At 41.4% G+C, this 131,502-nt stretch overlaps 2 protein-coding genes across 6 annotated transcripts in view; both read right to left on the minus strand.

Moving 5' to 3' along the window:
• Nucleotides 1-45,900, minus strand: part of ephb1 (EPH receptor B1) — a 149,959-nt gene extending 104,059 nt beyond the window's left edge. For 3 of the 4 annotated variants that reach the window (XM_079648089.1, XM_079648087.1, XM_079648086.1), the window contains exon 1: nucleotides 45,628-45,900. In XM_079648089.1, the coding sequence (XP_079504215.1) occupies nucleotides 45,628-45,688 (61 nt within the window). In that variant the 5' untranslated portion in view covers nucleotides 45,689-45,900. Of the gene's footprint in view, nucleotides 1-40,607; nucleotides 40,638-45,627 lie in introns of those variants that run through there. The other variant, XM_079648088.1, reaches the window with a different exon arrangement.
• Nucleotides 45,901-58,581: 12,681 nt separating this feature from the next.
• Nucleotides 58,582-121,610, minus strand: gpc1b (glypican 1b). Of its 2 annotated transcripts, XM_079648329.1 has the most exons (11): nucleotides 121,487-121,610; nucleotides 120,807-121,355; nucleotides 85,382-85,540; nucleotides 73,871-74,098; nucleotides 73,438-73,601; nucleotides 66,306-66,471; nucleotides 66,020-66,150; nucleotides 63,967-64,095; nucleotides 63,507-63,640; nucleotides 62,523-62,698; nucleotides 58,582-62,015 (listed from the first exon to the last, which is right to left on the minus strand). In XM_079648329.1, exons 2-11 carry the CDS (start codon nucleotides 120,964-120,966, stop codon nucleotides 61,816-61,818), a joined length of 1,647 nt encoding a protein of 548 aa, XP_079504455.1. In that variant the 5' UTR covers nucleotides 120,967-121,355; nucleotides 121,487-121,610; the 3' UTR covers nucleotides 58,582-61,815. The 2 variants fall into 2 exon arrangements, with proteins under 2 accessions (XP_079504455.1, XP_079504454.1); XM_079648328.1 differs by having other exon boundaries at nucleotides 120,807-121,573.
• Between the last annotated feature and the right edge of the window lie 9,892 nt (nucleotides 121,611-131,502).

Here is a 131,502-nt window from a genome sequence, read left to right on the forward strand (position 1 = left end):
GGACGACAGTGGTTAGCCTCAGGAAAGCTATTTTGAGTATCATTCCACAGAGTTGAACTGCATTCAAGCCCCAGTGATCACTTGACACTATCATTGATGCACAGAGAGGAGATGAATCCTTCACAGCGCTTCATCCATCTCTGCAAGACTTCTGTTAAGACAAGAGACATGGAAACAAAGCTTTGGCACTTTTGCTGGAAGGAATGTCTGAGAGCCTCTGTCATGCTGTTGAATGCTGTGCTTTGGATTGTGTTCTCTCTGTGTGAGCAGGACAACCAGTGTGTGCATCCTGCCTTTGTCTGTGTGCGGGCGTGTGCATGCATTGGAGTGGATGTGGTTGTATTTGTCTGAGTGCACATGAGTAACACAGCATGGGTTTGCATGTGATTGTATGTTAGTGTTAAAATGTGTCACATTGTTTGTTTACACAAAAAACGGATTCACAAATGCAGAGGAAGCCCTCCAAGACGAGGCCTTTGCAGTGTGTTTACTCTGAGTGGGGACATACAATGGAAACGTTGGCAGAGATCCCAATACTGTTTGTGTCAGTTCTTCTCAAACCAAGGTTATAAAATATATATGTTTCCAAAATGTGCAGTATTGAGAGAGCTTTATTGTAGGGCTGTCAATTTAACGCGTTAATGATGCGTTAACGCACATTTTTTTTAATGCCACTAATTATTTTTTAACGTGCGATTAACGCATATGTGTATTTGTCCTCGGCCCTTCCCGTAGTTTCAGAGCCCAAAGGCTTGACTTTGTTGTTAGTTGGATGGTGGGAGATTCTAGCGAGAGATATAGATACACAAAAGGTGTTTTAAACAGCAAGCCAAGTACACAGCTGATGCTGACAGCCCCGCTCCTGCCGCTCGCTTGCGGCAGACCACGCGTGAAAGTTTGCCGGGGAGACGCATCAAAAGACGCCTGGACAACAACAGCGATAGCTAAATGGGTGGCTACAGCTTAACATTGTGGAGGACGAGGGGCGTTAGATAATTCGGATCGCATCCAATGTGTTGACTGCACATCACAGCACATTATTTTGACCCACAGTGGGAACTTCAGTCTCATGCTTTGACTGTTGTGATGACAGAGTAGCGGCATTTCGCCGACAACTGTAAACAGGCTTGTCTGTTTGAGCAACTGGCTCAGTGCAAAGAAGTACACAGGGTTGGGAGAGAGTGTAAGAGAGAGAGGTTCCAGGTTGTTGTATTGAAAATATTCAGGAGAATATTTGTCATTGTTCAAATGATAATAAACAAACATTTGCATAAAGCATATTTCTCCACTCATATTTTGATAAGAGTATTAAAAACTTGAAAAATATTCTTCTAGGTACATTTGAACAGATAAAAAATGTCCGATTAATCGCGATTAAATATTTTTGATCGACTGACTGCCTTTCTTTATTGACAAGGGGCAAAGATGTCTTGTGTTTCTCTGGGATTTTCTGAGCATTTTTACTGAATCTCAAGATGCAACTTGTATTACTATATCGCGCTCTGGTTGCAAACAAAAATGAAACAATAAAAAGTTATGGTCTCTGAAAGAAAAATCTGTCATAGGGGAACAGTTTTAGAGAATTTCTCTATCTCACTTTCGACTTGTATTACACAAGGTGTCTTATCTGGCCCCATGTCTATGTAATATAAGACAAAGATTACCTCTTACTAATCCTCAGTGACACATCTTAGACAAATAAGTTTGGCAGTTCCCCCCGTTTTGATTCATATCTGCCCTGTTGGCAGACTGAAATGCGGAAAGAAGAAAGAAGTATGACTGGTCGATCCTGCTCCTCTCTCTCACACACAGATAGATTTATAGAGTGATGGACTGGATGACATGTTGGCCTCAGCAGTGTAATGATAGATTCATAACTTCCCCGGTTACTGACAGTTTATTTCTGGCTTAAACCTTCCCTCTTATTGAGAGTGAACCAGGGCATATTTCATGTTTTTTATGTCTCCTGCCACAACATGCCCTGAGTAGAGTCTGTTGTGGCCAGACAGATAAAAAACAGAGACAGAGGAGTGGATGGTATGTCTGGGTGATCTCTGGTAGATAAGCAGGTTGTGTGGGGATTTTCAGAGCAACGGCGGATGGTGTCTTTGGCTTGGAAGTCTTCCACTATCACAGCAATGGTTGGCTAGCGAGTAGCGACGCCCACACGTGTCGTTGATAAGAGAGAAATCTCACTCTGATTGAATGCGAAGACACAACCAGCAGACGCTGTCCTTGTTCAAGAAGAGGTTTCAGCCCTAAGCACCCTCCCTTTACCTACTCCTCCACAGGAAGCACACACCACCAGCTGTTGCTTACTTGGAATCTGACTGAACTTGCAGTGATTTGGAAATCATTCCAAATGATGGAGCACTCGAAGCCCGTCATCTGCAGTTCAAGTGGTCTTGGTAAAAAACAAATACACAGAGGATGAGTGACAAGCCACCGGTAGGAAAGAAAGAGGCTTTTCATTCTCAATCTCCACTTACTGGGAGAAACTGTCCTCAGACATGAAACCAATTAGCCTAGGTAATTCAGCTGCTCACACAAGCACTTACACAGATACACATTAAGCCACAAACGGACACACATGCTGAGCACATACACACACACATATACACACGCAGTCACACATTCACCAGCCAACTCAGAGAGCAATTTTCTGTGTACCCCTACAGTGACAGCGTTGTTCACACCAGCTTCCATCAGAGTATTTCAATTTCCCTAAGATCAGCCTTGCCTTGTCTAGTTTACACAGTCAGCCAGCTAGCTCCAGCCTGCCTGCCTGCCTGCCTGCCTGCCTGTGCGACTCGCTGTCAGCTGGGGAGATAGGAGCATGAAACAACCCTAAGCGCCATCCAGCGTTGTGGGGACTGCCAACCCTTTCTCAGGGGAAATCACAGAAGCTTTAGTCAAATCACACGGGCGCTTGGTAGGCCATTTCCCATTTCCTTTTAAAAGCAAGGAAGGGGGAAGGAGGTGCAAGATATGCGAGGGTAGGAAGCAAAAAAAAAGGGTCAAAGGCCCTTGGGAGGGCAGGATGAGCCATATCATGTGACCTAATGTCCACCATTAGCAGAATATCAGAGTAGCAGATGAGTGAATGGAGTATGCTAAGTGGTTATTAGCGACAGGGTGGGACTCGCACAGCCGTCATGCCGAGGCTCACACACCTGTCCACTGGCACTGGGGATTTGGAAAATGTCCCTTGTGTACGTGTATGTGTGTGACTTTTAAATTAGCTCTTATGTGGACCATTCATCCATTTAATCCTAAGTGGATTTGAAGAGATTCCTTTTAAAACAAGCAACCCACATTAATTGGATAAGCCAGCTCTTTTATGGCAAATTCAGGTTTATTGTTGAAATTATAATTTATTAATGACCTACTGTAAGCTGCGAAAAACAATTAGGTTCATAGCAACATATCATTATCATTTTAAAGGAAACATTGTCAGATTGTCTTCTGGTCATTTTTAAATGAGAACATCTTTTAGAAACAGATACATTTATTTGTATTGTTCAAACAACGTTTTCTGTGTGTTGTCTAGTAACTGTACATATGCATTTTAAGTAGTTGAAAAACATATTTCCTTTGACTTATCTTTCCTCACTGTATGTGGGATCCAGGAATTTAACGCTCCATTACTCCTCAGCTTAGCCTATAAGACACCCTTAAACAATTTGTCCTCCCTTTCCATGTTTCGCTAATTCCAATTGCAGTAAAGTCTGACCGCACATCCTGTTACTATCTCTCCCATCAGTTTGGACCAAGTCATTTGGAAGACAGGGAAAGATAACAACTAGCTGTAGTCCCTTATGTTTGGAGGGTAGGCCAGAGTGTTTTCTCCTGCATTCATATTCTGCTATGTCAGCTCCACCTGCAAGCTCCAATAAATTAAACACTGCCAGGTTCACTAGCAGTTCAGTCTGTGGGAAAGTTATTAACATAGAGAGCTTAATGTTGACTAAGTCATAAATCAATTGGAAAACAATAGCTTGTAGGTGTCAGGGTAGCTTGCCTGGTATAGATTCAAAGAGCTGCAAGGCTGGGGGATGTATTGTGACTACATCGCGGAATATTAGTTACTTTCAAACATATAACGGATGTGGTTTGGCTCATTGTGTATGGCTCGCTAAAGCTGATACACTCCCAGTGTTCTCGTCAAAACCCAGAAGCCACAAGTCGAGCCAAAATCAAGGCTCAACGGAGGGCCTAGCTTCCATTGCCAGAAAGCACAGCTCCTTCTCATTAGCAGCAAGTGGCAGATCAATACCAAATGGTAGGCTGTTTCCACAGATACAGAGAGAGGGAGGCAGAGAAATGAAAAAGCGAGAGAGACTGCATTAAACATTGATGGGGCCTTGCTCTACAGATCGATAAGGCAGCCCTCTTCACACAATTACACGTCAACAAGCAGTCGCATGGTACATCACATGCACACACATGATTGCATGTTGCTTGCATTTTGGGCAAATAACAACTATACGAGAATTCAGCGAAACATAGCGGCATAAGTGGATGCGCCAGTCTTTCCTCCTTCTTTGAGCCTCTATGTCTGATTTTAATTCCTCAGTTTACAGGTCAGAATCACAACACGTCTGTATAATTCCCCCCCTTTGTTGCCATGTCTGTATGATTGTATGGCTGCTGGTCGATAGAACATGTGCTGAAGCGCCTCTCTCAAGCTCCCTGGCTCCTTAGTCAATATGGCAGGCCATTCTCTGCGGATTTCCCTACCCAACCCCCCCCCCCCCACAACGGCCTCCTGTTCAAGGATGCGGCTGCGCTTTGTAATTCAATGAGACAATCATGTCCATATGCTGGATGCTGGGCTGAGAGGGCCTACTCTTTGTGATTGTAGCGACAAACTGATATCAGATCCGAGGGCCTTGAACCACATTTTTTAAGAGGGGTTTATCTTTTCTTAGAAATGGAATCAAGATGTGAAGACAAAGACAGGGAGGTATCGAAGGGGAATAGACAGACAGAGGAAAAGACAGAGATGAAAAAACAAAATGAGAAATCAGCGGGATTGAAATGAGCACTTAACAATGATGAAGCCCTGTTGCCTGCTGAGCCTGGCCTCTTAATATGAGGCTGAACACAAAGTGACAAACAAACATGAGTAAAGGCTGCTGCTTCTCCCCAACTAATCAGCCGTCCACTCAGGGGATTTATGAATAAAAAGGGAACGTTTTTGACACACTGAAGTCATTTCTGAACAAATCGTGTGGAAGTCTGTCACACGGACACTATTCACTCCCATCAACCTGGGAAATCATACAAGAAAGAGTGGGTATTGGACTGGAAAACAGGACCAGCTCAAGTCCAACATGGTTGACAGCATTGAGCTGATTTAAAACACGGTGACTGGGTTTATGTCAGATCACTGCTTCAGGGTAAAAAGAATATGAAAGAGGTGATGTCTTTGATTGAGTCACTGTGTTCAACAGAGAAGACAATCCGTGTGAACACAGATGTATGACTTCTCTAATCTGTGCCACACTAAAGCCTTGTCACTCAAAGTGAAGGCTTTTCGCTTTAAATAGAAGATACAGAGCAGTCAACAGGAATGTATCAAAAGAAATATGTTACTTCTATGTCTCCCTGAAGACAGAAATGACAATGTTGCTCATTTGAAAATTGAACAGAAAATAATCTGCCATCCTTTGAGACATAAACTGGGAGTGATGGGATAGCGCATCGGTGAGCCACAGAGGGAATAAGCGAACAAGCTCACAAAGCACAGATTGCATACACACACAAATGTATTAACAGTGTTCTGGGCTTGCAGACACTCGCTTTGGCGGAATGAAAATAATGTGTTCAGCATGAAAGAAGACCAGGTCAGCTTCAGGGACAAGAGACACAGCCAATACAGCTGAGAGAAGACAGAAGAGGGGACTTACAGAAGCTAGAGTAGGATCAGCAGCAGATGTTAGCAAGAATGCCTCACAAGACAGGGAAATTAATAAACATGCAGTATCTGCACAACCTGATGGAATTATCCTATCATCACAGCAAGGTGACATTCTCTTGGCCTTACACATCTGGGCTGCCACATCACATACAACTTAAGATTCAACCTTGCGGCACAGCAGCCGCTCTCTTTCCCCCTTACCGGTTTGCAATACAGTTGCTGTGGAGGGGGAACAGGAAATCACATCAACCCCCCTTAAGGCGGGGTAGGCAAAAACAGACAGGTACACAGTCAATGCACACCAAGGGCTGGAGACAACAAGCTCACGTATCTAATCATATCGTCATGGTCACTCTCTCATTCAGCTTTGCAACAGAAACAATTATACAACCCCCTCACCACACATACGCACACTTCACACCTCTCTCTTTCTCCCTCCTTTTCTTCCGCCCTTGTTCTCTCTCTCTTTCTCTCCCACCCATTCCCTCTCTCCTGGTCAGGGGAGAGAGGTTAGGCACATCATTTGCATTCATTAACATTACATTAGCAGACAGAGTGATCTTTAGAAACCAGGCTGCCGGAGAGTGTCATCTTTAATTCATCATAACCCCACTACCCAGCCCTCTCGCTCTCTCTTTACCTCCACCTTCTTCTCCTCCCTCTTCCCTGTCCCACACATCCATCCGTTTTCCCCCTCGCCCTCCCTCAGTGTAATCCCAGCGCATCCTTTCTCCTCCTCTTTTCCACGCGTTTCTTCACTCTCCATTTACCACCGTCTTTCATCTTCTTCATTTCTACCGAGTCTATTTTTCTGCCTTCTCGCTTCTATTACTTCCCCTTATCTTTCTTTCTCTCTGCCTGCGGTTAATGACGGGCTACATGGGGGTTTGGTTCACTTCCTGCATGAGCTCTATGCAGGATAAGGAGAAGAGGGGACACACCCAAAAACCACAATATACTTATAAGCATCAGTCTGAGGGACAATACTAAGCTTAGGATCTCCCGGCTTTTATACAAGGCTCTTTCTTCTGACCCATTGACCTATGCTTATTACAAAAATAAATATGTACTCACACACACAGACACTCACACACACAGTTAACACTTCTTTCTCAACTCGATCTTAAATAAAGTTCCTATCTCTTCTTCGGCAGTGGCTCAGTCAGTAGGGGCTTGGACTGTGAGCTGTGGGGTCGTCGGTTCACTCCTGCCCTGCCGTCGTGCCCTTGAGCAAGGCACCAGACATCCCCCCTAACTCCCATTGCTCCCCGGGCGCTGTACACTAGCTGCCCACTAGCTGCCCACTGCTCCTAGTACTAGACTCCTGGTACTAGGATGGGTTAAAAGCAGAGAACACATTTCACTGTGTGTGCTGTGTGCTCTGCATGTGTGATCATTAAAGAGGGTTTCATCCCTCCCAATTATTATATTCTACTTCTTAATGCCTTCAAAGTAATTTTCTAGCTAACTGGATGTAAAGGAGAGTAAAACAATGCTGTACTACATTCTAACCATTTCCAGAGACAGATATGACAAATCTAACCAATAATTAGTCCCATCCTATGGGTCAATTTAAGCAAACAACCAAATTACTTTTTCGACAAAGACTTCCACATACCACCTTCTCAAAAAAAGGCAGTTTGGTGCAAAGATTTAGCTTAACCATAAGGGGATATGGACTTTATGCTAGAAACTGATCAATGTAAGCTGAATCCCCTCACATATTTCAGAACATATGTATCAGTTCCAGTCTTAACAGTTTGGGTAACATTTCCATGAAAAGGTTAATTTATATCAGCATAATCTGGTGAAACACGGTGTTCAGCATTCTGACGAAGGATATGGCATTTCAAAGATCTCTTTTTTGTCTTTGCTCCTGACGCACACAGGAGAAATATGACCGCTCCTCATGTAGATCTTTGCAATAAGTCTGGCAGTGATGACACTGCATAGGGAGTTCTGTAGTCACTTTAGTAGGCCGTCATTTAATGCGTTCCCACAGGGACCAATAAAACACTGGCATTGTCTGCTGTTACTACCTTACAGTAAAGATATAGCCTATAACTTTGGAAATGAACATACAAATCACATCATGTGTGTGCATACAGACCAAGCACATGATATGTTATACACACAATGACTGACATGCAGCGCCTGGACAGATTTCTGGCTAAGGGTTCATTTTGGTACATCCAAATCAGAAAAAAAGTGTATTTCCTATTTTTGTATGTGTATAATATAATAATCCTAATGCTTAATATACACACTTATTGGGTTGCAAAACACGTAGCACATTGAGAAACTCAATATTAAACCATTTAAACCTCACAGTAATGAGCCCAGGATCTGCTAAGGTTTACTGTAGCAGCAGAGCAGCAGCGACCAAGCAATAATCCAGACGGAAGAAGCTCTAGCCTCCCACAACCATCACAATACTCATTACTGCTGATATTACCTCAGCCAGCTTGTCTGCTTTTAAGAAACCTTGCAATTTGCTGCAGTAAAATTAGGTAATTACAACTCTTATCATGCTCCTCACCTTACAAAACAGCATTCAGGGAGAGGGAGACTACTCCCCTATGGTTCACTGGCTGTGGAACAAGGCTTTGGCTGGCTTCCCAATCACTCAGCCACACCCACCCACTGTCATATAGTCTCTTTGCAACTCCCACGCCTCTTTCTTTACAATAAAAACATTTAAAGCAGAAATTTGATCACCATAATGACACATCTGAAAGAATTCCTCGATCAATACCCCAAATTAAAGTGCAGAGTTGCTGACGTGAACCATGAGGCCCCGAGGAGTATCTCTTTACATCACAACAACTGTGCCAAATACTCACTCTGTTTATGTTGGAGAGCTAGCATGTAGGGAAAACATGCTAATGTAATTTAACCTTATCCCATGAGGAGAACTGCTTTACAGTGGAAGTATATCCACTATATAGCTATGACATTTCCAAACATCTCATATGAAAGTTAGAAGTCAGCCCTTTCATCACTTCTGCTGGCTCGAGACATAAGTAGGCTGACAGAAGAGAACCTGGTCTAGGTCACATTTGGATTATGTGAAGCTGACATTGAGCAGTAAAAGCTTTGGCTTAAGGGCTACAGGGTGGGTTAAAGCGCGTCTGTTTTTGAAGTGTGTGTTTGCGTGTGTGCGTGTGCGTGTGTGTGTGTGTGTGTGTGTGTGTGTGTGTGTATGTGTGTGTGTGTGTGTGTGTGTGTGTGTGTGTGTGTGTGTGTGTGTGTGTGTGTGTGTGTGTGTGTGTGTGTGTGTGTGTGTGTGTGTGTGTGTGTGCGTGCGTGCGTGTGTGTTAGGGCTGCTCAATCAATCGTATTTTAATCACAATTACGATTATGGCTTGCAACGATTACGAAAACAACGTAATCGAAATAAAACGATTATTTTTTTATCATAATTTTTTGTGTGGGTGTGTATTTCCATGCTGTTGATGTGTGATGGGTTAATAATCACAAAACTTAGCGGGTGAACAAATCAATAAAGCTGATGTCAAATATGTGCCCCGTGTCTCTGAAGGCTTCTCAGTGTGACACGCCTTATTGCATTTTATAGCTCCTGGGGGTTAGGAGGGCAAAGAAATTGATGGAACTGACTGTCCTTTTCTGTCACACACTGAAATATCCATCCCGTAATATGGGGAGCCAATATGGAGGTCAGGGAGCAGGATTGAGATAGAGGGAGAGAAAGAAGAAAGAAGGTCTGCAGTTCATATGAAGAGATAGTGAAGGGGATATGGAAGAGTAATCAGATAGTCACTGAGATGGAAAGGGCATCATGTGGCAGTGTCCTGTGTTATCTTATCCAGAAATTGATCTAGCCTTAGCTGAACACAAGAGTCACATTATTTCCTGGAAACCACCCGACCCTATTTCTATCTTACTATCAAAAATGTACAAAAACATGTTTGGCTGGTGTGTGGCACTTGCATTATTTATGAACAGTAAAACACAGGAACAAAATGGTCTTGCCCCAACACGGACATGAACATCACGCCACATCAGAAAAGGAAATGCATAAAAGGATAAAAGAAAGTGCGTGCACAGAAAGACACAATATATGCATGCTTACAAAACACGGCAGAGCCCAGCTGTACCTCCTATCATCACCATTGGGACACTGTCAGAGTTTAACTCAAAACTCTGGCTTTATCAGAGCAAAGACTAAAACTAAAAATAATTATATAAAAATAAAATATGAATACAGCCTTCCCAATACTTATTTACTTTTTTCACGGCTAGTTTCTCCCTCAGAATAAGGCACTGCACCACTGAAAAGTAATACATAAGACTGTGTTCATGAGGCAGAAGCTAACACCAGCTAGCTATATCCAATCTTATTAAACGCTGTTGTTAACCATGTCTGGATGCACCACAGAATTGACTCGTTTGTCCTGAGTAATTCCCCTATTGGCAGGTAGGGAAACAGAAATGAGAGCACAGTGGAGAGACAAGGCCTTGAGGGTTTGATATTGTGCTCTCCCTTCATCTCATCTGTGGCAGTAAAAGAACAACCTTCAACCACCTTGAACCCAGCGGAGCCGAGTTTCAATAAAAGCCAAATTATCACCTGCGCCCATGGGGCTCGGAAAAGGCACTAAGCCTGAATTGACTTTGCATATAAGACGATTTAACAGTCGTATGGAAGTGTGATTGAGTCAATCATATGACACACTTCTATTTCTCACTGAGAGGAGGTCTCAGCGGTGAGCAGCGGTTAGCGTACCCTGTCGGGAGAGGGTGCCACTGGGATGGATCAATGATTGTTTTCTGCGAGTGTGAGCGTGTGTGTGTGTTCCCCACCACTTACATGTGTGCGGAAGCCCATATGCCAACATGCAATTGGGAAAGTGTTATTCAATTAAGCTGGTGTTCTCCCTTGACCAATGTTGTGAGATCCAGGTAATTGCTGCCTCAGTTTGGTATTCCCCAGCCGTGTGTGCTTCACCACAGGGACAGTGCTGGCTAAGCCGGTGTGAATGAGAGGAAATGCTCGGTGTGATCTCACTCCCTTAATCACGAATTGGTTGTTCTTCTGGGATCTCGTTAGTGAAGCTCCACCACACACACGCATCTACACAAACACCCCTTCACCAACAACACACGTACATAAGCGGGGAATGCCCGAGAGTCTGGCTCAACTATCGGCGACCGCAGACAGGTGGCGATCATCTCTCATTCTCCCCTTCATTCCTCGCTATCCATCTCCATAAAAAATGCCACTGGCCTCTCCAGTGCCTTCAAGCAAATACAATGATTTCCATTACAAGCCAACACTAAATTCACCTTCTTGCAGCATATGCTCACATGCCTGGGGAAGTCTATATATTTTTGGAGATGGGCTTTGTTTTTCCTCCAGGGCTGCGTTCAGCAGTGAGGGAATAAGATAGAAAATAGTCCCGGGGCTAATAGAAAAACTTTCAGCAGAGGATCTTGACCTTATAGCAGTAGGATGACAGAGGCAGGTGAGACTCTCCAATGAGAATTTATAATGAGAGAGAAGACAGAAAAGAGAGATAATTTGTACCTCTAGGGAGTAAGAGTGAGGCAGACCTTTTTGAGATTATTTCTGTGGAGGTCTCTCATCCTGCAGTGAAAAATAGTACATGCCCTCTCAATGCTTTTTAGGGCTTCTTTACAGTTGGGCAATGGAGACTGTAAAAAGAGGAAAAGGCTGATATATATATTTATTTTTCCAGGAGGAATGTGTGTTAGATGTCCTTCCATTTGATGCTGTTGTTTTTATTTTTCATCATCAACCCACTCTTTTCCTTGTTTCCTTTTTTAAATAACTAATTTCTTTGCTTTATTTCCCGCTCTCTCACTGTCCTCCTCACTCTTCTTTCTCTGAGTCACTTTGAATGCAAAGCAGTAGCTCAGTGAAACACTAAACTCTTCTGGGATAGCAAATGACATTTCATACACATTACATTCTGTCTGTTTTGCCACAGGGAGGGTGTGGGTAATGTTGATCTCTTGCCACCCACCTACACAAATACAGACACACACTGTATCTGATTTGGCATCCGGGACGCCCGGGTGCTTGAGCTCTGGCCCAGAACGCAGCCCCAAATGTCACAGCTGTCCAGTGACACTAGAAGAGAGCGCAAACATCAGCCATCCCTCTGGCCCTTTCTGCTCATCAACCAACACAACTATTATGTCTCTTTTTTAAAACCTGCCATTTCGGATCTTCCACACGGTCTGTTGATCGCTGATGTAACAGATACAACACGGGAGGATCAGAGGGTGAGCTTCTGGAGGCAGAGTGACAGCCTGTGGTCACCCTCTCTGCCAGCAAGTGAAAGACAGAAAGCTTTCAGGCAGGTCTGTACTTGGCAGCCCCGCCAGATGAGGCTATTCACTGCTGTGATGTGAGGTGTGCTCCAGGAGTCAAAGTGCGACACTCTGCTCGCCGCTCTAAAATAAGGAAGTTAAAGAGCTGAGAAGCCTCATTAAATATGTAGTGCCGCCGACCTACTTCACACAGTTTCTTTACTTCGCGCTGAAGAAGCAGTGGCAGCAAACACTCTCTCACTGCTCACTTTGCACACTCAGAAACACACACATTCACGCATCCACATGTAAATACAAAGCAGCATACACAGCTGTAAAAGCTGCCCCAAGCTGGTAAATTATTTCTCCAGTTGTATGTCACTGGGTTGAAATAGATGCAGGTGCCTGTCCTGTGTGGGTGTGAAGTATCTGCTGGTAGTGTAAATAGCTCTGAGTGGAGACACAAGTGCTTTGGAGGTGTTTGGAGAGAACAGCACTCTGTCAGGACCAACTGTATTTTAGAGGAAATGGCAACAGTGTTTGTGTTGGAGGAAATAAGTGCACCTTTGGGTGTTTTGTGTGTGTGTAGGAGAAAGTATATCTAACACTAATGGCATCTGTTTGAAACTGATTGGTGGGCAAGGCTGGAAGTCACTAAATCTGTGTCAAAACATTTAGACAATCATAGTTATACTGTATAAACTAAGGCTGCATTGTCAAGCTGATGCAATCATCTCCATCCATCTTTTTGTCATAACTTTGAGCCTTGATTTAAATCTGACGATGAACATTGTAAAAGCTGGACACAACAGCGGTAGTATATTGATCCAGAGAAGTAATAATGACTGCAGGTGTTACAGTCTAAGCCATCGACCTGCAGAGTCCCAAAAGACAGAAGGAGCAGTTTCATTTCAAATGTTAAAACTAAAGCTCAACTCACAGGGTTCAACTAAATATTTTTGGAACAGGATTTGCATTAGGAATGCCACTTCAATCAAATCTGAATAAAGAGAAGGAAACACATTCCATGATTTGTTGCAAATATTAATAGATTTGACCATTTTTTACTCTTTTACATCCAAGAACACATTTTATATAAATGTGAGCTTTGTGTTATGTTTCATGTTCTTTCTGTATTGCCTTTATTAGAGAGAATAATAAGGAGGCTTAAAATAAAAATAAAAAGCCTTAATTATTCCAGGCCACGGGGTAGCAGCAGTTTATAAATGTTACAAGTGTGGAAACATAAATATATAATTCAATATCTGCAGTACGTGTAGTTCATAATACTCATGAGCGATTGAAAAACAAAACACAATGTACTCATAGTCATGCACTCAGTGCAGCAGTTGTATTAATAAGATAAAGCACAAAACACTGTGCATGACGATAACAAGAACAACGATTTTAACGACTATTATAAAAGGAAATGTTCCAAATGTTTTCCAGTGAACAAAGCACATTTCATAAAATGCTTTGGCTCGGGCTTAGGTGTATGCTGAGCAAATATGACTACTGCTTCGTGAAGTGTTTGTTATCTGCGGCTGTGCCGTTATTAATATAGATGGATGTTGGAAGGACTCCCAGAGAGTTTTCACACACTACCACTCCTTTTTCTCCTACCCAGGGGTGTTGTTAGCCTGTGTGTCCCCTGACAGCTAGATCCACATAATGAGGCTGACAGACCAAAACAAACACAGGTACAGAACATAGGTAGACAGCAAAAAAAAAACAGCAAGTAGAGCCAGAGGAGATGAAGGAACGAGGCGGGCCATTCGCTATCTTTGGCAAGACTTATGGCAATGCTGTGGTGGATGTGGCTGGCTGTGGTAGACTATGAGTCATAACACTGCTTTTTATCCCTGCCTTTTGCACACCATCCCCTATTTTCTTTTAAATCTCTGTTTTTCCCTTTTTTCCTCCTCTGCTGTACACAGTGGGTCATGGTTTCTGTTAAGGCAAAGGGTGATAATTGATGGTGAAATAATGCACTGTGCTATCTCCTATTTCTTTGTGCCCTTTTCTCTCTGTCTATTGCTTCTTTCTCCCTCCCTCTCCCTCCCTCTTTCTCTCTCCCCCCAGGTGTGCTGGTGACTTGGGCTCAATGATGAACAGAGCCACAGTGTCTGCTGTCTCTAATGGGGACGTTATGCAGGAGGATGGGAGAAGTGCTCACACCAGGCTCGTAAATCACGATCTCCAGTAGAGAGACTCACTGCAAGGCCTCACTGCTCCACTAACCCTGCAATTGATACGCACATATAATCAGAAAAATAACTACACATACACACACTCATGCATACACATATTGAATATATGCATACATTGTCACATGAATATATGTTGATTAATACACACACTTAAATGCAAATCTGCACTTACGTATACTGCTACTGCACAGCCCATTTCCCTGACTTCCAGGGCATAGTCAACATTCGCCATATTACTACTGGGACAATTAAATTACATCTGTCCAGTGACAGCACCTCTGCCAACAGGACAGTGTGCTACACCGGAGCTTGTGTCAATGTGATTGAAGTTTGACAGATCAGTTAAAGCATTATTAGTGCTCCCTGTCACAGCCCAGCACACACAGAGGCCTGCCGGTGCCACAGGTGAGGTAAACACAGGCCCCATTTAGCATATTACCCATCAGTCAACACGACAGGCAAAGAAGATAAAGAAATGCACACCCACTGTGAGTGGGAAAACAAGCACTCCTGCCTGCCCCATCTCACAAGGAGGGCTATATGAAGGTATTTCTCCGAATGTGCAAGCACAGGCAACCCACACACATACACACAGACATTCCCACCCGCACACACAAAAATACCAAACACAGGCAGATACTTTTATGCACATACACACAGGTTGATGACAGAAGAGGCTTTACCCAAAGTGAAATATCTTCAGGAGATGCCTTACATAGCTAATTGTCTGTGATGAGCTGGCGCTGGCACGCCTTGATGCTTTAATTTTTCTTTTCTTATTTATCCCTCAATTTATGCTTTATCTGCACAAAGATAATCTGGGAGGAATCCACAAAATGGTGTCATTTATAAGCCACAAATCCTTGAAAAGATCCCCAACTGCTGATGCGTGGCCCTTTCCCGCTACAAATATGCTAATCTGGACAATCCGAGGTGAGGAATTTGATGTATTATCTGCCTCGATATAACTATCACTTTACAACAACATGCTCCATTTGACACCTGCTATGATGGAAGTAAAAGTAAATCTAAACTCTCACTTTCAAGACCATTTATCGAGTGAAACACCATGCCAGTTAAGGTAGAGGAATGCTCATGGGAGTTTACACACACCAACAATGTCAAGCTTTTAACTGTTAGCGTGTTGCCAAAAGGCAGGGGGCCGTGATGTGGCAACAGGGGTTTAACCAACAGAGCTGTTTGGAGTAGAAACAGACAGCTGGCACAGTGGTAGGGAGACCCATTTAAATGCTTCTCCTCAGGAGGCCATGAACCAAGTTGACCTTCGCAGACTGTCAAATGTAGACATAACTATATACAAACACACACACTAACAGGGGTATTCTTAAGTAAATGGCAGGCTGCAGGAGCCTTTTGGTTGCCCTGCGCTTTTCATTGTGTTGCAATGGCAGACAAGAGGGATGTAAAAAAAACAAAAAGAATAGAGATAGGTTAAAAAAAAAGAAAGAGGGAGACAGGCTGACAGAACGATTGATACAGCGGACAAAAGGTAGACAGCACGCATACACTCACCGCAATGTTTACACGGTCTGCTGGTATTTGTCTTACATCTTTGAAATGGCATGAAGCAACCTTTATCCAGCATGATTCCTCCCTGAAGATAATGGATTGTGAACACAAAACCTCCTCGTCAAACTTCTTCATCTGCCCCTTCCCCACTTCCCATCATCAACAGACACACACACACCCACACCCCCACAGACAGACAGACAGACAGACAGACAGACAGACAGACAGACAGACAGACAGACACACAGAGACACACACACACACACACACACACACACACACACACACACACACACACACACACACACACACACACACACACACACACACACACACACACACACAAGCGCAGACACAGCAGACAGAGACAGACCCACACACACACACCTCTGTCAACACTCCCTGAGGCAGTAGTGTTAATTCCTCCCAGCCTATTCTCAGGCACACATGGCCGTGGAGCCTCACTGCTAGATTAACCTTTGCTCCCGCCACAGATCTGTTTTTCAGAGGGACCGGCAGTCGGACAGGGGCCATTGCAGGCCTATAGTAGCTCATTGTCAGAACACTGTCAGCGCTGGGCCCTGCATTAGCAGCTTTTGAAGAGAAGGACTGTTGACGTGGGCAGGGTGCCAGCCAAGAGGAAACGCAGGCCTACTGCCTCACACAGCACTTAACCTGACCTCTCCCCTCAGGATGTGGGAAGGGGGGAGGAGTGTGATTGGTGTCTCTGTGTGTATGTGAGTACACATGTATACCTGCAAAGGTGAGAGTTAAAGTGTTTTTTTATGCAATCGGTGTTTTTGCTCGGAATAAATTCCAATACACAAGAAATAAACTTTCTTGATGTTGTCCTCAGTGTCTCAGTAGCACACAATGTGCAGTCCCATTTTTCCTGTTCGCCGCTGTGGTCTGTGTTGCATTTACCAGAAAAAAAAAAAGGTCACATGTCTAAGTTAATGTAATGAGCATGTTCTAGACTAGAGGAATGCAGACACTGGCACTCAAGCTGCAGTTACAACAGGAGCAAGTATTTCACCTTTTTTAAAACTACAAGTAAAAACACTGAATTTGGCTTTTATTGAATAGTTGTATTCCTTCACACACCCCAGCTGAATTACATGTGAAACCAAAGGTTTTTCACCCAGACTTAAGCCCGGATCTGTGGTTCAAATGCTGGTTGACCCACATGCACAGCAGTAGTAAAACCATGAAAATCAATCGGCTGTTAAGTATTTGCTTTGTTGTAAAAATCAATACTAAATTGCTTTCACACATTATCAATGGAATACACTTACTACACTCACTGACTGGACTACATTCTTACTAACAGCGTTCACTTTAGTCAAGTGTTCTGTTGCTGTAATGGAGAAATAAATTGCTTAGACTTTAAAACACGTCTTTCAACTTAACAGACTGGAGCAGAATTGACAGCATAGAGCGAGGGAAGTGAGAGACAATGAGAGGGTACAAATGTGCAATGAAGAGACAAGATCGAGCTGATCAACTGCTTTGCTGTCATTTTGATAAGATATTGGCCTTTTAACCAAGCTGCCGAGGCAAAAGGGACAATGGACAACAAATTTCCTGCAAAAGAAGAATGGTGGAACATTCCACCTGCCTCAGCTCCAATCTGCCAAACCCGGTTTTAAAGACTTATAATACAGCGGAGGGAGGAGGAGGATGAGGAGCGGAGGGACGGAGCAGGAGCAGCAGTCGGCAGCTTTGTACCTCATTGTGTGGTTTGAATAACACGGACTGGCAAGATAGCACCAAACAAAAGCGGAACAGGAAAAGGCCATTGGAGAGTTCCTTTCAACAGCCTCGTGTCTCGTGTGCTCTCCCCCCTCCTCCTCCGTCCACCCCCATGTAACCCAGGTGACTCTTCTTCCTCTGCTGCTAACCAAGTGAAAAGCCATTCCTGCCAGTGAGGTTCCCAGGTGGGTAATGTACTCTTTAAAGCACCTTATTCTCGACTAAAAGCAGACAGGGCCTGCAAAGTCATGGAACTGAAATGCTCCTAACAACAGGTTCAGCTCAGAGATTGAGCAGGGAGGATGTGGGACTTGTCGGACTGGCACAGAGAAGGCTGTGACTGAAAAAGCGATTTGGGTTTTAATGAAGCGCTGATGAATGGGCCTCAGATCCCGTCAGCTATAACTCAAAGCCCAGGCTGAGACACGTGCCTGGCAGGGCAGAGAGCTGCACACTGCTGGTTCACGGCGGGGTCACAGTACCCCCACACTTATTAGCCATGGACCAGACAAGGACACCAGACAAATGTTGGCTAAAGTCTGGTTTGTTTGTAAAGCAAAACATTTCTTTAAATGTAGTTGTTCTGAATGTTTTTAGGACATGCAACTGTGATCAGATATGTGCAAGAGTAGCTGGGGGAGTATATAGTATGTGCATGTAAAACCCAGTCATGCAGTCAAACAGCACATTAAATGTTCAGATTTATATGTCAAACACAGTGGACAGGATCATATAAATCCCTGGGCCGTGTCTAAGCAAGACCTCAGGCCTGCTCCACATCACCGAGAAATAGGAAAGTCAAAGCACATTATGTTTATTGTGCTTCTTGAGTTACGGCATCTTTCAAAGACTTTCCAATAAAAATGTCACAATATTGCTCTTAGTCGTATACAGCCACATAATGTACTTTCCATTTTTGCTAGAAGCAGCTGGCTGTGTAGACTGTCAATATGTAACTGTGAAGGAAATGCTCTTGAGATTCTGACAATGAAAGATATCCCATTCTTTTTACTGCATATCCAAAAGTTAAGATGTGTGAAATTGATCCAAATTTGAATACCAGGATTAAATTCATCACTGTGTGGTGTCCTTGTCCAATGCGACATGTAAAAACAAGCAAACTCATCAGCTGAAAAAGCTACTGTAATGAAGAAAAACTGAAAAACTGCCTCTGATTTTATTTGTAGTGATTTGTGAGAGTGGATTAAGGCACCATTGTTCAAGGTTTTTTTGGAAATATTGTGTATTCATAAATTAAAGTCACGCAACTTGATTGCTGCCCTACTGTTGACAAGCATTCTGCATTTTTTCCCTTTGGTTTGACAAAAATATTTTACTGACAACAATCTAGTATATGCAAGGCATACTCACATTCATTCCTCACTACCGCTGGATTTTTTACTTTGAACAATGCTTAACCAATGGCTGTCAGTGGCACACAGTACAGTACACGCTATAGACAGCCAGGGAGCCTACTGAAAACAAATGGCTGAATTGATCTGAACAGCAATTGTCACTGCAGTTCCCAGGCCCAAAACAAAAACGTTTTCTTCCGGTTATTTAACATGTTTAACTTGGCCACTACACTACAATATACTTCCAGATATGTGCTTTAGCTGTGATGAAAATAAGAAGGTGCATGGGTAATAGAGAATCTGTTCAGAAATAAACCATGAGGTGCAACAGTTTTAGCCAAAATAAATGTTTTTTTTATCAATTATATAATACTTATTGATTTTCTGAGTCTCCTCCACAGCTGCATTAATTTGATTTGATTTGTGTTTGACAGACAAATCTGTATTTCTAATCTAGACAAGTTGTGTCTTAGTTATGACTTATTTAATACATCCATACTTGTAGTTAGTGCATATGCATGAGCACAGTTACCCACTCATGCACTCACTCGTATGAAACCTTTCCACTTTTAATCATAAGCTACCATATGTCTCCTTCATGTAGATCCCCTGTTGCCTCGCTCCCAGCCAGCCAGCAGAGCTTTTGGGGAGTCCACCTGTGATGGTTCTATATCCAGCAACGCAACTCGGCTGTTGCGCTGAAAATCTTTACACTTGGTTTCAAAATGGCCTTAAACCAGTGCTGAGAGTCAAGCTGGATTCAGAAAAGATGCTGAAGACAGTCTTATTCCTTTGTAATTAATCTCTTGATGTTGCATTGTTCTCTTTTTCCCCCTCCAACTGTTGCTCTTTTCTTTTTGCCCCCTCACAACCACACATGCAGAAACATACCATCCTGAGTTTAAAGGACGGCACAGACTGAAGATAGCGACAAGGCTCTCTGGGGTTACAACACAAACCTTGAACAACGTTATTGCGCAGCACCTGTGCCAGCAGCAATGCACATCTGCCTTGCATCTGCTCATTACAGGTGATTAGCAAGATGATGTGGTGCATTCTCCACCTTCTAAGTGCTACCCTGCAGTAAAAGTACCTGGTCTCTCTCTACATAATAAACAGCATTTACCTAAAACGTACCATTTCGAACTAAGGGGTGTTTTGGAGACAAAATATGTGTTACAAGACCTGCTACCCATCTGGCCTGTTCAAAAATCATTTATACATCTTCTGGTTGCTACTTTTTTGTATGCCTGGCCTTGGTATTTGAAATCCTGGGTAGGCTTAAAAATCAGACTTTACACCTACATCACAGCATTGATGACCCCACAGGCAAACAAACACACGCAAGACTGACTCAATAATCTGCCCACATTCTTAGAGAAGACAGCACACAGCTCATAGCTTCAGTGATGAAGTTCAAATGTGCTAAGCTCCAAACTATTTATCTTGTTACGGTAAAATATCATACCAATAAGAAAGAACCATTTCAAATCCACAAATGTATTTTCTCTCTTTCCTTTTTTTCGCTCCCACAGCAGTGACACAAACTCAGCCACAAGGGGGACCTGCAAATCATCTCTCTTTTAGATTGTTTGGTAAAGTGACAGGATTGAGAAAGACCGAGTGTGGCGATTATCAAAACATTCACATGGCAAATTCAGTACAATCCAATACATATATGTCAAATAATTAAAATATAAATGATATCACTAATGAGAGTGAAACTATTAGCATTAGCATTTATAACAAGAACAACATAGTGTAGATGAACTCAAAGCAATCCAAATTGAGAGTCACAGAGTACCAATGGTGGGTAATTTGCAAATTATATCGGTAATTGAAGCAATTACCGTTGTTTTGTTGTGGAAAGGAAACCATTTAGACACTGATGCATGTAAGAACACACACACACACACACACACACACAATCTCTCTCACTCAGACACAAACACAAACATGCCTTGAGTAGCTGTCACCTACGGCTCCTTGTGTCTTTAATCTATACCCTCAGCATAGGTCTGATGCAATAAAAAGCTGCAATTCTAAAATCTGCAGCCTATGTATACTAACAAAAGGCCATTTATTATTCAGAGTAATAACACAAAAAAAACTGTGTTCAAAGATGTTTAAAAAATGAGGTTGTCTATTATTTCCACGGTGTACCAGATGGTGGGGTCCTCTCTTTCCTTTGTTAACACATGTTTCTTTTGTGTTATTTTTGTATCTGCTATACCTGAGTCCACCAACAGACAGATGAGGCCTTGGACACAAAGCAGGCAAAAACCATCCGCCCCTTTATTTTCTACAATGGCTGCTCAGATAACTAGCTCGCAGTCTTTCATGCACTGATGCAAATCTCTGCCCAGTCTTCATGCTGAATTTGTTCAACATACCTGCTGAGATGCCAAGGCCTTCTATCAAAACACTGTCACACATCAGACAGTTTTGAAGGAATTCTTCTTTGAGACTGAGAGAAGTGTTTCTTAAAAAGCCTTAAGTTATGCATACGTTTGTCATGGAGGAGTAGCTGGCTTTCCACAAATAGCTGGCAGTGACAGCACCATTTTATGCTGCTATTTTCGTGTCTTTTTTAAAAGCAAGCTACAAGGAATAGAGGAAAACCTGTACACAGTATAATATACAACAAATATCATTTATATATTTTGTATACAATTTATCCTGGTTGGAAGCATCTATCATTTGCAGACTTTCTAAACATTTGTATGTTTTATCAAATCACACAGAGGCGAAAAGCCACAAGCAACATTGTCTGATATCATAATTACATTGATAGTATCGTCCTCTAATGATGCAAAACCTTTCTTTTATCTCAAAGTGAGGGAGATCCTTTCTTGTGGGCGTGAAGTAGATATTCCCATTGCAGGATACATTTAGATGTGAGCAGCTTGTGTAGTGCTACATTACAGAGAGAAGGGCAATTTCACTTATGAGGCTTATCATGTTTGTGTAACGCTCAATAAAAGACAATCCTGGAAAGGTAGCAACGAGAGACTCTGTTATAACGGTAACTCTCCAAATAAAGAGCGAGGACAATGTGTATTTAAATAAGGCTTTCATATTTTAGGTAGCTTTTTTCACTTGTTTATGTGTCAGCTGTTAGATGCTGAGTGCCTTGAAAACAATTTCAGCGTTTTGACCATTTCTTGAGCAATCCAAATCCTGAGCAGACTGCTGAGAGACACCATCTTTAAAGTTTTGGGAGTGAAAGAAGGTAAGAGGACAGCGCCTAATCTTCTGATCAATAAGAGGATTCAACTTCATACAAAAGACTGCTCATATGCATTCTCCACGGCAGCCGGGAAGAATCCAGCAGAGGTTCCAGAATACTATCTCTCTTTCCCTGTGTTATTTTCCGGTTCAGCCTTTTCTCCATGTTCACCTTTCGTCTGTTAATCCTCGTCTTTCATGCCAACAGGAATGGGCGGATTTGAGCTGGGAAAGTATTCACACAGCACAACCTCCTCACACTCTGGCTTTATATCCCCTCTCCAACCCACACTCTCGTCTGCAATGTCTGCATGTGTGCGTGTGCGTGTGCGTGTGCGTGTGCGTGTGCGTGTGTGTGTGCGTGTGTGTGTGTCCAATGTGTTATCCACTATGGGACTTCCATGTAGGTGTTGGATGTGTGTGGGTGGTACAGTGCTTTACAACACGGTATCATTTACTGTGAACAGGTCATCACTACTTCCTCTAATCTTGTTTAAATTAGCTTCTTCTGGGGAGATGCTCGATACAGAGACACACATGCACGTACACATGAGTGTTTTTTTAAAGGATGAATACACATGTTTAGAGAAGACCTGTCTGTTAAAGGCCATACTCCAAATGGAGTGAGCCTTTAATAGTTTGCACTCTCCCCTGTCTGTCATATTTGGACTTTCTTCAACTCTTGGCATAGCTAAACCAGACTAACCAAGAACACACACACACACACACACACACACACACACACACACACACACACACACACACACACACACACACACACACACACACACACACACACACACACACACACACACACACACACACACACACACACACACACACACACACACACACACACACACACACACACACACACACACACACACACACACACACACATTGTTGGCATGGAACAGCAAAACAAGCAGTATTTCACGGACGACAGGCAAATACTCGCAGCATCTAATAAAATGGTGTTCGATTGTCCAATTTGTCGAATCCATTTAGGGCCTCATGCATTCCATCTCATTGCAGATGGTTTGAGATATGGATTCATTTTCAGATCTCTTTTAGAGGCAAACACCGCACAAGAGGAGGGCGACCCTTTCTCAAGTAATTTTCACATGGGGGATGAAACATAGATGTGCACAAACACACATTTATTCAAGGGATGGAGTGGGGCTATTTCCACTAGCTATTAGTGTTTGTATTAACACTCCAAATAAGGCATCTAACATTTTGAGACCTCAAAGCTTTCAGTGGTATAGTGAATGATAGGTGCTCTCAAGGCACTTAAATGTGAAGACCCTGACACAAACAAACACAAATGAAAATGTCTATACACCAAAAGGGCACTTAGTGATCAGTGTGTCAGCCACACAGCAATAGAAAATAGATAAAAAAGGTAACAGCACTCTTAAAAAACATCCAGGGTAAATACATCTAATAAAATAAGTTGTGGAAAGAGTGACCACAGCAAGACTAGGCTATGTCATGGAGAGCAACAGAGTATGCATGTCTCCATTCCAATCACAGACCGCACTTGATCATTTCTGCTAATAACACAGCTCAGTGAAATCATCTGGTGCAGTCTGTGATGGTTGCCTATCCATGATCTATAGTTTGTGTGCTACAGATCCTCAATTACTGGGTAGAGGGAAAGCTCACACTGCATAGCCCCAAATGATGGTTTTGCATTATGTGTCAAGCCAATGCAAGACGGAGCAACATTTAATTAACATTTCTAATTGTGCCTTGAAGGCTGCCTCAATTTAGTGGCGGCTTCATCCGAGGCTGATTATGTTGCAATGATGAGGTTAATGATGCTGGATATTTGGCTGCTTGACAAACAGTCAGCATGCTGTAGGGTCTGTGTTGCCCCTGGCAACCCCATATTCTGTTGTGATTTAATAGAGCCTCCACTTAAGTGTGTGTTTATTCACATTATAACCTGTGAGTGACCTTGACAAAGACACACGCTTTATCTGGTGAACCATGCTTGAATTGGTTTATTTAGCTCAGGCTGATTATTAGTTTTATTTAAGGATTCATTTTAAGTGAATGTCCACAACCTCAAGAGCAGTTCAAAATCAGAGTATTCAATCAAGGTTCAAGGTTCAAGGTTCTTTATTTGTCAAACGAACATAGCTACAGTGTAGTTATGTCGATGAAAATCGTGTGTCACAGGCTTCTCCAACAGTGCAACACAAAACACAGATAAACAAATAGTGCAAGCAAATAGTAAATACAAGAAGAAAAATTGTTTAAAAAAGTGAAATAGTGCAATAAGAGTCTATATGCAAGTCATTGAAATATGATATATTAGGTAAATAGATAAATAATTTTTAAGTAGCAGCCAGATGAATATTGTGGATGTTGTTTCAACAGTTCAGTTGTTTAACTGTGGGATGAAACTGTCCCTGAGTCTGGTGGTTTTAGTCCGGATCCTGCGGTAGCGCCTGCCAGATGGCAGCAGACAGAACAGTTTGTGGCTGGGGTGATGGGGGTCTTTTATAATCCGGAGGGATTTCTTCCAGAGTCGCTGGGAGTAAAGGTCCTCCATGGATGGCAGCTCCGTCCTGGTGATGTTCTGTGCAGTTTTCACCACCCTCTGTAAAGCCTTACAATTGAGGGTGGTGCAGCTGCCGTACCAGGCCGTGATGCAGCCAGTCAGGATACTCTCTATGGTGCACCTGTTGAAGTTGCAGAGTATCCCGGAGTCCATGTTGAACCTCCTCAGCCTGCGGGGGAAGAAGAGTCGCTATCAAGCTTTTTTGGTGATGGTGGTGGTGTGAAGAGTCCATGTCAGGTCCTCAGTTATGTGGACCCCGAGGAACCTGAAGCTGCTGACTCTCTCCACCGTAGTCCCATTGATGGCGATGGGGGCGTGTCCCTCTCCCTGCTACTTCCTGTAATCCACAATCAGCTCCTTGGTTTTGCTGACGTTGAGATGGAGGTTGTTATCCTGGCACCAAGATGTCAGGTTTTCGACCTCCTCTCTGTACGCCGTCTCGTCGCCGTCGGTGATCTGGCCGATGACGGTCGAGTCGTCAGCAAACTTCACGATGGTGTTGGAGCTGTGTGTGGCCACGCAGTCGTGTGTGAACAGGGAGTAGAGTAGTGGGCTGAGCATGCAGCCTTGAGGGGCTCCGGTGTTGAGGATCAGGATGGAGGATGTGATGTTTCCCACCCGCACTGCCTGGGGTCTGCCTGTCAGGATGTTCAGGATCCAGTCACAGAGGGCACTGTTGAGCCCCAGGTCTCTGAGCTTGATGACCAGCTTGGAGGGCACAATGGTATTGAATGCTGAACTGTAATCAATGAATGGCATTCTCATAAGTGTTCCTCTGGTCCAGGTGTGAGAGGGCAGTGTGGATGGTGAGGGCTATGGCGTCATCTGTGGACCTGTTTGCTCTGTAGGCAAATTGCAGGGGGTCCAGAGAGTCAGGGAGGGAGGAGGTGATGAATGTTTTGACTAACCGCTCAAAGAACTTCATTATGATGGAAGTGAGTGCTACAGGGCGGTAGTCGTTGAGTCTGGTGATTTTTGTCTTTTTGGGGACAGGAACGATGGTGGAGTGTTTTAAATCAGAGTATGAGTATATTCTGGAATCTATGTTGAAAAAAACACAGTTTTATCAGACTGCCACTGTAGATTGAGTCATACTGTAGGTCAGTTGGAGGCTCTGTGTGTTTTTTTGTTAGGAAAAAGAAAAACTGAGTTGTTAAGGCACTTATTTGAAGCAAATTCAGGCAAAGCCTTCTGCGTAGAGAATCATGGGTGGCGAACCATTCAAGAGCAACACACACAAGGAAAGGCACACTTCAGCCCATATTATTGTGCCTCACTGAGCACACTTAACTCTCTGCCAGTATAACTGCTTAAGCCACGACCTCGCATTCCTAATTCTGTCTTCACTCTTCAGTATCCTTACGTCCCCTTTCTTCCTCCATCCTTCTCTCCTTCCCTCTGCAATGTCGGATCTTCCTACTATTTTAAAATCAACACTCTAAATGAATGATAGACATAAATGGGCCCTTGGTTTATTGTTAACAAATAGTCTACAACATAACAAAGCATTCATTAGGACACAGCACCCAGCCATTCGCAATGGCCGTCCAGTGGAGACGGTTTAATTGGTAGAGCAAAGATAGCAGCTGTGAGATAACAATGACAAACCTGCTAACACAGAAAGAGTCGGAGAGGCACCCAGAGATCTGAAAGCCATTAACTCTGGTGCTGGCAAGGAGGAATGGGGTCTGTGATGGCCTATTTCTGTAGGGTCTATATCTCATCAGGGGCTCTCACCCCAGACTCCATGTTGGGTGATTTATTTGGCATCGATATATTTTTTATCAAGTGTGTGCATGTGTAGGCCCATTTCTACAAGTCTGTCCCCTCTTTGTGTTCCATCAACCGAAGACCTCAAGCACAGTTGTCATGGAGATGGGACACAGGTGCTTCCAAGACACCTGTGATGTCATCAAGAAACAGGAAGAGGAAATAGTTCTGCTCTAAATTCTCCTCGCGGACAGAACCACTCAATCTTGGGCGAAGATATTGCTGGGACCCAAGACTTAACAGCACATTTCTGGGTCACGAATCCAGAAATGTAGTCTGTTCACAATAGTCAGGCAATCTGTTCAGAGTATAGCATTGGCATGCCGCCAAATAATGTAAATGAGACCTAGAGCTGTAATTTTCTCTGGCAGGTGCTCTCGTGACAAAATGCAGTGCTGTCAGGCAACAGGCTACTCTGGTCTATCCACGTTTGTGCTAATTGTTGAAGGTGTCGGCAAGGAGGACAGGCCTCGAATCAGAAGTGCCAAATGATTTGGTTGAATTGAAACAGGCTATCAAAAAGAAATTCCATTTCGAAAGACAGGTATTTACAAAGGAACAGTTGTGAAAAAATGTCAGATTTTGATGTCATTCTCTGTCAAACATGGGGTTAATTTTTGCCTGTCCTCGGGTCTTAACTCTGAGACAGGAAATGAGCTGCTGTGTCCACCAATCACTTTAGATAATGGAGAGATTAATTAAAATGGGGCTACTGCTTCTGTGCCAGAGGTAATTCATTTTCCAGTGTGTGGAAAGAGGGAAAAGAGTATGAACGAAAAGGAAAGATTGAAAAAAGAATTAGGTGTGAATATTTGCAAATGAAATTGTGCATATGTCCAAACTGAAATACTCCTATGATATAGGATATAGGTATGGATACTGTTTGTTTTACGGCAAGCAGCAGGTTCCAACCTGATTTGTACTCCATTCGCAGCGAGACAATGTAAAACATGTGGGCTTGGCAAACCAGAGACCTATAGATCAGACAGCCAGGCCCAGCCAGATGGTCCTGGCCAAGCAGCCTCCACTCTGTCAACCCCATCAGTAATTAGGAAGTGTACGTTGGGCCGCATGTGTCTGTGTGCCCGTTTAAGAGCCTTCTAAATGAGCAAAGGAATAGTGAGGTGCTATTAAAAACAGCAGCGCTGTAGCATTTGCTGAAGCCATACAACTATGGTAAATGTATTACGTTTTACAATTGGCATAGCTGGGCAAACAGATGAATGCATTTTGAATGTTATAGGCAAATGAGAGTATGACTCTTTTTACTTGATAATAGATATTTTAACTTAGTTTTATGGATACATAAATCAATCTGTTTTCAAAGCCATATTCAAAGAGTTTTTGTTCCAAGTTATATTTTTTGCTGATTCATCAGTTATTCGCTACTTGAACATAATGAACAGGTTGATGCAACTTTAGAAAAATAACCATACCCAACTGTGTCTATCTGAAGGTAATCTATATTTAATACACTTGGAAAGAAGAGGTTCATTAAGCTGTGCTGAAAGACTCCCTCACTCCCAACCGTACCAGTCCCATATCTACCCTGCTACCTATATAATAGCTATTCAATAAGAACGACATTGCCTCATCTCCTCTCTGCTAAATCACTGACCTCAATTTCTCCATGGGTGATCATGTTCTTTTCTCCTATCAATCTTAACTTCTGCCACCATTTTTTACCCATATATTTTATATCAGAATGTTCTGGAGCTCACTTGGTTTCTCATTTACTAAAACCCTCCTTTCTTTTCTTCCCACATCACATCTCACTATTTCATTCTCTATTTGTGTTGCTATATGAGACAGGAACCACAGCTCTGTGATGGCTAACAGCAGGGAAACATGTTGAGGGTTTGATAAATGTTTAACATGCAGTCAAAACCGAGCCAGATGGGCACCCAGCCAATAAGCTTGTTTTATCTGCAATAATGGCTTCCTCTTAACTAAATATCTGTTGGCGGCGGCAGTTCATGTCAGTGTGCGAGGAGAATTTATATATGTCAAACAAGAGCGGTCATAACTTGTGACTATAGAGATACTTTAACCTGCTCATCATAGATCTTTTATTATGGGTTTGTGTGTGTATCTCTGTGATTGATTGTTTTTTTATACTGTGCTACCCCTCACAATACATCTTCTGTAATGGCTGGGTGACTGTGCAGGCCCCATTCTAGATGGTAGGGTGGAGTAAATCAGAGTTGATTTGGCTCACTGCCACAGATGTGTCAGCTCACCCCATCCATGAGGATTCAACAATAACATTCCAAGTCACTCACATCGCACTCCATAGATCTTCCAGGCGGCTACAGTATCCCCTGCCTTTTTAAGACAGACTCCCCCAGACTTCTGGTATCACCCCCCACAAGTCCTTCCTATGGATTTGCTGCAATACAATGTCATCTCTCTTCCTTTGGCCCCTCAAATAGTTCTGTCAGAGTATTTCCACTGGATCAAAAGTCCAGATGGCTGTAGTCAGCGGGAGTGAGAGGGAAAGCCTCCAGTACAAAGACAGGGATGGAATCAGTTGACATGGAATATACTGGGTTCAAAACCTCATTGTGGTGCAAGAACATAGGGATGGATCTGCGTTCATTCATGTGCAGCTGAAATAAATGTAGCACGATATGGGGAGGAAGACATGAGAAACAGCGTGAGACACCCAGAGAATTCCTTTGCTCCCATCCATACCTGCTGTTCTCACACCACAGTTGTTTTTGAGAGGGAAGCAGATAACTGGTCCCATTTCTGTGTGATATGTGCATGTGTGTTTCCTGCCATGTCTGCTTGCTGTGTGTGATTTCTGCACTGACCATGACAAAGGAGCAACTGTACAAAGTGTGCAGTGACAAAGAATTGTGAGTTCCCGCCGCTGCTCTATCTTTGCCTCAGCAGTGAGGGAAGCAGATTGATGCTAAAGCAGTGAGCTCTACTTTGCTAGCATGTCAGGTCGGTAGCTAATCTCTGTGCCCCAGGAGAAGGCTAAGAAAGAGCATGGTCCCCCCCCCCTTTGTCTAGTTTTCTTTCATTTCCTCTGACCACAGGCTTTTCCTTGTCCTCAAGTTTACAAGTTTTAAAGAAGTGCCACCCGTCATATTCAACATTATACTGCCTCCAGACACAGACGTTTCCTCCTGCACTTGGAGACAGAACACACATGGTGAGGTGAAGTCAACAGTATATTGTACAATGCAACTTGGTAAATGATGCATTTGTGATTTGTAGAGCCTCAAGGTAAACACTAGACCAAATCACTGCGGAAATTGTTGATGATGCCAACACAACAGCCATTTGGTTTTAAGAAATATCATTATCAAAAGCAACATTGTTATCAAAGATCTTCAAGAGATCAGAAGAATCAAACACTGTGAAAATAAATGACACACACACACACACACACACACACACACACACCCCCACACACACACACACACACACACACACACACACACACACACACACACACACACACACACACACACACACACACACACACACACACACACACACACACACACACACACACACACACACACACACACACACACACACACACACACACACACACACACACACACACACACACACACACACACACACACACACACACCACACACACACACACACACACAAGGGAGAGTGCAGAACATCTGTGATCGGCATTAGTCAGATGGATCTGCTTGAATTACCATGGAAAATGCAACTAGCAGACAGCGATAAAGGCGAGATTATAATGCCGACAGGGAAAGAGAATGCCGACAGACAGCAAACGAGAGAGAAAAAGGTCAACAGAGATTGGGATGTAACCAAATAGTTTGCTATATTTATTCCCAAAGCTACGCTGGCTTGGTTTCAATATATGCTTACAATGTAAAAGTCAGGATCATGATCACAATGGATGGAGCAACAGCCTGAGCGGGAGGGATATTAGAGAGAAGGGAAAGAGAAGAGATGGAGCTGAGAATAAATGGGGAGGGGGGGGGGAAATGAGAGAGGCAGACAAGGGAACTCATTAACTTCTCTTTAATAAAGCCCAAGTCACATGGGGACTCTTTCATTCCTTCGTCTATCTAGTCTCACAAAAGGCACACAATACACTGGTGCCATGTTGCTCACCTCCAGATTACAACACAGATTGTGATCATTCCAGCATCTCTAAACCCATTTGACTCATGTTAAAAAAAAAATCACTAGCTTAAAGATCTTCATTAGTGATGGGATGTCCCAAAGAAACCTTTGTGACTCTTAAGTAACGGCAGATTACACAGTGCTGACAATACCCTCATAAATTACTAGAGTGCAAACAGTGAATATGCTGAATGTAAATATTTTGTAGGCTCAACGCAACTCAATACCAAAGAAACCCGATATCTTAAAGCAACAGAACACGCTTCGAGTAAATCCGCAAATATGAAGGAGAAGCAGAACATTTTTCATCACTTTTGTATTTGCAAGCCATCTTCAAAGACTAAAATGGGAAAGCCTTTCCATAATAAACATTCAAACTGGCACTGGGCCCAGTTCCAAATTGCCTTTTGTCGTTACCGTTAGTGGGATAAGTTCGCTCTGACTTGGAGGCATGCAAGCGGGACTACGGGGGTTGGATACTATAGGAAAGGAGGATTGTAGCATTAAAGCTTCTTCTATATCTTAACATCCATGCTTTCCCCAGGGGCCAGAAAGCAAGGCTAATTTAAGAAGCGTGGGCCCTGTCAGCTGCCATTAGCATAGCATGTGCACTCACCGACACACGCAAACACACACAAGTTGGCACATTTATCAAAAAAAGATATACTGTATAGTCTGCACATGATTCTCACACTCATTACACAAATCTAATTCTAGAAATGTGGGCAATTGTCAGAAGTCATTATCTGCAAGTACAAAACAAACCAACATGTTACACAACCTGGCGCTGTAATGGGTGGAGGCAGGGAGATAGACATTGACACAGAGAGAGGAAGAATCGTTGAATAACAACCCAACATATAAAACAGGAAATAAATGGCCAGTGTCTACTTTAGATGGACCCCATCAATCTAGGCAGTGTGTGACGCAGATTCTATATGACCCTTTTGCCATGTGACTGCGTGTTAATCACATCAGTGACTAAAAACATAGCAGGAAGAAAGACAAGCAAACGTATTCACACTATGCAGTACAAGCAATATTGCAGGTTCATTGCATGTCAGACTGTGCAAGATGAGTCTAATTAAAATCTCGGTCGCAGTCCGTGGAAGACTGCAGTTTTTTGGGGCATCTTTTTGTGCTCCTTTCAGTCCACAGTGAAATATATCAGACACAGATAGGAAAGAAAGATGAGGAACCACATACATTGAAGATCCCTGGCTAGACACAAAGCAAGGACTATGCGCTTCATAGTTGGCATCTTAAATTCCTAGTCACTCCTCAATATCAATTTAGACGATTTTTGAGGCATGTCAATTGTGTGATATAGTACCAAATTAACGTTATCTCCACAATGTGTTATTTCATCTCAGTTGTCAGGAGCGGTGGAACTGAGTAAGTATGGTCCTACATTTTTAGCAGGCACCACGGTTTTAAATTGGAGATTTTTTCACATTATTCTCAGAATTATAAATGTGTTTATTTGCTCATGATTAGACAGGGACCTTTGGTCAGTGCCATTGCCATATTGCAAATCTTATCAACAGTGCATCTGTCTAAGCAAGGTCAGTCAAGAGAAACAAGTCAAGTGGAGGCTAAACATAAAACCCAGACCACACACAGTCAGCTCTATCCCTGGCCTGCACCCTAACACACAGTCAGCTAATCCAGAAACACTCAGAACTACAAATCCCAGTGAGGGAAAAAAACAGGGGTTATTTTGTTTTTGTTCTCAAATTATCATATCCAGGTGTTCTGTGATTTCAAAGCTGTGGCGACTGCAGCCTATCCTATCAGAGACACAGATTCCCCGTCTGCATCAATGAGCTGCCGACCATTTGGTGCAACATCAGTCCTTCACAACACAGATCAAAGATACTCTTAAACTGTGATCAAATAATTCTAACAAACATGACTCACTTGCTGCCTCCTAAGGAATCTGTATGCCAGCAGTCGTGCAATCTTTTTCACCCAATAATTGTACGCAGGAATGTATTTTCCCAAGATAGTGTATGACATTCCTAGTGCAGATTTCCATCGCGATCGCTCATTCACTCATATGATTGGCTACAACATAGCGGTTTGGCACGGAAACACATTAGCATTTTAGAATACATTACCATGCCCAAAGGGAACTGCAGTAACATTGATTACAAGTCACCACATGCATTTAGAGGCCTCTGATCGCACAAAATATGCGATCGCTACACCCTGCCCTTCCCCCCTTGCACACACACACACACACACACACACACACACACACACACACACACACACACACACACACACACACACACACACACACACACACACACACACACACACACACACACACACACACACACACACACACACACACACACCTTGTCTCTGTGAAGCAGTCCGTCTCCCCCCGCTGTGAAGCAGGTGCTGTGATATGATTCTCCCTCCCTCCATGGAAGCAGACACACATGCATTTACAGACACACGAAGACACAAGTACGTGCACACACATACACATGCATGTTTTCAAAGACAGAGCTGTGAAGCAGAGGTGACAGGTCTCTGGTTCCATGCCATCCTCAGCAAATGTAGTGCTAATTGACATTCCCCCACTGTTAGGGAGCAGCATGCCTCCAACATGGGGCCATATGGACCCCAAGATGGAGTCATCTCCTGCCCACTAGAGGATCATGGGAAAAGTGAACAATAAAGTGATTCTCGCTAAGATCGGTAAGACACCTGTACACAAATATGCAAGGCAAATCTATAATATACAAGTTGTCAATTCCTTTGTGGATTCAGCTTCCGCTCATGGCCTAGTATTTGGCAGCTGGGCACAGGCACATTTAGAACCTGGTGATGTTAGCACTGTATGACAGCTGATTGGAGAGACGAGAGATTTGAGTATGACACCTCTAATGATCTCTTCATTTGATTGACGGGCTAGGCAAGGCTCCAATTCACACATCTCATAAAACACAGAATCTGGTGCACATACAGCAGAGAGGGTCACCATGTCAGACGCACACACACCCTACAGACACACAAAAACACTGCTCCAATGAATGTTAGAAAAAGACTATGTGCTTCCATAAAACCCTCCTGTGACTTCCAGAATATTCTACTATTATGTTGGCTGTTACAGGGTTATTTCCTCCCCCACTTAGTCTGTCATCAGGGGCATTGTACTGTATTGTCTGGTAGCAGGCCTAAATGGGGCCCTTTCAGGGGTATTTTCAGGTACTTTCATGGAAGAATGGAGAGGATATTCATATCACATTTCAGTTTTTCTATCGCTGAGCAAACACAGCTTTGGACAACACACAGACACGGCTGCATTGACACACACACACGGCCCCCCAGACAAACACACACCGGCACTTCCTTCGCTGACCCAAACGAGCAAATCAAGTGCATTCCAGCTCCCAGCGATTTCCTCCATCTTCTCCCAACAGACAGGATCCCATTACAAGCGCCTGGCTGTTATCTCCCACAAAGGCAGCAGCAAACATTGCCATAATCATTGCAAAGGGAATGTCCTGAAAAAAAAGTACATGAGACATCTACACTTCGTCTGCAAAAGGTACAAGACAAAAATTGTATTTAACCTCCAAAATAGCTTGGACCGTCATCTCTTAAATTGCTTACACAAATAACAGTTTGATTAACCTGCGCTACTAAAAGAGGGCAAATGATCAGTCCGAATGACTTAAAAGAACTGGCATGATGCAGCAGACAAACCTTAAATTGAACTCTCACTGATCCATCTTGTGATTATTGGCAATTATCTGACAATTAGCAATGTGCTGATGTCACCACAATGTGAAAGGCAAAGCAATCAGGGGCTGTTAGTGTAGAAATGGTTGTCCATACTAATGACCCAGTCAACTGTCCAGGCCACACAGAGAACCCTGTGTGAGTTTGTGAGAGTGTGTATTCTCCTATAACAAATCCAGTGTGAGCGCAGCAATCATAGCATAGCAGGCCTGTCAAATGCTTCATGTCTACACTCCTCAGTAGATTTGGGGCTGTTAAATAGAAAACACATGCCACTCAAAACGACCTTGAACGCACACTTAACCCCTTCTTTAAAAAAAAACCACACCAATAACCCCAGTGAGGCGCCCCATTTTTTTTGCGTCAATACAAAAATAAAAATAATTTAATATGACTGATTTTTTGTAATTTCTTTATTCAAATAATCTATAATTAGGGAGGTAGTGGACGCAAATCCCAAATTAAAATTTTACTTTCTGTATTTTAAACGCAATCATGGATTTAAAATTATATTATTTGTTGTTACCAAAAAAATGCTACAAATGTCATATTGGAAGAAAAACCCTTTGTTTGCCCCGGTAAATGTTTATAAAAACTCAAAGAGACACATACAAAATGACAAATCATCCTTATATCCACCAAATGCATCCAATCCATCAGACACACTCTCTCTATTTGCCAAATAAAGAGAAAACGGTTAGGACATCTGTCATTCCCTCCCCATGCTGTGATCCACAATATGATGGCAGTGCTCATATATCCTGGGCGATTCACAATCAATCTTCAAAGCCAGGGCAACAGGCAGAGAGAAAGTCAGAGAAATTGGCTTCTTGTTTGCTTTTCTTTCTTTCTGCTTTTTCAGAATCACGAAGACCATCAATCAACTTTTTTTTCTCTTACGCCTGCATGATGTTTATCAAAGAAAGTAGATTTTCAAAGCATTACCTGAGTCTCAAATTGATTGAAAACATATGCGGAAATGCAAGTCACTCTTCCCACGTTCTCTATGTTTTTCCAACTGTCAATAATAGCAGATAGAAGGTGTCCTCTTTCAGCCAATCATTGCCGGGTGCCTGAAAGCCCTTTTAGAGCAAGCTGAGTGATTTCTTTTAAACATGCTGGCACATAGGTACACACAGAAACACTCACACTCACTCAGTGACCTTGTCATGAGTTATAACCATCACATGAAGAAAGCATTACACATCTGTGTCCCTCTGTTTCACTTTGGGTTAGATGAGTACACGTATCAAGCAGCCTTCATACATGTGAAAACGGACGGTGTTTTTCTGTGTTTGAGAAGTAAAAGCACATTCTTGGACTAAGAATGTATTTTTTCCAACTTGGATAGACGCGGAACACGGCTGGCACCAGGTGGGCTGTTACGATTTTAATGTAGCTCCTTTATTCACACACAAAAAAATACACACGTGAGATCTCAAACCACAGCGGCCTACAACACTCACGCACATATTTAAAAATATACAAATACAGAGACATCGCTCCCCCATCGCCCAAACCTGTTTAGGGCTGTTTGAGAAAGGAGAGACCAAAGGCTCGGCATGGAGAACAAAAGCCAGACTGTCACACAACAACACATCCCTGCATGACTCTGCAAGGCCAGATGCTTTTTTTGGGATAGACGCTTTGTGATTGGTATAACAGCGTCAGTATTGAGATTAACACAGGCTGGAACATGATACATTGCTAAAAAGGCTTGGGATGTTAATACTTAAATTATGCATGGGGAAGCATACTTTACTGATAAAAGTGATAACACAGAAAAAGGATATCTTATGTTAGAAATCAGTCTTTATTAGAATGTACGGAAATCTGCAAATTAGCCATTGAATTCTAACATATAAATAGAACAAATACACAACATGTAACTAAAGCTTGGGTTTCTAATCATCGCTTCCACAGATTTAAATCTTAATGTGTTCACGAATTTGTGACAGTCCCAAGTGTTAAGAACAACACCACGAGAGAGGCTGCATGAATATGAATACGTAAAGATGTAATGAATTGCAATAGTGAACAGAAAGAGATCATTAAATGTACATTTAATTACACACTTTACCCACGCCTTAGCTAAGGGGTCTGCCATGTTTTGATTAAATCAATAATCAACTATTTGTGACAGACAACCTTTGCATGGACATCATGATGACAGACGGTGCAGATGTCATAAAGGCTGGTCAAACACTTTTAACTTTTATGTTCAGATTAACTGTTACATTGAGTATTTGCAAACATAAGACATGAACCTCCAGACTGGGAAAGAAGGTAAGTTGAGACAGTCTTATAACAAAATAGAACCAGACAAACACACACGCATAGTTTAAGTGATAATCATAGACTTCCTGTCCATGATGCCTTTGGCAATCATTTATTATTCACTAAGCCTTTTGTAGAATTCCAAGTATGTGCTTGTATGTATAAAGGTAAATAAATGAAGATAAAAGAGGCCAGCATATGCGTTAATATTCTCTAATTGCTATGTCAGAGGGCATCTTTTGATTTTGTCTAAATGTCTTCTAAAACTGATGTGAGACAGTGGTAAAACACAGCCACGAGAGCTGCTGCACAATTACATTCAGCTCGGTTTAGTGGGAACGTTTGTCATCCTGACGTATCATCAGCCAAGTGCAGCAGCAGCACGGCCATACTGGAAAATGTGTGCATCTGAATGAGCACATCTGTTCGTTCACGTCCACATTCCACTTCACTTTATTGCAAACTACCTGAGCTCATGCCATATGTGTGTACAGTATACTCTCCAGCACTTCATTTACCAAGCTCTCAGAAATGGGCTGACTCCGCCCAGGCATCAGTGTCAATCTGATGAGTGAGTGTCTAACAGTGTGTGAAACTTACATCAAAGGAATGCCTCTTCAAATACCCATCCTTGGGAGGAAGCAGGGAGGGGAAAGACTTCATAGGAATAAGGGATGAGGAAGGAGGGGACAATTGGAAGGTGGCATGAATTGTATACGGTTTGCCGAGCCCGTTTAAAGAACAGGTTCGGAATTTATGACTGCTATGCTAACTAGTTGACTGAAGACATTTATTGTAGAATTAGCAGCAGCCTTTACAAACAAAATCACATTAACAAATACACACTACCCTGACACACTGCGCCAACAACCTTTACATCATTCATTAGAGCTTTTTCTTTGAGGAAAAAAAAGGCAGATCACCATCCCAAGAGACATCCGAGGACTTGCGTAGATACACGCAGTAATACACACTCTAAAGGGCTAGATGCGCTTAAGGGTTAGCAGCCAGAACCACAATCCTCCTCATTAGCACAAATAAGATCTTAGACAGATACAGGCCTATCCTCCTCTCCCCCTCTGTGTCTTTGTCCCTTTTCGCCTCTGTTCTCTAGCACAAATGAGTCCTTATCCCTGTCCTCTAGCTCGCCCTTTACTAAAAAGACTAGCACATACAAATGCAGAAGTATGACACAGAGACAGGAGTACCAAATGCTCCATAAGCAGGACACTTCTTCCTGATTTATTTGTGCATGTGCTTAAAGTACATGCTAATAATATAAGGTAAGATTGATCACCCAAGGACGTTTGGGTGTGATGTTGAAGTTTGCATTTCATTGAATAAGTGCCTTTGGCCCTTACTGATATTACTATTCATGAAGGAGGGATGAGGTCAACAGGCCAACATGGGCTGGGATCAGTTTGTCATGAATATAATAAATATGCAAACTCACGAGAATATATTCAGTGATATTGAATATTAAATAACAAAATCTAATATTTATATCTTATAGAATAGAAAGACTCAATTCCTATTTTCCTCTTCCCTGGTATACTTTCTTGGCCAAAATACACAGAAAAGAACATGCAAGCCAAACAAAACACCTTTGACCTTGGCTCAAATGCTTCCTTCACCCTGTCAGTTTCCTAGTTGTACTCTAGCCAGCCATGCTACTGCTGGAAGATCGAGATGCTGTCCACTCATCTCCCATTACCCTCTATGCTTTAAATCAATAGTTAATTACCTCCAAAAAGCTCTCTTCCTATCGAGCTAGAGAAGTAGACGGCACAGGCCAGGCAGAAATGTGCCTGGCAGAAGGATTCAGTGTTATGCAGGGTGAAAACTACCCTCACACCACTACTACTTATTGGCCCATCAGTGTCCTCTCAGGAGCTGGCATTCCATTTTGCACTACTTCATTTCTCTCCACCACACAATTTTCATTTCTCATGGTAACGCAGACACGGCCAGACGCAAATATTCATGCAAAATGTCTCTCTATCTGCTCCTCTCTAGCAAAGAAGCCAATGCTTAATAAGAGATTACATTTATGGTGAGGAGAAGGGCAGGCAAAGGGTGAAATATGTCCACATGTCCTGAACCTGGGAGAGGCCCTGGCACTTACTCATTAATAATGGGACAGGCCCCAGGCCCAAGCCCTTAGCTCTCCGTCTCTACTCATTTCCTTTCCTCACATCAAAGCTTGTGTGTGTGTGTGTGTGTGTGTGTGTGTGTGTGTGTGTGTGTGTGTGTGTGTGTGTGTGTGTGTGTGTGTGTGTGTGTGTGTGTGTGTGTGTGTGTGTGTGTGTGTGTGTGTGTGTGTGTGTGTGTGTGTGTGTGTGTGTGAGTGAGAGAGTCCCTATGAGAAACAGCCTGTGGAGGAGCCAGCTTTTATTTAATCAGAAGTGAAGCAGCTTCCACCACCACCCGTAATTTCAGCCCTATTAACGTTCTTCCTTTAATTCCTCTGAGCGTTGGAGACGCAGCATCCTCTGGGCTGCTGATTCACTTAAAATGCAAAAAGTACCACAGAGTTTTTTTTCTTCCTGCATATAGGAACTTCATATATTGGCCATTAAGAATTGAGAAGCAAGGGATTTGTTGTACGAACACACTTATGCAGAGAGTTTGTAGTGTTTGGTGTGCACAGCGAGCTGAATTGATATTCTTATCAGTTAGATTGTATACTTTCAAAAGTGTCCCACGCATTGAAACTCACAATCACAGAAACATTGCACCACTCTACCTGCCTCCTCCCACTCTTTACTCAGCCTTTCCCTTACAGCCATTCTGCTTGCAACCATAAAGCAAAAGTCAAATGTAATCATTGTGTTCCTGATTCAAAAACAGATCTCATTATAACAATCATAAATGAAGCTCTTTGTTCTAGGGGCCTACAACCCCAACAGTCTCTTAACCCTCTTCCCGTTCCTGCCAATGCTGCGTCTATTACCTCTTCAGTGGGACAGACTCATATATCTCTTTTTTTCCCTTGTAGTAAACCATATAATGCTTTATAAATTTATCTGTTTTCAACACACACAAAAAGGGTAGGGGAGAGAGGCAGGTGAGGGAGGGAGGGAGACGGGGGAGAAGAGGGAGAGAAGTCAGATCTAACAACAAATTGTTCCTAGACAAGAGACGAGGTAGGAGAAAAGGCGGTATGGATTGAAACTCTTAGATTTAATTAAAATTCATTGAAAAAAAACAATATAGATTAGCAGACAAGAAAAAATGGCCAGGAAGTGGAGTCAACACCATGCCTTTGTGGATCTGAACTGGCCGGAGCTGATTTAGGGAGGGAGGGTTGGGGTGGACAGGGGCCAAAGGGGCCACGGGTGGAAGAGAAACGGTGGATATGGGGCTGTAAGCATAGAGGCCCCGGGGAGCCAGGGAGCGTGAACACTGGGAAATACGACTGGATAATCAATGCTTTCTCTGCTCGCCTCCCAACTCCAAAAATATCAAAAAGGCTCCGCTTTCCTGCTGACTGAACAACTGTCACCCAATCTCTGAGACAGGTGATAATGGAGGGAAAAAAGCCTCAGGGACAAAAAAAGAATGAGAAAACGCACATTTTTCACACCATCATCCTTGAGTGGGGAGAAAGCTGGGTCACTGCCCCCAATCAATTACAAGTATTGCCTTTTCCCACTAGGTGTGGCTTGGAGGGCTATCTCTAAGTGTGGGCTCTTGTAGTGCACATCAAGGCCTGCCAATTATGTCTGTGGGTGGGTGTGTATGTGCATGTTGTGCACTTGCCATTTTAGAGAACTGGCTTTACCAGACAACAGATGACTCACACAGTTTGAGGTTGAACCGTCTCAGGAGCGTCACCGCTCTCACTCCTGCGCTCTGATGTGTTTCGTATGTTGCTGATGCTGTGGGTCTGCTTATCCCACAGATTGGACATATACGGTCTTAGCTCTCGTCCCACAGTCAGCCACCTGCTCCGATAAGGGAGAAGCACGAAACAAGACGGGTGGAACCTTACACTGCTGATAGCATCTCGTCTGCAAATCTCTGGACACAGCAAAGTGTGGAAGATACTGGGGGACAACACAGTAAAGAACATGAAATATCGGCTCAGCGAGAGACAGAAAACAAGACCCTGGAATGGAATAGAACAGGACACACTGATACGAACATTCAGTATAGTGCATGCTGCTCTCCTCTCTCTTTACACTCTCCCTTGATACCATTCTCACACTGAGACGTACACAAAAATCTGCACATGCATACCAGCCCCCAACCTGCATCCACCATCTGGCCATCCTAAGGCTCAGATGTCTCTGGGGTAAGGTGAGCTATAAGGGGGACTCTGTGCGTGTATATGCGTTATTTGTGCATGTGTGAGTGTGTGTCTGAGAGAGAGAGAGAGAGAGAGAAACAGAGAGATTGTGGAGCCACTTATAATATCATCCAAGAGAGAAAATAGGAACTATACTGTATCCAGGAAAAAGGACCTGCACAGAACACAGATTGTTGCCACATTGCCTGCATTGCAAGCACAATATGATCACATAAAAGGCAGTACAACACATTTGCAGCACTGCAGGTACATGTGCTGCAGGAAGGGTTTTCACTATAGGGTTCGTCATACCTGACTAGGCCGCGTAAGCACACCTTAACACCAAGTACTCTTTTCACAGTGGACAAAATAGAGCCTCTATTATGGGATGAGGCTATGTCTGCAGCCCCTGCCAGCCATAATGGCCTTAGCACTCTATGTGCGACGCAGGCACCCAAACGTACAATACACACACCCCGGTACAAAACGAGTGTAAAATTGAATTCTACTTCAGGTGGTCCCAGATCAGCAGTAGTGCCCGTGGCCAAAATACACTTGTACACTCATGTGAGCACTCACACACACACACCTATCCTTCATGCCTTTACAGTACTACTACCTCAACCTGTGGGCCTATGTTGCACTTATATGGTCATTCTTCTCTTTTCTAACCATTTGATATGAGAGAGCAGGGGAAAGGAGCAATCTTGCATTCACATCCATTAGAGACTCAACGGGACTCTTTTCACAGGCTGTCTCCCCTGCACAGCTGGTCGGCTCACCAGCACACACAACTCACATCATCGGGTAGTAGAGAATTATTAACTCTAATACTACACTCGCTGTGCAAAGCCAGTCTATATTACTACCAGCTCAGTTTTCAACGCTAGATTGAAGGCTGTGAAGCAATTACAAACCATTCCAGTCTGACCCGATACATGTTGGACCAACATGAGGACTTTTATATGACGATGGGACTTGCCCCTCAGAATAAACTATGTTTAACAAGGTGTCAAATATATCAAATTAAGCTTGATTTTTCAACTGTTGATTTTGGTAGATATTTCAGATAAAATGTGACATTTGTTAATGTCCCAATTCTTGTTTAGAAATGCAAAGCAATCATCAATAACAGCCTAGTGCGTGGTCCCCTTGTCCAATCAGGTGTATGAAGGTTTCATGGTAATATCTAAAGGGAAGCAGAGAACTGTTAATCATCTACTGTGCACCCTATTTGAACTGACAGTTGCCTCATGCAAATTTGTCTCTTTCAGGCTCGCCAAACCACAATATATGGATCAAGATGGTGGACTGGCATTATTCGTGTTAGCTCGGCAAGGCTACAACAAGTTAGTTTGAACTTAATTCCAGTTTGCAGCTAGCCAGATTAGAACAAATAATAATAACTATAATGTGAAGTGATTTATGAATCCCGGGAGGCTGATTCTGAACTCTCCACGCTGGGGTCCGAGCAGTGGGTCGGTTAGATGTCAGAGACCCTGGAGCTAAGTCAATGCATTGCTCAAGGGCACTTCGGCAGGACAAACTCTTGCTCGGATGGGGGTTGGAACATGCACTTCAACACTCTGTCCTCTGACTCTACTAATCCATATGAAACACTCACACCAAATACTCCTGATTGATGTTAACAGCGTATTGTTCTGACCTCCATAACTATTATCTAATGCTTAAGCTATTGTTTATTCAGGAAGCTACAATATGCTCCATTTCATCCACTTGGCCCCCGAGGATGAAGAATTACAGGTACTTAACACAGCATCCTTAAGGACTGGTTACAGCAGACTACTAATGTTCTCTTATCAGACGTATACTTAATGCTGTTGCCGTTTTACCCCAGTGTAGAATGGCACAATTATACAGTGCGTGTATCAATGTCAGATAACTGAGACAGTGTGGAGCTCGTTAACTTCCAAAGCATCTTTCAGTTGCAGGTTACTCATTTGTAAAACACGTGTACGGTATATTTTCTAAAACTAGCTGACCTCCCTCAATCTGTCTCTCTCATCTTCTTTATCTCTCCCGGTCCATGTCTATCTTTCAACCGCTGTTTCATCCCACTTCCTCCATTCCTCTTACCTCAACCACCCAGTTCCAGGCCGCTAAATGAGCGGGCTTATCTGAGTCTAATTGGTTTAAGGGCAAACAGAAATAAGCAATGGCTCTGTAAGTAGGGGAGAATTACTGCTGCTGTTGGCAGGAACCATCCGCACGCCAAAGAGGGAGCGAGCAAAAGAGGAGAAAAGGGAGACAAGAGAGGAATGGGGAGACTAGTGAGGAGAATTATGGAAGACAGAGTGGGATAGAGAAACAAGGGGGGAAAGGAAGGTGAAGACGAAAGTAGGCAGAGAGAGGATGATGGGAGAAATGGAGAGAGAAGACAAATGAGGGTGAAACAGAGCATCGTACATGGTTCTTATTCTAATGGCATGCAAATCCCTGTCTTCCCTCTCCTCTCTGTTAGCCCTTTGCTTTAGGTTTGAATGCCCCTTCAATAACTTGTCGGTGACTGCATTCATGTTTGCAGATTGTATGCCTTCATGTGTGGGATTGTTTTCATTTGTGGGCACTGTGTGGCTCAGTTTAAATAATCCAAGTTATACAAAAAACTGTTCACCCATCTATCCCTTCATCCTGCAGTTCATCAATGGTGTGTGGGGTGTTTACTGTGAGTGTAAGAAAGTCAGGTTGTTTTTCTGTTCATCACAAATATGAATCCATATCTGCTCCTTGCTCCAAAGTTATAAACACACACATGCACACACAGATCTCTGACATTATTGGCTGATTTAGACAAGTAATCAGATTAAAATTGACCGGAGAGGCAGGAATAATGTGGTCAATGGCTCTACTCCTTCTCAAACACACTCAAACACACACACACACAAAAATAAATAAAAAAGCAACAGATTGCAGTTCAGATTAGTGAAGATTGTAACCTGCCCATGGGACAACCTATTTTCAATTAGCGACCAAAACAAGGAAATCACTGTTATCCTTGTTACCGAGGTAACTTCGGGGCCATCTCCCAGCCCATCTGTTACTTTCTGATCTCATATTTTGGAGGACAGATCTCACACCCATTTCCTAGCAGGGAAATGCCACTCCCTTTCGTCCCTCACATATCTCTCTGATTTGACTTTCTGCAGTCATTTCACATTGGATAAACATTTTAACTTTCAAATAGTTATCCCTCACAGAGGTAGCAATTTGGGCCTTGCCTATAAGTTTCCATAGTGGTGTTGAAATCTGATGAGCACAAAAAAGAAAACCACCGCCGAATTACAGAGCACAGCCGGAGCTGGGAGCAGCAGGAGCAGAGTTGTAAATGATTAAACAGAAAAGCTGCATGTGAAAAAACTCATTTTATGTGTGCTTCTAATTTACTTATTTATGCTATTGGGAGGGGACAGAGACTGCCATGGGAAGCTGGTGTGTTGTTCTATTGGAAAGGATGAGCTACTGTAAAATAAAATGAGAGAAGAAACTATATATATATATATCCATGATGCTGCCGGGATATCCATCCATCAGCCAGTGTTTGAGGCTACAAACCCAGTGTTCGGTCCCCAGGGTCCAACAGCGGAAATGAAAGACATGTTTAACTGAGGAGATATTAGCTACTAGTAACACAGCCGCTTGTCCAGATGAACGTGCGTAAAAAGGAAAAGAGGAAAGAGATGCAGAAAGACAAAGAAAGAGAGAGGCAGAAAGGGAGATGGATAGAAAAAAAGATACAGGGACAGTGAGAAAATGGGACAGGCAGCTGAGCATTTGTTGTTGATGTTTTTTAATAAAGCGGTTGATTTCAAAAATTGAAAATGTACGCTTGCATACAATCCAGGTTAAAGAGAGACTTTCAATCAGTGCGATCCACAATCTAAGAGTTTGCCCAGCAATTCAAAATGCCACAGAATGGTGCTCAAGGGCTTGTAATACCAGTATTTGATGTGTTAAATCTAATGAAAAAACGTGACAGGAATCCTTGGAGGTTTGACAGGCATTAATATAGCCTCGATCGTTTCCTACTGAGCAAAACTCATTGTTATGGGATGAAAATCTAATATAACAATTTATAGAGGGCACTCAGCCTACTATATAGAAAGACTTGGGAGTAAGACTAAAGTGTGTTCTTCTTTTCTCGTTATTATTTAACGCTTTGGAAATATTTTCCTCGTAACATTCATGTCATAAAAAGCTTATTAAACTGAATTGCACAGAGTGAGGACAACAGATGTAAGCGCATTTACTGCCACTAACAAACTAACGTATGCGATTAAATACATTTAAAGTATGGTTATTCACTTGGACAAGTAACATCAGTGAAAACCAGCGGAGCGGCCAAGGGATAACCACGGCAATATGCGGCGATCCACGTGTATGACATCCCTGTATCCCTATGCCTGAGGCGCAGCGCTGCCCACCAGAAACCGCTGCGAGCATCCCCAACACAGCGCGCCTTGGGAAGAAGCATTTCAGATCTACAACAAGTTTAATCCCAATTTCTTATTTACCTTCCATCGCAGAGGATGTGATGACCAGCACGCATAAAAGCGCAAACAAATCCACTGTCATGGCAGAAGGGTAGTCTCCACAGCCTTTCCCCAAATTACCAAGACGCACGGTGCGCGTCAAAAGAATCCCTCAGTTGTCAGAGCGGTACTCCAGCAGATAGCCCGTGTTGTGAGTCACATTTCAAGCCGTAGTAAACAATGTGTGACAACCAGCGATGGGGAAGGACGGAGTGTAGGGGCTGAGGGGTGCGAGGAGCAGGGGGAGGAAGAGGAGGTGGGGGACACCCAACATTGCATGCTCAAAGCCCCATTAGAGCGCGGGAGCCAATCACCGATTGGGAGCTGAACTCACTAACCAATCAAGAGACCGCCGCTCCGCCCCCTCGCATTGTGAAAACAGAAAACTTTTCCTTGACCTATATGAAACGGCGTCCGCTTCACTGAAGGGAAATATCGCCCCCACGTGGTTAACTGCAACTACTGCATCTCAGACACATACAGAGCCAAGCCTGCCCCCACAAGGGACCATCTAAACGGCTGTACACTAGTTCAGTGGTCTGTCACTTCTGGATACAAAATAATTCAGTTTGAAAAATTGGTAAGGGTCCCAAATGACCTACTCACTTCCCATAGAAGTGTTTTTATACATGAATGATATCCGGAGTTCGGACAATTATGTTTTAATCAAATAAAACCACAAGGATATTTTGCAAAATAAAGTCTCCCTAAAGTCACTGGAGCTTGGTATTTTACCCCATTTCTTTGTAGTAGATGAACATGTTTTACCCCCCCCCCATTATGTTCACACAAATGCTAGTCTCATTAGCAATGAGAATATTCCTTAAAAGCTTTAGCAAATCAACTGCATCTTCTAATGGCACATCAGCTCCCTCCCCACTGTCACCCCTTTTGTGTGCCCGTGTGCTGCAACAGATGGTACACACAATGGGCTCTTTCCCACAGGGACACAGAGGAGCGAGGTCTTCCTCAGCAGAAGGGGGCAGTTTCCGCCCTGTGGCCCAGAACCATACACCTGTCTTGGGCTGATATGTCCCCAAAGGTCCCTGGAGCTAAAGAATGGGGGTGGTGTAATCTACAACCTGAGTGGGCCTGTTAAGCCCGGGGCCACTGGATGGCCTAATACTTCAGTTCTGTCCCTTCACAGTATACTGGCCCAAATACTTTTTACCTGCTTTACTTTTAAGGACTTAATGAATGGGGAAAAAAGTATGGGTTTTCATATAATATGTAGTGTATAAAATTAAAGCGTATATCCTTTTTTACACTGTTAGAAAACATTAAAGGACAAACACTGTTTTTCCAAAACAAGCCTGGACTGTTTTCACTGCATCCATCTTTTGTGCCCCTTTGGCAATTCAACTCCCAACCTTAACAATAGCAAAAACACCAAACACATTGTAAATGAAAAGTGACTCACAGTTACAATTGTTCCAACTGTGGCAAAGGCCAGCAGATGAACTGGGGCATACGCAGGGCTTCAGGAGCATAAGGCAGCGGTTGCTATCTTGGGAAATCAGTTGATGAGAGCATTTGTCATTTTTAATGGTGTGGCGAGGAGTGGCACTTTAGTGTGACATGGCACAGCACAGCATGGCCCCCAGTGCTGGCTGCTACGTGGCCCGTGATAACCACCTGGCCTTATTTTTCAGAAGGCCAGCCAGCATCACCTATGTTCTCACAGGTCATCTCCAAATACAGGAGCAGCGGAAAATAATCTGTCCCTGTTCGCTGTCCACACCCAGGGGGGAAGGAAGGAAGGAAGAGTATGAGGGGAGTAGGGAACAATGGTGCTGCTGCTGTAGCACATCCTCCCTTACAATGCACACACAGACAAACGCATGAATACAATAACACAAATGTGCGTGCAGTTGCTCACCCATACAGCACTCAGATAATGATCAACACAGAACCACACAAGCACTTGCCTACTTCAGCTCAAGAGCCTCAGCCCAATACCAATACTGAGCCCAAAAACCTTGTAGAGAGCCTCTCATCCTGTGGCCTGATTTCTTCTATGTGGTTAAGCCTGCATGTGCAGCATCCCAGTTCTATTATTCTTTATTCCTCCATTTCTCTGTTCAAGGCCAGATTCAAAAGGCAACCTATCAAGTTGGGATATTGTCTGACTTTAGTGTGATTAAATGTTTTTCCATTCTCTGCATTATGTGAGCTGACCCTTAAGTTATTGCGCTTTTGACCTGTAAACATCCTACCGCTATCTACCCCGGCATGACCAATGTGCCATGACCTTTACATTCCTCCTCTCTGTGTTCTGTTTCCTGATTCCCGTTACTGGAAAAAAAAAAAGCATTGTACTGTTTTTCAGTGGAGTCAGGGCAATCATACAAAACAGCACAGAGAACAGAGAATACCTCATGGGCAGAAGCAGACCTTTTAGGATGAAAAGGCAAGTGTTTTTTTTATGAAAACAGTAAGGTTAACTCTGACACACAATCATTATTTAGACACAGCAGTGGAAATGAAATATATTTGGGGAGAGAAGATTTACACAGCAAAACAGCCAAAATATTCTAATGGTCCGGAGAAATGCAAAACCAGACATACAGGAAATGTGTGAGAGATGTTACCCAGAGACCACAGCAGCTGGAAAGGTTCGTCTGGTGATGAATATAAATGCATGAAAATGAAATGCCTAAGTCAATATAGAGACAGTGGTGACAGAGGAGTGCAGTGCTACACCCACCCTGGGGGGCTGGACTGGTTATTAGGCTGGGCTTTAGCTCCATCCATCTTCAGGAGTCTGCGAGCTGGCCATTGACAATATGAGTGCAGAGCTAGGGCTGAATACAGATGTGCTCTGGACCAGTGTTCCCCAAATAGAGGGTCAGGACTATCTAGTGTGTCCCAGCCATGTCGTACTTTCTGGGTCACAGCTCAAGAGGGGCAATGGAAAATAGGTTTGTTGTAGGGGATACGCGAGGTTGGTTAAGTTTGTTTTACTATGTTTAAACAGCAAACTCCAAAGACAATTATCTTCAGTGTGCTAAATATGTAGATATAGCTTTGACTATGTCTCGCCAGCTGCATTCAATCAGACATATATGAAAAGTTTGAAGGTTAGTGTTGTGCTTGCAATGAAAACTCACATAAGAAACAAGAGTGGAACAACTCTCTGACAGTAGGTCAGACAGGGAGACAGGGCAGCTAAATACAGCTCTCTCATTAATCTGCCAATGATGCCAAGACTGATGGTACCTGTCCCCTGCTATCAGCACACAGAGACTTCAGAGACGTTCATTGCACTTCTCTGACACAGAGTGGCACACAGAAAAGACAGAAACAGGCACATAAACCCACGCAGGCTGACATGAAAAAAGAAAAAATAGATTTAATAAATGTTTACGCTTTTGTGTGGGGAAGCAAGAGAGAAAGAAAAAGAGGGATTATGCTCCGTGTCTCCTTGCCGAGATGAAGCGGAAGCATTATTTGCTTTAAGTATTTGGAGTTTGATTAATAAGTCGTTAGCTCACGTTCATTTCTATTCAAGATTCAAGCTCTTTACTTCAACATTAATCACAACAACAGAATGAGGAGATTCTACTCAGCATTGAATGAGTAAGAGCATCATTAGAGCTCGTCAAGTGTGAGCGTGAGTGTGTATGAGAGAGACAGAGATTGACTGTGAGTTCAGGCCATCTTCCTACTTGTATTGACTATTTTTCAGGTGTACGTCTGCGTGTATGTGTGTGTGTGCATGGTTTCAAACTTAAAGAGGGGCATGTGGTGTGGGTGACACAAACCCAGAATGATGGATAATAGATTGGTGCCTCCCCCTCCTCAGTCACTCTGTTCTGTCAGCTGCCATAGGGTTTTCTGTCGCAGACAATGTTCTGACAGCAAGCACCAAATCCATCTCTCAAAAGGTGCCACCAGTCCAAAAAAACTGTGGATGACACACAAAATCATGCAAATCCAACATCAATCAAAATCATGCACAGCCTCTATAACAATTTACTGATTAATTATTTTTCTTCTTGATGGCCATAGTTATTAGGATGCATTCATTTTCTCGTGATTGGGGGTCTCTAATCACAGAAGAGGTTAATGGGGTTCTCATTCATGTCCTTGTTTACTCGCAGCGTTTAAGAAAGTTTCCTATTAACCGTGTGGCCTTAGCCCTCTCCGGTGTGATACATTTTTCAATTTATGCACCAACCTTTCGTCACCTCCTTCATAAGAGTTGCCTTGACAACAACAACATTTGACACATGGTAAATTGTTTTTTTGTATCCCTGAACATGTTATGGTGGGGAAGTTGACTGGAGAGGCTCAAAATGGAGTTTTCTGGCTACACAAAGAGACATTTAGGAGGTGGACTTGTTAATGAGAAAAAACAAAACTAGCCTGACAGCTCATCACTATATGTCAGCTCTATGTGACAGCCTATCCCACTCATTCCTCTTCTAGTTGTTTGTTTCACAGGGACACCATCAAAATGCATCCCTCTGTCTCCTCAGACCTGTCTTTTTCTCCCTTCCTCTGGCCTGTGACAGATATTTGGGTACAATCTATCAACTTCAGTCTACCTCAGTCATGGCAATTGCTTTGTGGAGCCACGTATGGACAGAACAGCACACATGCCTAAATCCGTCACACTAAATGGGATAAACATCTGGCAGTGGAGAGGGAGAGAAAAACCGAGGTCAAATCAATCTGCCAGCTCTGTCTGCCATACACTGATCCCCTGTCATAGGGTGACCTCTGCAAACCCCAGCAAATGAAACTCCAGTGCTGCATTTGAATACAAAGAGTGCATCCCTTAGTCCCCCTTATGAGAGAACTGACTAACAGATGAACTCAAATGTTCCTTCACAGGAACATTTCAACTTTCTCTTTTTTTCAATGGTAGACCCTCTAGTTAACAGTGTAGTGATACCTAAAAAACATACATTTTATCGAAAAACGTTTGACCTTTTGTTAATAAAGTAATAAAACGCAATGTATAATGTGTTTCCGCTGCACTGTTTCTTAATGCTCTTAATGTTTTTCATTTTTGTAAAGCACTTTGAATTGCCTTGTGTTGAAAGCTGCTATATAATTAAACTTGCATTGCCTAATAATAAAATAATACTTGACATCATCATTGATATTTATGACACGAACTCAATACAATGGAGGTGGACGTCATTTTGTTTTATGGTAGTCAAAGCAATGTAAAATTAGACATAACAGTTCAACAGCAACAAGCCTTTCCTGAATGTGCGTTATTGCTTTGAATGCCAATATTAATAATTGGTAGTTGAATTCTATATATGTCATATAACTATTTGAGAAATATAGAGAAAGACTAGTCAAAGTAGAGGTTGTTATGCAGATAAAGCCTGCCCCTCTTCTCCAAGCCTGTTTAAGTCTAATTAATTTGTTCATTTATTATATGAGACTGGATCCATTTAATAATTAATTAAAGATCTATTTGTTTTTGCTAGGGAATGAGAAATTTGCACATGTTGTCACACATGCAAATAAGCAAATGCTGTGCACACAACAAATGCCACGGCTTCAATGACTTGACTTCTGTGAGAGCAGAAACGGACAAAGGGATTAATAAAAAAAGCCATCAATAGATGTCATAACAGCAATGCTCAAAGCTTTTTGCTTGGAGGACTGGAAGTGTAAAAATGTATTTGGCCGTGGGACAACAATGCACTTAGACATTTGTTATTTGGATAATGACTTCATTTAACACAAGCACACATCTACACATCAGTTATGCCGTCATGCACACTTGGAAAAACCCTAGGGAAGGGTTAACACATTGACCTTATGATATTACCATTGACCTTCACATCTTTTTTTTCTCCCAGCATGCATCATCAGATCAATAAACATTACTGCCAGGTGATGCTCAGAGTATTATCGGCCTGTTGCAGGCTCAATGATAGGGCACACACATATTCATGCACTGAGAAATGCAACACAGCCCAATTTAAATTCTAAATGTCAAAAGCTTGTACACAGAATGTGTGTTATTGAAGGAATGACCACTGTAATACAAAAACTGTCACTCAGCATTGACTTGTTGACCATCACTAATAGTTAATCAGTGTTTTAAGTTATGTGATTGGAAGCAATAAGCACAAGGGAGAAAAGCAATGAACAGTTCCAATACAATCTCCCTCACTGTATCACTCCAGAAATAAATTGTTGGGAGTCTGCCTTTTTCTCTTATTCTGACCTCTCATTTAAAGTCTGCCCCCCTACCACATAAATGCAGGTGGCCCAGTCATCTCTCTGTTGTTGGTTAAATCTCTTTATCCAATCAGAAGCAAACCCCATTACCATACAGTTTCCCAGTCAATGATTTCTCATTTAGACCACATTCCCCAGATCCTCAGCTCATTGAGGGCTTGATGGATGACCTGTCGAATATGCATATGTGCATGTGTGCGTGTGTGTGTGTGTGTGTGCGTGCGTGCGTGCGTGCGTGCGTGCGTGTGTGTGTGTGTGTGTGTGCGTGCGTGCGCGTGTGTGTGTGTGTGTGTGTGTGTGTGTGTGTGTGTGTGTGTGTGTATGTATGTGTGTGTGTGTAGTTTGAAGACAGAGCTTACCCAGGGCACAAGACAGCTGGAAGGAGGAACAAGATTTAAAGGACCACTGGGTGAGTCCCCCTGAACTCCCAGTTCTCACAGCATCTTCATCAAGTGTTCCATTTGATAAAAAAACATATAAATAATGCAAAGATGTCCTAACATGTTTACAATCATCTTCATTATACTGTAGATGTTATTCTTGTCTATCTTAAATACACTTTGTCATTTATATTTATCCTGATAAAGAAATCATTAGGATGCTATAAAGTAACAACAACAATGGTCTCGCTTACCTATTTGTTAATTATTGTGTTAAATTGTTACATTTCAAATGTAAATTATAACCATGATATGTTATTTTTCTTTTAATAAGGTTCAATGAGTTGCATTCCAAAGTCGCACGTTGATTTAGTGCTTGTTTAATTATTTCCTGTTAGAATAAAATGTTAAAAACTGAAAGTATACAGTATATACTGTATACTATATACAACATCCTTAATACCATTAGTTTGTGGTATTAAGTCACTGAACTGAGCACACTTAATCTTGACATGTACTTGAATGCAATTGGAAAATCAAATACATTTGCCATAATTTCATGGTGTATAATAAAGTACTATGTATAGCCACAGTAAATCTTATTTACTGTACTGTATTATCATTTCACTTTATTAGAAATACTCCTAAGAGGCCAAATCAATTCTGATCATGCCTTAGCCAAAGGAGGGGGTGACCCTGAAATGGATTTGAAATCCTCAACAAAGCTCTCTAGCCACAGACATCACAATAAGAAAGATGGAGAATAAACATTGGTCTAATAATTTTCCAGGTTCTTTACATTTCAGAAGTGTCTACACACCATGAAATGTCACTGCTGACTTTCACCCAGTTCCTTTGTTTTGCTTCTCACAAACATGATATGAAGCATAACTAAGATAGATTGTATGAGTTCAAGGTCTTAGGGGGCTTAACAAAGTGGATTGTCCTATTCTTTTGTCCTCCGAGGTAGACAGAGTGACAAGTTCAGCAGACTGACCCCTCCCCACAGCTCCAGCCACTCCTAGCTGAACTCAAGGGGCAACATGACAACTGAGAAGGTCAGGGGGTCAGAAGTTATTATGGATTGTTTCAGGACACATAAGACGGTTTAAGCCCCTCTGGGTTGCTCAAATGTCAGCTGTATTCAGCATACTCTTCTGTCATCAGGAACCGTCCTCTGATGTCATTGTGTTAATTATGTATATTTGTATTGTGTGTGCAGTAGGAAGAAAGCCTGCCTGTTGTTAGTGCATTGCAGCTTCCCAGCATTGAGTGAAAACACATCCTGTGGTGCCACATGACACTTGATTTACTGCTGTGATCTGTCATGCTGTGAGGCCACAGCGCCACCTGGCTGATGCAGGAATACTGCAATGGAGAAAGCAACACACATATTGAAGCTTACCATTGGAGGCTTGCTTATGCTAATGAGACATGGTAGAACATCTTCTTTAGGATACATAAGCTCTAACTTTCTAAGTAAACAGATAGAGTGAAAGTTTTCTTGAAACAAAGCATGATGAAAACAACTAAAACATTTTTGTAATAATGTAAGAGAATACGATGTCACTATCTTACTTGTGACTTGGTGACATATTTTTAAATGTAATTTGCTGATGCTGACTACTCTTTAGATGGCATACCCTTTTTGGTTACTTTTGTGTAATGAATTGATTCTCCAAAATAATTGAATAGAAGATAATTTAATATGTTTCAATAGCTTCCAAGTCATGTGACACAGTGACTTCATGCAGCATTGTACTGAATTGCATTACACTAGCCAAATAAGACAAACATATTTGTATTAGATGTTGGTCTATCTTCTATTACAGATTAGTATTTGAATTAAAATTGACCATTGTTTTAGTTGAAAAGTATGAATTATGTTCAATAACTCCTATGTCATGTGAACCATGGACTCTCAATCCACACCTGATATAAACATATATGAATTGAGATATACATTAAGACTATTTTCATACAATAGAATAATTCACTAAAAAAGGTTGTGTGTCATATTTATCCAGTGTAGTAATACATTTGCATTGATTTAGAGTCATAAGTCAATATTGAAGCTTTAAAAAAAACAAGTTTCCTTTAAAAATGGAAGAATATTTCATAAAAATGTTTGTATAAGGTGGACCAAAATAAAATGTACAGAGGTGTGTCCTACTTGTCCAGTGGAGTTGTACAATGCTGTGTTCATTTGGAGTTACTGGGTCACTATACACCTAAGCTATTGACGAAATAGACTTCTCAATAAAAACTGCTGAATTTGAGTATTTAATTGGAATCTATTGAAAAAGAAATGAAATTATCTTTCCATCGAATACATTTCTGAACAAAAAAGGTGTGCCACATAACACAAATCTATTATAGGCTACTTGATGAGCAAGTTTGCACAATGTATTTAAAAGAGAATTTGGTTAACTTTTCTTCAAATGGTGATTTATTGACGGTCCCTAAATACAAGTTAGAGTCTGTGGTCAAGAGCAAATGCTCAGGTGTGAGCTAACCTCTGAATGCCGAAAATATTGTGTGAAAACTGAGAAAGAATATAGCCCACTGATGTGAATTATTCAACCTAAAACTATCTTCACTGCGGTTGTCCAACAATGCTCGCCTGTGTGGGGTTAGGTACCAATACTGTAAAGATATGTACCTTCTTGTATTGTTTCACACTTGCACCACGCTGTATCCTTGTTTGACAGGCAGCTGGGTTTTCTTTTTCTTTGTCATTTACATTGGCGGTCTGAACCCTGATATTTGCATTACCGCCACCTAGTGAATGGAGTTTATAAATATAACTGAAAAACACCTGCTGGAAAGGACAACATTTGGGCAGATTTTGAAAGGTGGTTAATGTTCTGAAAAGTTAATAAAAAATGACACTTTGAACTTTGAAATAACAATGACCTCTAGTGGTGATAGTTCATACTGTAGTTCTCCATAAATCCATGGTTAGGGGATTACATCACTCAGGGGTGTCCAAACTACGGCCCGGGGGCCAAATGCGGCCCGCTGACAATTTTGAATCGGCCCTCAGCAAATTAAAAAACTATAATGGAATATGGCCCACAAATGAAACTTGTGCTTGTCTTATAATGTACTTCTTAAATATAAATGTAAAAATACATTACACAGTAGTATTCATGTGTAAATAAGACCACTTTTCAAATAAATTCAGTCAATTCAAGTTGGAAAGGTTTTCTAACATATCTTAGTTGATAAGAAAAGAACCCAATGACTTATTTACATAACAAGCTTGAAATAACCCCTTCCTATTTCTCCTCATTATAATCAATCTGAGGCTTCTGTTTTATGGGATGAGCTGCCAACACTCACAAGCATAATTTACCTACATTTGATTGATTTTTTTGAACGCCCCACATTGAAAAAAGTTTGGACACCTCTGGATTACATAAACTGAGTGAAAACCTACCTGTTTTATGTCAATTAATTGTGTGTTCCCTGTCAGAAATGGCCGCAACAATACAGTCGATTATCCTGAATTGTTCATACAATATCATCTAACTTTGTGTTGGATATTTTCTAAACTCATGTTTTTGTACAAGTAATTTATGTTTGAGGAAAAACAGGAAATGTTATGGATTATCTTGACTACAAACACACAGATTAAACATATTGTGCATTTTCTTAAAGAGTACTTTGTGTCATAGTTTAAGCACAATATTTATTTTGAAACCAGTGGCATACGTTTTTTTTAAAAATTAAACATAGTTCAACATTTTTTGCTAGAACCAAATTTAAATTATCATATATACAGCTGACAAAACATTTTGAGTGTGGCAGTTATATGAATATTAAAATATAACGTTCCATGCTTAATTTAAAAAACACTTATTAAACCCAGCATCACTAAACACACCTTGACTGACACTGCTCAGGGTAGCAAGTGGCATAACTCTTTGGCCACTATGTGTAAACGTCTATGGTAAACATACACAACGTTTGAGCTGCATTACTGTTAGTTATACTTAACAATGATGAACAAATATGTACAACACATCTCATTCATCTATGGTGGCTATAGCTTACTTAGTTTATTGTAACTGTTGGCTTATCATTGGTTATAAATTGCAGCTGTTTTCTTTCATGCATTGAAAGTTTTGTCAACTTTGTCTTTTACAAAATAATGAACACATAAGAACAACATCATATCCCATACATTTTGGTTTTTGCCACACAGTCAAATCCACATTGGGGCTATAGCAGTTTACATAGTTTATTGTATTTATTGGTTTAGTATGTTAGTAGAATTGGTTAGAAATGTGTCATTAATACATTTAAAGCAGTTTTGTCAACGTTGTCCTTACAGTCATATTTGTTATGTTATTAAGAACACATCACTTTCATCCTAACTTGTATTTTGAGCAATCAAATTGTCCTTAAAGTGTTACAAAAGCCTTTCTCCACTTGGTGGCAGTATGTGCATTTGTACTGTTTCACTAGGAACTGTATCTGTGTGAGGTTTTATGGAGTTTGACTCATCTCATATTCAGTCATCTGATCTGACAGAGGCAATGATGTGAAGCCCTTGATCTCAAATGTAAGTACTGATGGAAAATGATATAACAACTCAGACAGCTCGGTTCTAGAGATAGCTGAGAAAAGAAATCAGAGAGCAAGCGGGAGGCTTTAGTTAAATTACAAGGCAGATCAAAGGGTGAGGAAAAAAGGTGAGAGAATATGTCTGAGCACATTTGCAGCCATGTAGGGGGTGTTGGATCGAAAACAGCCTCTAAGTATTTCAGCTGAACTTCCACACTCTCCCTTTCAATATTTGACATATTGTTGTGGAAACCTGCATTCTTTCTTTGTGTTATCCAAATTAAAATACATTGGACCTGCTGTCAAAGAGAGAAAGCTAATGTTCTTCACTACTCCAGTGTAACATGTATTTGAAATTGTACAGCAGCCCAATTATTTTTCTCTCACACTAAAATGGATTCAACATTTTATGGGAAAGGTCATAACCCTATATTTATAACATCTCTGAAAATGATATAAATTAAAAGGGTTCTTAAGATATTAAGTTCACAAATCTGGTAGCATGTTACCATATAAGGCACGGTGCAGCCTAAAGGAAAAGGCACTTCAGGGTGTATTGAGCTGAGGAGATTTTATTGACAAGTGTTTTGCCCTGTTGAGCTGATATTTCAAATATGGAGACTGTGTGTGTAATGGTTGTGAAGCAGTCAGTCATAAAAGCGCTGTGAACCAAAGGGCACGCTGAAAGTCAAAAGGCTGAGAATAAACTTGGGTGCACTTGTGCAGCTGTGTGTGCTGTGAGCAAGGGAGAAGGTGAAAAGCTTCAGACACAATCAATAGTTGGGAATAGTAATGTGTCTCCTGTATGTGTGCACAGAAGCAGATGCTGAGGGAAGGGGACTGCAGAGAGATGACTTATAATTCCAGTGAAATTGAATAATATAATTGTCCCTCCATAGGGAGAACAATGTGCCCTATCACTGAGTAGAAATATATTAAGTGTGAGTTTGATTTTAAAAACAATTTGAGAGCTGGGATTGTTAAATGTATTCAGATGTACTCTGAATTCCCATGTTGTGACATCAAACAGCCTCTGCTGTAACGAAGGTCAACCTACAAGGACAGATCCTGTGTATTTTAGCAGTGTTTAGAGGCAGATAGGGTGGCACTTGATTTATTTTGACGTACTTTAATATTCATAATCTTCATTAAACATTGCTGCCCTGACCCAACTGCATTTTAAGTTTTTCTCAAGGCATTTTTCATTCCCATAATTTGTAACCTCATGACAGACATGGAAACATTGCAGCTCCACACTAGAACCACAAAGTATTTAGCTGGTGTTCACATACTGGAAGCACTTTGTACACAGCAGCTCTGTATGTGAAGCGTGGCATTTTAGTCTCCCATAGGATCATGGTCAAGTACATCTTGTTAAAACCATCCTGAGGGGGGTGATCGTTCCATTGTCTATACACCAAAACAAGACAAAGCACTTAGTGTGTTCTCAACATGTGGCTGTTTTTTTCCGGTGTGGCAATGCTCGACAACAGCTGTCATCTCTGACATCATCACTGGAGTGCATTGGCCCTTTTTAGGTGGCAGTGTGCCCCGGTGCATGGTCAGAGGGTATGGACAATTTGAAGAAGAACAAACACATACTTAAGAAAGGTAAATACAATAGATTTGAATGTTGTGTGAGTTAAGGGCTTTGAGAACACAATGTAAACCATTTTAAGACCGTCAAGTTGTAAATCTAAAGCAAAATATATTTTTCTCCATTTCTTATCTATCACAGACTACACCATTAAAGACACAGGACACAGGCATGTTGAAAATCTTACAATGTATATAATTGACACAAGATTTCAGATACAACAGCAAATGAGACATTTGTATTTTTTAACCTCTTTCCATAGATTTCTGATAACAACAAAACCAAAGTACATATAAACAAGAATTAAAAGTACTTTTTTTCATCATAAATTGGCACCTTTAAGAAATCCCTCTCGTATTCAACTCAGTGTAAAATAGAGCTGTCTTTAAATGGTGGCATATCCAGCTTTGCATTTTTCCCACTTAATGAATGAGGGCAGGATTAAGGTGCACAAGCTGATTTGAGATCAGCACTAAGGACCTTTCTCCTGCTCCCTCTCACACACAGGGGCTTTGGTTTTACACTGGTTCATTATAGTTGAACAGGAGATGTCTTGCTGGGCCATGTCTATCTGCATACACACATCCTCAATCAATAGTCGTTTCTGGAAGGTGTTGACTTGCGTATTGATCGACCATCCTGTGATGTCTTTGTGCAGACAATGCCATTTATTGGCCTCATAAAAGTGCAGGTTTTATAAAAGGGAGGGGGACTTTGAGCAACAAATTAATGAGATCAAAAGGAGGAAGAGGAGAGAGGGAGGGGTTGTGCAAATTTCAGCCGATGACATTGTGAGGCAGTCATTGAAACTGAAGTTGTGAGTCGCAAGTCGTCTTTGAATTGGAATGTCACCATCACAGTTGGAGTCATTTCTCATTCTTTACAGGGGTTTCATGTGGACTTTCACATACATATTCAGATTTTTCTCAAGGGTCACAACAAGAAGTACCATGTGGTGATATTACTAATTGTTCTTTGTTCAAAATGTATATTTCCCCCCCCCACTGGATCATCCAACACTATTGAACCTCTCTTTTTGAGTCAAAATAGGGACCCCAACACTAGACAAAGTGTCAATGGCAGTCACAGGCAGATTTATTTAACCAGGGACAAACAGGAAGGACAAACAGGCATACACACAGCAAACATTGCATTCATTAACTAAGCATATCTAAAAAGTAAATATGATCAACAGTTAACAGCCTCACCCAATTCCAGAGCAGTAATAAACCAAGTATCTAACAGATGTGCTTCTTAGATCTTGACTGATCTCCCAACAACTTAATTAAATCTGCAGTATTAACCAATTTGTAATCTTTTTTTATTCATGACATATCATAGTGGATTGTTCCAGTGTACAAATGAAACCATGATGTAATTTAAAATATGTGTCAGTTTCTTTCCTACAAGATAACTGTATCTGTCACACATGATACTGACAAGCAAAGATATAATTAATCCAGATCGTTTGAACATCCCATTCTTTAAGAAATTAGCTATTTCAATATCCCGTATCTGTCAGTTTAAATGCACTATTCAGTGACGTGAATCCAATAAATGTCAATACATTTTATTTCTGTGCCATCCAAACAAGATTTATAAAGGCTCCATCGTCTGTCCCTCTTTTGCTTTATCAATGAAAAAGAAGTGCACACATCCACACACATACACACATGCAACTATCATCCCATCATCCTGCACACAGCGTTCTTAAATGAGAGCTTTGACATTTCTTTGAATTAAAATGTGGTATGTTTTTCCTCCCCAGCAAGCTTCTCATCAGGAAAAGTTGCACACTGTGTGTTCCCACAACATTCCTAGTAAGTTTGACACGTAATGAAGCACTGTGTCATTTTCTTATTGCCTTGCCACCATGTAGAAGCATGAGGAACGCTTTAAAGGTCATTATAACCGATGAGCAGGGAGAAGGGGGTGGGAATAAAGAGGCACTGATATAGAAAAACATTGCAAGGAAATGGAAGGCAGATATGTATAAGCTTTGACAGATGATGAATGAAATACGAATCGTAGCATACAATGATCTGGCTGTTATAAAATCTTGATACCTAATTGGCTATTTTCTTCTAGAAAAAACAAAAAACAAATCAAAAATATGTACACTGTTGTGTCTGCCATACAACTAGTTGAAGGATTTAAAAGACTGTGATTATGGATTCTTGCTGAAATTAGACAAAAAAAGCAAGACATTGCGATTATGATGCTAATCAAAGGAGCACTGGGCCTTGGCAGAGAGCACACACAATTATGCATATTATATTTTTGCTCTTCTGTGCACAACAAAAGAATAGTACAAAAAAAAAAAGTCTACATGACAGCAGTGTTTCTGCTTCTGTACATTTCTGCTCAGCTTCACGTTTCCCAAATCATGAACTGTCAATCATTTGCTGTGACGGCAATCTTAAACCGACTCCCCCATTCCACATACTCTACAGTGCTCTATAGTGGGAAGCTGCTGTCATCTGAGACCTGGCCCAGCACAGATTGTGTTTTGCTTACACGAGACTCTCCAGTTGATCCTACACAGCCAGCAGGGTCTGGAGAGAGAGGGAGATCTGCCCCAGCAGGGGGAATGTAGGGGTTGAGTGGATGGATGGATGGATGGTGCATGGGTCACGTTGCTCCCACATTAGACGATCATGTCGTTGTGAATGTGATCACAGCTATTATTAGGGCTTACATGATGAAATGGCAAAAAGTGCTGACGAGGAGTGCTCACGTCCTCGTTCTGCCAGTGTGTGTGTGTAAGTGTAATAATGATGTGAGGCTTAATGTATTACGAAGTCTGCTGGGTCGTGCTGTCCAGATTATCTCCCACTAAAAACCATCAATATTGTCATTCAATTATGTTTGTGTTCGTTTGCGATAAACATTTGGGAGTGATGAATCCATGTTGGGGTCATTTGTGAGTTATTAATAAATAAATAATTCTAATGAACACAAGTGCTGTTTTGAAGAAGTGGAATAACAAATATATGTATCTGAGCGCCACTGTGAAGCCCCATTCTCCCTCTCCCTGTGGTGTCAACACCAACATACTGTTAGCAACATAGTCTTACACACATGTCTACAGATATAATCTCAGAGAAACCCAACACCAGAAACAAAACATAAGAAGATGCGAAAAGACCAGCTCTAGTGGTGTGGTAATATAGCAAGAAATTAAAGAAGAGAGCAGAACCAAAACCATTCATGAATACTCTTAATTCCATTTTGTTCTAATTTAAAACCAAAAGGAAGTTCGTCCAAGTGATTTTTTGTGTTTAATATTTATACCTTTTTTTAGTTTTGGCAAAGTAACTAACCCCCAACATCTCCTCCCTCCCCTTTCCGACTCTCCCCAACCTCCATGTCCCAAACTCAGTCCCAGTTTGTAGATTCCCCCGTCAATTATCGCCGGAGCAGCAACATGAGCAGTGAAAGAAGGTAGATGGGGATCCCGGGGAGGTTCTGGTTGGCGGAGGTTTTCACCTTCTTGTTTTCTGGAAGGTAGTCCACGGGTCGCTGGGTAACAGGGAGAATAAGGCGCGGGCTACGGGCGCACACGTCATCAGCGCACACGCCACTTCCTGATCCGCTGACGTCATCACCTACAGACAGAAGGTCAAGAAATTAGTTTTTGTAAAATATGCAAAGAATTAAAAAATGATTTATGATTTTCATAGAATAAACATAGTAAGATCACTGCCTTATACTCATGTATTTTAAACATACTTTGCACATACACTATTTGATCAGCTTCCATATGAATAAATGAGCCATGGGGAAAGCCAAGAAACAGGATGAGGATTTCACCAGCATCTGTGTCATCAGCATCAGTACGGGGTACAAAATATGACTTCAATCATTTAAAAAGGCACTTTGATTTAGGCCAGGCATATTTATGCCTTCATCTTAGTTCCACATGTACTGATTTTTTGTCATTTTGCTAGAGTTTATACAAGCCAAGATAGAAGATCAGATGAGTAGAAACAGAGTCACTTCCCTTAATCTAGACCTAGTTAAAAAGTTTCTAATCATTAGGGAGTTTTCTGGGATGCAGTTTCTTGTGAAGTGTTCTTCGAAAACTTGTGGGCTGTGTTGGTAAAACTACTCACTGGTGTCCTGAAAGTCCACATCCTGGCCGTTCAGAGCATTCTTCAGGCGGTGCGTCATGATCTTCAGCTGCATTATCTGTTGCCGTATTGTCATGTCTGGTTTCGTGATGTCGATTTCCACTTCAGGGTTGTTGATCTGGCTGGCCAAGCCATCGCCCATCACTTCGGGAAAGTACCTGGCAAACATGATTTTTTTTTTTTTTTAACCACAGTTAATTAGTGAATATGTAACATGCTGAACAGTCAGTATTGTCAATTTGTCAATGGCAGGATAAAAACACCTTAAGTTCTCTTCATTTTTGAGGATTCTGTTGAGTCAGTTGCTTTAACATATCCTTATTAGGGGACAACACAGTGTAGATGCTTTCAAAAAAGGCCTAAAAACACATCTTTTTAGAATAGCCTTTAACTAGATTTTAAATCCCCCACATTATGCCATGCCGGCATGAATGTCATAGCTTTTTATTATGTTGTTTTAATTGTTTTAAAATAGTTTTTTATTGTTTTTGTTGTTTTGTTTCACCCTTTTTAATTTTGTAGCACTTGTTTTGTTTACGCAAATGAAAAGTGCGCTTATAAATAAAATATGTTATTATTATAATTATTATTATAAGCCTAACAGTGGTGGCATATACTATTCTATTCTGTAAAAATCTGGTTGAAAACCTGCTATTAGCTATCATAAGCTACTGGTCATACAAAAGAGAACATTGGTTGCTGTAAAAACAACCCAACACCAAAGTGCCAAAAACTGCACTTCATCGAATTGCCACTTGAGAGTTGCTCCATCCCAATAGAGCCCCTTGCAGAAATAGGCACGTTTACAGCTTGTTCAATAAATTGGTTTTGGTCTCTAAAGCTAATTCCTACTTTCATGACAACTGTATGGGACGTGAATCTTACTGACCATCATTTTTTAAAGATATCAATTCTTGTTTTTGCCGTATCATATTTTCTTCATACAGTATGGTTGATAAGCCTTACCTGGCACGGCTCATGCCGTTCCAACATTTATCCTCGGCCCCTGTTCCTGTGGCCACTCTGTCACTGCAGAGAACACTTGGGAGAGAAACCCAGTATGGCTGCATTTCCCTCAGTCTCATGGTTACATCAGACACCTGAGGCAGAGTTGACAGCAGCACATTTGTGAACTTTTATACAAAATCACAGCAATAAGGTACATCAAACAACAGATAAATACATTCCTTCTCCCTCAATAACCAGTTTCAGTGTTCAGTCATCTGAATCATTCATCCATTCAAGCATTCAGTCCCATCTAATCGCCCCATAGTTGCTGTGTAAAGGTGAAATGGACAACAAAAAGGGTTTGATTGCCCATGATGAGCAATGGCTCTTATGTCATAAAACCATTACTGTGAATAGGCTGGATTACGCCATCAGAAAGCAATAAAAAGGACACCGATTTTTTCGGGTAAATACTCACCAGTTTTTCCATTTTATTACTGCTGGTTCCCAACCTATCCTCCACTGTAACCTTCCCTTTCTTCATGATGTCGTCAGCTCCTGTGCTGCTGGTTCCTCCTTCTCTGAGGTTGCCACAGGCCTGGAACAACTGAGTGACAGTGAAGTAAAGACAAGACGGAAATGTAGAGGGACACACAAGAAGGGAAAAAGTTAGCAAAAGGGTGAAATGAGGATATTCAATCAGTTTTGTTTTGAAAATGTTTATGAAGTTCATTCAGCTTTTAAATCACTGTAAGAACCAAAACAGAGCTACGCTTTTATCCTCTTAAAACCTTTTGAACTAGTAACATGAACTGTACGCCACCAGACTCTCTCAATAAACGTTACTTCCCTACCATGTGGTTCATATCCTGGATTTTTATTGGGGTTGGTGTTAACAAGAATGAAATGTGATGCCCCTGAAACCAGGCTTTTGAATAGAATCCTATAAACCCATACTCATACTGTATCACCAAAGCATTTAGTTTGACACCAACTTATGTATAAATATACTAAGTACACATAAATCGATGCATTTAAAAGCCAACAGCGACAAGTGGCGCTGATTACTTGCTACATCCCAAGAGTCAATCACAGGATCACACTATTCCCCTTATGGGGCTTACATTTTACAAATGGAGCCCAGGGAATAAAGTAAGACTGCAGTCAATCTGTCATCCAATCTGGCCTGCTTAGAGGAGCCTCAAGCCTTTGAACCTTCACACATAACTATAAAATAATCCTGTCTTAAGCTTCCAGTTATGTCTGTCAGCATAACTCATTGGTGTTGTGTGGTTCACAGCAGATAGAATAATGGACATAAAACATGGCATTGACTCCGTTACACTAGAGTAGTAGCAGACAGGCCTGAAACACATTAAGTTATACACCCTGCAGTTTTTCACAGCTGTATTAGATATGCTTCCATTTGTAGTAAATGCATAACACAACATATGGCTTTTGATGTCAACAGATTATGTAAATAGGAGATAATCTGTCCAACACTCTGACTACCATAATACTCAACATGAATGACTTCTGTGGAATAAACGCAGACTTTCCACAAGAGATGAAGATGAAGCTGAAGTTGTGTGATGATTTCCAACTCAAACCGGGTCAGAGGCAGTCTGCTATGCTATGGCTCACCTCAAACAGCTGGACTCTTTGACAGCAAATCGGCACAGAGGAAGCTTTGTCTTCCACTCAAAATATACCATGTTTTCCCCCTTGAAACAACTGAGCCAGATTTCAATTGCTGCCAGTGCAGGATCACATGAAACTATTCAACTGTAAAGTAAACACTTGGCTGGCAAGCTGTGTCATGACTCATCCTTTTATTTTAAATGTAGGAGGTGTAGCATTGAAACAGCAATAATGTGTTGGTTGGACAGGTGTTAACTTCACAAATGAATATAGGGGCAACAGTGGAGCAGAGGGGATACTAAACTGACAAGTAAGGGTATATTTTACTCCAACTTTCTTTAACTGACCACTACTTTTAGCTCTTTACCAAGTGGTTCTGAATATTATTCCTGTGTAACATGAAATATTTATGACTGAATAATCAAGAGTCAGCAAATATGCTTCTGCAGGACTATGTGGTTGTGCTTTGAAAAGATTTGATTGACAGAAGGCTTGTTACTGGCAAACAATGACATCTGCCATATCATTTTGTTTACAACATTGCTAAATCCTGTGCGTGACATCACACCCACTGCAAAGAGCACGGACAAAACACTAATAGAAACAGAAATACAAATATAAAAATGACATCTTTTGTGTGTTTATGCAGCAAATAATTTTCATTGTGACAGTATAATCCATGAAGCTATATAGCAGGTTGCTGATGGAGGTTCCCATGTTGCTACTGTACATGTTCTGCATTTTGCAGAAACTTGTGTTTGGCCTTTTAAAATCATTTGAATATAATTTGCATTCTGCTATGACTATAGCATTATGTTGGTAAAAAACACATAAACAGTTTGTATAGTTAATTCAGCTTCATGTGCATGTACCAATGTTTGCTCCTATACCTTGTTGTTGATGGGCTCTATGTTATCCATCATGGTAAACATGGCTTCTGATATGCGAGTGGGAATGGAGAGGACCACGCTATCCACACCAGATGGACCATCAAAGCGACCAGCCACCTGCATCATTGTTTCTACGGAGATGGGAGGTACAGTTAGCGTGAAGAAGGGTTGAAACGTTTCATGTGTGGCACACTGGTATTCACTGCAGAAAGTAGCATCATGTGTGAAACTATGAGGAACCATATGGCTGATTAGATGCATGTGTAAATGGCTGTCTGCTCCCTACCTGCCAGATGCCTCCACTCGGTGTTGAGGTCCGCCTGGTTGGCCAGACAGCCCTTCATGACATTGCTGCAGTAGTTGGCACAAGGTCTGGCGGAGGCCATGCCGCGGCAGTGGGGACAGTACGTCATCGTCATCATGGCCCGCATGCACTCCTGGCTCAGCTGCACCTGGTAGGGCAAAGACAAAAATAAACTTACACCACCTGGATGAAAAGTTACTGTTTTATGATTTAAGCAAATATGATATAATAGTCTTAAAGGTCACCTATTGTGAAAAATCCACTTTGTCATGTCTTTTCTACATAAACATGTGTCTCCTCTGTGTAAAGAGACTCTGAAAGTTTCAGGAAAAAAGATTTGCTCACTTTTTGTCCTGATCCATTTATATATAACCTGTCTGAAAATGAGCTGATCAGATTTTGGCCACTTTATGATGTCATAACGTTTTTTTGGGTTGCCTAACCATTAGCCAATAACTAACCCCCCCCCCCCCCCCCCCCCCCCACCTTATCACCTGAATCTCCTAGAGCACTATTGCGATCTTTTTAACCAAATCTCTCTCAGAGGGGCGTGGGGAGTGGCGCCTTATTTTCATATAAAGTAACAGACAGAGAATCAGCCCTTTTGAAACAGGGCTGAAACAGGGGGGTTGATGGGATGCTACAATAGGCGCGTTCACACCGCAGTACTTTTCCCACTTTAGTTCCGATATAGTTCCGAAATGTTGCGTTCACACCAAACAATCCGGAACTAAAATTAGTTCATGAGAACCTTTTCACCCCCTTTTCAGTCCCTGCTAGAGAGCAGGAACTTTTGTGGGAGAAAAAGGTTCCTATTTCTGCAAACCACGCCCCGTAAAACTCCTAAAAAGTCATTTTATTATCCTCGCATTAGCATTATTAGCATTAGCATTAGCCCAGCGCACAAACGGAGAGAGACTAACTTATGGCAACACAAAAGAAAACATGGTGGAGATGAGGAGGTGTCTTCTACTGAAGCCAGTCCCTAACTCCGGGGACTTCCGCCCGGGGACTTCGGGTGGCAGTATACGCCGTGAAGTTGTTTGGGGCCTGCCAGTAAACCCAAAGCAGAAGAAGAAGAAGTGACGTCAGCGGCTTCATTTGCCTAACCCTCCCTCACGGACTTATTCCGGTGTGAACGCGATCTGTACTTAGTTCATGAGAACTAAAGAGTTCTCATGAACTAAGTTCTGATTAACCTTCGTGGGAAAAGTACTGCGGTGTGAAAGCGCCTAATGCATGATTTTGTTGGTATTTCAAGCCAACCACTTCAGAGACATGTTTTGTATATAACTGAGAACTATAATATATTGATGAAAAACTGTATAATAGGGGACCTTTAAAGATAAAAATGACAGCAGCAGTTGTTCAAAAGGTATATTTGATGTTCTCTTATAAAATCACTACAGAACAATACAATTCAATATGTTATACCAAAGTGTTCATTTTCTAATCAAATAAGCAGATGAAAATGTCTTTAGCCAGACAATGACAGTCGCAGAACAGTGGGAGGTCACCTCCCATGGTGACCTTTTTTCAAATTGCACCAGACTTTCATTCAGCACAGTTTCCTTGGAAACCACTTTGGGAGAATTCGCTTTTTGTTTCACATGCGATGAAAAGGCCCTGACATTCATACAAGTATTCTCAGTCCCTCAATCCATCCTTCCTGCTCCTTCCATTCCTCCCTCTCTATCCCACAAGGCTGTTCCCCTAGGAAAGGGCCTTGGTGCGTGAAAAGTGAAACTGGGTTAATACCAGTAAGCTCTGTTCGCAAGAGAGTACAGCTATGCATACAAAACCTCAGGAAGTGTGTGTGTGTGCGTATGGGGAGAGAGAGAGAGAGAGAGAGAGAGAGAGAGAGAGAGAGAGAGAGAGAGAGAGAGAGAGAGAGAGAGCGAGAGGTGGAATGAGCCCAGCTACGCATACAAAGCTCCTCTAAGCTGACATCTGGGCCAGCCTGATGCCTTTCCTGGAAACAGTTATTCTAACAGCAAAGACACAGTTAAATCCAGATTGTAACAAATATACAGTGGGAATAGGACAACAATAGGAATCAGGTGGGAAAACACATCATAGAAACTTTGAACATTCTGCCGGCATGTCAGCAGTTTACTATATAATTGGACATAAAAATGTTCTCAGACTATGGACAATAACCGTATCCCCTGATAAATATAATCAGCACTAACAAATGCAGCATATTGTGTTTCTCACAATTCTAATGTTGAAAATGTGGTTGTAAAGTTTTAAACAACCTCCATTGTGTTCTGTTTTATTGTTTTTTGCGTGGCTTTTCTCATCGACTATTTATATCTCTATCAACCCAATTTCCCCAGAAGGATCATACATATTTAATCGAATCAAATTTGTTCCACAGTTTTTTTTGACACAGTTTCAACTCCATTATAGATAATAAATCTTCAACCACATTAGAGAAAAATACAAAACAAGCCATAATTGGTAATTGCATCTCTTTTGGAAAAAGAGATCAATAAAATGTGATAATTATTGCCAATTGCACGAGGAGGACAGTTTAAAGTGAAATAAGTGACACAGAAAAGCAATAACCCCAGCACATTCCAAGGCTTAATCTCGAGTCACATGAGACATGACTCAGAACCTCACTCCTGCCCTCCTCTCCTCTCCTCTCCTCCCCCCATCCTTACCCTACCCCTCATTGGCCAGGGATGAGTCAGATGAATGTTTCTTTGGTGAGAGAGAAAAGTGATGGAAGGGAGTGTGCAGGGATGAGTAGAGAAAAAGACTGAAAGCGAGAGGGATAGGGGGCCGGTTCAAAAAGCTGCACGATTCAAGAAAGGGCGTTGGCAGGGGAGTAAAAAAAGAACCCAGGGCGATGTTAATGAAATAATTATTAAGCAGAGACAGTCATTAATCTTGTTTCTGTTACATCATCCATACAGTATTAATGATAGGAGTCTCAGGCCGGGCACAACAGACACGAAACAGTGTGTAACTCCTCCGCAGCGCTAATTGGAGGTTGATGTTGACAACTTCCTCCGTAACCTTGGAGCTGTGGTGCACTGGGCGTGATGAAGGAGGGGCCGTCAAATTAGAAACAGTAATAAGACTCATGAGCTGCAACCAAGGATTATTTCTACTATCAATAAATCATTTGATTATTGTTCCGTTACTGAGAAATTATTGTTATTAAAATATCCATTACCAGGAGTGAATGGGGACGTCCTCAAGTTGTTAAACCAATTGACAAACATAGAAAAGGGATAGAAGAAGCAAATCTTCCAATTAAAGTAACCTTTTTGAAATCAAGCAACATTTCTAAACACGCTCTAAAGAGCTGTTACTTGATGCAATACACACAGACACACGCACACACACACACACACACACACACACACACACACACACACACACACACACACACACACACACACACACACACACACACACACACACACACGCGGACTCACACACACTGATTTGATTCATCTTCATACTGGCCTATCAAGAGATATCAAAAGAAAGTTTTAGGTTTGAAACACTCTTTGATGTTTGCTCATGTAGCTCTTTGACGAGACTGTGTTACATTTTAATATCCATACCCTTGTGCTTGCTTCACCTTCACAGCATGCTCCCCACACCTGTCAGTCCCTTCTTGCTTGTGGCAATTACGCCCCGAGTCTCTCCTGCCTCTCTAGTCTCCCCATCTCTCTACTTCTCTTCGCCCTTCTGTAATTAGTAAGGATATATGAGGGACCTCTCCCCCCTGTGTTGCAGAGCAGAACAATCCAGACTCCTTGCCTCCAGAGTGAGCCATGTGGCGCGTGGCCTACTTCCTCCACTCCCATACTCGAGGGAATAAAACAGTCCAGAAAAAGTTAGGGACACAGTAACTGGTGCAGCCCGGAGTGAAGCAAGGGAGGAATTAATACCGTACAAGAAAAAAAAGAGACTGCATCTTACTTTTTCTGTCTCATAAAAAATACCCTTCAAAAAAGGATTCAGTTCTTACTGCATCTCAGGCTCTTGCTGTATCCCCTCTAGCTGTATTATTTTTCATCTAGTTTCACAATAGTTCCTATTTTTCATGGCTAATCCAACTCAAACATAGCAAGGATGCATGTGATCTGAGTTGGTGGAGAACACAAAAACTTGCTAGAAAGCATATGAAGCACACATACAGTATACACAGAGAGGATTTTATTCTCTGCAGCTACACTTAAACAGTGTAATGTCTCTGAGCAGTGTGTGGTAAACATCTCCAGTCACTGGCCCTTTAACAGGCACTACTGTACACAGCTATAAATAGGAGCGGCTGTCTCATCAGGGCCCAATCAATCGAGGATAGAATTACAGGGGAAAGGAGGGGAAAGATAAGGTCCAAATTAGTATACCAAGCTAATCATGATAAAAGGACAACGCAGGGCACATCCATGGTAAAATATCAACTATAAGGTTTATGTACAATTTAATGGGCAAGCAAGGAGAAAAAAGGATTAAGTGAGCAGAAAGATAGAGAGTGCTGGAGTTTGTCACAGTCTTTTTTCCCCTCTCGATTTTCCTCTCTCATTTGTTCCCATCACAGCACAGGACTGTTCCAATCTGCATAAGTACTGCACAGTGCTGATTGTTTCCCGGGGAGCGCAGCAACACAGACTGACACACAAATTATGAATTTGAAAGTGAACAGTTGGTTGCAGTCTGTACTTTTTGCAGACAAGTTGTACCAAACAGGCCTTGACTTGAATGACTTAAAGACAAATTAGACATTGTGTCTGCTCCCACAGCTCAGAGGATCTCGCTTGGAAGATCCCATTAACAGAGATTGACCAAGTGTGTCCATTGTGACAATGCTCTCAATACATGTGCACTTGCCCTCCCTTTTACGACCTGCACAAGGCAGTCCACGACCTTATGCAGAGTGGTGCATCCCCTGTATTAGCCTTGGGATGACATTTTGTAATTTTATAAGAGCTGTGATCATTCTTAACACGTTTTCCCAAGTGGCCTTGTTTAATGAACACATCACTCATTGTCTCTCAGCACCAAAACAATGGCATCAGTTAGGAAATGTGTATTAATGAATAGCCACACAGGGGAAATGAGCATCGCAGTTGGAGAGGAATGATGGAATGATGAGGTGTGTATGTGTGTTTCTGTGTCATTAAGCACTTGTTTGCTTTAGTGTGTATATGCATGTTTGTCTAAGGCAGATGCTTATCAGTTCAGAGTCTTGTGGGCAGAGCCCTGCAGGGAAAATAAGCTACTCTGGCCATTCTAGGGTAAACCCATGTGACAGAAAATCATGAACAGCAATTACAAAACAACATGCTGCCCATGGTAATTCTGATCCCTACTCCCTTGTGTGCTTGCTCGATTTTAAGCTAAGCAATAATTACACTTGTTGCATGTTTCCCTTAGTCCCAGGTCTATCAATTTTACTTGTCGCTGTCACTGTCTGTGTCTCGTTATTCACTAGCTACCTCTTATGCCAGACTAGCTGTGTTTAGCAAGTGGCATAGCATGTAGCTAGTAAATAGCTTTTCTGATTTTATTGCACTGTGGTTAGCTTGGCTTTCTTTAGAGAAGACACTTAACTGGCTCCGGCCTATATAGCAGAACTCCTCCATCGCTACACCCCAGCCAGAGCATTAAGGTCGACTGACCAGCTGCTGCTGGTAGTGCCCAAGACCAGGCTCAAAACCCGAGGGCACCGAGCCTTCGCAGCAGCTGGCCCTAGGCTCTCGAACACTCTGCCCCTCCATGTGAGGTCGGAACCTAAGGGTTTTTAAATCCTCACTAAAGAGACACTTCTTCTCCCTGGCCTTCTTGTCAGAGCGGAGCACGAGTCACGACATTTCCTTGTGTTTGATTTTTATATTTGCTGTTGTAATTTATGGTCTTCTGTTTGCGATCGTAGTAATGTGTTATTTATTATTTGCATGTACAGCACTTTGGCTCGACCAAAAATCGTTTTTGAAATGTGCTATATAAATAAAACCTGATTTGATTTGATTAATTGAGGCATCATCAGTTCCTTTTGTACACCTATTCCCTGGGCCAAAGTGAGATAATGGAGGCCAGACTGTCCCTCTCTGATGCTGGCAAACAATATAGTATTTTGCCACCCACAGATGTAGCCTGAACGTCAGAGTGAAAGAGAGAAGAATCATATCGATTTTTTCTTTAACATGCATCTAAATGTGTGGCCTTGCAGTCATGTAGCAGATCAACCTTTTAGGCATGTCCTTTTTTCTCTTGCCTGAGTTATTTTCATTCTTACACAAAGCCTGACCTGGTAATATTTCATCAACTAAAGAATTGTACAGTAATATTCATTTCTGGCGCAGCATCTGTCTCGGAGGACATATGTATTTTCTCATGGGGCCACTGCTCTCAACTCCTTCCTTGTCCATTGTCTGACAGGAGGCATTTTTCACCGGTGCATCACTACTGGCCACCTCCCTTTCAGGAGCTGAAATTATTTCTCAGTCTTGCTCTGATCATAACCTTACTCTTATCTTATACACAGAGGGGACCATTTCTCTAGGGAGATATTAACCCTCCCTGTGGCCTGGGGAGACATTTTTCAACGTGGAGCTGACATTAACTGTTGTTGCAGGGGGCTGATTGTCTGAGCCGGGGGCCATACTTTATGGAGCCTCTCGTTTCCACCAACATTGATCTTCCACAGCTTTATGCTGTGCGCACAGACGGGTAAAAACAGGCCTGTGTGTGTGTGTGTGTGTGTGTGTGTGTGTGTGTGTGTGTGTGTGTGTGTGTGTGTGTGTGTGTGTGTGTGTGTGTGTGTGTGTGTGTGTGTTTGGGTGTTCACATCAAAGAGGAGAGATAGTGTTCACAAAGGAGAGATGAATACAGACCCCTTAACACAAGAACACCAATGACAATGTATTGAGAGAACATTGGCCTTGTTGCAGATTAGACACCAGTAAAAAGTAATGTGAAGCAGTAAGTTGCTTCCATAAAAAGACAATGAAGCTATCCAGCATGTGAAAATGGGACTAGAATGTAAGCAATGAGACTAATCATTGATATTGGTTAAAGGAGATGCCAATAGAATGAAAAGAAAATAAGAGAGAAAACATTTGCATTGTGGGAGGAGAGATTTTACCTGGGACACTTTGCGCACCACCTCCCCGCTGACCACCAGCCCCTGAACAAAGGACCGTGTTGCCACAAATGTGCGTGTGACCATCGTCTTCATCATGCGGGGGGTTTCTCCGAAGGGCCGTAATGTCTCTATCTGCTTGGACACACACTCCAGGTAGTCCTCACCTGCAATCAGCATACACATTTTTTAAGGTCTTTATCTAAGTTGAGAACACATCGAAATATTATGCCGTTATAGAATATAAAGCAATGTCAAATCTTTAATAGATTATTAATTAGGATGATATCCTTGACAGTGTCAAAGCCAATTCATAGTTTCTGTGGTTTATCGTATATACATACTTTGTATCACTACTCTTCTTTCTGAAAATGAATGTGAATTAATCCATGCATTTGCTCTTGTGTTTAGTGTTCTACGAAAAATCTGGACGTACTTATGAAATATTGCTTGTTCGTCTGGTAGAAGAGCTTCTCCAGCAGCCGGGCCCAGAATTCATTGAGCACCTCTTCAAGGTTGACGTTGGAGCCTCGGTAGTAGTTTCTCAAATCCGTGTACAGTTCAGAGAAGATCTGGGCATTCTGGTAGTATAATAGGCCAAAGGTTTGATGGAAATTCTCCTGTAGACTAATCGCAGAGCGGTTCAGCAACTCCAGGAAGTAACCTAAAAACAAATAAGGAAAGGTAATGTTTTTAAACACATAATATCTCATATTTATGATGTTAGCAATCACACTCTAGTGTACTATTTGGTTCTGTGGTGTTGTTTCGCCTCCACATCCTCACGACATCTTTCTCACCCACTATACATCTAGTGTGTACTGATCAATATAAAGTAAGTTGCTTCTTCTATAAGAAGATGTGTTAGCCTCTCAAATCCATTAAGCTGTCTGTAATACTCCTAGATACAGTAACTACTATACCAAGGAATAAATGATTTGACTTTCACTGCTTTATAACAACACTTGCCCACTTGTATAGCTGAAGAATGTGAGAGTTTACCTAAAGGGAATCTCAGAGAATTGACCGTGCTTCAGGGTGCGATGTATACATGCTGAGGATTTACAGATAAAGGAGAGTCACTACACTATACTATACAATGTTGCATAAAAGGTTTCATACAAACCATCTACATTCATGAGGGGGAGCCAAGAAGTGACATAGGCCTCTACATGCAATGCAATCAGATACAATTCTTCAAATAATTACAGCCTCAAAAACAGAACACTTCAGAAACCCTAAGGTTAAACCGTCAAATTAAATTTAGCATTAGAATGAGCAGGTGTTGCTAAAACCAATGACTCACTGAAATGCATATCGAGTCTTCCGTGGCCAGTGGCATACACATTTGTACAACCGTCTTGTGTGTAAACAATGTTTATAAATGAGGCCCCTGCTCTGCCAAGTGTACGGCAGCATAAGGTTCAGCACAACAACATTGTTCCCGAACCATCAATCCATTCAAGGCCAACATTTGCTTTGCATCCCCACACACACACAATGGGTTCAAACCTGATGCAAAAGTGTGTGTGTGTTTATCTGTTCCTGTGTGTATACATGTGAGTTTGTGCGGCAGGAGGATGGGAAGCTGTAGTCTGCGGCTGGGTTTATTTTGTAGATGTCTGATCTTTGCCTGCCACTCGGGAAGAGATGAGGAAAGGGGAGATCTGTGGCCTCGACAGGGGACACACCGCCCGGAGTTAGCTTATTCCTCAAACGAAGCTGTTTTAATAAACATCATAACCGGCCAAACATACACAGACACTTCAGCATAAACAAAATAAAAACACACCCTTCTACTTACAGTTTCCCTGACGACAACATATGGAACAACCTAGCCAAAATATACAGAAGCAAAACTCCGACACTCCCACATGTGAAGGGCCTGAAGACAATCACAGCACTTGGAGTTAGATAACATTTTAATATGCTAAGCTCATCCTGACCCATCTGCGTGGCATTATCTAAGCACTGGCCTTGGATACTGTATCTCTGTTCTGTTTTCCCACTCATTAAGGAAGACCAGTTGGCCTGTTTGACTGTGCTTTCTTTTCAGACTCTGAGCTAAAAGGTCCACTCTCTTTAGAGCTCTTCATTTGGAAACATGTATTCTGTTCTGAATGTTAACAGAAATGTTCTCCAATGATTTATTTGTAATTCCACTAGAATATAACCGCTACATACATCATTTCATACTCTTGGTTCAGCATCATTTGATGTCCAACCTACGCTTAGTGAGTGATTCCAAAGAATGTACCCAAGTCATTTTGGAAACATCAAGGGGCACTCAAGCCAAATCCAACTATGTTTTGGTTTGGAAAGCCACACTCTCTTGTTCCGTGCCATGACCAGCTGCCCTTTCACATTTGCCTTAGTTGGGGTTACGCCCAGAATAATGTCAGTGTACATTATTTATAAACGGGAGTTAAAGTAATGCTGTCAGTTACATTCTTTTTGATGCACACAACTTACAATGAACTCTGGGCATACATGTGTGCTCCTAAAGGTTGCATAAAGGTTATAGAAGACTGATATCTCTAAGAACCTAATGTATGTCATTTTAATTTTGGTTTTGGATTTTGGGCTTTTGCTGTATTGCGATGAAAACCTGAACCTGCTCTTCATTGGTGTAATAGACGATAAGCAAATAACTTTTTCAGTTTTTACATTTAAATGTGTATGTTATTGTTACTGTACGTGGCCATTTTATTGTATTGTACAAAACAAATATAATTGGATGACAAAAAAGTTGGGGTACCAGGTTAACATTTTGTGATATATTATTTATAAATAAATAAGGGGAAAGAATAACAAGTCTATTTTTAAAAGGCAACAAAAGGCTGATGTAAATCTTTTCAATAAGATAGAAAACTTTTCTAGCAAGATCCTCATTACAGCTCTAAACCTTGGTGAGCAGGGCGACAGACAATTTAATGAATAGTGTGACGCGTACATCTTTGTGTGAGACATAAATCATGTTTTAGATCATCCTGCTTGGAGAGATAATTGCTTCTGACAGGCAGCAGTAGTATGCACCGTGTTGGTTTAGTAGCAAGACTTCCTAGCTGGATGGCACATCATCCCCTTGCTCCCTGACCTCCTGTCACTCAAACTATCTGGACACACAACTCTGGATCAGCCTCAAAGTACCAGGAGAGCTGCGTCTGCACACAAGGACACGTGTCTGTGCATGCCAACACACAAAAACATACTTAAAGGAGTCAGCACAAAAGCACACGCACACACATGTACACAGAGAACTTTAAAGTGACAGCGCAGCACATCCATGTGTACACACAGACAGACAAGGATCACAAACACACACTACACAGGGTACACAGTGGCAGGCAGACAGACGGGAGCTGCTGTGACAGGTACAGCTTTGCTTTTAATCCCCATTAGAATTCATTCCTGCTGTGTACCGTCAGCCATACAGTAAAAAAATGGCCTTAAGTATGGCTAAGCGAAATGGGTTTCAGTGGAAATAGTTTTCAGGTGATGGGGGTGAAGTTATTTTCTCCATTAAATAAATTATCCTCATTTCTGTTTGCATTCTTTATGTAGTTAGGGCATGTTTTTTATGTGCCCTGGGATCAACACATGTGGAGGGCAGAACTTGCTAAATGGTATCATGCTGTCCGGTTCTCCTCTGCCCTTCAGCGTAAGTGAATAATGATCATCATTAGTATGACACCAAGCCCCCCGTGCATGTGTGTGGGCATGTGCCTTTGTGTGTGGAGATGACCTTTCTCATTCTTCATCTGTTTGCGTCTCCGACATACAAGCTCACCACCTCCCTCAGCCCCCCCCCCCTTCCTTTTACTCTCTCCCTCAATCTTCTATCATGCCATAAAGCCTAACCTCCACCTTCAATCCCCCAGCGTCTGTTCTCCAGGGAAGGAGTGATGTGAAAGGGCGACTAATTGCTTATATCCCAGCACATTGGGTGTGGAGGGGACAAGACCGCACAAGTAATAGTTGAGACACTTTCTCACAGTTTCTGTGTAGGAACACTTTATTTCTCCTTGATATATGGATTTGAAATATCAACTTAACCTTCAGCGAGTGATGTCAGTTAGTGATGAGGACTAATAATTGCTACTTTCCTAGCTACTGTATCTTGCCCTGTAATTTGTATCATTAAGAAATACATAAGGAGGTTACTTAATTGTAGGCCTTGGCTATAATTCAAAATTGTATGTGTATTAGGTTTATTATTTTAAACTTCACTTTGATTGTTTCCTAAGTTATTTTGCACAGGATTTGCAATAATGTCTTTATTAGCACTACTGGAGAGTATCCTTTTTAGATATCATTATAATACTTAAACCCATTAGCTTAGCTGTATTGCAAAGATGTCACAGTGACTGAACACTCTTAAATTAACAGCAAACGTTTTTGGTTCATGGGACAGTAGATAAGGCGAATCTCACTCCATTCTCTCCCTCCATCACATTCTGCCTTTTTTTCTTCTCGGTCTCTAACTCAGACACACACACACACACACACACACACACACACACACACACACACACACACACACACACACACACACACACACACACACACACACACACACACACACACACACACACACACACACACACACACACACACATTAAGCTAAGTCAAGCATGTGCGTCTTAATGACTTTCTTCCCGCGGTGAGACAGGAGTTAATGATTTCATTTGTAATCACATTGAGCTTCACATGCCGGCCACCTTGACATGTCAGAGCCTTTTTTTAAACTCTATTCCTACATTTACATATCCAACCGTTTCCAAAGCTGGTCTGAAGTAGTTTTTCTTCTTCTACAGCCTCTTGGTCTTATCTAAATCCATGAAGTGCTTAACACCAGACAAGCAGCCTCTACCTCCACGTGCCCTCTCTCTCACTGGTTTCTCTCTTACATCAGTCCTCCCCCTCCTCATTCTGTCTGCCGTGTCAAGTTGTGGTATTGACAAGAGATTCAGTGTAACACCGAGGAACCATTGATGTTCCTCCAACTGCCAATCACTCTCACTGAGGGCTTGGACTGATCCCAAGTTACTTTCTCACACAGAGGTATTAACTGACCGAGGCTTGTGCTACTCACTCAAGGATCATTCAGATTCAGGGTTCTCATACAGAGGCTTAACACGTCTCGAAACATTGGCCACTGCCTAATAAATGTAGAACTCACAGCAGCTTGATTGAATGATCTAATCAAAAACCGGTTGGTGATAAAGTAATCACAGCCTGACAAGAATCACTGAATCTTTAACGACTTGTCTTTTCTCACCTAACTCTCCAGTGAAAACTCATTTTGGTTTCAGTTTCCTACAATTGGCAGTTAACTGTCTTGCGAGTGCAGGGAATGTTTTAAAGCACAAGGGACAATGCTGAATTTGTCCATTTGTTGTAACGAATCCAAATTCTTGGAAAAGCTATTTTCTTTCTAATCACAAGTTTGTTTTATAGAATAATTATACTTGACACACATTTAAATGGGATAAAGTAAAGTAGATACTCACTGATGTTGACGCATAAGTATAATGTAGATTAATCTAAATGCTCACATACTGTACAGTAACTGGCCATAAATAAATAAACTGACTGAGAAACATGACAGATTAACTGTGAGCCAAATACTGACATGGGAGATTGAAAAGAAAAGGGAGTATGACAGGGAAACAGAGCCGCAAAAGCAGCCATTGTATATCTCTTTCATATTTGACAGCCCTAATTCTATTTGTCCATTTGGCAAGAGCTGAATGATAATATTAGCCGGATGGTTCTTTGGCAGGGAGGAGAGAGGCAGACAGACACAGAGAAGATGAAGCATATGCCAAGAGGAGAGGAGAGGAGGAGAAGATCAGGTGCTATTGGTGCATTCAAAAAATAAAACTCAGAAAGCATACAGTTCCTCTGCCAAGGCTCAGGCTGTACACTGCTCTAAATGTGTTATTCTAATGATGTAAAAACTAAGCTGCATCTGGGTCTGATCTGTGTTGAAAAACAAAAACATGTTGATTTGCTGAGGGCTGCCATGAGTTTTGGGCAATATCCAAATCCTTCCTGGGAATATTAGGCGTTTGCACAAGAAGGAATTGTGCAACATTAATGTGACTCACGACATGAGTTCCAGCCGTTTGACTTTGTCATGTTGCTACCTGTAAGCTGAATGTCATCATATTTATCAGGTTCACTCACAAATATACGCTCGGTTGGAAGTACATTAGGCATTAAAGAGGCATTTGACAGTGCGTGACATTTCCCAGCAGTAACAAGGCAACAATAACAATGTCAGAAAATACAGCTAGACTTGTTTTCAAGCATGAACATTTACTTTCATAGTAAGCCTCCTGGTTAAGAAATTACAATCAAAAATCTATAGTGTTTGGTTATTGGCAATAAGACTGATGCATAAAACGCAATGCAAATTAACCTTTCAGTGAGCCAAACTATTTCCCTCCTTAATTTGACAAAAATATTTGTATAAAGCAAAGCACTGAGATGGACTGTTAGGGAGCAAACAGCCAAGCAAACAGATAAACAAGCCCAGAAACATTTCCTCTAGGTTTGAGTTTATCTTTAAGAAAAAACGGTCAGAGTGAGAAACGGAGAGCTGTAATATTTCAGGCACAGCAAGACTAGCCTCTACTCCTTATGCATTTTCATCAGATTGGTTTTACTTTCCCTTTCCAGAACAGACCCCCAACCACAAGTAGGATTCTCTGCTTTTCATTCTTAGTTCCTTACTTGTGCGAGGGGCAATGAAAGAATACAAATAATAGGCACAAACAAAGAATTCTGTCCTGGGCGCATTGCATGCATAAAGGACGAAATGGGAGCCATTAGACTGTTTATGTGTCAGTCTGACTCTCCATCAATAACGACACTTATCACACATAAACTGAGCCCGAGGAGCTCTGCCAGCCCTTAGCCAGCATTTAGATGCTATTAAAATGTCCCTTAGATTAAACAAGCCGACATGCCACATAATGCATGTCATTTATCAACAGGCTCTCTGTGGAAGTTTTTATTCCACTTCCTCTCTTTCCCTCTTCTGACTTTCCCTTTATGCACCATTTACCCATGTCTGTTTCTTCTTCTATCCATCTGGTTCTATTTTGCATCGGTTTTCCCATGCTTGTTACCTCCCAAACCCCATGCCATTCCTTACCCTCAATATCATTTGGTTCTGTTTTTCCCTCAAACTCATCTAACTTTCCACTACTTGCCCCGATACCATCCTCTCAAAGACTGCATTCCTTTTTCTCTCTGTCTTGTTTTCTCTGTCTTTCATTTCATCCTTCTAAGGCGCCATCGCTCCTATTGAGTTATGCGTTTGGCATAATTAGGCCAGTGTACTCCAGGTCCCCGCCGACGTGATTTGCATGCAGATGAATTGAGCCAATCAAGCACCACAATGGGAGCAGATGTCCTTGTCTCTCATGATGTCATCAGAGGTGACCGTGAAAGCAGGAAATTAGAAGGCAGGCGGCTGGAGGTGGTGTTGAATTAAATCTGTGGCTTAATTGAAGGAATATTTCAACACAGATGTGGAGTGTGCCACCAGTGTCCAATCCAAGTAAGCATTGGTTGCGTGCTTTAGACGTGAAAACAAATCAACACCGTAGCTAAGTGTGGTAAAAGGGTATTTAAATATAGTAATATACGGTACTTAAATGTATTACAGTTTTGACCAATAAATGCATGTATTTTCACTTGCCTATGAACCAAGCTGTTCTTATTGGTATTACAGTGTGTTTTTTTAGAGGTCTCAGTGAGCTGCCAGACCATTATCTGAAAAGAAATTCAGCAGGCTGCTGCTAGTTATCGTGTGATGGCAAAACAGACCTGGCCTTATGATCCAAGGTTAGGGCCTGTTTCCTGAAACTGATAGGATGCAATAGAGAGTACTTGATGTCATTCACGTAGATTACTCCCCTCAGTCTATCTCCATGGGAAGAGATGGAATTACTTTACAGTCCAGCTGGGAGATGTTCAGAGCGCTACTTAAATGAATAAATAAGCGTGTCCTGCTTGGTCATCTAGAAATGAGTCTACCCATAAGCAAGTCAGCCAGCCAGTACTCTTCAAATCAGATTAAGCTCTATGACCACTGATCTGCCTTGAACTTTAATGGGCTGGAACATACTGGCCAATAAGCATTTGGCTGCTTATAAACACTGTGTGCTTGTGCAAGAATGTGTGTGGGTGTGTGTGTGTGTGTGTGTGTGTGTGTGTGTGTGTGTGTGTGTGTGTGTGTGTGTGTGTGTGTGTGTGTGTGTGTGTGCAATCTGTGTAATGATGATTCAAGACAAGCGAGTAATGAGTCAAGTTTCTGCAACCCTATCTCTTTGTATCTACAATTTCATCTATCTTGTCAAAACAAAAGACTGACTCATAAACCATGTTATCTCTAAAAAGTCCCTAAAATATTAATCTGAGAACATTTGGCTTTTTACGTGAGTAACACATTTTATGATGAATCAATTGTTTGAAATAGTTTCAGTTAATTGACTAAGCCTTATCTCTGGAAACATAGCACTAGCCATCAACAGAGTAAAAACAAGAGGTCAGGCTCAGCTAAATGTTCTTTTAACTTGTTTTCTAACATCAAAAGACTGAGAAAATCAAGAAAAAGCATGGATTCACTTATCTAATTTCTAGCCACAAAAAGTCTTACCCACTTCCAAATTTGACCTTTTTTTTATCACGGCATGGTGTTGGAAGACCTCACGTTTTGTAAGCAGAAATGTATGCTTTTAGATGCAGCTATATGAGGCATTAGTACAAGTGAACACACCACACACACACACACACACACACACACACACACACACACACACACACACACACACACACACACACACACACACACACACACACACACACAGTGAATCCAGATGCTGGAGATGGCACCATTAGGCCAAACACCACCTGCCAGGTTTAAGGCTTCCGTCTGTCTAACACACCTGGTGGCCATCTAACACAGAGCTCCCTTTGGTGCCATCACTCTCTGTGTCCTCTCTGACCTTTTCCCTCTCACTTTCAGATATACCCGCCATCTCTCTTTCTCTGTGTATCCCTTTCCCTCTCTCTCTCTCTCTCTCTCTAGCTACCACTCTCAATTTCCACCTGTTTATCTCTTTCCCTCGTCCTTGCTCTGACGACTTGTCCCCTTTTCTCTTTATATTTTCCCTTCCATCTGTCTCATCTTCACTCTGTCCTCTCCTTCACCTCCTTTGTTCTTAATCTGCATTATACGCTGCGTCTTAGCTTGAAACAATATATTATTTAGTTTGTACCTCTCTACACAGTGTACATGTCCGTGAAGAAGTGTCAAGTAGTAAGTGCAAACCACAAACACACATAATGTAGACAAAGACCAATATAATTCTCACATTAAATCTGAAGCTTACAAACAAATACATGAATATGAACAAGCATTTGCATGCTCACATATAGTATTCAGTGTACACATACGCCAGCTGTATGTGAGCACGCTGGTCCTCTAATCTGTGGCTTGGTTGGGGCTTCTTCGAAAATCCCTGGACCTAAAAAGGCCTAGGCTGCCTGGGCTGGAACAGTAACACCCTACACTTAGCCACATGGCGCTAGCTAGCCCACACCCTGCTAAACACAGCCAGATGTGCAGGCACTGGCAGAATGGTACAATGTCAATGTGCTCTCCTTCAGCAAAATGAATACAAAACTCTGTAATTAGTCAGGGATTAGCTAATTCTCAACTATTTTCAACCAAATATATTACTTATATTTCCCCAAGATCCAAACACCAATGAACTTCTGAAATGCTAAAGGTGTAGATGTTTATCAAAGCCTGAAACAGAGGTAACTCATCTCAAAGTTGCACTTTTCACCAGCTAACGATAACAACAACCGGATGCTTTATCTAAGAATGGCTGGATTTTTCCAAATTGTGCTGTTCATGTGGCAGCAAATGTAACATATTATGGTACAATTAACCCCAGTCTATCGTTAACCTCCCGACTTCAGAGAACGCAGTCAACAACAGATGGTTTTTAGACCTTAAGGTCTCAACACACATACTTTCTTTCCTCCTCTGTCAGCTCCGAAAACCCCATCTGAGGCCTAATGGGATGAGATAAGTGGACATGGAAAACAGGGACGAAAAAATATAAAGTTGACCGGAGCAAGATTCTGCATTTTGGAGAGGAGAGAAGACTAAGGCAAATGTATAAGAACACATCTGGCAAACACACAACAACACAAACAAGCTCAAAATGACTTTGTTATGAGGCAACACACTTAGCAAGTTTGTAACGTGAGTCTGTGTATTTAAGTACAAGGTTTTGGATGCACATAGTAAGAATGTTTAAAGGTCGGGGCTGAGTGCTGCTTGAATGTGTGTGTCTGTAGTCTGTGTTGTTTACTGGCATGCTTTGCTAAATGAGGTGTTTCCCTGAAGAATGGGAAAGCTCAAGAAATGTAGGATTACATAATCTTATTTGAGATCATTTGTATGTCCTGGACATGTGTGTGCGTGTTTGTGCACTTGGCAGCGTGACGGCTTCTCTTTGGCACAGCCGAGAGTCCCTGTGTGAAAAGGAGGGACTACGAGGAAGAAGGACACAGAGCGATGGAATAGGAGTAAAGAAATGTCACTCTGCCACTAATCACTGTGATCTGAAAAGGTCAGGCTAACTAGCCAAACTCAGAGCCTCGGCTGACGGATCCATTGTCGCTGACTGGCCGAGGGGAACAAGTGGAGCACAGAAATACCCTTCTATTAACTAGAGCAGGTCATTAGACACAAATAATTGCCTTGGTGCGTCAATTTCCTAAGATTGAAAATCCCTCTCCTTCCCTTTCTCTCTCATTCCTTCTCTCACACTTGGAGTGCTGCAATTAAATACTGATTTTATTCCACATTATTAAGAGCTTAAACAACATTTTGCTATGGTGCAGAGTAGAATCAGTGATTCAGACTCTTGCTATAATGTATTTCTCCACATCACAGCAATTATGACATGGACCTTTTTTACTTGAATGATTTGAGTTGGGAACTGCAATATGTCATGGGATCTAAGAGTTAAAGCCAGACATTTGTAGTAGTTGTTTAGTGTATGAAGCCTTATTTAATTCAGAAGATGGAATTCAAATAATATCCAATCCTAGCATGGAACAGGCAAGCACATTTGATGAAATGGATCACCTTTTCTTTGGATGCGAATTGGATTCAAAGTTTTAATAATAACAATAACAACTTGGCATTCTGTCAACACCACTGCATGGAATTACCAACTTCCTCTGTGAAGCATGTGAGTGTATAACACACAACACAAGCTTTGACTTATCTCTTACACTTATATTCAGTGTATTGTCACGATTCTCATGTTATGTCACGTTTATAGTTTTGTAGGTTTGGGTGTTTTTGCTGTTTTCCAAGTCATGTTTTCCTCCTGTTTATTGTCGGGTCCTTTTCCCCTGTGTTTTCCTCTTGTCATTAGTTTCCCTGGTGTGTCTAATTGTCTGATTATGTTCACCTGGGCCCCTGTGTTTTCTCCTCCCTCCTCACCTGTGTCTTGTTGTGTGATTGAGTCTTGTGTGTATTTAAGTTCTGGGTTGTCTGTCTGTCTTGGTCGGTTCGTCGTGTTCCCTGACTAGTTCTGCGGTGAGTGTTCTGTTTTGGTCATTGTACATATATCATAGCCTTGAAATAAAGGAAGTTTCAGTTTATATCTGCATTTGGGTCCTGCTTGTTTCACAAACCGTGACATGCATGTGTTTGTCTGCAATTTTGTGTTGGCTGGGCATGTGTAATAAAAACTCCAAAACTGGCAAGACCATTAAAACGGACACAAAAACACTCAAAACTGGGTCCTTGTATGTGTCAAATGTTCAAGTGTGATGAGCTGATTATTGTTTTTCTCTCATGTAATTCCCTCATACACGTATTGTGAATACACAAACTTACCATCGAAGGCCTTGTACTGTCCATTGAGGGAGGTCTGTAAGGACCGGCCAGCATCTTTAAGAAGTCCCTCCATCTCCCTGCGGCTCAGCATGGCCAAGCTGTCCTCCATGTCACTGGTGCAGCAGGTGTAACCCTGGGGACAGATGCGCAGGTGCTCTCCTAGAAAGAGGTAAGGTGGAAGAAGGAGAAAAGATGGGGAAGGGAATTGTCAAGGAAAATTGGAGAAGGGGGTTGAAGGAAAGCAGAGAAAAAGAGGGAGAACAAACATGGCATTAGCATCAAGAGCTTCCATCAATTCAGTCAGCGCTCAACAAAATTGAGATTAATAGTTCTTATACTGCTGCTGTATAAAATACTCAACAGTGTAAATGACAGTTTAAATTGGCCGTGGCTGATTTTATGGCCTTAAACCCTGCTTGCTGGCAGTGGAGGTGGCAGGGCTGCATGTGCACGCAAGCCTGATTACCTGGCAAGACGTGGAGAACTCTGTGGAAATGGGAGCAGTGGAGCAGGAGTACGGCAACAGCTCCCATACAATTTTAATGAGCACTTCTGACACGCATTCCTTTGCATGCATTTGCAAACACGTGCGTACACAAGGACAGGAAATGAGACGAGAAATAGAAAGGATCTCTGGCTCAGTGTGTGATGTTCACATACACACAACCAAATACCTTATGAGAGAATTCAAACAAGAGCTGTCAAAATTGGTTAAAACAGCTGTCTAGCTGCAGCGGAAATGAGAAGAACATTTGTAAGACAGAAATAATATCTTCCAAATCAACGCAGCTAAGCCCACGGCGAACAAAAATCATGTGGGTGATTTGTAGTAGAAGGGAGCATAATATGTGGTACGACACTTTTAAAGATTCCTCCCCACTATTAATATCCATACACAAGCATTCACACACACATATTATGAACCCACAGTGTACACACACAAGCACACAATGATTACAAAAAGGCTCTGATTTATGTAGAACATGGCACACAAATCACAGTGAGGGGATTTTGGTGGCAAAAGGAAATAATAGATTCTAAACTATTCTGTTGTACTTCTAAATACAATTAAGATAGACTGCTCCTTTCTTATCAAACATAACAATATTAAAGCTTCTGTTACAATAACATACACAAAGGTACGCAGACAAAAACATTACGAAAAAACGTGGCAAGTATGCAGATAGGATCGCATCCTTTGAGCTCAGTGGTCTTCTTCAGGCGTAGAGGTAATAACTATGTGCTTCTATATGCTTATGGTAATATTTAGGGGAATTAAAAAACATATATATATATATATACAGTATATACATTTTGAAGACAAGGAGCAAGTTATTATTGTGTCACATTACGCCTGTGACCCTTTTTGTGTTTTTCGAGTTCAGTTAACTAACTGCATTTGATGATGCCCTTTCACATACTGTGCTTTCAATTATATAAACTACTTAATTAAAAATAATATAGATCCTTTCTTTCAGGATGCACATACAATCACCAAAGATGTGGACACATGTAGGCAGAAAGATTGCTGTTTAATGTCTGGCTCAGGAGTGCTAGAATTACAGTTAGAAGTTAGGTGATAAAAATGTGTTAGTGACAATGTGTCATCTTCCTTGTTATTTGATATTATTGTGCCACTGACTTCACTTAATGTTTAGCAGTATTTATACTGTAGGCAGAATGCACACTGTTGTAGCATTTCCCCTCTCACTCCCTCCATGGAAGAGGCACCTAACTGAATGTCTACCTCCCCACCCAAAGGCCCTGCAGTGACAGGCATCTACCTGCCAGACATTCCTTTGCCTTTCTTCTCTTCCCTGCTTGTCGGACCTTTGAAATCCTCTTGGATGGCTTTCTTCAGTCCATTACTGTTCATGGGTTCACTCAAATTTCCACACAAACGGACGCGCACACATTCACTCACAACTCTTATAAGCATGCCCCTGTGTATATTGGCACATCCTTTTCATGGTTAATGTTGGGGATTTCTGTGTCTGTTCACCTAAGCTTCATTTACTGTAGACGTGGGCTGAGGTTATCACTGCAAACCCCACCCCCCATCCAGACTGCAATCTCAGCAATTTCTTTACAGTCAATGAAGGTATGACGAGAATCCATGCACTTCACTGATTATGTTTCAACCAAGTTTCTGTATCTATCTGCCCTTTAAGAGCATCATCCAGGCCAACTCTAAAGTGGAGCAATTAAAGGCAATTTTCTTGTTCGAACACTAAAGTGAAGGACAGGCTGCCCAGATAGGAGGAGAAGGTGACATTGAGCTTCTCTAAGCACCCTATCACTAGTCATGGTGTGACTCACATCCACACACCAACAGAAAGAGAGAGAGTTTGGACCTGGAGAAGGACACATGTATGCTAGTCTGTTTGATTTGTGTGTGTCGGTAAGTAAAAAAAAAAAAATGTATTGAAAGGGGGACGAAGTGAAGTCCAGAATTGAGAAGAAAAAGAGAGGGAGGATTGGGAGAGTGAGAGAAAAGCTTGATGGAGGAATAGCATACAGCGCAATCAGGGGTCCGCTGCAATCTGTCAGCCCCTGTGACGGCCGTTTAAATGCCTGTACTGGTTTGAGTGTATGTGTATTACGGGCCTGTGGCCATTTCTTCCAGTGCAATCTGCTAGCTGCCTGCCATTCAAAAGACATCTGTGCAAAAGGACAATACTCACTGAGAAGCCCAATACACACACTTGACACACACAAATGGATATTCGGAGGTGTGAGGCAGATGCAGCCAGGCACACAGTCTCTAGACTCTAGAGGATTGCTTTGTTTTAATGCTTAAAAAATATAGTGAGGCATTTCCATATACTCTCACAATGAGGGGCCACACACATGTGCAGCTTTAAACACACACACAAGGTCCAGGAAAGGTCACCTGTAACAGAGCATTACGTTTCCAGTTGGCTAACCTAACAGTCGGCTAATGTTACAAGCAGGGCAGTCTCTTCCATTTAACTGGAGTAAGGTGTGTGTGTGTGTGTGTGTGTGTGTGTGTGTGTGTGTGTGTGTGTGTGTGTGTGTGTGTGTGTGTGTGTGTGTGTGTGTGTGTGTGTGTGTGTGTGTGTGTGTGTGTGTGTGTGTGTGTGTGTGTGTGTGTGTGTGTGTGTGTGTGTGTGTGTGTGTGTGTGTGTGTTTCAATATTTGGGTGAGAGTGACAGTTAGCCAGAGTGGAAGAGGAAAATGTATCCTTAACAACCAGTCACGGCTCTTGCTTTTACACTCACACACTTCATCCTCTCTCTTTCTCGCGCACGTACGCTCGCGCACGCACTTCAAGTCTCATAGCCAGAGGATACTAGAGTAATCAGCAGAGGAGGACAGCTCAATCTGGAGAAGAGCTGTTTCAGTGAGAGGCTCCAATAGAAGCATCAAAAGGGCCCCAACAGAGAGGGAGGGCAGCTAATGGTGATGATTTTGAGACCGTCAATTTTCGGAGCTTACAATACCAGCCACATCCCATTTTCTGTACTTAGAGATAGCTATAAAAAAACATGTTTTCATTGCATACTGCAAGACCACTTTTCTCTTGCATTAACCAATTTCCAGTCTGCTCTTGCCATTTCCTGTTCCAGAATTGCTCCCTCAGTCTGAATAAACGTCAAGGAATGCACGATAAACTATGGTATTAATAATAATACGGTTCATGTCCCAGAAAAGAAGATGAATTAAATATGTTTATCTGATTGCGCAGTTGGTGCACAGAGAAGAACAAAAAACTCACATGAATTAGATCTATTCAAATATATTAAAATTCACGGAGTAGGTGTTCTGCATTAATCAGTCAAATTCTGCGAGGCCAATCAGCACAAAGCAAGCCAATTATCTGATTTCTCCGAAAATTACACATGCATACAGCAAGCCAACCACCCACCCGATAGTTAATCTGTGTGTGTGAAGGCAGAATTAGGGAAACTATTCACCCAATAACAGTCCTTCATCACTTATTTCCCTTTTCTTTTGACATACTCTGTACTAAATGGTGAGCAATTCCCTAACCATTAGCTTATCTCTGTTCACCAGAGAGGAAGGCCCCTATTAAACAGCAATCTGGGAAGGCAGAATAAGGTCGTGCTCACTGTTATAAAGCATGGGAGAGTCTGACAGTCAGCGGCTTTTAGAGATGGTGGGAAACACACAGAGAAAACAGGGCAACAGGAAATTAAGAATGACTCAAAGCCAAAGTGTCTCTGTCATTTGTCTGGGAGTCTGTGAACAAAACAGGAGTCGAGTCAAAATGCTGGTCTTTTTCAATTATGTCATCACTGTGTGAGTAAGTGCTATTTTCCTTTTTTCCCCCTTGGATACCAGAAAAGATAATAAAAACACTTGCGTCTGAGAACATAATGTTCAGCAATTTTAGCACTTTGTTTTGTTTATTTAGAAAAATGTTGACATTACTTTAGTTTCATCAATTCAGAATATGCCAACCAGTGCAGGTGTTATGTCAAAATGCATCGTGCCAATTTGAGCCGGACAATTTAGAGTTTGAATATTCAGCATGTTCCTGAGGATTTTGAGCATGCCTCTAGTTGTATACAGTTTTAATTTAAAACCTTTCCCTTCACTTTTGTAAGATAGAACATTTGACCATATTCATATATTTTGTTGGTGTCTGTTGATGTTATTTTGTGCTTTTAAACACAGAATAAATATAATAAATGTTACTATGACAACTAATGCCACTGCTGTTAATACTAGAGCCTAAAAAAAGAAGGCTTGATCTGATCTGCCTCTAGTGTGAAGGTATGTAAGCTGGAAAGAATCAGAAAATGCCCACAAGTATAGACCGTCTGGACATAAACATAAACTGGATTTACCATCATGTGCAGACTCTTTTTAGATTAGACATTTGGGGACATATCGCCAATAATAGGAGGTTTTAAACTGGAGGTGGTTGATTCTGCTGGATCTTACACTGCAACTACACTAAATAGCTCAATAATCAATCCACTAATCAGCCTGAGCACAGTAGGCCTTGGTTTAACTGAGAATTCACATCATTTTTTTCCCCTAATAGCACCTTCTCATTTAATGATTTTTTTGATTATGCACATAATTAGCACAGCATAAAGTTGTGAAGTTGCCTCAAACCCCATTCTAGATGAAGTAGTGTCATATTACTAGAATAATCTTCATAATTTGCTACTTTTTTTGTAATTGGCATCTAGTAATACATATCAGCTGCACTTCATTGTTGGGGCTAGATCAGTGAGCATATATGAACAACATAATGTAGTTTTTAGTCCAGGTCTAAATACAATCAAAGATGCTTCACTCATTGGTATATTAACAAGATACTAGACTTTACAGTGAACCTAACTAGTCTGAGGTTCAGTTTGTTTACAGTCTGACACTGCTGGCACTAAAGCTTTGGAGAAGTATGCATGTAGGAATTTAGGACGCATTACATGTGAACAGTTGGTAAATCTCCATACTTTTCTTCTGAAGCACATTCGACAAAATGGCATGACTGCGACCACACTGATATGCTGACACACATTACTGATGGCTCCTGGTTATGGTTGCCATTGCGTAACTGACACTGTTTCAAACCGCAGTGCTCAGTAAAGTATATGTGTGTGTGTGTGTGTGTGTGTGTGTGTGTGTGTGTGTGTGTGTGTGTGTGTGTGTGTGTGTGTTTTTGCGCGCATGCTTTCATGTGCACAAATGCTGTGGGATCTAAGAGATTAGCAGCCTAATCCATCATTGGTGAGAGTGTGTGCGTGTGTGTCCACAGCTAGGTGGATTAGTGCCAGTCCCAAGGAAAACACCCATGGACACCAGGAATCACACACATGCGCATTCACCCACACCCACACTTGAGCAGCAGATTAGGGTTAAACAGATGAAAAATGACAGGGATATTTGGCAAAAGAGCCTCACATGTCTCATCCACCAACTGTACACAAATCGAGAAAGAAATGCTTAATACAGGCAACACCATGGTGTCTGTTTAACAGCCACAAGCCTGCATTCCTCTTTGCTGTTAGTCTACTTTTCTTTGTGCTCCTAACTTTCACACGCACAGAACGACCTATGGGCGACCCAGGCTTTAACCTAGACCCTCGATGCTCAACAGTCTGGTAATGTGAGCCAAGCAGAAAGTCACATAAATAGCTCCCTCGAGCCAGACGAGGTGGCGACCACACAACACATTAATAACGCATAACTATGAGGCCAGCTGATCCCTGAGCTGCTTTCTTCAAGCCCACACTTAGTATCTTTACTTCCCTTTTTTTATATGTACTACTAATCTATCTTACCCCTGAATACTGCTCTCAAATGTCATACTCAGTTGACTTGAAACAGACTTGTGTTAATTGGTTGGGAAAAGTTTGACCAGCTACAATTTGGGAAGAGGAATGGCTAAAGAAATAATGTGATAGTTTAATGATGTGGGCCGTTGGGAGTATATTACTTGATTAGAGTTAAATGGCTCTGGCTGTGATTAACTCTGTGGTCAGCCAATGTTAACAAAGAGGCCGGAGAGAAATGAAGAGGAGTAGGGAAGAAGAATAGAACAAAGGAGATGAGATAAGACAGGATACTACCGGCATGTTTCAAGACCACCTACACGTTTTTTTAACCTTAACTGTATGCTCATGCTAAGGCCCTATTCACTGTTTTCGGTTGCCCTTTTTAGGAATGCAACGGTCCAATACTGATATCAAGCTGACACTAAATTAAATATTTGGATAGGCAACATTGGGGCTTTTCTATTCAGTTCAATTTACTGTTGATGTCTGATGACATTTGCATAATATTTCATGCGTCTCCAGCATGCAAGTAGTCCCCAAAGATGAGCGAGCTCCCGTTTAGTTTTTTTGTAATTGTGTTTGCATTCGTTTGGGACTTAAATTTGATTTTATGTATACATGTTTCTCCTAATTAATTCAGTTGAATTGTTTTGTACTGGCAATGTAATTTCAAAGTAAAAAATGTAATAGTTTCAGTGTGAGGCAGTGGGACATGAAAGTGAATAAAATCATTATGGATTGTGACCCTGTGTATATCGTCTCCCATAGTAACAGATGTATACCAGATGCTGGAACATCAGACTGGAGGAAAACAGTGATGGTGTCATACTTTACATATAAAAATGGATAAGTAATTGCAATTTCACAGAGAAGACAACCTGAACGGAAGCTTTAATTGACAGCTCACGTGAAGGCCCACAGTTAAATTGAAGACCAGTGCACGACTTTACGCTTCAACTGTGTCACTGGGTCGGAAAGAGCCTCTGTGATCCCAATTTTGTTGCAGCCCTCTTATGGGAGATTTCATTTTAAGAAACAAGAAGGATTACAACAGCTTTTGTAATTATGTTGCTGTAGCCCTGCGAAACATGCCGGACTGCCCACTCTGATAAAAAAAAACAAGAGTGATTACCACATGCAAATGCACATGACTGTAATTGCTCATTGTTGCCTTCTTGTCTTTCCTTTTCACACACACACATATACTGTACAGGCCCACATGTTATTCCCAGTACCCAATGAGTAACAAAGATTGTGAGCGCCAGCTGCTTTAAATGCTAGCTCTGTTCAATAAGCTGGTACAGTCACTTGGCTGTCAAAGAGGCTGATGTGGTGTTGAAGCTTTAAGCAGCATGCCAACTTGCAAAACCATGTCTTTTCTTTTTCATCTCCACTCTTTATCCATTCCCACCAATCTTCTCACCTGTGTGTTGACTGAGATTAAGTCAGACTGACCTGGAATGCAGGAGAATTTAATTTACTCAGACTTAGCAAGAATAACACACCAACAGTATACTGTACAGAAACACACTCTCCCAGTTACACTCTGTAACCCACCCTTCTCCTGGCGGTTACAGACAAGCCTTGAGTTTTTCTTAACTTGAGTTTTTCTGTGTCTCTTAGACATACAGCGTAGGCCATCTTAAAATGAAAGTAAGTAAAGACAGGCTGCAGAAAGCTGACCTCATTTCTGTGTATGGTGTGTTGTTTTAGAGTGTGTGTGTGTGGGTGATTATTTTCCACACATGATATAGCAAAGGACTTTGACAGGAAGTGTCAACAGATGACACACTTCGGACTGAAGATCCTGTCACATGATGCACCCTGACACCTTCTGTGAAACTGCACGCAATGAAGTCTCAAAGCTTGACAAAAACTCTGAAGAAGGAAAAACAGAAGGTCTGTTCACAAAATAAACCTGCAACATTCAGGGCTTCAAACATCCTTGAGACTTTTTTGTATTCACAGTTTCCCAGAATGAAACAATCCGTCTTTTCACAGAGGGCAGTTGTCACGATTCTTATGTTGTTTTTAGTTTTGTATGTCTAGGTTTGGGTTTATTTTGCTGTTCTGTTCTCCCTGTTTCATGTTTTCCTCCTTGTATATTGTCTGGTCCTTCTCCCTGTGTTTTCCTCCCTGTCGTTAGTTTCCCTGGTGTGTCTGATTAACTCTATTAATTAAAGTGGGTGCATAATAGTCTGAGTACGCACATTGCCAGGGGAACATTTTTATAAAAACAATGTATGGATATTTAAGGATGTTAACATGTATATTTCTACCACATTTAATTGCACATGTTATGGGGGACACGGACAAAGCAGACGGAGAGTTGGTACAGTATAGTACATTTGTTCCTTTGTGCATGTGGGAGGGAGAGTTCATGGCTTGGCTCCTATAAATGTGCAAGCTTCCCTTTGTGGCCGAGCTGTCTCCTGGTGGTCAAAGAACAAACACAGCAGTTCCCCTCTGCTCTGTTCTGCTAAGAGGTGGAGAGGCTGACAGATAGAGGCTGACCTGCTGTTGTCAGGTTCTGTCAAAGCAACACAAGCTGGAAACACATTCAGCCAGGACTGAGTCAGAGACACACACACACACACAGAGGGAAGCTGGTGGGTGATGCAGCTGTGAGAGATGTACGTAGGAGAAAATGGGAAGGTAAGCATATAAAAGAACTGGGGCAATGTGAAAAAGAAAAAGCAGGAGATTCAAACGTTTTTGGAAGCAAAGACACACTTAGGGAGCAAACAAACACTGGGAAGAGTAAGGAACGTTGAGAAGGAAAGTATGAGTAATCAAAGGAACTTGTAACCTTTAACTATAGTTGTTTTATTATAAATTAAAGCAGCTGTTATCTACATCCAGAGTGTTTTACGGCCTGCTTATCAAAAGCTTTAGTCCACGTATTGCTCTCATGAACATTGAGCAGCTGTTGCTTTGCACTTTCTTTCTATGCAAATCATTAAAAAGCAGCAGACGTAGTTTGTGACTACGTGGTGAAACAGTGAGCAAACAAATCTCCTCACGACTTGTAGACACAAAACAGAACCACACTGAACATTAACCAACCATTTTTAAGGTATAATACTACAACCAAAATGCAGGTAAATGTACATGCAATCAACCCTATCAAAAGAAAGCAAAATCCGCAGTACTAGCTACCAAATCATCTAATGTCTTTTTTTTTATGATAAGCAGCCAGAAACCACCACACACTTTTTCAACATTGTTCTGGAACAAAAGCATGCAAGTCTCTTTGAATTCTTAAACATCAAATATACAACAATCTGCCAGATGACTTAACAACTGGTTATAAAATGTAAATCTAAAAGTTTTCTGCCAGTTGATAAATTAGTAAATGAATAATAATTAATAAAAAGTATTGAGTTGGAGACACAGCTGTAACCTTGACTCCCTAAAGTGCAACTCTTTGTTCTCACACGTCAAATTTCACAATATGGTGAACGGTGCATTTTGTGCAAAATCACATTTTTTTCTCACATTATTAAAGTGTGCATCCAACCAAAACTGAACTTAAATGTACTGTGTGTGATGACTTCTGTATGCATAGGTAATACTGGTTACTAAATAATAATTATACAAATAATAACTAAACCACGTAGACCTCAAACATTCAGACGCTGTCAGCTAAGATTGACACTTCCAGCTTCCACTCTGAAGAAAGAATGAACAGTCTGTATTCAAATAAAGCATAAATGGCAAATATGATGGAAGTCTTGCATGAACCAAATGTACCCTTTAATTGGTCTTCTCTTTCTTATGCCATAGTATAAAGGCCCCTCACAGAAAGTCATCAATCATCAGGTCTTAAATCACACGCACACACCCCTTCCACTTCCATCCAACGGTTTTCAAACACTTCGAAAGGTTGTCAAATCCTCAATCAGATCTTCTTTAATCCTCCATAATGATTCAGATCAGTACTAAATGTAGGGTGATCATATTATAGATCAGTGCTTGGAGAACATGTGCCTGATGCTCTCTGCCTCAGTTATCATCAGATCAAAGCACAGACAAGTGTCTCAGTCCATCCCTTAGTTCACTCATCTCTCCTCCCTCACACTCTCCCCCCTTTCCTTCCTTCGCCTCTGGCTGGGAATCTGGCCAGGGAATCTGTGATTCCAAAGAACAGATCCACACATGCCCAAATCCTCCAACACTGGCATGTTTTATTTATTGCTTGGGATAGACAACGGTCTTTACCTCGGGGGAGTTTCTCTTCGACTATTATTTTATGATTTGTCTACATTCAAAGAAGTGATAAATAGTATCATCACCTGTCATCTGGTGGCATTATTGGTTTGATGGGAAATAAATTGCACAATTACCGTAACTGCTTATTTAGTCAATTTGCTTCTACTGTATGCACACTCCCTCCATTTAAGCATTACAATAAACAATATTGCTGAGGTGTGATCAATCAACACGGCACCACCACAGCACTTTAATCTGTGAACCAAGTGGGCACAGCTGTGTATTTCAGTGTGTGTGTTCCTATTAACTGACAGTCACACGCATTATGGCTGTGGGCTTCAACGATTGTTCTCATCAATGATTGCTCATAGATCCCACAACCAGTTAGTCACATTAAAAAGCCAGATCTCAAACGGGTTGACATGGGAACTACCGTTGTACAAGGAAAGTCCTGTTTTGGTGTAGTTGTGCGTGTGTGCATGGTTTGCGTGCCAAGCTGTCTATTTGAAAGTCAGGTCAGAACAGGCTAGCACTTCAGGCCTCACTTAGTCACTGTGAGTCAGTGAAATGTCTTGACAACAGACAGAGAGACACGGCTAACTGACAGCCAGGCCGAGACAACCAAAAGGCAAGCAAACAGAAACATGAGTAACAAGTAACATGGTTAATGGGCAGCAAGACAGAGTGGAATACATGTTCTATATAGGCTGGCAGGTAGGCAGACAACAGGCTGGAAGGTAGGCAGACAACAAACAAAGACTAATGGAGAAGATAGGCACACATACTGTAACACTGTCAAGATGCAGATAAAGATGCTTAGAGAATGTCAGCACTATTAAATCTGTGGTTTCTGTTTTTCTCATTGCCTGCAACCGGCTTCTTCTCCCAAAAAAACCACAATGACACTCCATGAAACATCACAGAGCACCATTCGCCACAGTAGCTCATTTCAGAAACCAGGCCACCAAATCATTGTTCTATGTAGGCCACCATCGCTGATGTCACACACTTCTGCTGCCTGATGCAAAACAGCATGGGCCTTGACCATTTCCAAATAATGACTGAAGAACCACAACCCCCAGCTGTGCCTGGGATCTTTCGGGGAATAGGGGCTTTATGGGAAGCTTAGTCATTTCCAGGATGTTAGTGGTGCAATATCGAGCAAAGTTTGTGTTTAATCTAGTTTAGACACAAAAGCAAAGCATCATATTTGTGGGCATGTGATTGTGCCTACATTGAAAAATAACATCATTCAACAAATTAAAAATGATTTTGGCTACTCTTTAAGTTAATGTTACCATAGTTGCAACATAACACAGTAATAGGACTTTACCAAATATCAATTTTTTTAACTTTCATTGAGGTTTTTCCAATGAAGCTAACAATGTTTCAATCTGAGACTTATTCATCAGATAAATGGAGTTATTTCTTCTTTACTTAAATAAATTCCTTTGTATTGTCAATATTTAAACAAGTAGATGGCCTCCCTTTGTGTGTGGAAAGAAGGTGAGCCAACAGTTTATTGCAGTGAAAAAGTTGTTTTAAAAGGCTATAAGCCAACAAATATAGAGGAGATCAGAATTTATTTTTTACAAAAAAAGCCTCTAATTATTTTCTATATTGTAAACACAGTACATACAGAAATCATATTCAAACCATTCCAAACCTTTGTCTGAAAAACATTACCAATAATTATTTTTTAGGGTACATCGGTAAGATGCCAATTTAAGTTCTGATCGTTACACCATACAGTACTTGAATTGGATCTTAAGCTTGGCGTTTAAAGAAGAGGGGTGGTCCGTGTAGTCTTATATTTAAAGCGATTATGTTAATGCTTAAAGCTTTTTTATAAATTCTACATACGTTATTTATGCATCTAGCTAACGCAAAAAACATTTGACTGCCACTTGCTTGCACTGTAGACTTAAATGGAGGCTATTGTTATTCTAATATTTAATAATTGCGTGTTATTGTGAATGTTTATGCAAAAAAGCTAGGCCTGCTGAAAACAACATAAGTATGTAGATAAATGTAGACATTTGAAAATAAAAATGTTCTAACCAAAAATGATTAATTCTTTACTGAATAGTATCACAAAGTAAAAGAGCAAATGTGTGAAATGTCAACTAGCTGCATGGCTCGCACGGAAGCGTCTGTGCTGGCTGGCCTTGATGGCCTTACAAATACTTTCTCGGTGGTGTAATAATCTTAGACTGGAACCAACAATGAAGTCCTTTCCTTTATGAAGGTCCATTTTGACAAGGTCAGACTAAACTACTTGATCTCTATCAAACTGGCGTATAAAAAACAACAAAAAAGACTTTCACACATTCCACTGTTGATGGCCAAAACTCCAAATGCTACTGAATTTGTCATGGGTTAGCACTGTTAGCGTGACAGTTCAAGGCTGAGTGGGTCACACAATGAACCCTGAAGTGCCGGAAAAAGGTTAATGTTGTAAAAAATCATTAGTTCCCTCTGTGCTGACATGGACAGTGGACAGATTATTTGCAGTTTGAGGATTTATGTTTCTCACAGCACAGTCCAAGCATTCTTCAAAGAAAGATTGGCGGGAACCACAGCAAATGACCATAGCACCAATGCACCATAGCTGCAAGGGATATTAAACCCAGAAAGGCTAGGGACTGATGAACCACTGATGCTGAAAGGTCAGAATAGGATGGGAGTCAGTCAGAGGAAGAGGAAAAGATATGCTATGATTTACATTTAAATTGTTATGGGAATAAAGCTGGAACCGTAAGATGCGTGTACACATTAGAGAAAACTATTTGTGTCATTCGACTCAAATCTAAATCCATTTTTCTTCACAAAGATGCATAGTAACGTTGATGTTTAGAGTTTCACAGACAGCGCTTTATGCCTTTAGAATTCAAACCCTTGGCATATCGCCCAATTGGGAGCACCTTTATTGCAGCGCTTTGACAGGTAAATGCACAAGATGTGTGAAGGAATGTTAGTTTCTTTCACTCGCTATGCCTCTGTCTAATCCCCTTTCAGTCCAGGCCTGAAAGAGGGCTTTTCATGGTTTCTTTGAAAAAAAGAACCTAAATGCTTGTCAAATCTGCACTCCTGAACTGAGCAGCAGTTCTTTGCTCTTTGCCTACCTCTGCCGTGCTCTCATTCCTTCACTCTCTCCCTCTGTCATAAACTCTATTAATGTTTTCCCTCTCAGAGCTCATGAGCCTATTGACTTCAAAGTTTGAGAAGTGTTCCCGTCACTTGTCATGACTTCTTGGTCTCCTGCCTGGCTTTGCTTTAGAAATAGATTTTTAAACACTGTCTTGCTCCTATCAGTTTCTTTTACTCAAACATTTTGTTAGTCTTTTATCAGTTTGACAAACACCCAAGTTTCTCAAACACCTCTTTGTAAAGGCCTCCAACTTTCAATTTGTTTCAAAATGTGAATCCTCATTCTTGTTATCAGTTATGAAAACATTCCCAAGTGCAGCGTAGCATATGGTAGAATAGAAAATAGAAAATGTAATTACCACTTCAACGTTGTATGCCTAATGCATGACAACTGGTCAAGTTGCAGTTGACACCCATATCTTTCCAAAATGTCATCACTTCCTCATTTTACCGAGGGCCTCTGCTGTTGCTGGCATGGAGGCATAAGAAAAGATATGATGCGCTTATAGCTCCAAAGCACTAGCAGCTGCATTGCTAATTACCATTTTGCTAGGACCAGTGACATTTGAATTTTGAAGTCAAGTTAACATTAAGTTTAATCCCATTGGTTTATAATTGTCGAACTTTTTAAAAAGCATCATAGGGAACTATGCTGGCTGACATTACATTTCAACAAGCAAGGGTCAAATTTAAAGAGGCAGTGATCTTATTTTATCTTGCCAACACATTCAATTAAATGTGCTTCAGTGTGGTGCTGTCCAAATATTAAAACATGGTGTAGACTTTCCCTTTCCCTTAAGCTGCTGAAATGCACCAAAGTGAGTGGGACAAAGCTTCTCCACTGTCCTTCTTCACTGGAAACAGTCATTAGAAAGAGCTGGTCTGTGCTGAAAGGCGAGATGGTTATCCTGCCAGAGCAAGATGAAGGCAGAGGAGACAGAGAGAGAGAGAGCTGAGAGCTGAGAGCTGAGAGGGAGGCCACAGGGAGACAGATAGGGCAGTGGCTTTTGCTGAAAGGGTAGATGGTTATCCCTCTAGCCTGGGAGGGACGAGGAGAAGTTGAGAGTAGAAGGAGAAATTGAGAATTGACAGCCACAGTATTGGGGCAGGAAGAGAGAGAGAAAGAGAAACAGTAAGAGACAATAAGACAGTGAGAAGGACTGAAGGGCTCTCTGTGGTTATCCATTCCACTCCCCTGCAACTCTGGGTCTTATCTGCGGTCCCACGGCGGTCCAAAACAGGCACAGGCTGGCTTAGAGTCAGCAGCCTCACTGCACAACCACGAGGCTAATAAGACAAGGTGACCTGACCTTCTGAATTTACACAACTGCCATATGTATTTTAATGTGAACCTATAAGTCAACACTTCTGGAAATCTGTGTTTTAACAGTTTCATTTTAAAAGAATATTTCACCTTTTGGCTTATTTTCTTTTTGGCAGAGAGTTAGAAGATTGATATCACTTTCATGTCTGTGAAGAAAATATAAAGCTTCAAGTTCCCAGCCTATTGCAACGAAAGGACACAAGGAAACAGCTAGTCTGTATATGTTCAAAGGTAACAAGCCATTCTAAACTATTTTATACTGTTAGATCTTGTTATTTAAACCACCAAAGGATTAAAATGGCACAGCAACTTCACAGGTACGCACAAGTCCACGGGAGAAGTTTGACAGAGCAGCCATAATGATCTTTCAAGTGAGAACATAGGGCCAAAAGATACTTTTTCCCATATACTTATATTCATAATTGTCTGTAAGGCAGATGTACTTTTTACAAGGCTAATCAACTTCCTACCGTTTCTACTCTGTATGGTTATAAATGCTAACTGGCTTTTGATAGTAGCTTCATAGTGAGAATGTAGGTATGATATTGGTATCAGTCTTCTCCTCTCGCTCTTAGAACAACATACTATGATGCTGGAGAATAGAAGGAGGAAAAAGGCATGGATTTGCTATTGAAAGAGAAATGAAAGAGGTAGTTATAAAGAGCAAAGATGCTAAAATATATGTTATGCGCTCTGTGTTTTTTTAAACTGGTAAATGTATTGTGTTTGAGCAAAATACCTTCTCAGTTGAATGATTTCATCTTTAATGCAGCTGCAAAGTGTACGAGGACCTCTGACATATAACAGTCTTTGAACATCTTACTTGCCAAATTGTACTCCACCATATTTTTCGAAAGGAATGCAGGCCATTGTGCTGCAGCTCCTCCTGCAGGATAGATCTCCACCACCTGCTCTTCCCGCTCCTCCTCATCCAGCTGTGCGAAGGTGTTATAAACGCTCGGGGGAGGAACATTGGACTCGAATATATGGAAGGAAGCCAGCACTTGCCTGACATCATGTAGCCTCCTCTCTACATCATAGCCACCTACAAAGCCCCCCATTGTGTGGGCCAGTCCGTCCCCTCCACCCACGCCCGTCACACCACCCAGATACCGCTGCACTGGCATCAGTCAACGGACAAAAGAGGACTTTTAATTAACTTCAAATCTTTCAGCCACCACAGAGGCATGCCAAAGCAGACATGTCAGATCATGCTTCATTTGATCTTCATGGGGATTTTCCCTCCTAAAGTTAAAAATGGAAAAGAAAAACGTGAAAAGTGGCAAATATTTGCACAAACAGACGTCACAAGTCAGAAGTCCCCTTTCATCCGTTACATGCTGACCTTTGCGTAGTTATACAACAGGTGTTTTGTGTGTGTGTGTTTATGCATGTTCCAACAAGTTATTGTCTAGTAAGCTTCAAAGCTACGCGCCCTGACTAGAGATCTCAGACAGCTCTATTTCCCGAAACTCCTATTGTTGATATGTTTTATAAAAACGTTCAATCCGAGAAATGGTTTAAATCTATCTAATTGTTCAACTTTGATTTGATTTAAACATTTTTCCAAATGCAGGCCGACTATAGTACCGGTAGATGTTTTTTTATGAAAAAATTGTGAAAACTTTTACAGGAACCAAAGAAAGTCTGAGATGCTATAATGGTTACAGACACACAAGCTTTAGTTGCCATTTGCGGTGATAGATTTTGGGGTTAAAACAACCTTGTTCAGTATATATATATATGTAGTCGTTTTATTTCGATTACGTTGTTCTCGTAATCGTTGCAAGCCATAATCGTAATTGCGATTAAAATACGATAAATTGAGCAGCCCAAACCCCCTGTCACTGGAGGTCAAATATAATGAAGTGAATTTGGAAATGCGCTTTTCTCATAATAACCTCTCTCCTTGGTTTTTTTTATCGTTAATCGCAAGTCATAAAATTCAGGCTAAAAGAAAAAAAGCAAGGAGAACCTCACCTAACTCAGAAAGATCCAACGCACGCTTTCTTTTGTTTGTAGCATTAACCAATGTTTGGTTATTGTTTGATATTTGAAGACTATGCATCAGTCTTAAATATTGAAAGCTAATGTATTTGCGCAATTCTCTTTTCGTTTTGAGTTTGTATCTTCATGGTTGATATTGGGCTGCTCAATTAATCGTATTTTAATCGCAATTACGATCTTGGCTTGCAACGATTATGAAAACAACATAATCGAAATAAAACTATGATTAACTATTATTATTATTTATTTTTGTATTATTATTTATTTAAAAAAAAAAGAAATGATATATTTTTGTATTGGTTTTTCAATTGAATTATACTTAAAGTTCAGGGTAATCAACTGTTAAAAACATACTACACCTTTTTTTTTCAATAAATTGATGTTTTCAAAGTAAATGGATAATCGTTTTTAATAATCGTGATATCAATAATTGACCCATATAATCGAGATTATGATTTTTGCCATAAACGAGCAGCCTTAGGTTGATAGCACTTATTGCTTTGGATAAAATGATCGGATAAATTAAGTGTAATGTAATGGAAACAGCTGGCTGAACCGCTGTCCCCAAAAAAGTCACGGGTATGAAGAGCAGGTTTATTTTCACCTGCAGTGTTTTTTATTAAATAACAGGGGGGACGGGGTGTTTCTTTTGCACCAGAGCAGCCTTAGAGTAACAACACTGTACATCAAAGCCTGCTTTGGGCTAGATATAGGGCAAGATTAAAAAGAAAGGAGCAGAGGCAGTATGAACTTACAGACTACTAAAAATCACAGAAAATAAAAAAACAGGGACTGGGTGAAAGAGAAAAGGTAAAAAGAAAGAAAGATAATGTCCTTTTACTTCAGAGGAAGGAACCTGAACTTGTCAGAGTCTTATTAAGGCGGCTGTCTCCAGACAGCACGAAAGGTTCCCTTTACAGAGTACTATAATAACTACAGGGGTAGTCGCCAGTTAACTGCCAGGGCAGATGTCTGTATCACCAAATACTGCCGCAGTGCACGACCAAGTGCAACAGGCGGGTTTAACTACAAGGAAAGACCTGCTAATAAAAGCAGGTAAATCCTCCATGTTTTTCCACACACACATACAGTAACTACATACAGAACACTGAAACACCTTGAGGTACAATAACATCCACCACAGATTCTGTTTGCTTAACAAGGCAGGCAATATCATTCTGAAAAGAAGACAGACAAGCCTCTGAAGCATCTCCACAAGGACACACAAAGGGACACATGCAGGCCTGAATTGCATTCATTCATTTCCTTTTTCCCCAACCAAAAAAACAAATTAAAGGTTCACGGGTTCAGACACCAGGAATTCAGGGGATGGTGGGAGAGCAGAGTTGTGTTTGCGGACAGGCTGAGTGTGCTAACTCCAGGGAACTCAGTTAGATAAGATAGGGATCTGATCTGTGAGTAAACAGTCTATGGCCAACGTAGAGCTTAGGTTTTCTTGAATTTCTTATTTTTTGTCATGGTTTATCTGCCATTTGTCACCTCAGCAAGCGAGAAGTAGAGATTTTCAGGAGGATACTCTACTTCCTGACTAAAATCAACAGAGATAAACACCATCTTTCACCCTAGTGCTGGCTTTTTAATTGATGGTGTCTTAATAATGCTGACTAAATGTGCCAATCTTTTCAAGGAATATGATAAAGTTAATATATTGAGGACTTATTAGGACGAGAACATCACGGAGAGGCAGCAAAATGAATACAACATGAGGTCTGGTTAATGATGTCCTATGAGAAAATATTAGCCAATACTCCCTGGTTTTTGATTATTATCATTAATTCATACCGGGATGAAAACAGTTAAAAAAGGAAGGAAAAGTTAAATGCAAGGGATTTTTCAAATAAAATGTGAAGCTTTGCTAATTCCTAAAAGTAATGTCACTGTGTATCTTAATGTTCTTTTAATATAACCACACAAAGAAATAAAGAAGAATGTTGTATTCATTTAAGCAGAGAATTGGACAAAAACTACTTCCGCTCAGGGGGCAATTAGTGAAACACAATTGAGGAAAAAACACTTAGAGCTCAGGGATGCTGTATTGTAATGGTAAACAAACTGGCACAACATTACCCATTTGCATTTCATTTTGAAAAAAATAAGAAACCTGGGACAAAAGTACAACTGTCCGTCTACAATTATCTGAAGCAGCAAGACTCCACTTCCACTTTCATGACCCCCATGACAGTAGGTGGAAATGAAATTATAATCACATACCAATGGAAGTGCATGGTTTATGGAAAAGATTATTTATAGCAGTAATGGTGCATAAGGCACTGTGTTCCCGGGAGAGAAGGAGGCCTTGCTACAATTTGCAAAATGGGTGATGTGGGAACAGCCTCTTCTTAGAACTGCTGCATTTCATTTAGCTATACAGAAGAGCTGGTAGGCCGCCAGTTAGAATAACTTCCCATGCCGGTTGGAGGGAAGAGCAAGAGAGCAAAGTGCTTTTAGAAATGGTAACAACATGGTGGAAGTGGTGGGATGGGTTGGGATATTTCAGCTTGACAGTGGACACATCTCATCAGAAGGACTGAAGTGCTTTCCTATCACAATGGAGCAATGTCCTTGGAGGGTTGTCTGAGATACATTAAGCATCCATTCAAGATATACTGGTACTTAAGGAAAATCATGACGACTATAACAGTCACCAAACTGTTGTACATGCCAGATAGAATACAAAATGGATGCAATTTCATTGTCGAATGTCAGACATATTTATCAGAGTTTAAAGAGCCTGTGACACGAACCCAACAACTGTTGTGCAATGAAATAGTGGGCTACTAGTCATCTCGAACCGTCAGTTTAAAAAAGAAAACGCGATACCGTTCCGATAAATATCAATAATTTCGAACATCGCGGGAAAATTCCTTCGACTCATTTTGAGGTTTTGGGGGAAGCCGGAAGCCACGTCAATGCGGGAACGCTTCACTTTGCGGCGAGAGAGCCAAACACGGACAAAGTGTGTTGTCATGCGTAGAAATGGTGAATTACTGAGTTTAGGCACGTTAATAACGTTTTAATGAAGTTGACTACAGTATATTCATAGTCCATAGTGTCTCCCGTCCACCCACCACCCCGTCCACCCAGTAAAAACATCCCCACTACACCACTGGTTGTAGTAGTACACCAACATGGATTAAACGTGTGGTTTTTTTTACCACAATGTTGGGGAAATTAATGGATAAAATGCACGGTTTATTATTATTATTATTCCCACTCCGATCGGGACACTAGGTCCACCGTTTCCCCGCAGCGAGGCTCCCCCCGTTGACAGTTTACGTGGGCTGGGCTGGTACCGAAGTGGGCCGGTCGGATAAGTCACTATCACATCCCCCACTCTCCCCGTTGACAATTTACTAGTGGTACCGAAGTGGGCCGGTCGAGAGTCCCGGGCTGATTTTTAGTCCCAGTCCACCACTGGCTACATGACCGTATGATCGCCCATATTGACGCACCTAATTCCTAAACTTCTAACAGATACAACATAAACCGATCCTTCAGCCTCATATGAGCTCTCAGACACGTTCAACATTAAACTGTCATCGCTGTCTGAGCTTGTTGCTGTGTGCCCCATCGTGCGTTTACATGCAGATGCTGGGATCCTGAACGGTGCAGCTGGAGCGCTGTGCCCGCAATGACGTCACACATAATTTGGCGGGACTTGAAGAATCCCCGAGAAGATCTAGAAAATTGTCAACATTGAAGGGAAGATTAATGGTTATCAAAGTACAAATATCCAAAATCAGTTCAGTAACGGTTTTCAAGGGGACAATATTTACTCAAATTGATGGGTTTGGATGATGGGGGAAACTCGTGTCACAGGCTCTTTAAAACAACATATCGTGTTTACAGTTACAGTACCACACAACAAAAATACTTTAAGTAACCCATATTGACTTTAATGTAATCAGTTTCAGGAAGCAGCCAAAACATCCAAAGAATTATGCCTTCATATCAACATGTTTTCTGAAAAGGAATTGGTTGTATCAGGCCTGGGGTGTTTCAAGCATATGGTATGATCAGTGAGTGGACAGAATGGAAACCTGAGGGCTAACTAGTGCATGTGTGTGTGTGTGTGTGTGTGTGTGTGTGTGTGTGTGTGTGTGTGTGTGTGTGTGTGTGTGTGTGTGTGTGTGTGTGTGTGTGTGTGTGTGTGTGTGTGTGTGTGTTTGTGTCTGTGTGTGTCTGTGTGTGTGTGTGTGTGTGTGTGTGTGTGTGTGTGTGTGTTCCACAGCATACTGTCCTGCTTTCCGAGGTCATATCACCCTTCAGCTGGGCAGCAGTACTTCCCAGCTTGCAACAGATAGACAATGGCGAATGATTTAAGTTCCCATCACCTCAATGTCACAGCCCAGTCTGCCCGGGCCCCCTGCAGGTTCACGTCTCTGCCTCACAGAGTGATTCACCTACACTTTGCTCCAGTGTCGGTCACATGTAATAATCTCCCTCTCATCCATCCAGCAGACACTACCTTTAAGAAGAGTTTGATCTCAATTGGCTGCTAATAATTAAAAAGATAACAATCACGTCAGCTATAAGAAATTGTAGAGAGGGATGTGTTTGGACTTTTTGTGATTGATTTTAGTTTAACGAGCACGCTTCGTTGGTGCACACTCGAATAAACATGCACACTCATACATTTATGTACTAGTTGAGTCAGAGCATTCAGCGGAGACAGCAGAATCAGCTCTGTGTCCAGGGCATAAACAACATCAATAACACAGGGTTACTGACGTCAACCAAAATCAACAGGGCCAGGGCCTGAGAAACAGACAGCCAGCCAATTTATATAACAATGTGAAAAAAAGAGGAGCTGTGCGATGAGCGCGACAGCTGTGCTTAATCACGGGAACTAAGCCAAGAGAGATGTGAAGGGACACAGAAGGCCTGAGAGAAGGTGAAGAAAAGCTGGAGAGAGGAAGAGAGCTTGAGGGAAAACAGCAAGATGGGATATGAGAAAGGCAGAAAAGTATCAACTCTCAAACTTATACCTCAGTAACTGAGAGACTGATGGGAGTTCAAAGAAGAGGAGGGCTGATGCATTGAGAGTTCATCCCAGTGAGCGCAACATTCTCTTGACAAAACACTGAAATATGAAACATCAAAGCCTTAACGCTACTCTTTCCGAGTCACCATATTGCAAAGAGGGATACATTTACCGGAACCATGGTTGTTGTTCCCTTTCATGGACCTACTTTTTTTACCTGAACAAACTTTAATTTCCTTATCTGTTTTCAATAATCATAAGTTGTATGTATAACTAAAAGCTTTACAAAGATCATTACTTTTTGGTAATACACACATTTCTGTTGTAGGAAAATATTCTACACTACAAATCCCCCTGAGAAGGGAACCACACCAGACCAGCTTTCCTTGGTTCAGTCCATTCTGTCCTCCAGACCATGGCCATTCATCAGCAGACATCACAAGACAAACGCGGGCCATTCATCCAGAGCCACACAGTCTCCTCTGCCCAAAGGATTTGTGATTCAATTTGACTGAGTGATGCCCTGGGCCCCACGGCTGGAACTGAGTCTACTGGGGGTTTGCTGGGAAAGCAGGGTGCAAGGAGCAAGGACACACAGGAGACAAATGGTGGAACAGAAAGCCCCAGTAGTGCTTAGGAGCTTGAGGAAGGGATTAAGTCACATACTGTAAAAGCGTGACTGTTTATCAGAGGACACAAGCATGTCAGCAGATATTAACACAGTCATGCAAATATTGATGCAGGAGAAAAAATTATGCTCATTGTCAGGTTCAAACTTGTTTTTTGGGTTCCGCTACAACATATTTACATGCTCTAAAGCAGTGGTTCTCAACTGGTGGTTCGCGACCCAAAAATGGGTCGCAGACCAGTTTCGAGTGGGTCGCAGATGTGTGAGTGAAAAAAAAGAAAATTGAAAAAAAAAAATCCTTTTTTTTTTTTTTGTCGGAAAAAGTCAAACTTTTATTTTGAAGGCCCGATTTTCTAACGCTGTGCATGCAGTAGGCGTTGGACTGAAAGTACCGGAGACCATAAACGGTTTTGAAAATGTCTGTCAAGTAGTAATCATCTTCTCAATAAAACATCTCTGCTGATGTTTTTTCGAGTCTTCTGGCCAATCAGAATCAAGATTGTAGCCGGAAGTCCCCACTGAGAATAACTTTGCGGTAGAACTATTCTTTATACATCCATGGGTACAACTTCAGATAAAAATGAACACATAATGACATATGACCCCCGGTTTGATGATTGACAGGTCACAGAACAATGGGGGCTATCTACCCTTACCCACAATTTAAACAATTTAACACAGACTATCTCCTCTTTGCTCTTCTCTCTGTGTGGAGCAGCAAGTTCAGCTTCAGAACAAAGTGAAAAACAAACAATGGCATAAAATATTATTAATATGTCGTAATACATCTATTTATTTTCTTCTCAGAGTGTACCAGAATGGGTAGTTTATATGTTAGTATTTCAAAAAATCTCCTGAGGGAGAATCCCCCCAGACCCCCTTCTGGGGTTGGGTTTTCAGCACGTGTGCCTTTTTATGTTATACAGTTCAGCTTTGATTCCATCATCTCGTTAAACCTTATTTAAAAGCATTCTTTTGTTCTGTGAAGGGATATAAGGGATATATGCACTGTACTTCACTTTAATTAATATTGTATGCTGCGAAGCGTATATATTACTGCAGGATTTTTTGTTGAATAGATTTGAGTGGTTCAAAATTTCAGGTCGCGATCTATTGACTAAGGAAAAAGTGGGTCCCGAGGCCTGACCAGTTGAGAACCACTGCTCTAAAGTTAAAAGAAAATATGATTGTTCTCATACTGTCCGCATGAAAACAACTGTATTCAACCTCTGAAAAGGTCCTTTTTAACACCTGTCTCTTAAAGCTGCCCATTTGAAAACCCAGTTTGCTCTGATTGGCTACAAGGTAAACTGGCAAAAGACAATTTCAATCCGTTTGTGAAGATTGGTGCCTGTTCTTAGCCCACTAAAAACTGGGTTACTGTCTTATTTCGCAGTTTGAGTTTTGGCAGGAACTCTGAATCCCCAACTCTGTGAGCACAAGCAGTGAAAAAGTAAGTTTATGATGATATGTCCCTTTTAATGTGTCGCTTGTTGTACAGGTCAAAATAAGTGGGCTAAGGTGAAATACAGATAAAGCGAGACACATGAAAACAAAGAACAATAGGATGAAGCAGAAAGTGGATGAAAGTTACTATTACTTTAAACGCATCATCTCTGTCCCTCAGCAGGAAGGTAGCGAGAGCATGAAAGATTTAAAGATTAGGCTTTTAGTTTAAACCTGGCCCAAAGATGCACACTGAGACATCGAAGAGAGACGAGCAATACCACACTATCTCTGACTGAGCTTATCGTGACAATCATTATACGGTATACATATTATCACTAAAATCAGTGGATAAAAACCGTAACATTGAACAACAGACAGTTGTTTTATGCAACAAAACTGTGTTGAGTCAAGCACTCCAGTTGAAAGCCAGTGCTTGCTAGATGCTGCACTTACCTTTCTAAGACACATTTAAAAATGTATAAGGGCTAAAGACAAGCACTGCCTTAAAACAATGGGATGACCATCCTGCAGTTCTGCTCTGTGTTGGGTTGAGTGAGCTGAGTGATCCTGAAGGCAACATTTGGTCTGAAATAAGTTGAGGTGGAGAAGGTTCACGATAAAAGCTTCCATGTTTCCTCACCATCTATTATAAATCTGACCTTGACCGAGGCACTTAGCATCCAACTGTTTAAATCAAATTCCTTTTAATTATACTGTAGCAAAGGGGCTTTATTGGCACGACTGCTCAATGAGCTTCCAGTATATGCATCCATTATGTACCAAACTATATGTACTACATGTGATCCTGCACAAGCCATTAGGTCGTTGCTGTAAATAACATGTTCTTAGTCACCTTGTCCCGTGGAATTACAGTTAAATATAAAAGTGATTAAACACGTCTTATGAGCATTCAGGAACACAGTCGAGCATTAGAGTATAACAGCAAGAAACTCACACTAAAACATTTTCACAGCCGAATACATGTACACACTCAAACACACAGAGAGACTATACATAAACACATTATACGCATTAGAAACACACAAGGCAGCCAGCCATGCGCTAAGCCTGGGTTGACAGAGTTCATTTGAAAGATGTAAAATATTTATGAGAGAAGACTCTGCAGGGGAGGAAAAAGAGATGAAAATAGTGAGGGTGCAACGGGATAACAAATAAGGAAACGAATGAAACGATGAAGAGCGGGCACAACTGGAATGCCCTCTGTTACGGCTGAGCGGAAGAAATGCAAGCTAAATAAGTCATTGTCATTTCAAGTTCATTAGCTCACTGCGTGCCATCTCCCCTGGGACAAAGGAGAGAAGGGGAAAGGTTTATTTGGACAGTAGGAAAATCCCTGAGTACTTGTATAATGGAATACAAACTGATATGAATACATTATTCATAGACAGAAATAAAGAATGTGGAACAGCCATTGGTAATAATGGTTCAAATGACAGTGTTTGTGGGGGGACATGATGCTCGGACACACAGAAGTGATATCTATAGATGGTTTTAGGGGGTTTTTCTGAAAAAGTGAAACAGACTAGGATAAGTGAAAGAGGCTTCTAATAGAGAGAGGAGAAAGGAAAGAAGAAAAATTAAATAAATGTAGGTAATGAAAACTAATCCTGTTACAGCAAATAGGATGACAATTGACAGTAATGACATATTCCCCCTGTAATTATGAGCATTTGACTGCGCCCCTCTTCTCATAAGGCCTTCACGTAATCCTCTGGTCATTCCCATTCCTCCGTCTTCAGAAAGTGAATCTACAGATCTAAATAGCCGACTGTGGTCAAGCAAAATAAGCAAACCACCATGAAGTACAAAGGGGTTTCCTTAGCCACAAATGAAGTTAAGGAAATTATGTCACATAAAACCATAACTATCTAATTACAGAAAAATGTGCTTAGAAAGCAGAACATCTAATAAGAGATGAAAGTTGGAGTGGAATCAGAGAAATAAGGAAAGCTGCTTCACCACAAACTGGGAGTGGGAGATATAAAGAGGCTGCAATGCACAGTTAGAACAACCCATCTGGGTATTCTAGAAGAACTACGGTAATGTTATGGGGGACCAGGAATCTCTGCAGTTAAAGTCAATTATACAGTGGAGATACGGAAAATGTACCGGATGGAGAGGGAGAGATGCTGCAGGATCACAGCACACTAAAGCATGGAAAACTGTGCTAGCTAAGCCTCAAGGAAGCCAATAAAACAACATACAGATTTCACTGTAATTACATTCGAACTCGGAGCAAAGGAAGTGGGGGGACGGTTAAAGTGAGTGTGAGAAAACGGACTCCCACAGGAAGACTTTATAAGAAAACTAACAGGATTTAATCTTTAAATCAGCTGCTTATAAAATCCACTTTTTAAGAAATTATTTATGTTATCAATATTGCACACGTGTGTAGCTGCATAAACAATGAAGATATTCTCATATTTTTGGATTGTGTTCAAGAAACACACAGCTTTAATGCTTAGGCTATAAAATGGCTGGTAAAATTAGATCAGAAAAATATCCAGTCATAAAATCGCAGACAAGTACCAGAAACAAACAAGCAATGTGTTTTGGAGAGCATCTGTAAGCATGCAGTAAATTTCACATGAAAAATAAATGAATTGACAACTTCCTCTACAGGAGTAGATAGGGGAAGAATGCCTCAAAGGCAAAAAACGACTAAGGGAGAGAGAAAGAGAGGAGAAAATAATTACGATAATGGAAACTGTGTGAATAGTTTATCTCGATAAGAGAAAACCTTCAGGAAATGATGTGCGCCAAGTAACAATAAAGAAAAAATAACTATTGTGTGGAGCCATTTGCCTGGAGCAGCTATAAACAAAATCCTCCAAAATGACCAATTTAAAAAGCCAAAGAGGGAACAGTCAGACGGAGGCAGATGTGCGCGAGATGTGGAGAAAGTAGCAACTGTTCTGAATCCCAAGTATAGAAACATGCTCCTAGTTAGGAAGAGATTGCAGGGAATAATGTCGACACCTCAGGGAAGGGAAGGTAAACAAAGAAGAGATTCACAAGTCTGGAGGCACAAAGAAACACACATGCTAACAAAACCTTGATAACTTGGAGTTCTACTGCTGCATGTCAGCTATAGTGTTTTTAATAAAGAAAACCCATGTCTGGAAGAAAGGGCCACAGTTGGACAGAGCAGAACAGGAATGATTGCTTATCAAAGGGAAGTGTGCGGTTGAGGGACGTGTGTACTACTGCGCCTGTGTCTCCTATCTTTATTAAATCTGTATTGTGTGTGCCAGGCATCTGAGCAGCGAGGTGCTGGACACATTTCAGGCATTCAACACTTAGACGACTCCTCACTGATTTGATCATTTATTCCAATCTTTTTATATACTAGCCCAATCTCTTGTCTGTTCAATTCCTATTTCCTCCTTTTTTATGTTTGAGAGATAGGAGCCTGAAGGCTGTCCCCATCAGAGAATATCCATCTATTTTGGAAATTATATTGGTTGGGTATCGAGAACTGGGCCAGAAACGGGGGAGGTGATTCAAAGTGTGTCTGGGCTTCACAAAATAGTGTTAAACCAGATATATATAGTCGCTGCACGGAAATGATTTCAAACAAGGACATGACAAAGTATATCCAAGTCAGAATGCCCCAGGAACAGCTGATACTAGCACATAAAGTGAAAACAAACAAATAAAAGATTTGTCCGTTATTTATTTACACGATTGATATATCATTAAATCCACAACTTCTTTGACATCTACTTAAAAATTATTTGACAAGCTAAAATTAATTAATTAATTATCTTGAATAAGGGCAATTTAAAAAGAAAATGTGTTTGATTGTGTCTGCCTAATATCATTGTAAATCAGATATATTTGGGTTTAGGTCTTTTGGACTTTTAGTCTTTTAATCTGATAAAACATGAATAGTTTGTGTGTTTTTAAATACTCTAGTCTAGAGCCAGATTTTGTATTATAATGTTTTTGTCAGAAGTCAAATCTAAAGATTATCCAACCCCATATGTGGATGTCTATCCCTGTGTCCCTGCTGAATTTGTTGCCATAGTGCCATAGCCACAGGATTTCCCAACAAACACTCCGGTCCACAGCTGCAGACAGTGCGTATGTGTGTGTTGGCATAGGGTGTGTCCCCCTGTAAAATGTGTACCGCGTTCCCTCGCTTAATATGGTATAGTGGCTGTCCCGGTTTGGGTCTGTACCATCTGTCAAGCAGCGGGACGGGAGTAAGAAGAGAGGTAGCTAGAGCAGAAGCGAAGCCACGCTGAGAGCTAAAGCCAGTTCCTTGTCACTTCAAATACCCACCTAGTCTACAGAAAGCCCTGCTGCAAGGGACATGAGCCACAACATCTTGCCATGACACACGTGTCATTTACATAACTGAAGAAAGGGCACGACAAAAAATGGCAGCAAGTATGCGCACACACACTTGGAAGGCAAATGGAGAGTAAGTGCTTCAGTAACATTCTCAGTGTGGCTTTAGAAGTCATGTGGAGTCCAGACACATCTGAGGCACACACACAAATTAATACTCTCTCTCATATGCTTATGGACACATTGGGCACTTGGGCACACATCTGCATCGACACACATACACACATACACACACACACACACACACACACACACACACACACACACACACACACACACACACACACACACACACACAACAAGAGACACTGAAGGCGCTTGCTGTGACAAGGGAATAACTCTCCTTTTGACACAACCAATTCCTCTCAAGACAAAAGAGGAGTCACTCACTACACACTGCAGCCCTCAGAAGAACAACACACACACACATACACACACACACACACACACACACACACACACACACACACACACACACACAGACACACACACACACACACACACGCCTGTTGCAATGACACTACAAACCCCGTCAAAAAAAGACAGGCCTATGCTATCATCTATTTGAGCGTGTGTGTGTGTGTGTGTGTGTGTGTGTGTGTGTGTGTGTGTGTGTGTGTGTGTGTGTGTGTGTGTGTGTGTGTGTGTGTGTGTGTGTGTGTGTGTGTGTGTGTGTGTGTGTGTGTGTGTGTGTGTGTGTGTGTGTGTGTGTGTGTGTGTGTGTGTGTGTGTGAATGGAGGGCTGTATGTGTGAACTCCTACTCTCACATTAGACAAGTGACAGGGAACAAAAGACACGAGGAGTGCGAGAACAGAGAAAAGAGAGGATGGCATGCATGCTGGTCATCGAAGAGGAAGCTGATACTGATTAGGTGGTGCATTATATTCTAAAAAGCAATCTCTGTTGGACATCAATTTCCTACCTCTTACACTCTGAGGTAGACTGCTTTAGTTTAACTTAAATAGTTCATAGGAAATAGAAAAGGAAATAGTAAAGTGTTTGTCAGCTTATTGTACAAAAAGTAATCATTTGGTAAAAAATATTCTGACCCTAAATAGTGTGCCACATTTAGATTAGACAACTAATTCATAGACTGCTAAATGTAGAATCTCTGTTCAAAGTTTTTTTTTTTCGACCTAGTTCACAGACTTTGCAGAGATCAGAGCAGCTAAACATGTTTGGACAGACTGTCCTCCAGATTTTCATGTTTCTAACAGGCCCCGAGAATTAAGCGATGTACATAAAGGTAACGAAAGCACACTGTTTAAAGAAACTATTTGCTTTAAATCATTTTTAACTCCATCGTTTGTCCTCTTTTTCTTTGTGCTGTTTTTTCTATAGGTTGTCATTGGGCGGAGCAGGGACTAGCAAAATCAGGCAGACCAGGGCAGGCAAAGTCACAGTCAGCAGTCCATCGGCTCTCTCGCTCTCCCTCTCTCTCTCTTTCTACTGTATGGTGAACATCAAACACACTGTGGTCTGTTTCATGCTCCCTGCAGCCCATTATGGCTTAATGCTTCAAGAGGCTTCTTACTGACTTCAGCATTTTAACAACTCCAGCATTATTCAGATGGTAGGCAAATACACGTACACAAAGAGACACGCACGCTAACAAACACACAATGAAACAGGCACAGAAAGGCGCCCAGATGCAGGGATTCATACCCTTTAAACTGCAGCAGAGTTATGTGCCTGCACACTGCGATACAGAAACAATTGTTGCTTCTGCTTTAATCTGCCCATAGAGGAAGAGCGACAAATACACAGGGCCTTATGCTGACATTAACCTTCAAATAAGCTTTGGCCCTCTTATCTCAGAGTCGGTTAATGAGTTCCATTCACAAGACGGCAATATGTAATTCAGCGTGAACAATTAGTTATCCACCATATGAAGAATAAGAACATCACATCAGTGGGGATATTAATAGGTTGGAGATAATAATTCTGTCCAGAACTGCCATAGTGACAACACTGTAAGCTTATCTCAACACACACACACAGTGTTTACTATTTACTAGGCTACTAAGTTTGTCCCTTTGTCTGTCTAGAGCCATTTCAAAAAGGAATCCATAACATTGCTGGCTTTATGTGTTTAGTCATTTGTTTTGTCAGTGGAAATACAGTAGGAAATGTTGTTTCGACTTTTTTGCTGAATATGCATTCAATCATCCACGCAGAATGGAAATGCCTTAACAACTGAATGTGTTTTGTGAAACAATTTTGTATTTCTTTCTGCAAACAAAATCTGCTGTAAGGCTCATTATCTGACTACAGAGGCAGAAAACTAACATCTTAGCTCAGTAACACTGTTAATGGAGCAATGCATTAGTTGAGTGAGAACACTGTGAACCTATTTTTTGCTGTCCTAACGTACAATCCTAGACTATGCAGATTCACGGATTCATTGGATGCTTGTATACCAATGGGGGTAAATTTAAAAAGTTGGGATGCACCGATCCAAATTGCTTAGTTGCAATATTGATAACTATACCTGGGCTTGGGAATAGACAAAGTGTTTAAATAACACTATGTATGTATGCCTCATTATGGAAGTTACTGGGATCATTCTTTTATGTTTAAGGCTACACCAGGCTTGAATTAAACATTGCTTTCATAACTTTTGCTAAATTGGATGTAACAAACAAATACAGATATGAATTAACGAAACTATTGACTTTTAGTAAAAGAATAAATCTTGCAGCGACAACTTTGTAAATAATAGTTAAAATGTGTCAAACTCTGTGGCATGATGCTAACGAAGGTGCTTGTGTTATATTTTCCAGACACTGAAAACACTGGCTTTCTAGCCCAAAAACATTTGTAGGAAATAATACATGAAGACAGAAAACATGTTTGTTGTTAGCTATGCGGTCTATCGCCTTGTTGCTGATGCATGAAGTGGTATACGTGCATGTGAAAATCTGAAGTAAACATAAAATGAAATAGATAGTCCACATTGGCACCAATACCAGATCCCAATATCAGTTTTAGATTGGTGCATCCCTGATAAAAATGTTTATTAATGTGATCTCTTTCATATATTAGGAGTTTTGTTGTTGGTTCTGCAGCATCTCCCTGGCTGTCCAGCTCCATTTTATTCAGGCAGTGGGTACCTCCATTTAACCCCCGGCTGGTAAGGGTTGTAGGGGCCAGCAAACACACATAGCAGCCATTATCTTATCATTACACAGTCAAAGAGGTGAGAGAGTTGCCTGGGGAGATTTCCTACGCTGTGTTTGAAAACTCATGCTCTGTTTTAGCTACAACGATACCATTATACATTTCAAGGAAAATTCACAGTCAAGCCACTGAGTTCAAAACATTCCCATACTTTTTCGCTGTTGGCTACCATACTGATCAGCCCATATTCCAGCCACAAGCCAGTCTTTAGTCAGCAAACCGTTCCTAGCGAGCCTGGTGAGCAGCGATCCCAGTGTATCATTAGCCAAACACTGGTTAGAGATGACACTTAAGAGCACTTAGCAACTCACTATCAGCCTGTAGCAACCAGCAATCAACAACAACACAAATACAGCCTGGGAAAAGCCGATGCCATACCAAAATGTTACCAGCCTTTCTGCAGATGTCTCATGCAGCTTGTCTTTTTGTAAAAGGCTTATATGTCATTGGACATCTAACACTCATTGGCTGCCAGCTGCTTTCAAAGAGTGCCTGGCGCCTCTCTCCTCGAGAGCCGATGAGAGAGAGAGAAACAGAGGGATGAAGAATGTCATCCCCTGAAAGACAAACAGATAAGTCATCACGACTGTAATGATGGGGTGGGACAGGGAGGGGGCAGTGCAGGGAGGAGACGGATGAGCCTCGTAAAAATCAATCATCCATTTTTTGGTAAATACCAACAAAAATATGTTTCCAATACTGATCACATTGGGGAGAGTTCAACTTATCGCACTTCTTATGATTAGTTTCGAACCATCACTTTTCATTTCTGCTCAATGGATACTGTTCTTATGGTCCAGTAAACACAGATTTAACACAATAACAAACAGCTCACCCTTAACTCAATAGCTTTCTTCCGCATGGCTTTACTCTAGGGCAAATTACTTAAGAACAGGGGACCATCCACGTTGTTATATGAGGCGCATCGGTGTGAAAACAATATCTAGGAATCTTCTTTCACCGCTGACTGAGCATAATCAAACAAGGATTGTGAGGTGGAGGGGGGTGTTGGGAGCAGTTCTCTTCCTCTCCTTTATTAGCTTTCATCAAGGGTACTCATTCCAACAGTGGTATAAAAGTTAAAAGTATATTTTTAATACACAAACTGTTTTAATTAAAAAAGCTAGTTTTAACATTTCAAAAGGTTGTTGAGATGTGTTTTGCATACGCTTTCGTGTTTGATATAACATATTTTGTTAATCTAAAAATGTAATAAAATGTTCAATTCAGAAGTATATTCTCAACTTTGTGTGCCAAGGAATTGTACCTCATAAAAAATTTAGAGCAGCATTGACAAGGATTTTAATGTGCTGCCACTGGACTTGATTTTTAGAGTCAGGCTGCAGTCGTCCCTCATTGTCCTCCCAGACTGAATGGAGGAGATGTTCTCAGCATGTGACCTTGAGTCAGGCACCGCCAATACATTAAGTTGATCAAGCCCTGGTGTCACAGCAGGATATATCCTTCTTCAAATGTCAGGGATCACACAAAACGTTCATGTGGCTCATGATGAGAAGGAATACATTAAATCTTTCATATTTTACTGAGGTGTTTAATATGTCAGGCTGGAGCCGATGAGTGATTATTTATGCTCGAGAGCCAAGAGACAGGGACACAGGGAGAAATATTGTCAAAGCCAAATCTGCATTTCCCTCTATCTCTCTTTCTGTCTAACATGTATCCACCTATACATCTCTCTTATTCTCTCTCAGGTCTCTATCTCTCCCTGGCACTCAGTCTCTGTCTCACTCCCTTATTTTCTCTCTTACTAGGAATGCATTGACCCCAGACTTAAGTAAGCTCCACATCATTGATTGAAACAAGAAGAATAGGTGGTGTCATGACAAGACAGATGTTATCTTTAAAGCATTATGGATTCCAGACATTTGGAAGAAAAGGGTTTCAAAGGGACCGGTGCTGGTGTTAATTCTGCCAAATGATTTATTCAGTATGGTCAATCAATTAAATTAGAAGTGTCCAGTTACTACTTGGCCCTCACTACCTTATGATGTATGATGTGATGACATGAGCTAACAGCTTCATCACATTACCGCCCCACCCTCAAATCCTATAATCTCCTATTCTACAAGTGCAATCACCAGGCATGATCTACTGTATATCCTTTCATCAGATATCATCTTCCTCATAAGCACACACTTGATTCTCCATGTATGCATTTCAGTGTCAGCTCTAGAAACCTGCGTGATAAACATCTACAATCTATAGGGTGAAAAGCGAAGCCCACAGCATTGACATGCTATTTCGGTCACGACACAATGCTCCTGCAAACGTGCTGTGCTGTGTGATATGCTTTCAGAAAATAGTGCAGTTTCTACTTTAGGATCATCCTGAGAGTGTGACCTTTAGGTGATTACTGCAGAAAGTCACTCTTCTGTGCTATACGGCCTGTGCTAATGGACAAACATTTCGGTCTTCGCAGAAGAGAGGAGTTTATCTACTGTCAGTGGTGTAGCAATCTGTGGAAAATGAATTGGACAAAATAGAGAAGGTGACTGACGCAGTCTAAAGGGGCTTTCCGAGGAAGGGTATGTTATCAGATTGAGAGGGCCTGTGGCTGGGTTACAGTAAGAATCATTGCACACATTAACATTAATTTCTTGCTGCTAAAAGGCTATAGATAACTTCAAATATTAGCGTTGTACTTTATAGTCATTACTTTCATCACAGTCACTGTTTTGACAGTTTTAGGACAATGGAATTAAAAAGTATGCAAGTTCAAAATAGATTTCCTTCCCTTTAAATCTGTGCACAGGAAAGTGGTTGTGTAAGCACACAGTCACAGTCTTGAGTCTTGTCCATGCATGTATGATAACGATACTGTAACCATATAACTTTTCAGGAAAGTGTGTGTGTGTGGTGTGTGTGTTCATGTATGTAAAAGCATTGCACTGAATTCCAGAGGAGGCACACATGTAATCATCTGAACTGCAGAGGGGCTTGTGACTGTCTGACATCAGCCCATGAATGACACAGTGAGCACCATATTATTTGCATGGTTACAGCACATGGTCAAGTGACTTGCAATTCATAGAATTCAACGCACAGAGACCAGGCGGCTTAAAAGGAAGATTAAGAAGCGTCTTCAGGAGTAGCAGATTAGTGTATGGAAACTGAGAAATGAGAACTGAAAGACAGTCTCTGGTTCTGCATCTGTGTTTCTCAAAATGTCAAGTGTGAGTGAATTTGGGGGACTTTTACATAATTTCTGATGAGGGATCAAACACCAAGATTGTCTGTGACATTTGAGTACTGTCCTAATGTCTTTTCAAAGCAATGTTTCATCCTGAGAAATAGCCAAGAGCTAGAGCTCATCTGCTTCAACATGTGACTTGAAAAGTGTGTGCCAAAAGGTATTAAAGGTAAAAAGATAGAACCTGGGTTTGCTCACTCTTACAACAAAACATGTAATTGTTAGCTTGTGATTAACAAGGCACATTTGTAGATTACAATTTTCTGCAGTGATTTTTAAAAACACTATTGTATGCAACCTTTATCATTCATTTTCAGAATTATAAATGTTTACAGGGTAGGTCGGATGAACACAACAAATACTGATACTGCAGGTGCGACTTTGGCCCCAAAATAGACTAACATTCCTAGGGGGACTTGCGGAGGGATTATGGTTCTCAGTGGCAATGAGTTCATAGCAACTGTATGGGGCTTCACAGTGTAGTGAACATTTAATGGAAAAATGTTGCGTTGTTAATCGACAGGTATATGATCCTGAAAGTGTGTTTGGGGTAAATAAAACATGTATTCCACATACACAGTATGAGTGCTCACAGAGGGAGCTTACCTGATATTTCAGACTGAGGGACCCCATCCAGAGGGAATCCTTTCCCGCTATAAAACTGCCTGATATCCGAACAACTCCGGGCTTTGCTGGTCCCTTTGTCCCCATAGGCTGGTGCCGTTAGAGAGCACACCGCCAGTGCCGCTATGATGAAGGAATCCATCCCAGCCGACTGCTGTGTGTGGACTTAGTCAAGTGCAAATCCGAAGCGACTGTGTTGAGTCCTAAACGGAGCAGGGGACTCGCAGTAGGAAGCCGCGTGTCACACAAGGCTACTGATTGCTGCTGTGCGTAAAATATCCTCCACCTTCCTTTCTAAATCCTTCCTGATCTTATAGAGCGTCTGTACTGCACAGGAGCGACTCTTCACCGCGCAGAGGTCCCGTCTCCACACACTCCTGGGGCGGGGGGGGGGGGGGGGGGGGGGGGGGGGGGGAGCAATGTGGACAGGACAGCAGCTTAGTTATTTTCCCCAAAACAATTCTCCAGCTGTGCCCAGGAAGAGTTCAGATCTCCTGTGTTGTATATCCACTGTTTGTTTTGTTAGCTCACCTAGAGAGGGAGAAGCAAGATATGAAATAATTAGGTTACGCGTTTACAGCTGAAATAATTTAGGTCGTGGCAGAAAATAGCAGTGTTTTGCGCTGACGCTGTGCAGCCGGTTTCTGTCGCCACACGCCTACCGACTATATGACGGCCCGCAGGGATCTGAGAGTGAGGAGGTGCGCACTGGCAGTTACCGCAGATCGTTCCCGGCTCAGGGTATTCTCAACGATGCTATGCCAGAGCTGCCACTGTGTGGAATAAGGAGGAGGCGAGAGAGAGAGAGAGAGAGGGGGGGGGGGGGGGGGGGAGAGAGAGGGAGAGAGAGAGAGAGAAAAAAGGTGAATGTGATCGTGCACGGGGTTTCGCGTTCCTCTCTCATTTCATTCTGTCTCATCTAAATATTAGTATTATTACATTTCGGAAAAAGCATCCGTCATTCCCACTTAGTATCAGTCTAACACACTGTGTGTGTGGTGTTTATTTATTGTATTTATAACGTGGTCTTGTCCTAATTAGAAGAATGTGCTCTCTGTGTCCTTTCAGCTTGATCTCCACCAGCCAGGTGTCACAGGTGAACCATGGGCGAGCCTTCGACCCCAGGCACCAACCCCCCCATAGCAGAGCAACATGCTTTCCTCTCCTCCACTCCGCACTGCCTGCACACATATGCCATCACTCCTCAAGGTGTAATTAGACAAGTCACTGCTCGCCCGGTGCAAGGGGGTTTACCTGACACCTGCTGAATGCCTTCATTATCTGAGCTTCTGTTCGTATACTGTGTGAAATATGCTCACCTTTATATGTTCACAAGCATGTCTTCCACTTTTTTATTCTGTTACCAACCTACAGTGTCTTGCTGATATTCCTGTAGGGTGTTGCCCTATTTGGCTTTGTTTGGGGAAAGGCTTTTCTATCTTTCAAAAGGAAATACTTTAAAGCAGGCTGCATTTATACTTTGAATGTTTCAGTTTATTCATTACTTCTTATAGGATCAGCAACTCCCGGTTCCGGATCCAGTAAGCCAGCGCCTTTTCATGGCCTATGGCAGCAATATGTCCCTGACTAATATTTGTGTATCCTTTTTTTGTATGAGAGCGGAAAAAGTTCAGAGTTCAGTTAGGGACTCTTTTGAGTCAACAGTTGAGTTTAAAGGCGTTATGTTGTAATGATTGCACTTGTTTCATGAGTGCAATGTTCATCCTATGCATGAGCACCAATAGTCATTTATGACAAGTGTAACATATTTTCTTGTGACATTAAAAAACCCAAAACAGACCCTTTGGGCACATCTTACATCCTGGATAATAGTTTTGTTTAGCAATAAAGAGACATCCAGTTCTCTCGCCTAAAAGGCTCTTTTTAGTCATCTCACTGTGAAATTGAATCAGACACTGTTTGATGGTGTAACTCCTGAGGGAGATGCTTTTTAAGGATTGTTTGTGAAAGAAGAAGCCACCGCACATTATCGCAGTGACACATAGAAAAACAGTGCAGCCTGAAATAACCAAGCCGTCACACGACAGATAGACAAACAAAAGTAAGAAGCAATGACAGAAAGGAGAAAAGTCAGGAGGAGTGAGCCACATGGCAAGAACAGTCATTTCCTGCCTCGCAATCATTCTTTTTATGAAGGCAGATATTGTTTATGAATACATTAGGAAATGTTGCACTATAATTAGTTTGTTCCCCGTGACTGGATAAGCCCAAACAAAGCGGCAGGATCTCACATATCACTAGCTACTCGATTCCCGTCATTACACTCTGAAATGAGTAGGCATGAATTGTAACTTCGTCCGGCTGGGTCAAGTGTCTTAATTATTTGCATCCTGCACATTTGTGATTGGGCAAATATGGCCATACTCTGCTAAAGTTTTTAAATGGTGTAATCATGCCTCACAGCAGACAGAAACCACTTGCTTCACTTTTCCTGTTGCTGTGGGGGAACACCGGCAGAGTTGGACACATGTGGCCAGAGGTTAATAAGCCTATAGTGGCCTCAAAGTGTGTGTGTGTGTGTGTGTGTGTGTGTGTGTGTGTGTGTGTGTGTGTGTGTGTGTGTGTGTGTGTGTGTGTGTGTGTGTGTGTGTGTGTGTGTGTGTGTGTGTGTGTGTGTGTGTGTGTGTGTGTGTGTGTGTGTGTGTGTGTGTGTGTGTGTGTGTGTGTGTGATATGTCTGTTGGTATTATATACTGTTTGTGTATTTATGACCTTGATGTGTATGTGTGTCTGTGCACTCTGTGCTGTGTGTGTGTGTGTAATGTGAGTTTATGTGTCTGACTGTGTCACACATGTGGCCATAGGTCGGCAGTGCTTTTGGAGAAACTGATTGGCCCTCCACTGTCTGGTGCGGAGATCATGTAATTAACGCTCTGTAAAGCCACAGAACAGCCATGTTTTCTTCAGGCTGCCTCCCATTGAAGTTTTATTGGCTTTGACCATGAAAGGATTTCTAATGAGGAGCAGGATGCTGGGGGAAGTTAGGGAGACGGGAGAGAGAGAAAAAGGGGGGGCAGAATAGTAGCAAAGAGAGAGGGGGTGAGAGACCGTACCAACTGACAGTTTAGTGTACAAATGCAGCAATAATGTGGCAAGCTTTTTCATGGCGTTATGATGTTTTCTAGTGATGATGGCACTGCTCCGCTACAGAAATATTACAGATGTTTTACAACTTGTGCAAAAACGCTCACCATGAGCTCCTATGTAGGCAGATTGGGAAAAATAGATTGGTTAGAAAACATGCCATTCCCTCTAACTGTTCTACAATCATTACAACTAATCTTTAAGTACACACTTACGCTTTGTATTTTTAATATGTAATCAGCAGAACAGGATAAGCTCAGTTAACTCTTTTCAAACTTAATAGCAAGTAGCTAATCTACTCTCTTCATATATTTAGTAATAGTGTTAATTAAATTAGCCTAGCATAGCTTTATCTAAAACACTGCTCTCAGGAATGCTCTTTCTGCTCCAACTTGGTCACTACAGTAGGGAAATATTTTTGAAATATTTGTATACAGAAACATAGAGCTTTAGGCACCAGGAAGTTCAGGACTAACGGCAACATTTAAATGTAAATTCTGCTAACAGTATGGGTTGCTTTCTCCTTAACCTTCATACTGCCTCACTTACAGTACAGTACACTTATTTAACCTGCAAAAGAAAAACCATTGAGCACAATAATTATGATGCTTATGTGCTTTGAAGGCATTAGAAGTTGTACATAAGTTGTAACTTTTATCAGCAATATTCTTAAGAATTCTACAAAAGAAAATATTCATAACACAAACTCAGCAGGATATCAGGATTTCAATGGCTGAGAAATTGCTGATTGCAGCAATTCACTTCTGTTCCAGAGACTTCAGTGAATATCCACTTATTACATATTCTGTGCATTAAGAATACTCTGTACAATCTAGATGTTGGCAATATAGTTGCACCTTTGTTCTCAGGTCAGTTTTAAATTTAGTTTGGGAAGGATTGCAAAAGGAGATGCTTACAAGCCTTTATGATCTCATACTATCAAATACTGTAGGGAAGAACAGAAAATGGCATTGAACAGCACAAGTAGTCTTGCCCATGAGTACATTTCTACGTATGAAGACATTAATGTAAAAAGTACATCCAGATCTTGTACAAGATATGCGCAAACACACCCAATGATGTAGTGAGGGAGAAGCAGGTTGGCCGGTACAGGAACCACTGCCGGGCCTCAGCAGGGTTTCTATGTAAATATCAGAGTGCTGTTTCAACAGATGTAATCAGCCCTTCGAGGGAGATCATTGTGTCCTCTCTTTCAAACCAGCCTCATCCTGGGCTCTAACAGATAGCATCGATTCTGCTTTTTTTCTTGTTTTTTTTTATGTGAACCATTAGCCTGAGTTCAGCACATTGACCGAACCCTAGAGTGTTTACACATTACTCTCTGGGTTCATTGTCTCTTTTCTTTAGTCGTCTTGTTTCTATTTTCTCTCTTTGCTTGTCTGCCTCTTGTTTCTTCCTCTTGAGTTAATGAGGAGCTATGACCATGCTTTTATTACCTGGTTAAACACAGCCAGCCTTCTCTTCTTGCCTGTTTGCCATTTTGCAATGTTACATCTTCCATTGATCACATTTACTCAGCGTCGGTCTGTGCAAACACAGCCTCCACAAACAGTAGATCTGCATATCTCCACACATAGAGCCCTCCACAGTTGCCAGAGACGGATGAAAGAAAGTGCACAGGATAGACAGACACTACTGTTGAGAAAAATGAGAAATGGTGAAGGAAACTATAGGAGGAAGAGGTGGGTGTGAGCCTATGAGGCAAGATAAGGAGAGAGAGAATATGATGATGGATGACATGGGGAGAAAGACAGAGAAGTGAGTTGGGGAAATGAAACAAGGAGGGATTGTATGTTCAGATCAGAAGCGATCCTTGAATTCTTGGGGTACTTGCAGGCAGGCGCTGGCGTTGATGAGAAATGCCCCCTGCAGTGTGTTGTGTTGTGCTTTTGTATGTCTCTGTGGGCATTCTGGCACTTTTTCTGTGGAGTAGTCTGCGTACATTCCAACCTTCTGCAAGCATGGACAGAGGAAGAGAAAAATCTGCGGTACATCTTACAATATATTATGAAATCCAATACAAAAACATTCCTCAACATTTACCATGGAATGGAGCGGGGTGGAGAGCATTACATTTAATAGAGACTTCACTTTGTATTATTTGATTTTAACTTTAACTATATATATGTATTTGTTGTTCTTTTCTTTTCACTATATCTGTAAAGCTTCTTTGAGCACCTTTAAAAGCGATAACGAAATAAATCTATATTTCTTAAATCTGAACAATGGCCACTGAATGCAGTGGTTTAACATTTATTTGTTTACAGTATAGTCTATGGACTGTATGGAGTCACTGATATCTAGGACTGCGCTGAATCAAATACTGACCTTTACTCTATCTCTTTTTGTCTTATATAAAGTAGTAGTAGTGGCATCTCATTCCTGCACCAACTTCATCCAATTAATCTGTTAATTTGCCTGCATGCTGTTCATGTATAACTATGTCATCACCACTTTATATCATTATGCCTTAGAGCATAAATATAACAACTCTACTCATCTGTTTCTTGCCATAAAAACTCATGGCAAAACTGAAAGACTCAGATGGCTTCTTATGATGAGCTAGCTATACCAACATAATCATCAAAATCATCATGTTCCACGTCCTTTGCTTTAAAAATATTAAGGCGGGTGGATAATATTTTCCTGAGAGCCACCTTGACATTGACCTTGAAGTTATAAGTCAAAACACTCGAACTGACCAAAACTCTTCTAAATGTTTTGATGCATGCAAATGATCCAGAGTCAACTAACCTCAACTCTCTTCGGGTTCGATGTGCTGCTGCAGGGGCGGTTCTAAGGGGGGCCGTAACCCTGAATTTGGACCCCCCCTGTGGTCCCCCTGAAAATGAAAAGTTTATGATTAAACGATTTTCTTGGCTGGCGGAAAATGAACATTATTTGTCATTCTACCCATGAGAGCGTAACAATTGTAACTATAAGTATCTGAAATAAATATGTGTACCAATAGCTCCTATACCAATAACTGTATTGCATTGTTTTCTTATGCGCAATTACTTCATACTGTCTTTGTCTTTTTCGTCCTGCATTTATTGTGCCCCTCTCAGAAAATAACTGGCCCCAGCCTGCCCCCCCCCCCCCCAGTCAAATTGGTCGAGAGCCGCCACTGCTACTATGGCAGAACTTCCTCCAGATTGGCAGCATCTCCCTCCACGTGGACCTTGGAAACAGTGGGAGGCCCCGTCTCTGTGTAGTTCCCAGCCCCCTATGAGGAGTGCTTCATTATTTTCCCAATGCCACTTTAGAATATCCACACATTCCTTCAGCATTCCTCAGCCCTCCCCTGTATAGAAGCACTTTATCATATTATTCCTCCTCACACTTCTTCAGTTTGGATTTAACGAGAGAAACTGCATAGAAAGTGTAATGCATCAGTGCTGACCCAGCAAGTGACTGTGTGATCTCTAATTCTTACAACTTATATAAACTCCCAGCTTTTACAGGCAGTTATTTTTCAAATTTAAACAACCCACTTTTGAAAGCTGCCCAGCTTTTGTACTGGCATGGTTTTGTCGGAAGCCTTTGCCCTTTTCTGAGAGAAGCCACTTATGAGGAATTGCCACTCAGACAGATCGTTTTCTCAGCACTCACTTCATATGGCATTGTAAACTGGATTGTAAAACGAATCTAGCCTGTAAATCTCTCGGCTGGGAAACAGTCTGTCTTTGGTTGGATTTCCAATGAAGCTATAATTCTGTTTGTAGTTTTCATCCAACCCGAAGTGGAAAAATGCTGTGCGCTCATTGATAAAAAATCCTTTTTGCTTGTACATCATGAATAGCAGAAAATGAAGCAAGGGTGTGCTTAGCATTTAACTTTGTCCAAATCAGTCAAGCATGTTTTCCATGATGCCTATGGTGAGAAGCTTTTTCCCATGCGATCTTCATAAAGGAAAGGACAGTAATCCTTCAATACAAATAATTTGTAACGGGAAGACATTTTCAAAGAAACATTTTAAGAGAGGATCAACACCTGGACAAGTTGATCCAAAACAGATATGTAATAAAGTAACATTCTCATGAATCCATTTAATTTATTTTCTTTCCGTTTTTCTGTTTTGAATGAATTGTTGATTTAAATCTTTGTTTACTTTTTCTCTCTAATAAATACATCCATCTGGTCAAGTCAAACCAATTGTATCCAACATTGACTTCCACATGATATCAGCACAGCACATTAGTGCTATTGTTGTTTTGTGAAAATCTGCAAGATTCATATACTGTACTGCTCCTTGATAACGTTTTTAACCCGACATACAGAATGTAATGCATAACATTAGCAAGGGCTCCATGCACTGATATGTCCCAATAAGCCATAACAGTGAGCAGTATTGTTGTGATAAACTGTTTTAACAGTTACTTACAAATTATAATTGTAATTTTAATTGTATTATCCATGTGAACTCTTATCTGTGCTGTCCTGTATTTCACTCTTACTCTGTTGCTGCTTTAACTCCTGAATTTCCCTACAGAGAACAATAAAGGTCCATCTTATCTTATCATTCACAATGTTAGGGCCCTGGAACTACTTCCAGTCAGAATACAGATATACAGTAATTCATGTTATTCATTACACCTGGGATTTTCCTGAGAAATATTAGAGAAACCATATCACTGTTACTATTAGCATAACTTAACGCATTGCTAATGTAACTGGATTACAATAAAACATTCCGTCACTACAGTTATTTTTTCCTTTAACTTAACACGCTGTTACTTTGACACTTAGGGGTCAGCATTGTTGCTGTCCTACCAAGAGTTTGATGGATGACTGGCATCAATCTGGTCTGTTTTGAGGAGAGACCAGCAGTTAGCCCACATGCTAGCTTGCTGCAGGGATAACAGGTGCGGCTAGCATTCGGGAAAAAGATAAATTAAACTGCAATCAATGTTTATTTATATAGCCCAATATCACATTTGTTACATTTGTCTCAGTGGACTTCACAGTTTGTACAGAATATCAGTATGACAATACGACACCCTCTGTCCTTAGACCCTCACATCGTACAAGGAAAAACTTCCAGAGAAAACCCACAGTTTAAAGGGGAACATGGGAGAAACCTCAGGGAGAGCAACAGAGGAGGGATCCCTCTCCCAGGACGGACAGACGTGCAATAGATGCCGTGTGTAAATTGAAAAGATAATACATTTGCAACATAGGTAGTCCAAATGTTTGGAAATGCATGTGTGTATAATAGGAAGATGAATCCACGAGGATATCCATCCAGGACTTATGATCCAGGACCACAGCCACGACTCAAGATCCAGGACTCGCGATCCATGACACAGGACCGCAGGATCATCCATGACTCCGGATCCCGGCGTATATAGACACCAAAAAGAAAGACATTTGGGGAAGCTGGGTTAATCGGAACATGAGAGTACACAGGTATAGACATAGAGAAGGAAGAAGTAAGATGTCCCCCGACAAACTAAGCCTATATCAGCAAAACTAGGGGCTGAATCTAATCAGCCCTAACTATAAGCTTTATCAAAAAGGAAGGTCTTAAGCGCACTCTTAAAAACGGATAGGGTGTCTGCCGTCCGAACACAAACTGGAAGCTGATTCCACAAAAGTGGAGCTTGATAAGAAAAGGCTCTGGCTCCCATTGTACTTTTAGAGACTCTAGGAACAACCAACAACCCTGCATTCTTGGAACGCAATGCCCTAGTAGGACAGTAGGGTATAATGAGTTCTTTAAGGTAAGATGGCGCCTGCCCATTAAGGGCTTTGTAGGCGAGAAGAAGAATTTTAAATTCTATCCTGTGTTCTATAGGGAGCCAGTGTAAGGCAGCCAGAACAGGAGTAATGTGGTCCCTTTTCCTAACTCTGGTTAGTACACGAGCTGCAGCCTTTTGAATCAGCTGAAGCGACTTGACTGACTTCTTGGTACACCCTGATAATAAGGAGTTACAATAATCCAGCCTTGAAGTAACAAATGCATGGACTAGTTTCTCTGCATCGTTTTGAGGCAAGATATGCCTGATTTTTGCAATGTTACGTAGATGGATGTAGGCGGTCCTTGAAATTGATTTTATGTGGGTGTTAAAGGATAAATCCTGATCAAATATAACACCAAGATTCCTGACAGTCTCACTGGAGGCCAAATTAATGCCATCCATAGTTAGTATATCTTTAGATAATTTGTTTGCTAGTTACTGCACAGTTGTCATGGTCTTGGCAGGCATGCTAACAGTAGCCACTCGTTAGACTGCATTAATTAAACTGCTTGATTTGGTCCGTGGAGGGTGTGTGGTCCACCTGCACGCACCTGTGAAGGGTGTCATCTTTGTACAGACACCGGAAATGATGTTTAACACTCCCAAACACCCATAACTATTCAGTTAATTACATGACACTGACAGATTAAGGCTTTTCTGTATAACAAAAACGAATGACATTACATTTGCCCCGCCTACTTATTCAATTAGTTGTATATGTATTTTTTTTAGGTTGCTCCAAACATTTATAAAATAAAAAACCTCATTGATTTTGTATAAAATACTTAATTGATTTTGTATAAAATACAAATTGAGAAAGCACATTATAGGATCTGCAAGATTTTAGTGAAAATGTGAATGTCATTATGATATTAGCTATGAGATGTCTGAATAAAGAAGGCATAGTGCAGGAAGCTAAGAAAGATTGAACAAGCAAACTATATTAACTAATTAACATGGCATATATGCTTAAATCTCAAATTTAGAGATCTGAGTAATGACCTACACCGTAAATTCTCACCCTTTTCCCAAAGTTCAAAGCATATTAGCCTTGGTAGATACGTATACTTGAGAATACACAAGATAAGCCTTCAGGTCGTACCGGGCCAGGTCAACGGTAAAATATGCAGCAAACTTTTGTTGGCCAAACAGTAATCAAGTCAGCCTGTGTGTTTTCAATGTCATTAATGTAATCCAAATCCCCTGTGGTATGAGGAAGGTAAAGTATGTGTTATATGAATTAGGGTTAAGGCCTAGTGGCCTTGAGACATTGATTTCCCCTCTCTCGTGATCGGCAGAACGGGACAGCAGCAGGAATCTCTGAATCTTTAATTAGAGCTAATCAATGATGCTGTTGTCGACCATGCAGCACACTCATTCATCCTGGGTCACACACATATGGCCAACATGCTCACTCCAGCTTAGCCATAGCTATACTGTACACCAACATGTTATCGAGTTAACATTCATGCTCCAAATGTGGCATTCGTGCTAATACAACTCACTGATATATCAGGCATTCTGAGGAAAAATGCAGGAATCCTCCTAAAGCAAAATAAAAGTATAAAATAAAACTGTTACATATAGTCATACAGTAAAATGTGTGAACTCTGTTCCAGCCTGATAGAGATAGAAAGAGACAGAGAGAGAGTTGGAAAGGTAAAATGGCACCCAAGGGAGCCGTGGAACATTCACACCAGTGCTCATCCATCTCTGGGACATGAGGAAGGAAGCTGCCTGTAGCATGCCAAACAGAGCGAGCCCAACAGAGAATTCAACATGAGATGCTGGCCAGCTTTGAACATGTGACAC

This window comes from Notothenia rossii (assembly GCF_949606895.1).
Source record: "Notothenia rossii genome assembly, chromosome: 9".
Classification (NCBI taxonomy): Eukaryota; Metazoa; Chordata; class Actinopteri; order Perciformes; family Nototheniidae; genus Notothenia; species Notothenia rossii.

What these genes read in the sequence shown, in the direction of transcription:
- gpc1b (XM_079648329.1), bottom strand. Translation starts at nt 120,966, where the DNA reads ATGGATTCCTTCATCATAGCGGCACTGGCGGTGTGCTCTCTAACGGCA. An exon ending in ACAGTACAAGGCCTTCGATG is followed by an intron (nt 74,099 to 85,381) that starts GTAAGTTTGTGT and finishes ATTTGTTTTTAG; the next exon opens with GTTACTTCCTGGAGTTGCTG. An exon ending in GAACAAGCAATATTTCATAA is followed by an intron (nt 73,602 to 73,870) that starts GTACGTCCAGAT and finishes TGCTGATTGCAG; the next exon opens with GTGAGGACTACCTGGAGTGT.